We start from the raw sequence: 107,045 nt of genomic DNA, 5'->3' as shown, positions 1-107,045 counted from the left end.
CATGTAAATCATATAACACATGAAGAATTATATTAGACAGATCAAACCCCAAAACATACTCGTATATACTACGTATATGTTGTGTCTAGATCTATTTCTTCATAAACAACTTAAATAATATAAAATCATATTAAGAAGACAATATAAACACTTCAAAAATACATTGAACAACTTTAAAACATAACGGCAAATGTCTTTATTTTATCTAAAAGTTTTTTTCCTTATTAATAAGGAATTTTTAAATTGCTACCAGAGTGACATCTTATGAAATGGGACGACTATTTAAGTTACAACCATCAATGAAATTGCATGTATTTAATAATTATTATTATTTTTTTGACATGAGCATGAAGTTGAATTTACCCGGCGTATACAATATTGAGTGTAATAAGTTAATATTTATTATAACACCCACTTTTTCTGAGAAAAATTGTAAAATAAAAAGAATTGAAAGTAGATTGGAATAATTACAACACCTCTTATCTCATAATTCTATCGCCAATTGTTTCGGTACGGTATGGGTTATGCAACTGGTGTTTAGAACTGGTAAATGCATCTGATCGATCTGGTTGGTGCAATCAACGTCAATACGATAATATGGTCGATCTTAATCATAGTTTGGGTTAGACTAAGTCCTAATTACAAAGTCAATAAAATATTATCTTTATTTAGAATATGATCATATAACAATAGGATCTGCATGTTGATTGTTGGGTTTGCATTATAGGCAATGTGTGGCATGCAAGAGGTGGTGGGTTTATAGGAAAAAAGGGGTTGAACAGCTTCTTATGAGAGGAAGCATCCTTTAATAAAATTACTCAGCCGAAAAAAGAAAAAGAAAAAGGATGCCCTACATAGTGTGAGCTTCTTTTATCTTTTTTAAGGGAGGAATATTGAATTATCAGTAAATCAAGATGAGTATTGTCCGGACAGTTGGAGACACAGGGTCTTGTCGTTTTCTAATACTCACTGCACCAATAATATAATTATATAAATAACACTATAGTCAAATTGTGCTGCTTGTAATTTGGTAACAAATCGTCATTTTTCTCACATTTGTCTCTCCTTAATTCCAACTCTACAAGACTACACTTCTTTGGAGATAATAGTGTTATGTTATTATATATAATTTCAATGGGTTTTGTAATGCAGCAACAAAAGGAATATATTGTTCTTTTTAACTCAATCATTTTCATAAATGAGATTATATATTTATAGATATGATTAATATTACAAGTTTTAAAGTCAAATAAACCAGGAGTGTTTACCTAACAACAACTAGCAATCATGTATATTTCTGTCAAATAATAAACTTGTATATGTATAAAAGATTCTACAATCATATATCGATAATAAAAGGATCAGATTGAGTTTTATGAGAGAAAAAATGTCAATCAAAAAACATGTAATTGATTAATTAATAATATTCATGTATATTTTGATAATAGTATGTCCTTTACATCGAGAAGTGTTGGTAGATGATTGCACACATACAGCGAGAAAGAGAAGAACCAAGACTTGATGAAATAAATCATGACTATACTATGATATGCATGGTAAATGAGATTAAACATGCATTGCCATTAACTCGAGTTGAAGTACTCTAAACATATTTAAGTTACATCTATAGTCACTATTGATCCTCAATTGAAATAAATTCATATATTCCTAGAGTACATCAAGTATTAATTTCTACTTGCATTGTACTACCATTGAGGTTGTTTCCCACTAAAATGACAGCCAAAAGTAATTTTTTAAAAAAAAAGAAAAAAGAAATCAAAGATCCCTTTGAGATCTGCTTCTTTTATCCCACCCTTTTTTTGACAACATAACCCTTCTCTTCTTTTTTCATTCATTGCTTCTTTTGAGCTATTTTTGTTGATGATCACCAACTATATTTGGTACAATCCTTTAGCTTCCTTTTAGCCTTTTAATTCCGTGTCTTCTCTTTCTACAATCTAGGACCACCTGTAAAAAATAATTCATATTATCAGTAAATTTATTCATAATCAACAAATTAAAATACTAGCACTTTTTGAGTATAGTGTTTGATTTTTTTTACTAATTACTCTGTATTTTATACGAAGTAGGTTGTAAATATAGTAACTTAATTTTTTAATTATTTTATATTATTTGACCATTTAATCAACAATTAATACTTCATAGGTACAATATGAAGTAATTGTTTAACAAAAATTACAATTATAATATGGTGTGTAATAATTAATAATTTAGACTCGTATCATTTTAGTAAATCAAAATAACTATTTTGAAACATAGTAAATAATTTTTTACGGTTAATTTGTGTATTTAATACTCTGTAATGGAGAGTAGTAATCAGTCTAATTAGCAAGGAATTCCTTCAATAAATTTTTTTTAAAAAATGCGTACAGGATTCATGTAAGAAAGTGTATGGAGACTTAACTGGTTATGTTGAAATTGGTTTGTTGAGAAAGGGGGCTGAATAAAACCATAGTGTTCCTGGAAATTAGTAGATCTCTCCTGTAAAAAGAAATCGAAAATGCTAATTAATATTAATGATCGTATTAAAATAAACTAAATAATGTTGATAAAAAAATATAAAATCAAATAAAAATACCTGATGAAAATGAGTAGCAGAAAAACCTTGTGAAGAGTAGTCTACCATCCTTTTTAATGATGTACCCTTATCTTCCCTACCATTATTATTTTTCTGCAAAATAATAAACTAGTATAAAGATCACATTTCCAAGCACAATGCAATATAATGTCGGTCCATGATATAGGCAGAATATCCTCATTTAGAAATAATGTGACAACTAAATCTGTACAGAACCGAAGAGGTAATGAGATATTACCTTGGAGGTGAAAAGAGGGGAGCTAGCGGTATCATCAAGGCCAAAATCTTGAGCCTTAAAATATTGTTGTTGTTGTTGATGTAGAGTTGATAATTTGACACTTTGTTTTTTTCTGTTACTATAACAAAAAACCTCATCTTCATCATCTTCATGATCAAAATGTGGAGGACCAGAAGATGCATCAGAAACCATCGATAAATCTTCATCTTCATCATCATCATAAAAAAGACTAGCACTTTTTTTACCTTGATGAAAAGTAGGTGCCACTTTTTGGTGTTTATTATTATTACAATGTAGACGATCATTATATTTACTACCAGTAGAAAAGCTACCGCTAGAATGTTCCAAATATAGAGTCCAACCAGACTCACACCCACTACTACACTCTGATGAAGAGGCCGCTGTTAAAACTACATTATTCATCATTTTACTACTACTACTCGTTCGTTATCGAGTACGAGTATATATTTTTACTGTTTGGTTTGGTTTGGGATATGTCACGACTTTGTAATAATAAAGTATGATAAGAAGGGGGAGATTTATAGAAGAAATGAAATGGAGAAGAATGAAGTGCCAGTTGGGAATGAAGGGAGGATAATACAAGGGAAGATTTAAAAACAAAAAAAAAAGAGAAGAGAGAGAAAGAGAAGGAAGGGTGCGTGCACATGGTAGACAGCTCGGCAGAGTGTACGCTCATAAGAAAAACGGGGTACACGTCCATCTTTTCTATCTCCGTATTTGGACACCTATGTTATCATACTCTAACCCCGTGACCAGTAGTAGTATACTAGCCAACTTTTTTCTTCTTTTTTTTTAAAAAAATAAAAATAAAAAAATTATTTGTAGCAATTTTTATGAAAAATAAGAAAAAAAGAAAAAGACAATTTGCCCATCATCTTGTGTCATTGTTGTGGGTGTACGTGGTCGCTTTTAAGGGGGCTAGCTTATTTATGTTCCGTACGATCAATTTTTTTCACTAATTGTGGGATTTAGGATGGTGTAATTGGTTACCAAACCAACTAATTAGGTTTATTTTAGATATATGATATCATATTCTTGTAGAGATGGCAAAATCAATGAGATGTCGTTTGATCTCCAACTCTCTAATTGACTCGTGTTAAGGTAGGAAAAAAAAATAATGTTGGGATATGCTAATGAGGCTACGACATGTATATATGTACTATGTATATATATATATATATATATATATATATATTATAATAATGTGTAAATTTGATTTTGAATTAGTTCAAAGTCGGCTTAGACCATGTTAAACAAAGAATTACGACCACAAGATGGTTGGCATAGCTTGCATGGATGATTGATATTGAAAAGTCTACACTTAATTTTCATATTCAAAGCATTAGACACGTATAGCTAGCATATAGAAGGATCATCATCGATCATTGTCCTCATCTTCCTTGATTCCTTAGCTTGTATCTGTGATGCCCCACTTGATCTCAATCTTGTCTCAAAACATACTACATACATATTAATGCATTGTATACACCCCGCGCGCCGGATGCGTGTGTGTGTGTGTTAAGACTCGATTCATTTTTTGTAGGTTAAAATTCATCTTGCTACCCTAAAATACTGATTATTAAGTTCTGGCTTATGTTGAACTTCAATTCATTGTGTTGTGCCATGCTTATGAGCTGTCTTGCATTTGTTGAATAAGAAAGAGCTAGCTGAGTTAGAGCTAGAATTGAAAACAACCACCTTATATTATTAGTTTAATATCTACGGATCGAAGTTGCTCATCTCACTGTCCATTAATACTTAGCTGAAATCTTACTACCTTCTAAATGGTCCAAACTCTTCTCCTTATATCTATGAATAAGCTTATAGGATAGACTCGATCGATATTCATATTCATATAATGTTATATGTCCCCATTGCATGAAAACGGGTTTTTGAGCTCTTTTGTGGTCCATGCATAACTTGCATGTTTGCAATGCAATCCGAAATCTCAAGGGTTGGCATCACACGGTTACATAATTTCATTTGTATGCATTATATTTTATTTTACAACTATCCTTATATTTATGCTTATAGCAAATTAAAATATAAGTTGGAAATCCTACCAGCTCAGCTAGCTAGGCCACCTATTCATCACTTCATCATTATTAATTACTCGTATAATCGTATATAAGAAGATTAATACTAGATGTTACTAAAGAAATGTTATTTGCAATTGTTAAAGATATGAGATAATCAATATTATTGGGAAATATATATTCTATCATCTCTTTCACCCAAATTTGTTAGCAATTCATAAAATACTACTATATAAGTGCAAATATTCAGTATTAATAGAACCACCGTTTGATATGATGCATTATTTTATTGTGAATTCCAAACTAATATGTATGATGAATTACTATATATATATATATATATATATAATCACTATATATATGGGTAATTTTTTTTAACTGTTAAGAAATAATTGACGCGTGATGATGGGTGGAATGCTTCCAAGGTAACTACTAGTTGAGCATTAATGTGGATATATACATATACATGCATGCATGGAAGGGATCAAGTAGTGATAAGGGTCCGATCTATCAATCTAGCTAGGTTGTTGCACAGTTGCACTGATGTGTAAGTTTCAATGATACAATCAGTTTATTACGTACAGCGGTACAGCTATATTAGTACTCATGCCTTGAAAGATCCAAATTTCAAACCATGCAACATTTTCTCGAAAGATCAAGGTCACCCATAAAAACTAGCATGTAGTATATCTGTACTTCATAATATACGTGGTCCAATCCATCATCCATACATGTATTAGTAAACTTATACTTGTATTATCAAAAGATACAATATCAATAATAATAATGCATTGGAAAGATAGCTCCAAACTTATAGTATACTTATAAACGAGGTGGTCCAAAACCTACGTATTGGTGAATTATATACTTACTCCGTTATTTTCAACATATTCTGACTTTTGGCATTGTTTACATACACTACTTTTGCCATATCTTTCATGTATGCTTAACATATACATATAAAATGTATGGTTCATTGTGTAAGATACATTGTTTTGATTCTTTTTTCAAAAATAGCTAACTTTTTTTTTTTTACTGATTATTAGAAATATTAACAATTGAAAATTAGCAATGACCAACGTGATGAAAATGTGTCATCTAGACAACTGTAAAAGAATAAATAAAGCATATGAAAACTTTATAATATATGCTCCAATATATAAGGGGGTTATATTTCGTATGCTAGATCGATTCACATGCATGGTGAAGTAATGGTTTAATTTGCAAGTGACGAACCAATTCTACCTCTACAAATTTCACTCACAAGTTTAAACACGCACTCACACACACATGTGGGCACGTGTGCATATGCTGTTGCATGGGGGATTTCACCACAGTAACACATGTTTGCACGTGCGCGCGGAATTCGACCTAAAATGCTCTTCCCATGTTCATTAGTAGTCAGATTACTGTTACTGTATGTCTAGTTAAAGCGTCCGTGTTTATATGTACTTCCATTTTGTTGGTTTCTTCGTCATTTCTCTTTGTTATACTTGGATTAATCAACCAATCCAACAAAGTACGAAGTAATTCTGTAATACTAGTCTTCTACGAGTACGTAGCATTTTTATTGATTGGTTTTGCTACATAACCTTAAAATATTTACACTACACAAGTCTATAAGCATTAAATACATATAACTCGCAAATAATTTTGCTTTTTTAATTAGTTCTACTTTGTTGTTCTGATCTTACAATAAGAGTGATTGACTTTTATTTTTTGTCTCATAAAATGATTCCAAATAAGAATAACAAAAAGAAATGAGATAGTATGGTACTCCGTATTAGATTTATCATTAATGACCAAATTATTAGGTATCTACTAACATTATTAATGCTTATTATTACGGAGTAATTGTAGCTAGGTATTTCTAATTTTAGTTTTCATACATAGCACTTAAAATTATATTCCTTCATTATTACACATATACAATAGAGTATGTATATATAATTATACATTTATACTAATAGTACGTATTTGATTAATTAATACAAGTAGTTTAATTTGATGACCTTCTCGTGGCATCTGACATACCGGTTGAGATTTGGTGGTCAAAGTTTATAACTCCCTCAGTCATCACATTATTGGGACATAATCCACATGATTTGCATCTTTTCACGGCCACACTTTTTAGATGAAAGGCATGTCTTTTCTGACATTAAAATGTAGGAATTTGTAAGATTAATTAATTAATTTAATACAAGATTCCAATTCTTAATTAGAAATGTATGTAATACCAACTAATACTTTAATATCACTAATTAATAGGCTTAGCCTTCCACTTAAAGTAGGATATCAGGTTATTATTGTATCAATTATACTTCGATCACATTATTATGCAACTATATATAGGTATATTCAATAGCAAAAGTACAATAATGTTTACTTTTAATTGATTTTTATGCTCCTAATTAGTCATATGTATAAGCTCATTATCCTCAAATTGTATCCAGTTCTGTCTACTTTAATTTGAAAGCGTCATTAATTAAATTCAACCCTGCTTCATAAACAATCATATTAATTAGGATCTTTCTAATATATGAAGTATTTGTAATTTTACTACACTTTTAATAATAATAAAATCCATCAAATTATAATTTTATAATATGTTTTGTGAGTAAGTTGACAATACTATATTTTATATCATGAATCTGGTCGACCGACCTAGGCATTAACGAACCGTTGGGTCCTGAACTAGCTAGAGTTGGTGCCCACTTGTTCCCTTATTATTTGGTCGTTTTGCATTAACATTTTTATTGTCAAAATATTGGATCCTTAACTTAACACCTCACCATATTATTTGTAGTGTTCAAACTTATACATATAGTCAATTACATCTTCATGTGAACTTCCCTTGGATCACTCATTTTCAAGCATGTTAGACCTAGCTAAGATAATTATCAAAGCTCTTCTTATATATCTTAAGCTAAACGTTCTTGTTTTTTTTGCCCTTGCTCCATTTTACATTATCCTAACAATAATATCATACCATAATCCTTTTCTTCATGTTTTCTTGGATTTACTTTCACTGTTTTATTTATTTATTTAATTTGTTTACAACATTTATGTTTTTCACATTTGTCAATACATTACTTTAACTATTAATATCTTATTCATTTATAAAAAAAAAAAAATTACACATTCAAGCTAAGATCTTGGCCCTATGACTATATTTTTCTATAAATATAATTACAATGTAATTGAAATGGAGTATGTGAATAGTATACACAGTAAATATGTTGCAAGTAAAAAAAAAAAAAAAAAAAAGAGGAAGTATTATTTATATTTATCTGACATTTTATTGATTGACCTGTTTGTTTGACATAAAAAAACATGGGAAGTGAAACTTTCTAGGAATTGCAAGTTTTGTGTTGTTTGGTTGACAAAAATTTGGTGAAATGGGGGAAGTGGAACTTCCTAGGAATTTTAAGTCCTCACAAAATGTAGGAACTTACTTTCCTAACCCCCCTAGGTAAGTAGAAATTCCCATGCATGGGAAGTTACTTCCCTCATTGTTAACCAAACAATTTAAGAAAATTCCCATGAATTTGATAATAGGAATTTAATTTTCATAAATTTGCAATTCATGGGAAGTTCTAATTCCCATATGAACCAAACGACACCTAAGAATGAATAGGTAGTATTATTAACTTGAAATCAAAACCGTCAATTTAGGACTCAATCTGTGTCACGCACTGTAGATTTCAGTTTTTTGGTTTTTGTTTTTAAAAGTAATATAATATATGTCATACAAAGTGTTTCGGGGGTTTTTGATGTGTCTTGTGGGAGAGTTACAATTCCCAGTATGTGCCAACGACGCCTGTACCTGCAAAACCACGAAGACTCCGGTTGGTGAGAGCTCCGCCTCCGACGATCAAGTCAGTAACATACAGGAGGTAAAAATGCGGAAATAGTAATTACTCCTCGCTAATACAGGAGGATTCTGCAATTAATATTGCTCGGGATTGGTGTTTGTATTTATGGTTGTTTCTGAATGCCCAATAAATGAGGTCTGACCCACTATTTATAGTGGGGAGACCAGTACCCCATCTAGGGTTCAAAGGACACGTGTCAACAGGGGATTGGCGCCCTGTTGACCTATGGCTGGTTGCCACGTGTCGCAAGGCCATTGGTCCACATGTCTAGGGTAATTTTTACCCTAAACATCTGCCCCTCTCAGGTGCTGACGTGGCGGTGCCACATGGCGCCTAAGACGGTTTTTTTTTTTTTAATTTGAATTCGAATTTTGGAAGTACAAAGGGCAGAAGGTGAAAAGGCGCGAGGGTTCACCTTCTGAGGATTGCCTATAAATAGCAAAACCCCTCTCTCATGTTCACATTTACAGAACAATTTTCAAAGATTTTGAGAGCAGCCGACATTGAGAATAAATTTCTCCTGAATTCTCCCGAGTGCACATCCGGTTTTTCCGCCTCTTTCAAAGAATTTTCTGTTGTCTGTGTGTGTTGTGAACAACATCGCTAATTTGCAGCTGCTACTCAGAGAACACATCCGGCTACGAGGATGCCTGAGTCGTTGCAAGCCATTTGAAGTTTTTCCGGCTTGGTCAAGCGGTTTTCTCCTCTTCCCAATTAACTTAGGTACCGCCTCTGTTCTCTCTAGCTCTTCCATGTATTTACGTTTGTGCTTCTTTCTTGCTTTTTTCTTTATTAGTTCCATAAGTAGATGGACCCTCTATACCCACACCCGGAACATAGCTTTGAGACCAATCGGTCCCTCAGTACGGCTGAGTCTAGGACGGGGGATGGCGCCTCTGGGCGTTGGAATATTTCTTGTTCATCTCTCAATCCGACCGTCTCCGTGTTTGTGCAGGACACAATGGCCAGAACCAGGAAGACGCCTATGGATCCCAATTATAGAGGCGGAGGCTCAGAAGAGTTGCCGCCTGAGGAGAGGATCCCGGATGAGATGGCAAGGGGATCTCCTAGAGGCACCCCAAGTACCCCTAGCGATGGAATTCTAGGGTTTTACAACGGAGGCGGTGAGGAAGCCGCCTCTACTTCTGGTGTAATACCCCGTATTTTTTAAAGGTATTTTAGTCTCGTATTTTGACGTATTTTTCTAAATTAATTATTTTCTAAAGAGTATTTTAGTTTTGGAGCCAAAATGATATTTAAATTTTGGCGCCTAAATCATTATTTTACAAAACTAATTAAATTGGATAATCCAATAAATGAAACTATTTTATACTTATGTTATAAATAGTATTTTTGATTTCTCAAAATTTAAATAGCTAAACCGAAATTATATTAATTCGGTAGATTAATTAAAATGTATTTTCGGTTTTCATAGAATAAAAATCTAAATTGTTTTAATATTTTTCTAAATTAATTATTTTCATGAAATATATTAATTTTCGGATTTTATACAATAAAAATATGATTTAATTAATTATTATATGTCAATATTTTCGGCCACCCTAATTATTTAATAAAAATCTGATTTTTATTCTTCAATTATTAATTTTCACAAATAAATTTTATGGGATTATTAATTTTAGGTAAATAAATTATTTTACAAAATCCTTAAATTAACATAGAAGGACCGAAAATATTGAGCAATATTAAGCTCAATATTTTCGGCCACTCATGAGTTTTCTAAATGGTTTTAATTTATTTTATTAAAAATAAAAATCCTTTAAAATTCCTTATTTCTATTCTTAAATCTAAAATCTCTTGATATTATTCTATACTTGCACTCCAAGCTCAAAACCTACTAAATAATATTTCATGACCAAATAAAATCTAATATCCTTCCATACATTTAAAACCGTACCCTAATTTCTATTCTTTAAAATTTCCATAAATTATACAACCCTAAATTTCTATAAACTCATCACCTAAACACTTATAAATACCCCCTCATAACTCTCATATTCTTCACACCAAAAACTCAATTCCTTCTTTTCTTTTACTCTTCTTTTCCCTCAAACTTTTCCTATTTTTCTTTTCCTCTTTTCTAAAAGAAAATCTGCCCATATATTTTTGGAGCCAATTTTCTAGAACTTCTGGTCAGTTTTTGGATTTTTATATTTCACAGAAAATTATTCCTCCCAAAATATCCTTGAGGTTAGGCTCAAGAATCACCCAATTTGGAGTTACATCAAAGGAGTTATGACCTCTGCAAGTTCTGCCTATCCTTTCCAACGCAGATTCAATTTCCTTTAATCCTATTCCTTTATTTTCTTCATGGTTAGTTTTCTAAAATATAATTACCTATTTCACAGTTATAATTTTATATTAAAGTATTATTTTTAAAAGAGTTTTATAGTCCATGCACATTAGATTTGGGTTTATGTCTAAAGATGTTGTGATAACCGTATGGTTATGTTAATTGCAAGGTGTATTCGTGATTGAACTTTGAAAGTGCGAAGTGTTGATTGATATTCGAAATTAAGGTACGTTATGTGGTTTGATACCTTCGAAAGTTGACTATGAAATTATGTTTTAATATAGTTCTTATGAAATTATGTGCCGTATGAAATTATGTTTTACTATATGAAATTGTGTTTTATGATAGCTTGAAATTAATGATTTTGGTTAATCAAAGAGGCTTTGAATTGCGATTAAAATTATTAAAAGGATTGAATTAAAAATGATTTACAAGTTTATTGATGTCCAAGTATAACGTATTTTTTTTAAAGGTGCTTTTAAGCAATCAATCGATATGGTTATGAATCCCACTTAGGGAATGGATTAGAGAAGGCTATGGACTTTGCATGACCTAGTCTTTCCTCAAGATTGGCCTTTGTTCATAAAGTAAACCACTTGGGGGGTGTGCACACTTAGTGAGGAATTGGTTTTGGAATGTAATCGATTGAGTTTTTAAATTTGTCTTGAAAGAATTGAATTGGAAAAACTCTTACTTGAGTACGACATTGGAATTCTTATGAATATAAATGATTTAAATTATGTTTTACTTATCTTACACATAATCTACTTAGCATAATTTTCTAACACGTGTTTTTGTTTTGGCTTTGCCCTGTTTACCATTTATGGTAAGCAGGTGAATGTTTCAGGTGGAAGTTGATTGATGCATACGGGAGTCCACGGGAATTTCACCTAGCTTAGGAAAAGTTGGAGTCGTTTTTGTGTCACAAATTATGAACAAGTTTTATTTAAAGTTTTATTAATAAGAATAAAGAATTTCCGCTGCAAAGTATTTTAAAGTATAAGCCTTGCGTTATCACGCGGCGGTAATACGCCCCAGTCTATCTCTATGGTATTTATACGTATTTTCTACATATTTCGTAGAGGGAGATTTGGGGGTGTTACATCTGGAGCCGAGGATTAAGAAACCTCGGCAAAAAAACGAGAACCCCGCCTCCAGTTCCGGCTCTGAGTCTGGCTCTGATGGGGGCAAAAGCAGCAGCAACAACTATCTCACGACGTTTGTGGATAGCGAGGAGAATGAGAGGCCTACATGGAACAGCAAAGGCGACCCTCTCATGATCTCCGTCTCTGCAAAAGATAGGGCTATCATGTAGAGAAACTTAGCCGATTTCGTACTCAAGCGACCCTTAGGAGAGGGGTACAAATTAGTCGTCCCGCTTGAGATGGGGACCATTGCCTGGGAAGACAACCAGCGCAATGCAAACGACTTCTTTGGCTGCTATGAGGCGACTTTTTTAGCGGGGCTCCGCTTCCCCTTCATAACACAATAAAGGCCATACTCAGGGGTTATGGCCTAGGCGTCTGGCAACTTACCCCCAATTCTTGGGTAAATATTCTGGGGTATATTGCCGCCTGCAAAATGCAGAACCTGAACCTCGACTGGGAGGCTTTCGCCCATATGCACTATCTGAGCCGGAGTCCAGGCGGTTGGAGGGCCTGGTACACGTTAACAACATATCCCCAATACTTAATGACGCTTGACAAGCCGTCAAAGTGGTCAGATTGGAAAAACCGCTTCTACTTGGTCAAGGCTCCAACCAACGGAGAAAATCGGGAGCTCCGGAGGTACAACTGGAAGCCTGAGCTGCTTGGGCAAAAATGTAAAATGCCCCCGATACCGGATGGGGATTACGAAGCAATCATAGAGTTCGGATTCTTCGAGCTCACCACTGCCACCATCATAACCGGAGAAGTTATCAGTGTACCCAAGAATTGGGTACCTAAACATGAGTTCCTAAGGGACGAGGCGTTCTTGTCTGCCTGTGGGTTAAGCACCATGTTCCAAAATAAATGTAGGTTGAGAGCCTTAGCCGGCCAACTTGTGCCGATTGTATAATTTTGCTTTGCTTAGATGTGTTTTTGAACCTTTTCTAACCAGGCGTCTCTTGTTATTTTGGAGCTGAAGCCAAAGGTATGTTTCCAACATACAAGACGCCTGCCAAGAAGGCCTCGGATATCCGCAAGGAGAACGTCGAGAAGAAGGCTGCCCAGCGGCTAAAAAAGTAAGTCCGCCTGACCTTAATGCGTATTGCTTGCTTTCTCTTCTATTCCCAATTGTTTCAGATCTATCCGTCTGACCTCTTTTTTCCTATTTTAGGATGGGAGCAAGGTTCCTCGCTCTCTTTCCAAACAACATCGGCCAAAGCCGGTTGGGGAGGAGCCTACCCCTGAGGTCCAGAAGACCTCTCACGCCGACCGGCTGACTGTCGGCAGCAAATATGTGAAGAACACCGGGATAGGGTTCGACCTTTCCCATGGAAGGACGGATGTCTCTCCTTCCCTGCATACTACAGGCGGTACATCCGCCGGAAAAGGCCCACGCGGCACCCAGGAGACCCAAGGTACGGATGACCCCTTCAATCTCACTCTACTTAGCCTGCCCATGCGGGTCAAGTCTTACTCCCAACTCCAGCTAGAGGACTCATCATCCAGCCGGCATTCTATTGGAGGGGCGTTTGCTCCTTTCTCATCGTCTGTTTTCTGGTGCAGATAAATCTCCTCGCTGGCCGGACGTGACACAACACGCCCGGGCCATGCTGAAAGCCGTCCCTAAGGACGAGAAGGAAGTGATCCCTGGGATCAACACCTTCAATGCTGACCGTGTGATGGTCAGTCTGGCTGAGGTATTCTTATACATCCATCTCTTCTTTACACTAATCTCATACTCATCCGGTATTTTTTAAACCAACTGTGTCTTTGTAGTCATTATTGCGCGTAGAGGGGCTAAAGAGAGCCTATGCACGCAAGCAAGAGGAGGTAAGAAGAGCCATATGGGACGCCAATGACGCCCATAATGTAGCTCAGTATTCAATGATTATGCATGACTTAGAAACTAAATCTATAATCATGTAGTAGGCGGACTAGATTAAGACCCTTCAAAAGGCCCTCAACGAGTCGAAGCTCAAAGCTGACAACCTTCAGGTGGCGCTGGACAATGCTGAGACAGAGCTGAAGAGCCACGAGGATTCTCTCGAGACCTTGAAGAAGGCAAAGATGGAGAAATCCTCCCTGAAGAAGGAGAATGATCGCCTGAAGAAGGAGGCTGCCACTTCTCAAAAAAACTTCGAGGCAACCCTTCAGGCGGAACAGAGTCAGCTCATTGAGGAGAATGAGCAAGACTGCGAGAACAACATGAAGATGGCGTTCTCCCTTATACATCCAGATGCAGACTACACTGCCTAGGAGCTCGCCTATAAATACACAGATCTTGCCATTCTGGCGCAAAAGGAGGGTCAGCCGGGACCTGAGCCCTATGAGGAGATCGAGAGAATGCGGCCTGAGGCGGCCGAGGAAAATGATGATGTTCCTATCTCCGTGGCCACTGCCACCCAGACCCAGCCGGAGTAAACTCAGACGCTTGCTACCCAAACTCCGGCTGACCGCGTTACAGTTCAGATAGAGTAGTAATTACCTCCCGGTCTGCGTGCCGTGTATTACTTTGTATTTTCACCGGATGGGGATCCGGTTAACAATATAACAATTTTAATTTTTGAGTATTAGTATTATATTTCGCCGACTGTGTCGGCTTTGCCTTGATATGATTCTCAGCATTTCGCAAGTTTTTCTATTTTTTCGCAAATGTTTGCAAGTATAATGACGCCTGACTTTCCATATATACTGGGTGGGGTTACTGAGTTTTCCCCTGGATGGCTGGCTGTTAACTTCGAAAGGTTAACAGGCAGACGTCCATACGCGCACCCGGTTTAGACAGACAAGCGAAGCTTAATTGTTTGACGGGAACTAATCGCATTACTAACCGACTGGGGTGTGCTCGTAAAGCACCCCATTTTGCCATGTTTGTATGGAGCCGGTTATTTGGCCGGCTGTAGGTCAGTCATTTGTTAAATGCCAAGGTTTGGACCTTGCTAGGTTCAGTGGCATAACCGTTTGAGGTGCCTTTGTATAAAAGCTAGTTATGGCATGACCAAGATTTCGCATGCCGTCTGTACTGTTTGGTAGTAAGTGCGGCTATATTTTCCTACTAGGGTACCGGCTATATTACTTTGAAGTAAAGCCCGGGGGTACCACTTTGCGGAAATGACCGGTTGTACTATTTGCAGTGAAGACCGGTCGTATCTTGGTTACAAAGGATCATTCAAACAGCCGGTTTGAGCCATTTGATTTATGATCACTAGAACAATGTACCACCCGGAAGGGAGATGTTCTCTTCGACGAATTCACCTCAAATGGGCGTCTCCGGGTGTCTGCTCTTTTGGAACATACGGTTTTTAATTTTTAGCTGGCCGGTTGGCCTTTAATTTTATTTCTGTCGCCTGCGTATTGCACAGGACATGGCGAATTTATGCAAAAAAGGAAAATTTGGAAATAAAGCATTCTCATTAATACACTCTATTTACAAAAGTTTACAATCTCTCAGAAGTAGTACTTTTTCAAGTTGTCCACATTCCAAGTTCTGGCTAGCTGCCTACCGTTTGGGATCTCTAGGCGGTAAGTGCCGCCTCTGACTTCTTCAAAAATCCAGTAGTGGCCCTCCCAATTAGGAGTTAGCTTCCCTTGCTCATTCGCCCTACCGGTTGCCTCCATTTTCCGTAGCACAAAGTCCCCCACTTTGAGGGGGCGTATGTGTACTCTTTTGTTGTAGGCCCTCGTCATTCTCAGACGGTATATCTTATGGCGGAAGGTGGCGTTGCCCCTGCGCTTCGGGAGTGAATCCAATGCTAGACGCATGGCCTCCCAATTAGCCTCCCCATCATAAAGCATGACTCGGAGTGTTGGCTCATAAAGTTCAATGGGAAGGACGACTTCAGTGTCGTATGTCATGAGAAACGGGGTTTCACCGGTTGCCCCCTTTTCAGTTGTTCTGATGGCCCAAAGGACATGAGGTAACTCATCCGCCCAAAGACCGCCAGCTCTCTCAACTTTCTTTTTTATGCCATCTGAGATGAGTTTGTTGAAGGCTTCAACTTGACCGTTTGCCTGGGGCCGGCCAAAGGATGCAAAATAATGTGAGATCCCTTGATCTCCCAACCAACTCTTGAGGACAGGCGTTTCAAATTGAGGGCCATTGTCAAAGACGATGGACATGGGAACCCCAAACCGGGTGACTACATTTCTCCAGATGAAAGAAATCACATCTTTAGTCTTTATGCCTTTGACCGCCTCTGCTTCAACCCATTTGGTGAAGTAATCCACGGCAACCAGGATGTAACGACGACAGCCTGAAGCAGGCGTGTATGGTCCCAGAATGTCCATGCCCTACTTTGCAAAGGGAACTGGACTGTGAATGGATGTTAGGTCTGTGGCCGGTCGGTGTATCAGCTGGCCAAACCGTTGACATTTGTCACATCTCTTAACCAGATTCATGGCATCTGCCTCAAGAGTGGGCCAAAAGTAGCCCTGCCTCCTGACTCTCTTAGCCAGGGATTTGCCGCCTATATGTGATGCACAAAAACCCGCATGCATATCCTCTAGGACTTCTCTACCCTTCTCTGGGGTAACACATTTCAAAAACGGTTGCAGGTACCCCTTTTGGAGGAGTTCCTCGTTTTTTAAGGGCAGCTGCTTCTGAAGGGACATCCGGCAGAGTGCCCTCTGTCAGATAAGCTCGGATGGAGTCCATCCAGGTAGAGCTTCGGTCAAGAACTCCAATGGGATCATGTTCAATACTTCTTTTTTCCATGACCTCCCAAAAGACTGACCTAGGCGCTTCACAGGAGGCGGATGATGCCAACTTAGAGAGTGCATCCGCCTGATTGTTCTCGGATCGTGGCACTTGACGTAGATTGAATTCGTCAAGTGTCCCAGCCTCCTCTCTAACCGCCTGCAGATATTTGATCATAGCCAGATGGGTGGCTTCATAGTCCCCATGAAATTGGCTAACGATCAATTGAGAATCAGAGCAAGCATCAACTTTTCTGGCCCCTGCCGCCTTGCACATGCATATACCAGCGAGCAGAGCCTCGTAATCTGCCTCATTGTTTGAGGCTTGGAACTTAAACCGTAGTGCATATTCATATTTATCCCCTTCTGGAGAATGACAGATTACACCTGTATCACAACCGTTCATAGTGGAACTTCCGTCTAAAAATAACTTCCAAACCTGATCCGAATTTTCCGGCTGTACTGGCCTAGTCATTTCGACAATGAGGCAAACGCCTGACCTTTCACTGCTCGCCTGGGTTCAAAAGTTATTTCCAGGCTTTGTATTTCAACAGCCCATTTGATCATTCTTCCGGATGACTCTATAGTAGTAATTAGCCGCTTGAGTGGCTGATCAGTATACATAATCACCGGATATGCCAAAAAAATGGCTTCAACCGCTTGACTGCTTTGTAGAGGACCAACCCAAAATTTTCAATCATTGGGTACCGGAGTTCAGCATTTTTAAGAACATGGCTGATGAAATACATCGGGAGCTGATTGCCGTCTCTCTCAGTAAGGAGAACATCACTAAGGGAGTGATCTGAGACGGCTAGGTACATGTAGATAACATCCTGGGGCAGGGGGCTCACTAGCCTTGGCAAAGAGTGCAGATGTTGTTTCAGCCTCTGGAATGCCGCCTCAGCCTATTCACCCCACTCGAATCTTGACCTCTTCCTGATTGCTTGGAATAAGTAGAAGCATTTGTCGCCTGACCGGCTGAGGAACCTCCCCAATGTCGCCAGGCAACCGATAAGTTTCTGGACTTCTCTGACAGTGCGGGGTGACTGCATGTCAATAACCGCCCGTACTTTTTTCGGATTAGCCTCTATGCCTCTTTGATCAATCAGGAATCCGAGAAACTTCCCAGACTCAACACCAAAGACACACTTCTTGGGGTTAAGCATGACCTTGTGCCGCCTGAGGGTGGTGAAGGTTTCTCGGAGGTCAGCCAGATGATCCGTCTGTAGCTTGGATTTGACTATCATGTCATCAATATACGCCTCTACATTCCTTCCGATTTGATTGATGAAAACTGTGTTTATCATTCGTTGGAAAGTAGCAGGTGCATTCTTCAACCCAAACGGCATCACCATGTAACAATATAACCCTTGATTAGTGACGAATGACGTCTTCTCTTGATATTTTTTCCACAGGGTATTTGATGGAAACCTGAGAAGGCATCCATGAAACTCATCAGAGCATGTCCGGTTGTAGAGTCGACTAGGCTGTTAATCTTTGGAAGTGGATAGCTATCCTTCGGACATGCCCTGTTCAGATCTGTGTAGTCTACACACATCCGCCAGGTGTCATTCGGCTTTTTGACAAGGACAACGTTTGCTACCCAATCCGGGTAGTAGCATTTCCGGATGAACCCAGCATCTAGCAATTTTTTTGACCTCGGCGGCTGTCGCTTGAGATCTTTCCTCTCCGTGATTCCTCTTCTTTTGCCTTACCGACTTCTTTTTGGGATCAACGGCGAGTTTGTGGACAGCAAGATCTGGGCTGACGCCTAGCATTTCTTCCACTTTAAAGGCAAAAATGTCTTTGAACTCTCTCAGCAGTTGGAGCAAGTCTGCCCCCAATTTCTCAAAAGCAACCGTCCCAACCTTCACGGTTCTGTCGGGCCGGCTGCGCTGTCGTCTACGACGACATCAATGCTCTCACCAGCCAGCTGGGGTCGGAGATCATCCGATCGTTTGCCGGTCAGTGATTGCTATTGTTTTTCTTTTTTGACGGGTGCTAGTTGGTCCGCCTTTCTCCTTTTACCGGCTGCCCTTGGAGCCGGCACTGCATGATTGCAGTTATCCAGTTCTATGGGTTCTTCGCCATGACCATTGAAGCCATAGTTGGTTTGACGTCTGAGAGATAACACTCTCTAGCCGTCTTTTGGTCCCCATTCAGGGCACCAACTGCCCCATCATCCTTCTGAAATTTGATCAGCATGAGAGACGGGATGATGACAGCCTTTGACTCGTTGAGGGTGGGGCGACCAAAAATCATATTATAGGCGATCAACTCCTCAACAACAAGGAACTTGACGACCATGTGTCGCCCTTGCCCCTTCTCACCCAGCCGGATGGGTAAGTCAATCCTTCCCACCGGATGCACTACTCTTCTACCAAAATCGACTAAGGGGTGAGGAGCCTCCTGCATGTTGTTGGGCTTGTACTTGAGCTTTGTTAAGCACTGGTATCTTATCAGGTCAGACGAGCTCCCGGTATCAATTAAGATCCGGCCAACTCATTGGTTGGCAACCTTGCATTCGATGACGATGGTGTCATCGTGAGGCCGTTTGATCTGGCCTTAGTCCTTTTTAGAAATAAGGACCTCAGGAAAGGTGTCTTTCGACACCTGACCCTCATCTACTGAGTTGACCAGCTTCCTGATATTGTCCTTGGTACCCCGGATGGTAGGGCCTCCACCCGCAAATCCGCCTGCTATGGTGAAGACTGTTTCTTCGTCTATTTCAGAGTTAGCAGCCGTTGAATTGGATGGGTGTCCTTTGTTTGTCTTGGGGGCACCCATGGACTTGGGTAAGTAGGACTTCAGAGCCCCCTCCTCAGCCAGATGGTCCAACAGCCGCCGGAGGCTATAGCAACCGTTGGTGTCATGGCCAACATCCTCATGGAATTGGCAGTATTTGCTCTTGTCCCGGCTGCTGACGGGGCTTTTCATTGCAGCCGGCTTTTCAAGAGATAACAGGTCTTTAATCTTCATGAAGATGGAGGAGCAGTCCTTGGTGAACTCGTACTTTGGAACGTATGGTTCTGATTTTCTTCTACTCTTCTGGGCCAGCTGACTAGATCGGTCTGCCGCCCAGACTTCTTTTCTTTTCTTTTCTTCTTTTTTTGGCGGGTGCCTCACGACACAAAGCTCTGTCGCCTGTATATAGGCTTCAGCTTCCATTAATGCCTCTTGGAGGGTGGCAACCCTATTTCTGACCAGGTCGAACTTGAAGGTCGACCCGTCTTTCAGACCCTTGAAGGTCTATGTAGGCAACGTCGTCAGACAGCCCTTGAATCTGAATTCTCATCAGATTGAACCGCCTGACGTAGGACCTAAGCCCTTCTTTCTCTCCCTGCTGTATCGAGGCTTGTTTTCTTGGCAGGGATGTTCATTGAGAAGTTTGATGTAAACAAGTACGCCAAGGTTCGGAAGTTGTTGACGCATCCGGCTGGTAGGTTGCCAAACCATCGTTGGGTTGTGCCCTTCAACGTAGCCGGGAAGCATCGACACCAGGAGGCATCATCCAACCCCTGTAAGTACATGAGGTTGGTATAAGACATTAGGTGATCCTCTGGGTTGGCGGTACCGTCATAGGCACCGACCAACACGTTTTTCACCTTAGCCGGCTGTGCTACTTTGGTGATTTCCCTGGAGAATGTCGTTGGTTGTTCCCCAAGGTTAAGCAGTCGGAGCTGCCAGTCCATAGGCTGGACCGGCTGTGCCGCCTGACCCCCAAAGAGGGTCGGCTGCATGTATGGAGATCCATATGGTATGTACGGTGACCCGTACTGTACCGGTTGGATAATTTTAGGACCAGAGCGTGTGGACAGACCGCACGACTGACTCCCTTTGTCTGATTCCGAATACTTTATGGAAGCATTTCGGAAGCTGTCTGGGTAGGTCGACGTTGAAGCCGACGCGGACAACTGCAGACTTCTCTTTTTCCTGGATGAGCATCCGGGCATCAGAGTAAGTTTTCTTGGATCCATCCGGCTGTACTTTCCGGATGGGCTTCCGTTTCCCTGTCTCAGGGAAACGAAGCTTTGAGACGTCGATCATGGACCCATCCGCCACCTTTGGTTTCGGGTGAGGGGTAGGCACACGATCTTTGAGTTGCTTCTTCCTGGAGGAAGGCTTCTGACCCTTGTGAGGGCCGTTGGACTTGTTTAGAAGGATCTTGATCTCGCCCTTGAAACTGGTTATGAATTTCATGAGTTCGTCTCTTGTGACGGGAGCTGCACCTTCTGCCGCCTGGGTTGTCCCAGTCGTTCTGTCGTTTGGGCTGCCTGGAGCAGCCTGACTTTCACCCCGCTCCTTCATTTCTATGGAGCGGATGTGTTTTGTTCTAAAGGACCCGTCTGGGACCACATAGGTGTCGATTTCGTAATCGACACCACTTTCTTGGTCCGTATGGACCTCAGGCTCGACCGTAGGCCGTATGCCTTCATTCGTTGGTACAGTTTTGGAAGCCATCTAGGAAGTACTCTCCTCACAGACGGCGCCAAATGTTTTGGGGGTTTTTGATGTGTCCTGCGGGAGAGTTACAATTCCCAGTATGTGCCAACGACGCCTGTACTTGCAAAACCACGAAGACTCCGGTTGGTGGGAGCTCCGCCTTCAACGATCAAGTCAGTAACGTACATGAGGTAAAAATGCAAAAATAGTAATTACTCCTCGCTAATACAGGAGGATTCTGCAATTAATATTGCTCGGAATTGGTGTTTGTATTTATGGCTGTTTCTGAATGCCCAATAAATGAGGTCTGACCCACTATTTATAGTGGGGAGACCAGTACCCCATCTAGGGTTCAAAGGACACGTGTCAACAGGGGATTGGCACCCTGTTGATCTATGGCTGGCTGCCACCTGTCGCAAGGCCATTGGGCCACGTGTCTAGGGTAATTTTTACCCTAAACACAAAGAATAAATAAAATTAGTCTAAATTACTAAAATCATAACTATTAAGAAAACTGACAACTTAAAAATTTAGAACTACTTTTTCTAGTTTCATCTTTCAATTTTTTTTTTTTTTAGGGGAAGCAACGCATTAATCATTCATAGAAAGGGTGTCCATAAGTACATACGGAGCAATTTCAGAGGGAAAACAACTATCCCAAATTTACTCAAAATCATACGGAAGAAGCTTAGATAAAAAATGCGCCACTACATTGCCTTCTCTTTTGACATGCTTCCAATGTAGACTAGTGAAAGAGCTTCCCAAGAAAATAACATCACACAAGATGGAGTCAAGTTCTGTAAGATGCGTAGCACCCTTCTGCAACCTGCAAACCGCAACTTGACAGTCGGTTTCAACAATTATATGCTCTAGACCAAACTTCTTTCCCAGCCTCAAAGTCAACTCAATAGCTTTTGCTTCAGCCACTTCAATCTTCCACCAAGCTTTCATTCTTCTGCTTGCTACAAAAAGAACATCACCATTATAGTCATGAGCCACTACACCCAATCCCACCCACCCTTCACTGGTTACAGATGCATCAGTGTTGAGTTTGATAACTCCTTCAGGTGGTGGGCGCCACACCTTCGAGCTGGACTGCTGGACATTTAAAGATGAGGAGTAGATGGCCTTAGCATATTTATCATACTTGTCCACCCACTTGAAGACACAATCTAAAAGAACGTAAGCTGGAGTTAATTTTTGATTGAAAACTTTTTGTTTCTATCAAACCACAAGCTCCACATCAAATACAGACCACACATCTTGATTTCATCCTTTACGTCTTTCCAGCATTTAATTAGATCACAAGGCAAGTCATCAAACCCCTGCTTCAACATCTTACTGCAGCCAACATCATGCCACAAACCTCTCACTTTCTCACACTCAAAAAAAGCATGAGCCCAGGTTTCATCATCCTTCTCACACCAAGGGAAAATTGCAGAATTAATTAGGTGGCATCTTTTAAGGAGAGATCGAACAGGGAGTGTCTCGGTGTAGAACCTCCAGAGAAAATTACGGGCTTTTGGGCAAACCTTCGCCTTCCAAATTTCAACCCAAGCACAATGGAACATATCAAGATCGATCACATCCTTTTCCAAGCATATAAGCTAATTTAACAGTATAATCTCCATCCTTCGAAAAAGCCCAGCCTAAAACATTATTCGGCCTTCTTCTACTTAAAGGGATTGAGAGGATGCAGAGCTTATCCTTGTCATTGAAAAATCTCTCAAGCAATTGCTCATCCCACTTCAGAGTATCACAATTTATTAAGTCACTAACCTGTGATATTTCTGAAGTAGGGGTGCTGGTGGCAAACCGAGTGTGGTCATCAGCTAGCCAAGGATCGCTCCGAATTTTGATTGTTCCACCATCTCCAACCTTCCGAAGCATGCCTTCTTTAATCAACGCCTTCGAACCCCAAATACTCCGCCATGAATAGCTCCCACCTTGGCCCAAAAATCACTACTATAAATAGGCCGATTTCCGACGGACTGTTTTTGACGGACACATAATTCCGTCGAAAACGTCAGAAGTTCCGACGGATTTTTTTTTTCGTTAGAAATTTCCGACGGAATTAAAATCCGTCGGAAGTTTTCGACGGAATATTCCGTCGGAAATAAGTAATATAAAAAGACAAACCCTAAGCTCTCATTTCTGTTTCTCTCTCCTTCTCATTTCTGTTTCTCGCTTCCCTTCTCTTTGTCTCTCCCCTCCTCTCCTCTTTCCTCTTTTCCTCTTCCTTCTGTGTGCCTCTCCTTTCCCTCATTTCTCTTTCTCCTCTTCTGTGCGCCTCTCCTTCACCTCTTCTTTCCTCATTTCTCCTCTCCTCTCTCCTCTTCTCTTTTTCTCTCTTCTCTTTCCTCTTTTCTTTCTCTGTGTTCAACCAACAACAACAACGACTTAAACCAACAACAACAACCGTCTAAGACAACCACCGTCAACCAACATCAACAACAACAACGGCGTAACGACAACCACCGTCAACAACAACGGCGTAACACTGTCAAGGTTTTTTTTTTTTTTTTAGATCTAGTTTTAATTTATGTTAGATTTAGATCTACTTAATTTTTTATGTATTTGTAATGTTAATTGTATTTCCTTTAATTATTAATGTATAATTATCGTTTTATTTTTTATTTTTTTATGAAATACTAATTAAATTTCGATTTGATTGATTTTTTTATGGTTTTGATTGGTTTGTATTGTATTTTTCGATTTTTTTTGTTTAATTTTTGTATTTTATTTTTCGATTTTTTTGGTTTAATTTTTGTATTGTATTTATCAATTTTTGGTTTAATTTTTGTTCGATTTTTTTTACCGTTTTTGTGGTTTTTTTTTTCGATTTTTTTTGGGGTGGCCGGTTGTCGTGGTGGGGCTGGCGAGGAGTGGTGGGCCGGCGGGGAGTGGGGAGATTAGGTGGTGGGGTGGTGACGGTGTGGAGTGGTGGGGGAAATTGGGGAGGTGGTGTTCGGGGAAGGGAGAGGGGCTGGTGGTGAGTGGTGGTGGTGGTTAAGGGGGCTTTTTTTAAAAAAAAATTCTAGGTGGGGAAGTGGTGGCTGGATAGGGCGGGGTAGGGTGGTTGGGGTGGTGGTGGTTTTTTTTTTTTTTAATTTTTTTTATTGCTCTTTTCGACGGACTTTCCGGTGGTCGGAACTCCTCTTCCGACGAGAAAATTCCGTCGGAAAACAGTGTTCCGATGGAAAAGGTCGTTTTTCCTACAACTATGTTTACGACAACCAGTTCTGACGGAAATTCCGTCGGAAATGGGTTTTTCGACGGAATTTTTCCGCTGGAAATGGCCTGTTTTCCAGTAGTGAAAGACTCCAAAAAACCACATCGGGGGTAGTATTTTGCTTTCATAACCCGACTAAGAAGCAAATTTGGCTTCGTTGCTAGTCTCAATGCTTGTCTACTTAGAAGAGTTTCACTAAAGACTGCTAGATCTCGAAACCCCATCCCACCGAGACATTTTAAAGTGCATAAATAATCCCAGGTCTTCCAATGTATTCGCTTCTTATGTTCACTTTGAACCCACCAAAAACGAGCCATTAAGGAGTGAATTTTTTGTATGACTTCCACTGGGAATTCGAAGACACCCATCAAGTAAGTGGGAATGGCTTGTGTGACGGATTTCAAGAGAATTTCTTTCCCGGACTGAGAGAGAATGAAGCTTTTCCTTCCATCCTGGAAGTTCCTTCCACACCCTATCTATCAATGCATCAAAAACAACTCTCTTTGATCGACCCAAAATACTCGGAATCCCAAGGTATTTCTCATGGCGCTCCACTTGTCTCATTTTAAGGATCCCAATAATCTCTTCTCGTTGCTCCACCCTCACACCTTTACTAAAGGACACTTCCGATTTATCATAATTAATTTTTTGCCCGGATGCTGCTTCATACTGGTTGAGAATATCAACAATAATTGAGCATTCTCGTCGGTTGGCCCTAGTAAAAAGTAGGTTGTCATCTGCAAAAAGAAGGTGAGAAATCGCTGAACCATTCCTGCTTGCTTTCGCACCATGAATGTCTCCCAAAGTCACTCTTCCCTGAATCATCTGAAAAAATGCATCAGCAACAATTATAAACAGATAAGGAGAGAATGGGTCACCCTGTCTTAACCCTCTAGACGAGGTCATCGAGCCGTAAACACCTCCATTAATGACAATGGAATATTTCACTGTTGAAACAATAGTCATTATGAGGTTCACCCATCGGCCATCAAAGCCCATTTTTAACAGAAGTTGCCTAAGGAAGCCCCATTCAACTCTATCGTAGGCCTTGCTCATGTCTAATTTCATCGCTATATGACCCTTCTTCCCTTTGCTCCGATTCTTCATCATGTGAAATAACTCCATGGCCACTGGCGCATTATCTGTGATCAATCTCCCTGGAACAAATGCACTCTGATTTTCGGTAATAACATCACCCAAAATACCCTTCAGACGGAGCACAATACACTTAGACACAAGCATGTAGATGAAATTGCATAAACTAATAGGACGATAATCCGAAGCATTTTTTGGTTCTTTTATTTTCGGGATCATAACAATATTTGTTTTATTGACATTTTCAGGAAAAAGATTACCGTTCAAAATTCTCATTACAAACTTTGCCACGTCATCTCCCATAATATGCCAAAATCGCTGATAAAATACGGCATGCATTCCATCCGGACCGGGTGCCTTACTCGGGTGCATGTGTTTCAAAGCACTATGAACTTCCTCCTTTGTGTATGGCCTATTTAATTCTGCATTCATTTCAGCCGAGATTTTTCTTTGCACATAATTCAGAGCCACATTGTAATCATGAGCTATAGGATTTCGAGAAGTAAAGATTGCATCAAAATAATTGCAAATGATCCCCTCAATCTCTTCTTCTCCTTCCTGCCATGTGCCATCCGTACCCTATAAGCCTACAATCGTATTTTATCGCTGACGTTGGGAAGCTTTGTGATGAAAATATCTCGTATTTTTGTCGCCGTCACGAACTTCAGTAATCCTTGCTCTTAAGTGCCAATATGCCTCACACTTCTCATTGAGATCATCAAGGAGTTGTTCTAATTTCACGCATTCTTTACAGCTTGCAAGATTAGTGGGTTTTGCTTGCGCTTCCTTCAGAGCTAACTCAACCGCATTAATTTGCTTCTCGAGCTGATTAAATTTTTCCTCACTCTAAAAAACCAGCTTCCTGCTAACACCTGCCACCTTTTTAAGAACTCCCCTCCCCATCGAATCCTCCTAGGGATCCCTAACAACATCTTCACATGTCTCATCTAATAGCCAACAAGTTTCGAATTTAAACTCTCTTTTTTTCTTTCTTTTTTGCTGCACATGAGAGAAGTAGAGGGGTATGGTCACTTTTACACCTGACAAGGTGCTCAACTGAGGCATGAGGAAACCAAGCACATCACCCTTCCGAACCCAAAAATCTGTCCAGCTGTTCCCTTACTCGAGTTGATGGGTTACGGCCACGCTCCCAAGTGTACCATGAACCCACAAAACCCAAATCACGAAGCCCAATCTCTTCAATTGTCTTTCTGAAATTTCCCATCTCCCTTCTTATAGCTCCAGCACCCCTTCCCTTTCCTCATAAGAAAGGATTTCATTAAAATCTCCCCCTATAAGAATTGGAACATCCTCTTCACAAAGGTGTTTTAAGAGCTTCCAAGTATTGCCTTTTTCTTCGGTTTTTGCCCATCCATAGATACCCACGAATCTCCAATGCCCTCCATCGACACCCCAAATATCTCCACAAATATGATGTTGGGAGAAAGAGAGTATTCTAAAGTCAACATCTTCCTTCCAATACAAGCAAAGACCTCTAGCTTTACCACGGCTCGAAACACCAAATGCATTATGGAAACCAAGAGTTCCCTTGAGATCTTCCACTATCTTCATATTCACCATCGTCTCAGCTAAAAAGAACAAACTTGGGCAATGATTTCGAACCCATTTTCGGAGATTACAACTGATCGGAGGTTGCACATCCCCCGACAGTTCCAAGCTAGCACATTCATTGGGTTTAGCGGGGTTGGCTATTCCCAACCTCCGCCAATGGTCCCACACCATTCAAAAAAGAAGTATAAATGATTTTCTTTGAAATATGTTGGTCATGATCCACTTCAACTTCACCCTCCTCCCTTCCATACTTCCCTTTTTCTAAACTCTCTGACTTTTGACCTCCTGCCTTCCCCTCGGTTCTAATCATTCTCTTCCACTGCCTTAAGCCCCCCTTTGCACCTACATCATCAGGTATACACTTCAGGTTTGCTTCGTGCACACCTTCCCCACACACCATCTCCCTCACCCCTTGTTGAAAACCCCCTGCTGCTTTAATCATACTAAAATCTTCCCTCACTTCCTCACCCCCAAGTTCTACCCTTTCTTCCTCTAGTCCCCTATCCTTCTCATCTACCTCCACCACTTCTGTACTACTCTCCTTCAGTATGTCAGAAATTAGCATCCCCTCCTTTTTATTCCTGCCCTCCTCATTTTTTTCTTTCTCCTCCTCCTTCTCAATATGAAGCTGCTTTTTTGTAATGAAGAGGCGTTTGACAGCATTAGTAAGACTAGAGGCATCATTAGGAACTTCATTTTTGGTCGCTTTCCATGGGGTCGAAACCCTTAATTTTTCATTAAATTTTCGAGGCACAATATTCTCATCACAATCTTTCTCACCATGACCCAACATTCCACAAATGTAACAAAACACACAATTTTTCATACTTAATTGGTACTTCGATCATACCCCTCCTTTTCATAACCTCCACCGATCTCCGTAAGGGTTATTCACATCAACAAGAACCCTTATTCGTAGAGATTTATTAATGCCAATTATGTCAGATTTGTCCATTTCAAGAAACAATCCAATCTTGTCTCTAATTCGTTTTGCATTGGTTTCATTATTACGCCCTTTAAAAGGCAAATCATAGACTCTAATCCAAAAGGGAAGTTTATGCAAAGGGATTTCAGAAGGCTTCGAATTACCTCGAATGTCGTCTAAAATCAAGATATGATGATCAAAATGCCATGGCTAAGAGCTCATCACCGATTGCTTATCCTTCCAATGGTGAAACTGGAAGAAAAAGGTTTTGTCTCCAATGTTGTTCGCCTCGCATCCGTGTTTAGGGTTCCAAATCTTCATGGTTGCAATAAGAGCATTGGAATTGATATTACGAGAAGTATGAATCCTACCAACAACATAAACTTCGATCTAGTCACTCTCCTCCCCCTACTTCTTCCTCCCATTCAATCTCCTAGTCTTTTTATTCATGTCTATAAGGGCACGTCTCTCCAGATCGTCATGTGAGGAATCAGCAGCTATCGAAAGAAACGAAGAAAGAATCAAGAATCAAGAAACAAAACTTCGAAGCGAAGCGAAAACTAGCACTCGCTAGATGAAATTCTCCCAAGAGCGAACCCTAGAGGGAAATTTTTTTCTCTCGAAAAGATAAATTCTTAGTATTTTTACTAAGGTTCTTTTCTATTTAACAAACGTGCCCTTAATTTATTGATTGACAAAATTATAATAACATAGTATTTTTTTAAAAAAAATAAAGTATGAAACATGACAATTGCAAGCAGATATATAAATTGTGAATAGTAACTCATTGTCGTTCGATCGTTTGAACTTGATCAAAACCCTAAATTTTTTACATTATTTTGGATGTGGTTCAAATGAAGGTCCATTTTCTCTTAAATCATTTTTCTTTCTCATCTTGAAGTATGCATTTGGCTCTCCATTTATTTGTAATTTCGTTTGACTATATATAAGCTAAGATAATTTTGTATACTCTTACTTAGTTACTTACCTGCATGTAATATTAAAATCTAGAAAAAATGAGAAAGTGCTCGAGATATTTCAAAGAACTAAATCCTACAAATAGTACAATTGAGTCATTCAAACCATTGCACATTACTCAAATGGCAATAGTACCATAAAACATTTATTCTTATTATAACTGTTTCGGTTAGAAAACAATAGACCTTCAGTAGGTCCTTCGGATGAGTGGAGACGAAGCCCAATTCGAGTGATGACCGAGTTGAGGATTTCCTGCACAGCTGAACAAACGTAAACTGGCCTCGGGGGTTGTGCCGAGGAAGGCCCCTCCGATGCCGAAGTCAGTACGAGTGTAAAATGGTGAGAGAATTGCTATGCAAGAGAGTTTGTTGCTTGAGGCTATAATTGTGAATGAATGTAATGAATGAGATAATTGAGCTTTTATACCTTTGTCCAAATGAATGGAGTGGACTTGAGGAGTCAAAATGGGCTGACCATTTGACCGGGCTTCATTGACTGACCTGGCGCATGGGCCGGAGGGTTGAACCTTGCCATTTGGGCTTTGCTTATTTTCATTTATGGACCGGGCCCAATATAAGTTATTTGGACCCCAAACAATAACTATTAGCAGCTCATTAGTCTTATGGTTTGAACTAGAAAAAAGAATCTTTTCATAGACTACAAAAATATTTCCTATTATAAACCACTTGATCGAATTATATATATTCCCACCAAATCATTATATCTAATAAATATAAGCATGCAACTTGATTAAAATTTTATTTCAATCAAACCATTAAGCATCTTTCGATTAATTCAAATTAGACCTCTTCCTATTATAAACACACTTGATTAATTATGCATCACTACCAATAAATCACTTGAGTAATCTCTATCAAGTATCAACTATCAAGAAAAAGATGGCTGGAGCCACTCAAGAATATTTCCATGAAGCTTCCATTTTAAGCCCAGATGGTTCAATAAAATTCCTTAGGGTGCCTGTGGTCCAAGAACTCGTACGACATGGAGTCCAACACGTACCAAAAATGTTCCTTAGGCCGCCATTAGACACCCTAAACACTGCGATCACTTGTTTGCCTGAGAATTTTCCATCCGTTAGTGTGGCCACATTACGCGGTAAGGATGTGGAGGAGAGAAATAATGAGCTACAAAAGTTGGCTGCCGGTCTTGAAGAATTCGGCATGGTATTGGTTAGTGACCATGGCATACCATTGTCGTTGTTGTCTGGTGTTAAGGAAGTTATAAAGGGGTTTTTTAAGTTGTCCTTTGAAGAAAAAAAGAAAAATGTTGGGACGTATGCTAGTTTGGATAATATGGGTTATGGTAGAAATTTTGTTACTAAGACTGATGATAAGCCTCTTGATTGGATTGATCGTTTGACTATGAAGGTATCTCCAAAAGAGTCATCTCATGGGCTCAATGTTTGGCCTCGAAAGCCTGCTGAATTCAAGTACGTATCCTCCCTTATAATTTTAATTTTTGATTTATTTATATATGGTCTATTAACGATTATCATCATTTTTATTTAATTGAGGGTAACTTTCAAATTGTAAACAAGGTAACTTGTAATTTTTACATGATTTTGTTAGAGGTTTTGTGTACACTTGTCATGTGACTTCATATTATATAATACAAGTAATTGTGTTACTATCAAACTACAACGGAGTATGTACATACTGTTCTTTTATTTGCGGTTTCATATGTGCACATTGGTGTACCTCTATACTTGTGAAAAGACGTGTTTTATGTAATATACCAGGGAAGTTATTGAAAAGTATGCAGAGGAGGCTAAAAAAGTGAGTGATGATTTACTCCAAGCACTAGCTGAAGCATTATCTCAAGAGAAAAATGCCTTTGTCAAATATTTTGACCCAAAAACAAGAGAAATCAATGTAAGAATAAACTATTATCCACCATGTCCAAAGCCCAAATCAACAATGGGCTTAAGCCCACATTCGGATAGTTCTACCCTTACTCTTCTCATGCAATTTGATACCTCTGGTGGTCTACAAGTTATGCACAAAGACAAGAAAATTTGGCTAAGTGTTCCATGGCCAAGTGATGCATTGCTAGTAAGTGCTGGAGATGTTCTAGAGATAATGACTAATGGAAAGGTTAAAAGTTCTTGGCATAGGGCGGTTACGCAAGCTGGTTTAGAGAGGTACTCTTTGGCTTTATTCTTTAATCCGCCATTGTCGATGGAAATCGAGCCTATTAAGAGGGATGGTTTGAGTGATTACGAGTATAAGAAGGTGGTTGTGGGTGATTATTTACAACATTATTATACGGTAAGTCAAACATCACCGAAAGTGGCTATGAAATTTGCAATGGTCTAATAGGATCAGAGCATCAATCGATTGATGTACTAATAAGGTTGCAATACAAAAAGTGATCAACATCCAATTTCCTTTCTTTTCCTAGCTAATCCTATTCAAGTTTTTGTACCTCCCTTCAAATTTTTTTTTTTTGAACTCTGGCTTTCGCCTTATGAGGGTTTTTGAACCCTTGAGGTATAAATGAATGAACTCTTTTGTTAAAGTTGGTTGTTACTAGTGATATAACTGATGTTACATCTACCATTATTGATATTGGTTGTTTATAGTAAAACATAGGAAGTACTCCGTATGTGACATGGCCAAGGAACGTATTCAAAATGGGGTTTTGTGGAACCTTGTGATCAACAAACAAAAAGCTACAAATAGATCAGGGCTCTTAATAATTGACGTGCACGATCGAAGAACAATTCAAACTGAACCAATCCCGCATTGAACACAACATAGCCTTGTAAACCCAAATAAATATGATACGAGTATGATCCAACCTATTTAAAAATGACCCGAATCCAACCTTCACGCATGATTTGATAGATCTATTTACAAATGAAATTGAGTCGAAGCGATGTACATCACGGGATCACGGGTTATACAAACCATTCACAATAAGATAGTGCTTGGCCACATATATCAAGTAGTCCATTATTGTTTTGGTCATCAACATTTTAAACAACAGAAATAAGAATCTTTTTATACCCCACTAAATCTTTCCTACAATAACAACTTGATTTGTTATCCCGATTAAACCACTAAGATCTTGTTCTGTTTATTTTATTAATAAGTTTAATAAGCTTGATTACCTAAGTTCAATTTAAGCCTAAAATAAGTTCTAGTGAGATTGGATAAATTTAGATAATTTCAAATACGTTTAGATAAATTTATATAGGATAAGATAATTCAGAAAAGTAAGAGTTAGATGATTAGAACACATCATAACTTAAACTATTATGGATATTAGATATTAAGAGATACTCCCCTTTTTTTAAGTACCCATTTTGACCTCTCATAGCTCTATAACAATCATTTTGTTATTTCAAGTTTTAATCTCTTGCAAACTTTGAGAATTATGGACACCCAAGATTCTTTCCATGAAACTTCCATTGTTAGTCAAGATGGCTCCCTAAGAGTCCTTAAGGTGCCCGTGGTACAAGAACTTGCACGTCATGGTGTCCAAGATGTACCAAAAATGTTCCTTAGGCCACCCTCGGACACTCTAAGCACCGCGATCTCTTGTTTGCCGGAGAATTTTCCATCCATAAGTATGGCTAGATTACGCGCTAGTGAGGTGGAGGAGAGAAAATATGAGCTACAAAAGTTGGCCGACGGACTTAGAGAATATGGCATGGTCTTGGTTAGGGACCATGGTATACCATTTTCTTTGTTGTCTGCTGCTAAGGAAGTAATAAAGGGGTTTTTTAAGCTTTCCTTTGAGGAAAAGAAAAGGTCCGTTGGAACATATGCTTCAGTAGATAATATGGGTTATGGTAGAAATTTTGTTAAGTCTGATGATAAACCTCTTGATTGGATTGATCGTTTGACAATGAAGGTATCTTCTAAAGATCAACTCATGGGCATGTTTGGCCTCAAAAACCTGCTAATTTCAGGTACATATCCTTAAAATCGCGTGTAATTGACATTCAACTTATTGTTAGAGGTCGTGTTCCCTTCACTTGAAGTAATCTTGTTAACCGTAAAGCTATTATAAGATGAGTGTAGCTAGCTTTTTTTTTTTTAACTGAGGAATGGGTTGACAGTACACAATTTTACTGTACACATATCTTATACTCGTCCTGAAATTTGTGTTTATCTTAACTTATCGGAACTTTTATAAACTAACTGAATTCATTTGATCAGAGTTGGGTTAACCCAAGATTTGTTGTAATCAGGGAAGTTATTGAAAGCTATACAGAGGAGGCAAGAAAACTGAGTGATGACATACTCCAAGCACTAGCTGAAGCATTATCTCTTGAGAAAAATGCTTTTGTTAAATTTTTTGACCCAAAAACTAGAGAGATTAATGTAAGAATCAACTATTACCCACCTTGTCCAAAGCCCAAATCAACAATGGGCTTAAGCCCACATACAGATGGTACTGTTCTTACTCTTCTGATGCAATTTGATACTTCAGGTGGTCTCCAAGTTATGCACAAAGATAAGAAAATTTGGTTAAGTGTTCCATGGCCTACTGATGCATTACTTGTCAATGCTGGAGATTTTCCTGAGATAATGAGCAATGCAAAAGTTCAAAGTTCTTGGCATAGGGCTGTCACACAAGCTGATTCAGAACAATACTCTTTGGCGTTGTTCTGTAATCCACCACTGTCGAAGGAAATCAAGCGTGTTGAGAGTGATGATTCGAGTGATTACGAGTATACGAAGGTGGTTGTGAGTGATTATTTACAGCATTTTTATAAGGTAAGTCCAACATTGTCTAAAGTAGCTATCCAATATGCAATGGTCTAATGTGATCCATGTATGTAAGCCCATTGAAAGTGATGAGCAGATGATGTAAGATTTACTGGTTAACTTAAACAAGTGATGTACATCTCAGTAATGTTTGTATTACTCTCTTTGGTAATTAGCAGATATATACCCTTGGAATTTACTCTGACCTATTTACTAATCAATATATACCATGTTTATTGCAGAAATTCAGTCTATAAACCGTGATGATTTTGTCGCTACAAAATTTCTCACTTTAAGTACCTGTAACTTTCCAATCATTATATTAAAATTGGTATATAGCTATAACTTACATTCAAGCTATCAAAATCCTAGGCTAAGATAAGCTTCAAATTTGCATAGATCAGGGATCAGCTGGAAACATGAACGTTAACCTGTAGTATAAATTAGCCAATTATGTCAGTAATTAGACTTCCTCAAAACAATGTATCTTCTCATATGTCGCCTTCATGTATAGTTGCATCTTCATTCAGTATCAATTTTTTTACAGATATACTTCACAGTATCATCATGTAGAACACAAAATGAAACATAGATCCAAGCCATAATCTCCTCAGTTTGCTTATTTTGTATTTAATAGTCATCAGTCTGATTACACAGATGGAAAGTATTTGTTGAGGCCCCAAGGAAGAGAATAGAATTCTTCACTCCTAGTGTCTGACTCATAGGATCTGAACTTTTTCCACCAATGCCTACCACTGTCTTTCCGTGTATCAGCATGGCTACGGTGGAGAGTTATGTCCAAGAGCAATGCCAGGATGCCTCCAATTGTTGCAGGAGACGTGAAAATCACTTGCACTATGCTGTTGAACTGTTACCAATGACGTAATAGATCATTATTACATCTTAAATAGGCGATTATGACACTAAAATAGGATGAATGTGATTTCAGTAAGATAATGATGTAAACTTACTGCCATAGATTTCGTGTTGACAGGAGTGTGACCAGAAACCAAGAGAACCTCATTGAAGTACTGTGGCACTGAAAGGCCCATGAAAAGCGAGAATCCTAGTATGAACTTTGTTCTGAAGCTGTTCAGGTTGCAGAACTGCAAAAATCCTAGCCCTGCTGAGACTGCATAGGAATTTTAATTTTCAGAAAAGTAACTAACTAGAAGAAGATGAAATTCAATATATGAAATTAGAGCATATAGCAAGTTGAACATCAGACCAAGTTTCAATCATACTTAAACTACTATTTTTTGTGTTGAAGATACTTACCAACATAAGCAAAAAGAATGCAGTACAGAGCTGCAAATATTGGTAGAGGTATTGAAGCTAGGAGTGCCCCAAATTTTCCTATTTGCAGGAAAGATATCATGACATAACCAGAAAACAAAGGAAAATTGAGCATTCATTTATTTAAGCTGAGTTAAGATAGCAATGATGATTTGAACCCACCTAAAATTGAAAAGAGAAGCATGAAAAAAGCTGCTATTTGAGCAACTCTGCGACTTCCAATCTGGTTGAGTCCCAGAAGTCCTGCATTCGCGCTGAAAACCAAAGGAGCAGAAAATTTTATAAAGTTTAGGTGGTTTAGCTCTAATAAATTCTTTGGAAGAAGCTCTAAGAGTCCCTCTGAAATATGTGGTTCATCATATGGTATTTGAAATTTCTGAATGAAATTTAGAGAAACTATATATTACACTGAGGCAGTTGGGCCACAAATTGCTCCAAACATGCCATTCAAAAAGTGTCCTGCACCCTGTTGCCAATATCAAATTGAAGCTTATTAGACTGATGATAAGAAATTAAGATTTTATGGGAATATAAGAGTGATACAATGAGATTAAAGCCTACCAGCCAGGCAATTCCACGGCTAACAATTGAAGGCGGCATTGGAGTGGCACTGCCATATCTTGCTACTGCAATAAATGTGCCTGTAGACTACAGGCATACACCAAGGTAGTGACAATCAGCGTTGATACTGAAGTATAATAGTACTTGAATTGTAAAGAGAGGGTAGTACGCAGTGGAATATAATACGAAGTTTAAAAAAAAAAAAAAAAAAAAAAGCAAACCTCAACCATAGATACAAAAGCAGCAGCCATTACAGCAAAACCATTTGCAACATTCAAAGTTGGACGTCCCCATTGGAATGGATAAGGGACACGTATCCTACACCAAATTATCACAAACATAATTATGAAATGGAACGAATCTTAGTGTGTTTTTACCTTGAGAAAATTACACTATTTTGTATTGACTAAACAACTAACATAAGTAAATAAAGCATAATTTCTAGGATTACAAATGAAGGTTGAAATATTTTTGAGTTGAAGAAAGTTTACTCACCAAGAAGCAGCACTGATAAGACCAGAACGATCAGTGCGACAGTAAAACTGAGTGTTAGGGGAGTTGCGGTTGAAAGCACCAGCTGCAGTCAGGATTGCAGCAAAAGCCCAGATAAGGGCAATTGTTGCTATTACAGCATATCGACGACATAAGGCTTGTAATGGTTTCAGCAAGCTAGCCATATACTGCAATAAAGTTGATGTCACATCTTAGAGAAAAAGGCAATAAATTCTCTGTATATGTACAACAACCTATAATTCAGGATGCCCCAAATCTTCTACAAGTATACCTGTTTTTTCATGTGTTTTCTGCTGGGAAAAACTTTAGATAGGCAAGATTAATGTAATCCACTGGACCGACCTCAAATATAAACTATGTAGTACCATGAATACGAGGATTGTCATGGGAGGACATGATGCTACTCACCTGGGAGATAAAAATCATGACAATGAGAGCTGGAAGTCCGACTCCAATGCATTTAGCCAGCTAGCATTACACATCAATACCAAAACATGTCAGCTTTGTTTATAATGAACTGAAGCAGGACAAAGCAATATAGGATTAATGATCAATCAACATGCTAAATAATCCGAGAATCCAACTTGACAAAGCAAAAACAATGACATATAGTACCATTTTAGATTTGAGTTTGAAAATACCTGAGGGAAACCAAACTGGAATAAACCGAGTCCAGTTAGAGTAACAAGAGGAATAGCAGCAAGCGGACTTAAGATCCTACAACAGCAGACTTCTATGAGAAAGAGAGAGAGAGCAGGAATGACTATTGTAACAAGCTATCAGCTAATACATAATGCAAAATTATCAACTTCTTACCTTATAACAATCCTCCAGAATCCCAAAACACCAATTACCACAGGAAATATTGATGCAAACATTAATGCCCCTTGGAGTGCTCTCATTGATTGCACGAACCTCTACATGTACATTGGCGATACCTAGTAAGGACAATAAATGCTAACAAAATTTGTTATAAGAGAACTGAAATGAAAAGGTTGATAGGATGCAAACCTCATGAGGATCAATGATCCTGCCAAAACGGTCAGAAAAGATTATGAAGATAGCAGGAATTACATATACATATGAACCTCCTATGACTACTGCTGTCCTACAACCAACTAAAGTCTGCAAAAGGGTATTCAGTCCCGATACAAGGAGCAAAGTCTGTATCACACGAGCCTTCTCTACCTGTCAAATTTTGAGTGAAACTTTCTAAGGAAGGATATTGATTACATATAACACAATATAATTCAGATAATTACAAAAGATATATACCGGTCCACCTCCCATTTGAGGAACAAGTATGGTTGCTATCATAATTGTAGTCCCAAGCATTACTAAAAAATGCTGAAACCCAAGAATGACGGCTTCATCTGCATTTTCACAAAAGCCAAATTAGATTTATGAAGCCTTACAGAAAAATAAAAGGGTGGGGGGGGGGGGGGGGGGGTGTAACGTGTAAGCTCTGGTACATTACGTATGCCTTGAACTCGAATGAGGAGAAACATGGAAAATAAATGGCTATATGAGCTATATAACAGCACAGAGAAATCTGTTTATAAAAACAATAGACAATTTCTAAAAGATCAAACGAATTTTTCTTGAATCAAATGTATCTGAATGAATCAAATGTATCTGAATGTTTTCAAAGAACCAAAGTGAGCTTTGTTAAGTGTTTTTTGCTAGGTAGGTGAAATAAAATCACAAGAAACTTAATTAAAAAGTTACCTTGTTAATGTAAATGCTTAGAACTCTTTCTACCCCATATAATAATTTTCAGGCTATTTTCTTAATTTTTTTTTCTTAAAAATGACAAAAAACTGGATGGTAGAAAATATTATTATCATGTTTCCTAATTGTCTCAGTTTTTCATTTTTTTTACATAATAAAATCAAGGAGCATTCAACATATTACCAAAATATCATTTTTTCTTTCTTAAAAAAAATGAAATCAAATAACATCACAAACAAGTAAGTGAGCACATATGAGTAACAAAACTACAGTATAACTTCACTCATTCATTCTAAAAAAAATTAACCAATAAGCAATAGTAATTACTCAACAAAAATAATTAAACATGATAAAAGAAAAAAGCGCGGGAGAAATGAAGAAAGAGAACTGACGCCAAGGAGGATTGCTAGTGAGGCAAAAATCAACTGAGGAAAGTTGCTCCTTCACCGGAAACGGCCCGAGATTCTCTGCTTTAGGTGCAGCCATTCTTTCTTGTTAATCTTCTTAGCTTGGCATATGCTTATTATAGCTTAATATACAAAGAAAAAGCAGAGTATAAAACAGGGGAGGTTGATAAGAAAATGCACATTAAGACCAAAAATACACAACTCTTAAGTTCAATTCAAAAAAAGGGTCTTTTTCGTGAGGAATCATCATTGTTTTATTTAGCTAATTGTATATTAATAGAATTAGTAGGATAATTGTAGCTACTATAACTAACACATTTTATAATGTAAGTGTATATTGTATGATTGTAATGTTAATAAGAAAAAGACATAAAGCAAAGTAAAGAAGTTAGAAGCGGAAGGTAGGACTATATATCAGCTCCTTGACTGATTAAAACCTTGAGTGTGACATAAGGAGTTTATTTTAGTTGGGAATTAGCTCGCCTTCTTCTCAACAAATATTTATTACTAGAAAAGAAGCCATCAAAAGTTTAGAAGAATTTGGGAAGGGTGGTTGGTACAATTTAATCCTATACCCGAGGGTAAGGTAATTTTACGCCCTTTCACATTATTGCTTGTATGTTTATGTGTATAAGAAATATGATGAGGAAAATGTATAAGAAGGTACATAAATAGCAATAACTTGAACTCGTATTAAACATAAGCCATATCCTAAAGAGAGGCAAAACAATACAAGTATTATGTTCAATTTATATTGACGTGACGGTGCATGATAATTTCTTACATGGAACTTGGTGATTTAAGACTTGATGTGTCTACAAAGTAGCGATCAACTAAGCTACTTCCAAAGTATTGTATATATTCTGAATTCGTGTTTTTTTCAACTTTTTTTTTTTTAATTTTTTATTTATTTGAACTTATTTTAATTTTATCTAAACTTTTTTTTAACCTATCGTGTGGATTCAACACTATTTAGTATTTCATATTTAAGTAATAAGTTCATTAAATAAACGAGTAATATAACAAAGTCAACATAATGTCAGGCCAATATATCCTTTTGGGCAAAAATTAAAATAAAAGTTTAAATCCCAACTGCATAAAGGTAAAAACATTTGACCTAAGCTTTTATTTTACTTTTAGTAGTTCTACCATATTGAATATATACACTTACTCATAAATAATTTACTTCTTTCTTTAATTCCAGTACTAATCATGCATTCTAACGTATATAATTTTTAAGTCAATAACAAACCTATACATTTTAAACTATATAAATCTATACAACCAAACATCTTTTATTGGTTCAATAACAATGGTGATAAAATGATAATGTCTCCATTACACAAATAGACAAACTACAACACCACAGAGAAACCTACTACGAATTATATTTAAATATCACTAGCTCACTGAAATATCACTAGCGCATCACATGATCCACATACTAGTTAGCCTTTGATGCAAAGATCCCCAAATTTATTATACTTCAATGGTAAATTTGAGCATGGCTCAGATAGTATCTCTAATGTAATACATTAAAATAAAAATAAAAAAAGGAAAATAAAAAAAAAAAAAAAATAAAAGACAAAAAAAAACAAAAAAAAAAACAGGGGAAATCCCCCTCTTTTTATCCCTATAATGCATATCCGATCATCAATTAGAGAAGCACGTGTGAAGAAGAGAGGATTGATGAGGAGAGTAAGGAGGGAGTACAACTGAGGACATTGATATGAAGTATGTTGAGGACTTGGGCTAAGTGAAATTGATAAGAAGCCATTTGTTAAGAATAATAGTGTTCATGTTAAAGTTGACTTGCTTTGGACCTTCTTGTATACACAATAATTTCATGTTGAGTGTTGAACTGGTTTGCTTTGATCATCCTGTAAACCAAAAATATAAACAAACTCACTTTAAGTACTCCATTATTTTTAAATCGTTGTAAAACAAGCAAAATTCTTTAAAAACATAATGCAATAAACTAAGTACTCCTTATCACATACGGAGTCGGAGTGCTATCAATAGTGTATCAATCATTTTAAATATTTAAGTAAAACAATACATTATGTGGTCAAAGACAGGAAACAGGACAATGGTGCTGAGCAAAAATAAGCTGTGTTCAAGCTGACATGACTACATCTAGCTCCTATTCTTGTCCTTAAATGTAAAAAATATATCAGCAAAAATAGAAATTTTGCAAACTATTAGAGTTGAAGTGAAATCAAGTATGTGTAGGATGACGCGAGGAGGAAGCCTATAAATGATCATTACTACAACATAAAGTCAATTGAAAACAAAGAGAATATTGAACAACTGATGTACTGACCCTGTCTGAATCGCTGACCATCAAGGAATGAAGCTATCTATCCTTTCTCTGAATTCCTGACTTACAGATTCAAACGCTTGAACAATGCTCTTCGCTGGAGTCGATAATTCTGCACGTGAACCAGTTGTTTAATTTTAGATGCAATGAGGATATGCTGAAGCACAAACAATAGATTATATTTCTCGACAAAGGAACCAAAGGGTACTCACACTAAAAGATGAAAATTTGGGGGACGTGGAATCTTGAGCTAGTCTTCTGAACAGGCTCTTGGCATCTTTTTCAGGCCTTGGCAATTTCTTATGTCAAGGATGACAAGGTTGTGCAATGCTCCAGGCAACGATGCTAATTGGTTACATCCATCTATAGAAAGTGATTGAAGAGAAGTTATCCGTTGAACTCCCTTAGGTAGACTCAGTAGCTTTGGAAGATTTTTCAATCCCAAGTAACGAAGATTGGTGAGTGATCTCCAAGGCATATGATCATCCAGTTCTTCCAATTCATCAAGGTCCTGTAGGTAGAGCTCCTGCAAGGTGATGAGATGCTCCAAACCTCCTCCACACAAGCTCTTCAGTTTACTCCATCCCTGAATTTCCAAGCTACAAAGAGTGGGAAATAGGCAGTTATGAAACACCTCTCTTACAATAAACAAACTTGTCAGACTCTCATTTTTGCCAAATCCAATGGTCAGCTGTTGTGAAATCCCTGTCCCATAGGACAAAAATGAATTTGATTCATCTGAACTAGAGCACAGAATCAACTTTTCCAAACTTGTACTTAAAGGAATGGAAGTTAGGTTTGGGCAGTGTTTGATGTCCAAAAGAGAGAGACGAGGGAATTGATATGGTACTGGGCGTAAGAAAAATGGTTGGTTTTGTTCATCATAGCTCAATTGCAAATCCATGTCTCCTGAAGAACATCGCTGCCATCCTTTTAACTCTGGAAAATGTATCAAATAAAGTGATTCAAGGGATGGAAAGAATGACATTGACTGATCATCTGCCCAAGTGGTGCTCGGTCCAGATGATGCAGAAAAAGCTCCACCATCACCATCACCACTATTATCTTCGATGTACTCCAAATTATCTAAGCTGTTAAGTTCAAGGATTGTCAGATGACGCAATCGACATAACAATGGGATATGCTGCAACCTTTCACAAGAAAAAAGGGTTAGCTTAACCCTGCTGTGAAGGGATTTCTTTCAAGTCCGTTGGAATACCCAAAAGATCACGAAGGACAGGAAGAGAAGTCCTCAAGTCCTCTGATGACTCCCATTTTGGAAATGTCGTCCCCTCGTACTGTTTCAATGTTAAACATCTAACATTAGGATGGGGCTGAAGTCCTTCTAACAGTGCTGCAGATCCACCATTAACCTTTATACTCTTCAGACATTCCAATCCTCTGATGACATACTTGGCTTGGGTAAGCTTCGCATCATCATGAGTTTGATCAGTAGATATCACCACGATTTGAAGATTGCCTCTGAGGTTTGCAAGAATCTCCAAGTCTTCCAGCTTACCTCGACAAGCAGGTGCAGTAGTATCAAAACACACAACAAACCTTGATAGACTTTGAAGGCAAATTAAGTTGCTCATTCCTGGTGGCATATGACTCAAATTGAAGCAATCATTAAGATCTAAGTGCCTTAGATTCACTAGTTTTCTCAAGTTCTTCGGCAACTCCTCTAAGCTCCAACACTTCTTTAATTTTAATGTCTGCAAGTTAATTAGTTCACAAATTGTTGCAGGAAGAAACTGCAGCTCATAATTATACGACAGGTCAAGGTATCTCAAATGAATAAGTTTATCTATTGTGTTGGGCAATGATTTAATGCTCTTGTGACATAAGCGCAAGACACGCAAGCATTTCTCCTTTGAAAAGAGTTCTCTCGTGTCACTGTCAACAACTTCAAGAGAGCCTTTTATATGCCCCAAAAGAAATAGTGTACGTAGCCGTTTCAAATCACCCACAGATCTCAGAATGCTTCCCACGTCGAGATGTCCTAGAGATAAATGCCGATAATTATTCTTCAATTGGCCTGCAACACAATATATAACGTCTGTTTCTGCTACTTCTTGAGCCACTTCATGCATAAGATCATGGACTTTGCATGATACAATCTCACCAACGTCATCTCTTTCAACATCTTGAAAGAAGCACCTTTGTAACAGGGTCATAAAATGTTCCTCTCCAGCTTCTTCAACACTTTGCCCATCTAAGGGTACAATGAAATGGTTTGCTATCCACAAGCCAATCAAAATATCCTTCTCTATCCTATATTCCTTGGGGAACAAGACACAATAACTAAAGCAGCTCTTCAATGACAATGCAAGATGATGGTAGCTCAGCTTCAGTATAGGCATTATATCATTGTTATCCTCTTGCTTTATTTTTCTTAAGTCTAAGTCTTTAAATAACAGCCATGTGGGTTTGCCCTGACCATAAAGAAGACTTCCAACAACTCTTATGGCAAGGGGAACATTGCAGCACTTTTTAAGAATAGATTTCCCTATCTCAACAAGGCCCATATCCATCTGGTCAACCTCTTTTTCAAACGCCATTTTCTCAAATAAATGCCACGAGTCTTCCTCGGAGAAACCCTTCAGATCATATGTAGAACTGTCCCCTAGGATTCTAGCCACCATGTTAGAACGTGTAGTAACCACAATTCTACTTCCCCTTTGCCCTTTAATCAATAAGTTCCTCAACTCAAGCCACTTATGACGATTCTCATTCCATACATCATCTAAAACAAGGAAATACTTACTTTTACTCATGATTTCTTGAACTAAACACCATAATTGGTCCATCTCAAGGTGGTCATACTTGTCATTTGTTGTTGAGCTTAAAATTTTATGAAGAATTACTTTGATATCAAATACAACGGACACACAAACCCACAATCTTAATGGAAACTCACTCTTAATCCTCTCGTCATTATAGACGAGTTGAGCAAGAGTGGTCTTCCCTAAACCCCCAACCCCAACTATGGTGACAATAAAAAGATTATCATGTAAACTAGAATCCATTAACATATCTAAGATTGCCTTATATTCCTCATCTCTCCCTATAACATCCTCATTTACAAATGAGTGAATGTCTTCCCTTCTTTTAACCATCATTCTCCCCATCGGGGAAGTAACTAGTGATAAGGAAGAAGAACCAAAGTCATGATGATCTTTGGCAATTTCATCCAACCTCTCCCTTATCTTCTTCACCTTGCGAGATGTTTTGTAACCAAAAGCTAAATGGTTGGAATGAGAAAAGAAAAGGCTTAGCTCTTTGGCAAGTTGATTGCCTGAGATAAGTTCTTTGCGTCGAGCTAAAGCGGCAACCTCGTCAAACAGGTCATCTGCTTCGTAAACAGCATCCCTAAGTTTCTCCAGCCAATCATGTTCCACATTGCTTCTTCTTTGAAACTGCTGTCTCTCTCGCTCTTCTGCATCAAGGAGAATAGCAGTTATGGCAGTCATAGTGTCCTTCATCTTTGCAAGCTGGGATTTGAAACTCCAAGCAGATGCAATTTTGTTTGCAAATGAAGAATCTAAAAGTTGGAGTAAAGCTTGCACTAGTGTCAAAAGTGATGCGACATCCATAATGTCTGATCTCTCCTTAGACTCCTTCTGTTCTAACTTTCTTATTCGAGGAAAATATAATGTTGTATTATATACTGCATATGTTTAGCTGTTTTAAAGTAGTAAAGAGTAATTATAAAGCTTACAACATGTATATATTAAGGTTCTTTACATACATAATGTGGTCTATGTGGATAATCTACTCTGTAAAAAGAAATTAATTAAACCCTGGGCGGCTGTGAGACAAATCTATCAAACAATGTTGACTGCAGAATTGAATATGAGGATGAATTAGGTGAGCATGATTTAAAAATTTATTAGCAGCACATCATCATCATCAATTAAAGAATTATGTAGGAATTAGCAGTTGAAGGAGGCAGTTGAAGGATTCAACCATTCAGGTTATAGCTGGTAAGTGGTAAATAATTTTTATATCATTATTACTTTGAAACTAATACGAGTATCATTTTCAAGAGGCATCTTACAGACTGTTACTCAAAACTTATCTATTTGATTTAAGACTTTCATTATATATGACTAATATGAGTATAGCTGATAGGCATATTCCTCACAATGATTTATATGTATGTTGAGTAAGACCTTAGCTTCAGAAACAAGATATAGAAAATATATATATTGATACTAATTAGGAGGACAAAATTGTAGTGGAAGAGTATAACCGCGTAACATAGATAATAAAGTCAAGGTTTGGTTAGGTGATTGGGTCATCAAACTAATTAACAATAAAATATCCGCGATCCCTCCTCCCCTTCTTTAGTTTGACAATTTTGTATTTCAGTTCGTGCATTTGTCCCAATCCCAGAAGAAGGAAAAATGAGTTATTATCCTCCTCCACAAGGTTATACCTAGCTCTTTCTTTTATGTGAATTACGCACTTTATCTCATTTGATCATCCATCATCATCATCATAATATTGTAGTTGACATGTTGTAATTTGAACATCTATGCAACAATTACATTTAAACAGAGGCCATGGTTTGTTTTGGTAATCTTGGTATTTACTGTGTTGAATTTGGTTGCTTCCTTAGGAGACAAGGGAGGATACCAACAACAAGGGTATCCAGGTCAAGGATATGGAGGATACCCACCACCACCACAAGGGTACCCTCCACCACAGTATCCTCAACCTCAGTATGTTCAGCCTCCTCCTCAGCAGCAGAGTCAGAGTGGTGGTGGTGGTGGTTTCATGAAAGGATGGTATAGTACTCCTCTCTCTATCCCTCTATCTTAATATTCTGCATATGAAAAAAAAAAAAAAAGTAGTTCTCCTTTCTTTATTTCTATTATACTCCAAACTCCATTTATAAATAGAATAACTCTCTACTTGCATAAGTAAATTGTAATTACATTACTTCATTAATACATCCCAAAAATATTTACGGTTTACTTTCATAGATGCATATTATATGTTTACTTCATTAACTTTACTTGTTTGATCACCTGGTTACATATTGGTGGTGTATAATCTCATATTGGCTAATTTGTTGATATAATATAAAGATAATTAAAATAATAATTTAGCTTATACAAAAATAAAAAGTAAATAGCCAAAAAAGTATAAGTTGTTTGTATCAAAAATTTCATTTGGTCTTAAAATTGGCTTCATAGCCAATGGGAAACGGTCATCTACTTATCAAAAAAGTAAATAAATATAGCCAATTGAAAAGTAAGGTCACAAATTTAAATTTTTATGGCCAAATTATAGAGTTAGATAAAAATAAAAAAAAAATAAAAATATTAGCTCAAAAGCATTTTCCAAATAAATCCCAAAGTCTACCAACAATAACCAAATTCAATTTAAAGTTTATTAACAAAAATGTAAATTAAGTGGTAAATTTGTAAATAATTCAACAAAAATACGTAATAAATTAACAACTCGAGACCACATTTAATGAAAAGTTATTGATTAATTTACAAAAAAAAAGTCACTTGATTTACAAATTTTGTTAATATACTAGATGAAATTTACAAACCCATTTGCATTATTTTTTAATTGCATAATCTTTCACCTTGATCCTCATCATGTGAATTTCCTTATACTAAGTGCATACCCTACTATTGCAATTAATCATAAACAAAGATAGTATAACATGTGATCATCTTCATAACATATTATATTTTTAAAATATGGACTTTTTATAATCAAAGTAATATGGAATTCAAGTTATGGAGTATTTAAAAATGCAAGGGGATAGAAGAAACAAAAGAAAATAAAAAAGGGAATAGCAACAATTTACCTTATGGACCATGGGCTCATGGCTCTGGTGGATAGAGTTTTGGGGCAATTTGAGCGGATTGGGGACATATATCAGCTGTTTGACCATGGTTTGGCCGGTCAAAACCGCTAAAAAACCTGTACAGCAGAATCAAAAAGCGTTTAGCCCAGCGGAACAAAACTTATAGATAGAAAAATTTGAAATTTTTGTTTAAACAGAAAAAATAAATAAAAAAAAAATCAAGCATTTAAGCCCCCAAGAATTGGGAAGATATACCCATTTCGTTAAACCCTAAAAATTAAATAATTAGAAAATGAAATTCCTGAACTCCATACCTAACAAATTAGTTTGCATGTGAATTTGGAGGAAGAAATTAAAATTAAAAAAAGGTATAATTGTTTAGGAAAGAGTGGATTACAGACTTACAGAAGGAAGATGATGATGGAGAAAAATGTCGTCAAGAATGTTTAGGAATTACGAGATTATTGAAAAAAAAAAAAAAAAAAAAAAAAACTGGTTTGAAATGACGAGGGAAGAAACATCCTAGTGTGTTGTCTATTGTAGAACAAATGCACAATCCCATTCTAAATTTGTGATTTTCCCATCTTAAAAAAAAAGTTTTAGGTACGAGTAATTCTTATGAATTGTAATGGATAATTATACTCTCTAAAATGTGTTTATTTACTTTTTTTTACCTTTATTAATATTAATTGTCGGTCAAAGTGTAATATTTAAAAAAACACGAAAGAAGTATTTATATTTTTTTTTTATAAATGAGCAATTATAGATTTAATATTTATCACTAACTCTAATTTGTTTTCTTTATTTGTAGTTTGGCTGTTCTTTGTTGTTGCTGCCTTATGGATGCGTGCTTTTAATACCAAACTTGATGACTTTGATTGACTCAATATCGTTGTGATTCTACAATTGGGGATATATTTACGAGCTTGCGAATTATATACTTATGCACACTTTATATATTACGTATAGTTATATAGACTTAACAACTGCCCCAAATCAATGTAATATCCTACTAGTATTTATATCTTGTGTATATTGGATTTTTGAATTGAAAATTTCTACTCTCATTTACTCTTTTTTTTTTTTTTTTTTTGAATAGTACTCTCATTTACTTGCGACATTGTGTAATCAATTAATTTGTCAATTTGCTTGTTTTCTTACCCTTTTTTTCCCCTATTCGCGGATGTCATCTTTCATGAGCAATTGACAAATCATACAAGTATTACATTTAACCAAACGAAACAAAACTGTTTAAAGGACATTTAGGCCAATATGTTTTTCCCTATTCTTATTTATCATTGTGTTTTGCATAAAGTTAAGCTATGAATTATATAATCTTACCTATCAAGCGCAACATAAGCTACAATATACATGTGAATTACATTGATTAAGCTAATTAAAGAAAAAGAAAGATTGGAGTTCGTGAATGAGAGAAGGCAGAGAACCAATAAAACTCCATCCTAATATACCTTAACTTGTACTCAAAAAGGGAAGACCATATCATTCATAATTAGAAAAGGTTGTAATTAGAAATAACATAAATCCGAAGCCCTAATTACATTATAGAATTAATTAAAACTTATCCCTTGGTCAGAATGGTGACTCCCTTATTATAATTGGTTTCAATAACAATTAAGAGGGAAAATACTAGTTGATGAGAGTATGTAATATTGTGATGCAAAATTAAGTACAAGGGTACAAGCAAGCGTGTTTGACCGTATGTCGTTCAATTCTAACAAAGATATAGTCAAGGTTTGGGTCGTTAATTAATTTAATTAACAAATAATGAAAACCCCTCTCCCTACTTAATTAATTTAATCAGATGAACCACTTAAATTAATTATCTTCGATCTTCTTAATTTCTCTCCAACAAGAAAGGGAAATAATAAAGAAGCAGAGTAAAAATGAGTTTTCATCATGAACACCCTCCTCCTGAAGAAGGTATGTAGGTCAACCCTCCTCTTTTTTCTTGTGAATTTACTACTCACGTACCTTTTTTTTTAATCTCATGCATGCATATTTTGTTGTTTTTGCATTATTGATCACTTTCTAAAGCCTTTTTTTCTCTTTAAGTTCATTAATTTAAGTTCTTTTAACTTTATTTATGTTTAATTTGATGTTGTTTACTTGGCAGAAAGCACAGTATATCCGCCACAAGGCGGATATCCTACCATACAAGGATACGGAGGTTACACACCGCACCAAGGGTATCCGGGGCAAGTATACCCACCAGGGCCACTACAACAAGGGTATTCGGGGCTAGGACACGTAGGATACCCACCGCAACAAGGGTATCCAGGGCTAGGATATGGAGTATACCCACCGGGTTATGTGTATCCGACTCCACCGTATACCCCTCAACTTACGTATGTGCAACCACCTCCTCCTCAGCAGCTGATCATGAATAATCAGATTAGTAGTCGTGGATTTATGAAAAGATGGCGGTACTGTTGGTCGTGGTGCTACAGTTGTACAAGAAGCTGTTAATACTCCATATAATAATGATCGTCAGGTACTTTATTCGATCATCATTTTTGAACTGCAAAAAATCTAAATCTAAGCTAATTAACTACTTAATTATAAGCATTTAATTTTAAAATATAAATGATGAATTCGGCATTTCAGCTAGTATGTTGTATATATTCAACTGAATACATGTGACTATCGTATGTTTCACAAAGTATAATATACTAATAATATTGGATATATTTACTGAACAATATTAATTAATTACATGTGATGCAGTACAACAAAAATGGTTGGATGGATGTATATATCATGTATATGCATCACAAATAGTAACCGTTTGGATGCACTGATGCATGACTACGATGTTAATATTTGTATGCGTGTGTGAATAATGATACATGACATACATCTTACCGGCTTACCCTAGATAGGTGCTCAACATGTAATTATATAATTATATACATATATAGACATAAAGTTATATTGCAAGTTAATCACATAAGTATTTCCTTTGAAATGCTATTAAAAATAAAGATGTTTTTGTTATATACTTGCAATATACATACTTCGTATAACATATGCCAATTGCACACTCTCTTGCTTGCTTGCTTGACATGTAGTTTAATAAAACAAAAAAAAAAAATTAGGAATTTGAACGGACAAAAACTTAAAATTACTTTATTAGTATTAGTTTACTACCAATATGGTAAATAAATGGATTGGACAAGGTCATGATAGTTTTAATTATACTCCAATTATCTAAGTTATAAAATTACTTTGTTCGTTGACCTATTATAATAATCACTTTATCATTGTATGGTATGTGTGTTGCAAATATTAATTATCGAGTACCATGTATCAACTATATTATTTGGTGAAGGTTATCTTGGTCAAGAATTTGTATTAAAAATTTCTGATGCAGGTTCTTGTATATCATCCTCTTCCTTACATACTTAAATTTGCAATTACAACTAATAAAATCCCGGCCCAATGCATGTTGATGTAGTCATTCATTGAGTATAATTGAGGACTTCATAATGGATTACATCATGATATGATAATATCAATATTGACATTGGCATTTATTTTACAATTAAGTTTTGAATTATTCTTCGCAATTACAATATATAAATCCCTATCCATCGTAAGTTGTTTATCAGTTTTATCTTATTGTATCAACTTATTAAATACTCCATACAATCTCTAAACCTAAAAAATATAAGAAATATCGGAGTAATAGTTTGTTTTTGTTAAACCAGCAGGCTTATAAGTACCATGATAATATACATACACATGACCCATTATAAGTTGTATGTTTAACTTTGAAAAAAGGAGGTAGAGGAGTAAAATTCGTTGTCACTGACTTGAATGTTTTCATTTGCAGCTTGCATTGGCCGGTGTTTGTTAGTTCACTTCGTTGTTGATGTACGTCTTCTAGATGAATGCATGGTTCGATAGTTATCAGCTAGCAATCTAGCATACTGATGACTTTGAATGGGTTAACATTATAATAATAATGTTGCCATAGATACAAGCATGTGTGAACCGTTCCGTAGGATTTATATATTATATTGGAGATGATATCATGTGCTTGGTATCATCTTCCTCCATATCAACCAGTGCTGATATTAAGCTACAGCATATCATATCTCCAATAGTGTGTACTCTAAAATGTACGTGTACATTATTCAAAGTCAAATCTCGTTTACCATCAATATATATATGTATGCAACCAACCTATTCAATTGGAATAAATCTATGAAATTACATTCAGGGGTGTCAACCCCAGGATAGGCCACCAGAAATCTATATCATTTTTATCATCCATTTGTAATACTGTAACAATTTACGATAAATATATTGTTAATATAAGATTAATGGCCAATATAATGCATTGACAAATGAAAAGCCAAAACAAAGGTCAACGCCTAATTGTCGGACACAAATATACGTAGTATAAAATACTCAGTACAAATTAATATTATTGTACATACACCAAACCTTTGTTTTTTTTACTCCGTAAAAAGTACATATATACATGCATATATATACATATAAAGTACGGAGTATGTATACAGACTATTCCTTATCACTTTTTTTTTTTTTTTTTATCTCGACGCTTTAATTTGAACTTTTTTTCTCTTAGAAAAGAATCAAAATGTAAAATTAAAAAGTGGTGGATAGATTTTGGTAAATGATGAGCCTTTTAATAATTAAGTTATATTAGGAGGCGATGAAAAGCATGATATGCATGTGTAGCATTTGTTGGATTACTTTGATGAATTCAATCACGGAGTGGCGGGGAGGGAGCGCCCACATGCAATGCCATAAAATATGCATTATATATACTACTATGATACAGAAGGACATAATTTGATCTGATACTTTGTATCTGCTAAACATATTTAGAGGTATCTTGGTTAGCTATTAGCTAGTGTGTGAACATCTTTGACCATTATTTTTTATAATTGTTAATGAGTATGTCTTGATATCTTCTGTCATAATTGTTAATGGGTATGTTTTTATATCTCTATTGATATTATAATCGTTAATGGGTATGTTTTTATATCTCTATTGATATCTTCTGTTATAACCGTTAATGGGTATGTCTTGATATCTCTATTGATATATTCTGTTATAATCATTAATGGTATGTCTTTATATCACTATTGATGTGTTGAAATTATGAAGACCATTATAAATTGTAGGTAGTGAATTTATATAAATCAACTTTTAAAAACATAAAATACACAGCACAATAAAAAGTAAAAAACACTAAAAAAGCAAGAGATAGAATTAAGTCCATTATCTAAGGCGTATGGTATCCGTGTAGATACCGTGGTCATAATTCGTTAAATACAACACCATTATCTTTGCGCATGCCTTCCATTTTTTGACAGAGAAGAAAACAAAGACTAATTAAATGAGTAGCTATCCTCCTCCTCAAGGTAAACCATTTTTAAAAAAAATAAAATTGAAATCTATCATTTTTTAATTAAATTTATTTTTTTGACATGCACTTAAACAGTATTAATTTTATTGTGTGATAAACGTATAGGTGTTAATATTGATGATTTTGTGTTTTTCTTGGATGTTTAGGCTACCCACCTCCAGATCAAGGTTTTTCTTGGATCTTTCATTTGCAATTGTTTAGTTGGTTTAGTCTAGCTTATTGCTTTGCGTTTGTTCAATCTTATTTGTAACACTTTAATTGGGTACCAAACTATTAATATCAAATTAAAAGAGCTAGCTAGCTAGCTATATGTTTTTCGGCTTTTGTTGATTATTGTGTGTTTTGCTATTCAACAACCTATTCAATCGAATAATATAGATTTACTTAGCTTCTTAATGAATTCACTAATATTTTCGATCTTGCTTTAGAATCTAAGTTAATTTAATTAAGACTAACCATACGGGTTGAAGAGGACACTACACAAGCAGTAAAAGGAGGCAACTGCAAACAAAAAGTAGAAGAGGACACTACGAAGTTTAAAATTAAAAGTAATAATAAGACAAACAACTTTTCTATTGTCTCTATACATCGTATATGCGTTTATATGAATGAAAGGCTAAATAATATTATGTGTGAATTTGTACCTATTGATAACTTATTATCCATGACTGTACTTATTATTAGTTGGACTAATTCAACATAATCCAGTTAGTTGTTGCATTGAATTAAATAAAAAGATGACAATCACATATTTGTACTGTGTTGAGATTTGGTAATTGGTAGGGTGGGTTAGTTCAACTCATTTGATCCCAAAATCTAAGCTTCCTTATCCTCTGAGTATCATAAGCTAGGGAATGGCATAATTACACATTTTTAGGTTGACTACAAAGAAGGACAACAATATAAAATGGAGAGATCACTTTACTACTACGGAGTATCTACAGCCAATATCTATTACTACGTATTTTTTATAACATTGATAATAAGGTTATTAAAAAACGTTTATATCTATATATTTTCGGTAACATTGTAGGGGATTTAAGAAGCTCCCCGAGACATGACCATGTTATGCTTGATTTTTGAGTAGTGTTATTTTTCGGAAGTCAATTTTTAATTTGTAAACTTGATTGATTCTTTCCATTAAGAATGTAATTTGCATTATTAACTTGTATAGTACATAAATTACACATATATGTATATAATCAAAGGATCAAGGATTAAATGATGGGGGGGGAAAATGTAGGAATATAAGTTGACTATTTTTTCTTTGCATCTTTGTAATTAACTACACTTTGATGTACATTAACACAACTTATATTAGACCATTAGCAGTTTTTGTTACTTGTTATTTGTTATGCTATCTTAAATGTATTAACAATATAACATTGATTTTCATATAAACATGCATGGTAAATACTTAAAGAGGCTCGCCCAGTTATTCTTCTTGATGGACAAACTTTGTATCTTTGTCACTACATCAGCAGGTTGAGTGACTGGAAGATGATTCAGCAGAAGGAAGGTACACGGAGGAAAGCTTTATGTTAACGCCGGTAGTTTACTTCTGTTAGGTCCATTAGTTAGTGGGTGAGTTAGTGAGTTACTTGAGGGTGAAGGTGGACATTAATGACTGCTTTTATTGTTGGTAGTTGGTAGTTAGAGACCAGTCAAATTTAGGTGTTTGAATGTTATTTCTTCCCTTCCAAGATTCATACTGTAGCAAATTTGTAGAAAAATTTCTTGTGGCAGAAGAATGACTGAGGAAACAGTTGAGTGATCGTTCCAGAGAGATGTTGATTTTGGATCATTTCAAGTGGTGGTAACAAATGGCTAAAATCATCAAAATCTTGAAAATGTTTGGAAGGTTAGTCTTGATCTTTAAAATTTTCTTTACGAAAATGTTTGTAAATCTTTGTTTAGTACTATGACTTAAAAATCTAAAACAAAATTTGAATTCGTTAAATTTTTAATTTCTGGTGAAATCTTTAATGTGTGAAATATTGTGTTAGTAGTTTGATGTTGTAATATGGTAGAAGCTAAAAGTAGAAATTTGATGGTATTTGGAACTAATTTATGGGTATTGTGTGATCAAATATTATTAAAAAAAGTTGTGTTTTTGTTGGAGCAAAGAATTTATAATAGCATAGTGTAGCCAGCATGTGTTGTTTATCTAAAAGTACTTTAAAAGTAAGAAGGTAATGTATGTTGGTGCACTTGGTTGTGATTTGGAGTGACTAGGGATTTGGAGTGACTAGGGCTCAAGGTGTGTATTCAAAAGGTGAGGGTAGAGACCGTATTGCAACAACATGGAGGTGTGAATGCTGGGGTAGACCAGACATGAGAGCGATGAGGGAAGCAAAGAAGAGGGCAAAGGCAATGGATGTATCTGGGGAGGAGTTGTTGGGGGTGTCGTGTGTGTGGATGAGCTAAACCAATGTAAGCGAAAGTCAAAAAAAAGTGAGTGTCTAGCAAAGGTATATGCTAGTATTAACCATGGTGGGGAGTGGGAGATAAAGAGAGTGAAGTTGGAACATACGCACAATCCTACCCCACGTAAGGCAGTGAAAGTGTATAGAATGAGGGGCTTAACATCGAGAGCTAGGAAGAAGTTGCTGGACTATTTTGAAGAAGGTGTGCCTGTTTCACAAATTCATGGGTGCTTTTGCGACTGAAGTAGATGGGCTCGATAACCTTTGATTTACCGTGAAAAACCTGCAGCATGAGGTATACAAGGCAAGGAGGTTGAAAATGATTGAGGGTGATTCAAGAACAATGATGACTTATTTTAAGAAAATGCAAGGCAACAAGAATTTCTTTCATTCTGCACGCTTAGACCCTGATGGTAGGTTAAAAAATGTAATCTGGGTTGATGGGCGAAGTCGGGCAGCATATGAAGAATTTGGTGATGTTGTATGTTTTGATGCCACTTATCTAACAAATGAGTATGAATTACCATTTGTTAATTTTGTGGGTGTAAACCATCATGGTCAAACCATACAGTTGGGATGTGCATTGGTTTCCCACGAGGACAGTGATACTTTTAGATGGATTTTTCAAGAGTGGTTGTCATGTATGAATAACAAAGCCCCAAGAGCAATTCTTACTGACAAGGCAGCGGCCATGAGGAAGCCCTTAGAGGAGGTGATGCCATCGTCGCGATATCAATGGTGCATTTGGCACATTATGAGGAAAATTCCTAAAAAATTGGGGAAATGCAATGAGTTAGTATTACAAATTTATTATTCTATAGATTGTGATAATACCTTTATTACGAATATTAAAACTAAAACCCTAATCTGTAACGAATTGTAGGTACAAAGATTTCAAACCAGTTTTGAAGGCTATAGTGTATGAAAGTTTGACTGTTCAAGAGTTCGAGAAAGATTGGGCAGAGCTAATAAATGAATATAATTTAGAGAGCAATGATTGGTTGTCAAACCTTTATACTGAGCGGCATATGTGGGTTCCCGCGTATATGAGAGACTATTTTTGGGCTGGAATGAAGATAACTCAACGGGTGGAAAGTATAAATAGTTTCTTTGATGGTTTTGTGATTCGTAACACCAAGCTATTTGAATTTCCAATTAAATATGCGAAGGCCATGGAGAAGCATGTGCGTGACGAGACAGCTGCTGATGCAAATTGTGCTAAGTATGTACGGAGGCTAGTGACTGGTTTTAAGGTTGAGAAATATTTTCAGAGTTTGTACACAGACACCAAGTTTCAGGAGGTGCAGAATGAATGTACTCAAATGATGTATTGTTATTATAAGGAAAGTAAAATGTTAGACGAAAATACAATTGAGTATGATGTAGACGACCGTGTGTGGATTGTACCAGAAGGTAAGAGTGAAGAAGTCATAACCAATTGTAGAAGGTATTTTACAGCCACATTCAACAAGGAGACAATGGAGGTTGAATGTCAATGTCGCAAATTCGTCACACATGGTATAATGTGCAAACATATGATGCAAATACTTGATAAGCATCATGTGGTTGAAATTCCTGAAAAATATGTTCTAAGGCGATGGCGCAAGGATATTCTTAGTAAGCACACCCGGGTTGCGGTTTCCTACCACGACCCAAATAAATATGCGGCTGTGAAAAGGTATAATAAGTTGATGGCTGAGTTTGAAGAGTTATGTGACACAGCTGCTATGGTGAATGATGATGCAGTTACCATGGTAAGCAAGTCATTAATGCATATTAGGAATGAAGTTCAAGAATGCAGGCTTAGGAAGGCAGCAGAGAGTATACCTATATCATTTCCTGATGAGGCAACTGATTTCGAATTGGTAGAAAATGCCAGCGGGAATACCGTGTCAACTGTTAATGAGCCTCATCATCGCGAGGACAATACAAGTGATTCACAAATGGAATGCCCAGAATATTTCCCACCTACTTGTAATATTTCAGCGAAAGATCCTATGTAATGAACTCGCACACACAAAAACAAATATAGTAGGACATTAACACACTATACATACCCCTAGTTTTCCATAGTCACCGGAATCAGTTCGGTCATGCTTGCCTGCATACCTAATTCTTTGCAAGCTCCATGCCTTTACTCGAGGATATGTATCCCACGCATTAGGATCCAAGTTCAGTCGGTCAAGATAGAAAATCTGCAAGGAGGTCCATTATCTTTCGTAATCATTTTTAAACTTTAGTAAAAAGAACATTAGCATCTTGAACACCATAAGAGCAAAAAGCATATTTGATTTACTCACTACTGCAAATATAGAACAACCACCGCTTCCACCTGCAAATCCATTTAATTTGCATAAAACCATCTCGCAAAATTAGAGACACTATCTAAGAATTTTGATAAAACCAATTCACACCAATCATAGTTTTTGCTATCCATACAACAACTCAATGCCGGCAACAAATCAGATGACAGTCTAGGTGACTGTGTTGGACACAATATCATTGTAGAGAAATGATGAGGAATAAGGTTTTGAATTCTTCTTCCTCATCCGGCTCAAAATGTCCCTCCAATCTATCCATCATCATTCCAGTAACAGGAATGCCAACTGAAGTAAAGTATATGTCCTGGAACAATGTTTATTAGCTTTCGTCTCCCATGCCCTCCCGTATTTTAGTAATATTTTTTGCACTTTCTTCCGATCGACCCCAGACACATCCTTGGATGTAGGGACTGCTTTCTCCCCATTAGGAATTCCTAAGATCCAATGCACTTGGTTCTTCGAAAAGTAAACTGAACGACCATTTGTGCCAATTAACCACCTATTAATTGGATCAATAGGTGTCATAATCCGGTATGCTAATAATTGTCGGGGTAAGTGCATATGGGAAGCAAAATGTAGTAGTCCCCCAAATCCCATCTCACATACCCATCTTTTCCTCCTTTCATCAAATTTCTGGCATATTCTACCAAAGGACTCAACCCGACAAGTCATATTTGGGGTCTGCCATTCATGTTTGACACAACAAAATGTATACGTTAGCCTACATTAACCTTTAATAAACCAATATCATCATCTTTAATTTATATAAACAGTTTAAGCATGGAACTCACTCTACACATTGCAGCAAAATATTGATTAATCACTTGCCCTTTTGCTTTCACATAACCACCCAAACTTAGCGTGTCATCCTACAATCCATCAACTACGTAAGCTTATTGGTATTAAAATGGAACAATAGTTACTGGGTAATTCAATTGTTTTGGTACAAAAACATTAGTCATTACCGTAAATAGTCCAGGATGTAATTCAATTGTTTTGTGAACAATTCCATTACCAATTGCCCGTTGCTGAATTTACAAATCAAAACTATAGTTTATACCCATTTTCAGACATTTACGAGCTACAATAGATAATCCCAACTGAAATATAATAGAGTTACCAATCAACAATTAAAACTTTTTTCAAAACTCTCACGAGCTACAATTGAAAAATTGAACTGGAAATATAATTGAATTCTACCCATTTTTGTGAACAATTCAAGTATATGTCCTGGAACAATTCTACAATTATACCCATTTTTCTACACTTAACAATTCTAGTCAACTAAAGTCAAAATTTAGCAACCAAAATTATGATTAGCGACTTACAGACTTGTCTTTCTCCTCGTATGCTTCACCACCACTATTGTCATTCATCGGATGCCTCCTTTTTCCCACAACGAGTTGTCCCATACGACCAACCTGTATCATTCAAACAAGTCATTCATAATTTAAGTACAATTTGCAACAAAATAGTCACATTTGGTTAAATCTTACCAAATTGAAGGCCTCCTTTTGTTCTGGTTTGTTCAGCGGCAGTCGTCGAAGGTGAGAGACAGTGAAAATTGGTGCTGATTTGTTTGAAAACCCTAAACATAGTTAAACTCACGACTAATGAGTTAGGCAACGTTTAAACGGCGAAGAATGACATGGCAGGTGTTGCAGCGTAGACGTGTGTGTTTGTACATGTCAGCGATATGAATTTACAAATGCGTCCTTACTAAGACAGGTGAAAATATCAAAAATGGGCCTAGTTTAACGTTGTTTGTCAATCAAGAATGGATTTTCCGATACTTAAAATACAAATTGTAGCAATTTAATGTGAATCGAGTCCCCTTTCTTATAACTATTTTTTATTGTTTTATTTAGCTACTCTCATGATTTTACCTTACTCTTAAAGTAGGGGTTTTACAAGTGAGTTTTTAATAATGTTTTAATTATTTTCTTAATAGTAGTTATGGGGCCTTGGGCTTCCAAAGTTGTGTTAATTAATTAGTAGGCTCTCTAAATTCATTAATTAATTATTAGGGCTTTTTATTTAGTTTGCTTGCAGAGTAAGTAGGATAGATTTATTTTTCCTATATATACTAGTTGTATGTCAATTATTTTAGGAGGACGTTTATGAAATAAAAATCAGATTGTTGAGTTTTAACTCGAAGAGAACTTTGTTAAGGTTCGAACTAGTTGTTAACTAGGGTTTTAGGATCGTTGCTCCTAAAATCAAACTTAGAAGTCGTTGCCTTCTAAGACTATCCTTCAAATTTCCACCATTAAAATCACTCAAATCCTTTCACTAAATATAAACTGTCAAAAATACGCATCACAATTTTAAGATACGGAGTGTGCAAGACTAGCATTGTTAGTTTACTAGAGAAAAAGAAAGTTAAGGACAACTTAAAACAATTAATAAAAATAGGATTGAATATACTCCGTACAAGTACAACAGCATGTCGTTTGTCGAAAGAGTCCAAATCATAGGAAGACATAAAAACGTTTCCTCAAATACTGTTAAAAAAATGACATAGGAAAACGTGGTAGTACGTACCTCGTATTGTCATTAAATACAACGACTTTGTTGGCTATCTTAACAGTTAGTACAATCACAAGAAGAAGAAGAAAAAAAAAAAAAAAAAAAAAAAAAAAAAAAAAAAAAAAAAAAAAAAAAAAAAAAAAAAAAAAAAAAAAAAAAAAAAAAAAAAAAGAAGAAGAAGAAGAAGAAGAAGAAGAAGAAGAAGAAGAAGAAGAAGAAGAAGAAGAAGAAGAAGAAGAAGAAGAAGAAGAAGAAGAAGAAGAAGAAGAAGAAGAAGAAAGAAGAAGAAGAAGAAAGAAGAAGAAGAAGAAGAAGAAGAAGAAGAAGAAAGAAGAAGAAGAAGAAGAAGAAGAAGAAGAAGAAGAAGAAGAAGAAGAAGAAGAAGAAGAAGAAGAAGAAGAAGAAGAAGAAAGAAGAAGAAGAAGAAGAAGAAGAAGAAGAAGAAGAAGAAGAAGAAGAAGAAGAAAGAAGAAGAAGAAGAAGAAGAAGAAGAAGAAGAAGAAGAAGAAGAAGAAGAAGAAGAAGAAAGAAGAAGAAGAAGAAGAAGAAGAAGAAGAAGAAGAAGAAGAAGAAGAAGAAGAAGAAGAAGAAGAAGAAGAAGAAGAAGAAGAAGAAGAAGAAGAAGAAGAAAGAAGAAGAAGAAGAAGAAGAAGAAGAAGAAGAAGAAGAAGAAGAAGAAGAAAGAAGAAGAAGAAAGAAGAAGAAGAAGAAGAAGAAGAAGAAGAAGAAGAAGAAGAAGAAGAAGAAGAAGAAGAAGAAGAAGAAGAAGAAGAGGGGCATAGTGAGGCAGAAACACAAATAAAATGAGTTATCCTCCTCCTCAAGGTTACTTATCTTATTTTGTCTCTTCATCATCTTTCTTTCATTCATTCATCATCCACGAATAATCGAGCACTACTTGCGACGAAGTATTAACACAATTTAAATTCTTGATTATATATTAATTTTGACACTTTTTAATTATTTATTGGCCTGGGTTGATTAAGGTTACCCTCCTCCAGATCAAGGTTACCCGCCACCACCAATGGGCGGTTACCCTCCACCGCAATATGCCCCTCAGTATGCTGCCCCACCACCACCTCCTCCACAAGAGCAGAAGAAGCAAGTTGGTTGCTTGGAAGGATGGTACGTAACCAACTGTACTCCCCTCTTCCTCTCACTTGTACTTCGTATTAGATTATATTCTAATATGTTTCAATTTCTTATGTGTATCGTTTACATATTAATTCTTTTCTCATACATAAATAATAGAATATGCTCTCTGCTTCTGTTGCATTTTGGATGCCTGCTTCGATTGTTTTTAACAAGCATACTGGATTATTTATATTGCTTTTGAATCCCATAACAAAAAGAGAGAAGATCTAGTTTATTTTGTAGTAAATTCTTTAGATCTTTCACTTGGAAGTTATTTACTCTATTTGATTTTGTTGTGTTGTCAATTTTTTTCCTATGTAAGCGTGATTACTGATTTTGACCTATTTATCCTGATCTATTATCGATTATACATGTTGATGCAACAAGAGTATGAGTATCAATTTTTGCAATTAATAACTTTAGTAGAGTGTAAACCCTTAATAGATACTAAAATATACTAGATCCTAGCTATATTTCAAGGTATCCTACAACAAAAGAAGTTTACTTACAAGCAATATACCTAGCACTTGTATATAACAAAGATGCAGAATAAACTTTCATCAGGAAACAAAGCACAATTTCTCACTTGAACCAGATCAATATAATAAAGATTATCGCGTTCCTGAACCTTATAAATCCTACAATTTACTCCTAAGGCAACTTAGAAAACACCATTGAACCAATTTGTACCTCTACAAACCGGAATATACTTCGAGGGATCAAAAAGGTGCTAATGTGCTATATGCCTATATATATATACTGATCTAACTCATCTAAGCAACATTTGAGCAAACAAAAATTTTGAGTTAGTCAGCAACTCCATGGCCAAAGACTAACAGAAGCAGCCAGTTTATTACACGTACGATTAACAAGTTCTAAAATATTTGCAAACAAGTTTTATGCATAATTCAACTCTGTTTAGATGGGAAAAGTTCTTGTTACAAAGTGATACTTCGTAATTTTATTTTTATTTTTGGATGCAAATGAGGGACGAACCCAACAGAGACACTAAAAATAATTAACAAATTGTGGCAAGGCCACCCCAACTACATCTTCCTAGAGAAGGTTCTTTATTTCGATCGGAGTACCGAAATAAAGCGCCCGGTCTTCAAGGATTACTCCTAAATTAGCTAACTTATCAGCTACCCTTTTACCCTCCCAATAACAAAAAACACTACGAAAATTACAACCAAAGGAACTAATCAAATGACGACAAGAATTTAAAATATGAACGCACTCCCCTCCATGGAGATCTGCATTCTGAATAGCTTCCTTATTTTCCATTTGACCATCAGCATTGTAATTCCCAAGTCAGCAGCCATTCTGAGTCCCAATTCCAGAGCTAGGAACTCAGCTCTGTTAGCATTGCACACACCAAAGTTTGCTGCAAAACTTCTGATGAATTGCTCTGAACTGTCACGAAGGATACCTCCCCCCCCCCCCCCCTCCCCTGCTGGACAGGGAGCTCCTCTTGCTTCCCATCAGTATTAAGAGTCATCCATTCAGTAGGAGGGGCTTGCCACTTAACATAAATTCTGAGATCACCAGGTCCCATCCCTATTCTGCCAGAGGACACCTCAGAGAAGGCATTCCAATTTTCTTCAGCACGTGCTCTCAGTGATACTTCGTAAATAAGTATATGTAATTGAAATCTCTGGAACGAGAGCACACAGTGCCGAGTGATTCAATATTGTCCAGTTTTCTGTCCCCCAAAGCTTCAAGAGTTCGAAACAGTAGGCAGCCACTATGACACCAATGGAATTCAACCTCAAACGAAGCTGGATCTGTCGCTCCCACGTACATAATATCTCGAGTTGAAATAACCTAACTACCTAAGTCCCAGCTAGCATGATGGAACAGAAATTATAGGATAAAGGAATAGTTCAATCATTTCCTTGAGCAACTCTTAATGTATCAAAAAGCCCTCCAAATTGAGATGCCTGATAGCTATGACCAGAAAAAACAAAAGCTTTTGTTCTGGAGTTCTGTCATCATCCATCCGCATACCAATATCTTTGGCCAAATAACCAACTCACCACACCTAACAGGGCTAACACCACCCAATTCAACCCATCCAAACCTTTTACCCCCTTGGCTGAAGAGCCCTCTGAGACAGTATGGACTTCAGCAATCTGCAATCTACAAATTCATCCAATATGCTTTCATAATTTAAAGTGCCGAGGAAGGGATCCAAGTTTACTCTGCAATTGCAGAATCTCTCTAGCAAAAGCTTGGTTTCCTGTCACCAAAAGCCCATTCAGAACACGATTGTAGATAAACTTTGTAGGAAGAAACCCTCTTTCCACCATCTCAATCAACAGCCTACCTGCAACAACCAAATCCTCTGATTTCTTCCTCACAAAAGTGGAACCTATCAAGATATTGTAAGTATCTTTATTTGGCAAGCACCTCCAAGAACCCATCAAATAAAAAACATCCAAACCTTGCTCAATATCCCCAGCATCACAATAGTACCTAATCAACAAATTACAAGTCTGAACATTTGGATGACATCCATCATTCTTCATCAACTCAACGAACTCCATCGCCTTATCCATCTCCCCCGTGTGACACAACCCTCTAATCAACAAATTATAAGTCACTGAATTAGCTACATACCCCTTCCTCCCCATCTCCTCAAACAAAACAATCGCATTCTCAACGCTATCCTTCTTACACAATACTTGGATCATAGCATTATAAGTGGCAACATTCGGAAGAACCCCTTCTCCCACCATCTCATCAAACAACCTCCTAGCTTTGGAAACCTCCCCTAAAACCCCAAACCCATGAATCAAAGTAGTGTAAGTTACCACATCAATCTCACAATTCCTCTTCTTCATCTCCTTGAAAAACTCCCACGCCTCTTTCGTTTGTCCGGTCCGAAAATACCCTTTCAAGATTATGTTATAGGTAGTCAATGTAGGGTTCAAACCCCTCTCCACCATCTCCTTCAACACCTCCAAAGCTCTAGGAGTCCTTTTAATCAAACACCACCCATTTGCAATTATGTTATAACTAACAACATCAACCCCAAATCTACCCTTAAAAAGCTTAAACAAATTATGCGCCTTTTCAACCCTTTTCGATTTACACAGTATATCCAACAAAGTATTAAACGAATTCAAATCTTGTGAACAGCCATGCTTATGCATAGACAAGAAAATATCAATAGCTTTATCAGGTTTCCCAGAGAGAACATACCTTTCGATAATAATAGCGAATGTTAATGGTGTGGGACCCAATCGGCGAGAGCGAAGGCGGGAGACGAGAGTCCAGAGAGTTGTGATGTCGCGTAAACGAGCAGAAATGTCAATGGCGTGGTGGAAGGAGGAGAGAGAGTGGGCGTAATCGAGGTGATTGTCGAGAATGGTGAAGAATTGGAGGGCTTTGGGGCCATGATTCCAGAGGAGTTTGAGGGTTTTATTGACAAGGTGTTCGGAGAAGGTGAAATCTGGGGATGATAAGAGGGTTTTTGAGAGGATTTTGGGGTCTTCTGTGGTGAGGACGAGGTTGGCTATGGCGGTTGCGGCGGAGGAGAGAGAATTTGACGGTGGAGTTACAGCGGAGTTGGTGGTGGTGGAAAAGGATCTGAGGAGTGGGAGTTTATGGACTTGCATTGGTTTTGTTTGCAGTTGAGCCGATATCATGTTTGTGTGAGTTGGTGGTAACTTGGGTTGAGACGAAACGGGTCGGTCATGTCATTTTCGACTTTTCAAGTAGGTGAGTCCGGATTGGAAAAATAACTAGGGTTAGGCGTGTCCATTCGGTTTTTAGTTTGAATTTAGGCCAAATCCAATTTAATGCGAAATATAATTCGGTTTTTAATTTTTCGATTCGACCCGATCACGAGCTGAGGGATGCTCGATTCGACTCGAAAACTTTTTACTTGTACTCAACTCGTGCTCACTAAAGTTTCGATTCAATAAAACCTGCTCGACTCATGCTCATTAAAGTTTTGAGTCGAGTAGCTCACGATCTTCTTGTTAAGGTTTTTTTTTATTATTTCTTTTAACGAATGCTCGTTAAGGTTTTGATCCTTCTAAAGTTATTCCTTTATTTTTTTTCCACTTTATATAGGTTTTTTTTTTGTTTATTATTAAAGATTTACCATTTTTTTTATATACTTCGTAATATAAATTAACTCTTATTAAGTGTCAAATATATTTTATACATGGTAACTTTGTTTGTAAATTATATATTAATAAAATTTATTATCGAGTTGCTCAAGAGCTTATTGAGTCGAGTTAGAGCTTGTTCAATTCGTGCTCGTTAACATGTCCAGTTGAGCCATATCGAATCAAGTTCGACTTGCTCGCGAGTTGCTTAACTCAGATTAGCACCCTTAGGTATATGTTTGAATTAAGATCCATTTAAATTTGGAGGAAAGAGTCCAAACAAACTCGTTCTGAATCATTATGTTTTCACTTCTAACGTCACTAACTCACACAAGTGACAAGTATAAAGTAAAGAAAACACGACTTGATAAAAAATATAGTGTCGTCAATCGAGTTATAAATGATAGATAAAAATAATTGACAAATCTTAATTGTTAAGCATATTGAAATATTTATTAACAATAAAGAAAGCAAAAACTAAATTAGGCAAAATAATTAGCAAATATAATCCAACCAATTAGTATGAATTTTACCGGTACCAAATTAGCACTTAAGAAAAGGCCTGGAAAGGAATATGCAAGTAGGATAGGAAAACCCATCGTAGAAGGTATAGAAGCAAAGTATAGAAGGTATAAGCGCGTTGTCAACGTAGGCTGCTATACCCAACAACACAATGAGTCAATGAGTGTAAGTGGATGTCATGTGAGACTCGTTAAGTAATTGTATTTTTTTTTTTTGGAAGGATGAGCCAATTGTATTTTTATTTTTTTTGAAGGATGACCCAATTGTATTTAACATAACATAATACTTTCTCTCTCCTCATTATATAAATAAACCTCCCTCTTTCTTCTTCCTCTCTTTAAGAACCCCTTTTCACAATTTCTATATAATCAATCAAATCTCTCACACATTCATACACACAAACACTCCTCCATGAGTTACTACAATCAACAACAACCCCCCGTCGGCGTTCCTCCTCCTCAAGGTCTGTCTAATTGTGTTTTTCTCTCCGATTTGATTTTATTAAAATTATAATTGAGATTGATCTTGAGTTTTCTGGAAAATCGAAACAGGTTACCCACCATACCCAAAAGACGCGTACCCACCACCAGGATACCCTGCGCAAGGGTACCCACAACAAGGGTACCCTCCACCAGGAGGATACCCACAACAAGGGTACCCTCCCCAACAATACGCCCCTCAGTACGCGCAGCCTCCTCCTCAGCAACAACAACAGAGTGTTGGTTTCATGGAAGGATGGTAATTTCCTTTCTTACCCCCATTAGATCTGCATCCACTCGATCTGTTTTTTTTTTTTTTATGGAGAGCGGTTCAACTCGGATGGATGAGTTGGACTGGACTTGGAGGTTTGCAAGCCTCCGTTGATTTTGGTTGGTTTGTTGAGTTTTTTTTTTTTAATTATATTATTGAATGACGTTATTACCCTTTTTTTTGCTGTAATTGGATATAACGTGAGGGTATTTTCGGGCGTTTATTGGATTAATTGTCTAATTTGTTGAAATAAATATTCAGATATTTTGACGTCCAAGATACTCCTAGTATTATAATGCCAGAACTGTCAGCTTTCTTGGATACACATATTTTTGGACCACCTTCACTTATCCTTATTATCTCAACTATGAAATTTAGGCTTTGAAATTGTGAATCTACATATCAATGTCAATTTTCTGAATTTGTTTTTTTAACCATAAGTTTTGCTGCAAATTGAATTGGCCACTGCTCCCGTGGAATGATAATGATAGCATTTATAGACTGATTCAACAGACTCAATATCGTGTCACGGATGATGAAATTTGTTATTTGTATGTAATGCATTCTTATGTAATGGACTTACTGGTACCATGTCATATAAGATATAACTACTTTTGAGATCCCTGTTTCATGTAAATGTTTTCATGTTTTGGCGGTTTTGTATTATGATTATGTTATACTTCACAAATTTCCCGGAATCAGGATTTAGTCGTTGTGTTGCATAAGTTAGACGGATCCAGTGCTTATTTAGACTTTAACATGTGGATTTAGTGCTTATTTAGGCTTTTAAAAATGCTGTCTTTTTATGTGTCATGTGGAAACCCTGCCTTCTCATAATTGTGCTCAAAAGTTTAACATGAGTAATCATTAAGTGTTGCAAAGGTTTATTCCTTTGCTGTTTAGCTTTGGTAGAAGTCTGTTTTGATTAGCTGGAGTTAAAGTGGGTTTTTGCTAATTATTGGTATCTGTTGGTTGTAATTCTTGTTATTAAGCAAAAATGGGAATTTGGCCTAATATACATTGTTGTTCTGATGCATTTCCAGCAACAGATGTTGAGATTTCTCTGCTGTTATGGTTAGCTGGAAATAGAAAGGAATTAGTTAATTATTGGTGTATAGCTGTTTTAATTAAGCATTTGGGCTAATATATGTTTCTTCATGTCCTAATGCTTTTCCAGCAAACGGTCTTAATAATGTCTTCTGTATCTTAACGTATTCTTATTGTGTTGTGGTTGGATAACAGTCTTTAATCCCTTTTTATTCCCCTTATTCAAATTAATGGATGATTGATATCAGTGTTTTTTGAAGTTATTTCATTACGCTTTTGGTGACTATCAGTATTTTCTTTGTACTCTGTATGTGAAATAAAGTATGTGCTTTTAGATATAGAAGGCCCAAAGAAGAGGGAGTATATTGTGATGAACAGTTGTTTATGTGAACAAAATTAAGTCCTTGAGTATCTGATTTTATTATTAGTGGGAATCCTTCAATATTGACAGCTTAAATATGGTTGTAGGTGGAATGAAGTTTTGTTTCAGTGTCTCTTGTCTCTGAATTTCAACTTAATTATTATTCATCCGACTAGGTTCAAAGTTTAAAGTCTTGTGTCTTGGAATTTATTTGGGCAGTGTTCATCTGGAGCAATGTCTGCTTCTTCCAAATTGCTTCTGTTAGTAATTACCACGCAATCTCTTCATGTACCCCCACACTTACACTTGCCAGCTGTCATTTCAATGTTTTAAAACTCCTCGTTTAGTCTAGTCTTTAGGGTGTTTGTCACCGAGTTTAGGATCAACCAATTAATTAATAAGATTAACTATGTACGGATCAGTTTAATTTTCGACAGTCGTTCTGTAGTTTAATAATGTTATCCACAAATTTGATCTTAATCATCATTTTTTTAATAAAATGGTTTGACCTCGTCGCTCCTCTTTGGGTCTGGTGGTGGACTGGTCAATCTTATTCATATGTTGTACCATGTGATAATTTAGGTGGATGCTTTGATTGCTTTAGCATTTCGAGAAGATGTGAGTATTATTCTTATCCTAGGAGTCAAGTTGTCTAGCCAAGATATTGTATTTATCTGATCAATTATTTCTTTTGCAGCACTTGCAATTTTGCTTTGTAGGATTATGTCATCTTTCATGCATCACTGATGAAAGACCGTTGATTGTGTATAATATAAGTTCAATAATCCCTCTCTTTTATGGCTGTGGAGATATGCAAGCAATGAAAAAGACATTTTGCAAGTTGCCTTGCCTTTTGACTGTCTGAATTATATGTACATGTTCTTACTCTTAATCCTTGTTTGCTTGCAGTTTGGCTGCTCTGTGCTGTTGCTGCTTGTTGGACGCCTGCTTTTGATTGATTGATACATCATACCCCAGAGATTCAATTCGGATGGCCTGAGGATTATCGTGATTATTTGATACGCAATCATGTGGAATTGGAAAAACAAAAAAAAAAAAAAAAAAAATGTTTGTTTCGTATCATATGTAGCTAATCGACTCAAACCCCCACCCCCCAGATCTTAAATTGTTTTTTTCGTAAATAATTTGAATATTTGAATTGGAGAAAGCTTGCTCTCTCTGTTGTTTGTCTTGCTGAGATTTAGCTTTTGAAACTATAGAGCAGAGTTCATTTGTTTGCCGTGCATCCAATCTTGTGATTTTCCTATATGACTTTGGTGATGGTATTTTGTGGTACAGACTACAGAGGTGATATAAATGTCTCTGTCTTTCTGAAACCTCACAGTAGCCTATGGCACGCGTTGCAATACCATTTACTCTGTATGTACTTCGCATCACACTAGAGTAGAGTTGGGTGAGGAATCAATGGACCATGTTCTGGCTTTGTAAAGTACATGTTATGGCAGTTACCTGCTCTTGAAATCTAGAAGAGCTTCTCTTATCCCGATTGGTACAGGTTTAGAGTCTTGGAGCTAAATGTCAACGAACACTAGCAGGATATGGTTCATACAGCTTATTCTTAACGTCTTCACCCTGTGTTTGGATGGTCACACTGTCTAATCATAGTATATCCAGGCATACAGCAACATCATCAACTACAAATCCAGTGTTTGGATGAACATAGTCTACTAAGAAATACTGGTATATAGACTATATACCAATATCAAACGGTTAATTAAACTTAAGCAATGAAAGATATTGGCAAGCCGTCAATTTGAACTTTGAAAGTGTTTCGGGTGAAAACAATGGGACCTTGCCGAAGGTCCGCTGAAACGGAGAAGGCTGGATTCGGTCCAAGTTATGTTGGGCCGAAGGTTTCCTGCACAGTAAACACACGTAAACTAGCCTCGGGGGTGTTGCCGAGGAAGGCCCCTCCGATGCTAAAGTCAGTACAATGTGTAGGAAGAGGACACTATGCAAGAGAGTTTGTTGCTTGAGGCTTTGATGGAATATATGAGAATATATGAATGAACATAATAAATGTATCAATATTGATGGCTTTTATACCTCTTCATACATGGAGAGGTTGGGCCTTAGCCCAATTGGCTTGCTTTGTGGGCTGACCTTTGACTTTAGCACAATTGGAGAGTTGAACCTTGACCTTGGGCTTTTAATTGGATCATTTAATGCCTAGGCCCAATTGGACTAAATTGGACCCAAACAACTTGCCCCCCAGACCCGATTTGGAAGGATGACGAGTCGGGTTTGATTTAATTCAGAAAAGGAGGGAAGTAAATGATTTAATTAATCCAAAAATTTGAATTTGAACCGTAATTAATGAGATAACAACGGTTAAGGCGGATGATTGTGGAAGTTGGACGGATAATGGGCAGTTTAATCACAAGATCATGTGTTTAACGGTTACTTAGTGGAGTATTTAAGAGAAATTGAAACGCAGACTCCTCGTATCCCATTCCTGGAGATATAAACAGAGGCGCGTCATCTCTCCTCACTTATTCACCAACACAAACCCAGAACTCTCGAGAGAGAAACCAAGAACCCGCATCAAAACTTCGCAAATTCCCCGAGCATTAAGCTTAGAAACTGAGACTTGCCACTACGAACTCGTAAATCGGCAACTTTCGCTTCAGATTAAGGTAAATTCCTTTGATTTCAGTTTATTTTTCTTCAAATTCGAACTCCTTCCCTTTTTCTTTCGACTTTTTTCTTCGAAATAATCAATGGCAAGAGGAGTTAGAGGTAGAGCCCGTGCTCCAAGAAGAGCAAGGCCGATTCCCGATCCTAGGAACAGGATTGGGACCTGGAATGGACAAAGGCCAGAGTCTGACCCTGCTGAAGGGATTAGGGCGACTCCCCTTTCCTCGGCTCCTCCTCAGAGAACGGAGGGGCCGAGCGCTTCTGGACGGGATGATGAAGTTCCCGCTGTCCTTTGGGATATCCTCCCCGGGTTTTCAGAATGGGAGAATGCCGAAGTTGCTTCGGCCATGATAAAGAACCGCCTCTACTCTTGGTGGGTGGAGAATGCCGATCAATATCGATTTGCCGAGCAAATTGAGTTGCATTACGGCATTTTTGAAGCTGATGGGTATTGGTGCCGAATGCCCTCGGCATCCGATAGAATCCATCGTCCACCCCCGGGGTATGTGGGGGTGTACACAAGACAGCTTCAGTACGGGCTGAGGTTCCCTTTGGACGTATTCGTCCGAGACTTGCTGATCCATTACAACATCTCTCTATGTCAGTTAACTCCCACCAGCATCCGAAGGGTGATGACATACTTATGGGTCTGCAAGTTCTTCAAGTATGTGCCGAACCTGCACTGCTTCAAAAAGCTCCATCGCCTAGTGCCAAATATTCAAAGTGGGCACGGAAGCCATGGTTCTGGGTGGTACCGGATTGAGTCCCGGCCCTAATACCTAACCATGTGGCCAAATGACTCTTCAGACAAGGACTGGAGAGGTCAATGGATTTGGGTTAGGGCACCCACAGATCCGGGCCACCCTTGCGTCTTCAGCGCTCCCCGGTACCTCGCTGAACCTGATCCCGAAATGGGAAGTCTAGGTCCCCCCGCAGATAACGGGGCGGATCCGAACCTTGATCAGCAACATATCTTCGGCAAGCTGCCGAACCGGGGGGGCAGTGGCCGAATGCAGCATATCCCGGAGACTTGGCTCCCCGATACGCATTACGTTTTCCAAGAGAACATGCTAGCAGCTGTTGGCCTCAGCCGAAAGTTTAAGGATGGTAAGCTTCTTCTGCTGGGGCCGAGGCTTTTTAATTATCTCTTTTTCTTCTCTCGCTTCGCTTTTTTATGTTGTGCCAACCTATCTGAACTGACCTTTCCCCTTTTCTTTTTCAGAGCGGGACGAGACCAACGTTGGCATTAACTACGCTCGTCTTGGTGTCAACCGAGAACGAGTTGTAACTGAACGGGCCCCGTCTATCACTGAGCCGAGGCATAGGGAAGTTCATCTAGACTCTTCCCACTTCCAAATTGAGGCTGTTGCTCTGTATCAGAGGCAGAAGCCTTGGTGGAAGAAGAGAGACCCCTGGTTTCAGCTGCTGGACGAAGAAGCTGAAGCTGCCCGTACAGCCGAAGAGGTTGCACGGGTTCTCGAAGCTTGCGAAGGAGGAGAAGGGTCCTCCAGAGCTGCTGAAGCTGAAGCTGCAGCTAGGGCAGCAGAAGAAGACGAGGCTTTGCTGAAGACCTCGGTGAGCTTTCAGACTTAACTTTGTCTTTTTTTTTTTTTTTTTACTCACATTCTTCCTCCCCCCTGTCTGTTACAGTCTGAAGAGAGTAACAGACATAGAGAAGGGAAGGCTCCTGTTCGTCCCGAAGACCAAATACAAGGAGAGTCTTCAGACTCGGATATGGACGAGCAGCCCCTTCAGAAAAGGCGCCGAAGGATGGCCATCATCGGCCCTCATGACTTTCAGCGGAGGCCGATGACCATCGGCGTTGCAATAAGGGAACCCGAGGAAGGCAATGGATCGCCGAGGGTTCCCCGGCCACCACCCCAATCACCTCAAAAGACCCCTCCGCCACCTCCTGAGATGGAGGTGGATCAGAGAACTCCCGAATCTAAGGGAGGGGTCCAAGAAGAAATTAAGGAGAGTGCTGCTGAGCACAAAAACAAGGATGCCGTGATGCCCAGTGCTGAGGGCTTCACGGCAGACATCGCAAGAGAGTTTGAGGCTTTCGTCCTCACCCCTGAAGAAGAGGAGGTCATAGTAATTGACTCCTCTGAGAAGGATGATGCTGAGCCATCCAAAGCTAATCAAGCTCCATCGTCCTCCTTCCCTTCCTTCCAGACTCTGCAATCTGGAGAAATGGGTTTCTCGGCCCCCTGAATTCCAATCCCAGACCACATCTGGGACCTCATATGGGGTCAGAACCGAGAAGGAGCTGCAGCCTACTTCGGCGATTTTGCTGGCATGTCCGAAGTAGATAGGGCAAGGATCTGGTCGCTGAAGGCCACTGCTGGGATGGGCGAATCCAGCAGATCAGTTCCTGACCCAGCCAGGTCTAACCAACTGCTGATGATGCAGGTAATTTTCCTTGTCTTCATTTCCTCTGAAATTCAGCTCTATTTTTATTATTATATATTTATTTTTATTTATTTTTTTTGTCTTCCTGTTTTCAGTTCGTGCACAATCAGACTCTCACTGTAGAGCTGATAGATACCCTACAAGATAGGGTAGACGCTGCTGTGCACGACAAGAAGGTAGCTGAAGAGGAATTAAAGCTTGCTAAGCTGAAGCAAGCAGCAGTTGAAGAGAAGCAGCAGAAGGGTGAGGAATACGAGAAAAGAGCTGCTGAAGCCCTCAAAACCTTCTGCGACGCTATGGAGAAGGAAGTTTTTCCCCCACTGATGGAAGGGGAAAAATTCCTCCAGGAGCATATGGGAGTGGACGTCTCCAAATTCAAGGCTGCTGTTGAGAGCCGTATTCAGGAAGGAGCTGCTGCACAAGATGAAGTGCAGCAACGACTAGAAGCTCTTGAAGCCAGCCGAATGGCTGCTGAAGAGCTGCTCCAGGCCAGAGATGTCCAACTCTCAGAGGCTGCTGCTGCTGCCAAAGCTCAGAGAGCTAAACTCCATGAGGCTGAGGATCAACTGATGACCAAAAAAGTTGAAGTGGCCCAGGCTCAGACAAAGGCTTCCCAAGTTCAGCAGGAGCTGAATGAGCTGAAAGGTTCCTCCTCCAAGCTCGCTGATGAGCTGAAGAAATCCAAGGAAGACTTGGAGGAGACCCAGAAGAAGCTGGCTGATGCTGAGGCTCTACTCAAAGTCCGTGTCTATACCCAAGAGGAATATGAGATGGGTTTCAGAAACGGGTTCAGAGTATGCCGAAAAGTCTGCCTTCATGCTGAGCCGAAGCTGGACTGGTCCAAATGTGCTGAATGGGTCCAGAATCCCGAAGACCCTCATATGAAGTATGCAACTCCAGTCGAAGCTGAAATTCTTAAGGCTGAGGAAGCCGAAGAGGAAGCTGAGAGAATGGAGTTGGAAGCTGAACAGAGGGAAAGGGAGGCTCGGCAGAGTGCAAAGCCTTCTTCTTCTGCTGCTGGGGCTGAGGCCACCATGGGGCTCAACGCTGATCAGTCTGATCCTCAGGCTGAAGCATAGGAACTCGGGCAGTCGTCTTCAGAATCTTGCGGTTCATCATGCGCTTAACTTTAGACTTGCCGCTTTCTGAATTTTTTGCCTTGTTTTTTGCTTCAGCTTGCCTTGTCGTACAACAATTTATTTTTTTGCTTATGTACGTATTTCGGCAGCTGTTATTTTCCGCTTGTGGGCGGCTGCCGATACAGTTTAATTGAACTTGTAGCTCAATTTCTGAGCATGAATTATTAATCTGATGCTCTTTTCTTCAGTTGCTTTGTTTTTGAATGCTTTACTGTTTCTGTTTCTTCAATTCTGCCGAACATACTTGCACTGATAGTGCTTCTTGCCCCCCCAGAAATTGAAGTATGACTTCAGCTGAATAAGCAATTTCTTCACTTCTTCAAAATGGGTATCCGAAACACAGGGCCAACTGAAGGCAATGCTTCTGGGATACAAGTCTTAATGTAGATTGACTTCATCTGAAAGTTGGATATCCGAAACACAGGGCCAACTGAAGGCAATGCTTCGGATATTAGCTTTCTGGGATACAAGGCTCAGTTAAGGCAATATCCCAGAATTGTCCATGGACTCATGTCTTTGGAGAACAAGTCTTACTGAAGTTTGACTTCAACTGAAAGACCAGTGTTCTTTAAAAAGACGAGTTTTGTCAGCAATCTGAAACCCAGTTACCCGAAGGCGAAGGTTTCAGACGAGGCTGATTTAAAAATTTTCAACCGTTGCTGTTATCCTTGATTTTCTGTCTATCTTTGAAAAATGGATACCCGAATCACAAGGCTCAGTTAAGGCAATATCCCAGAATTGTCCATGGACTCATGTCTTTGGAGAATGTCTTACTGAAGTTTGACTTCAACTGAAAGACCAGTGTTCTTTAAAAAGACGGATTTTGTCAGCAATCTGAAACCCAGTTACCCGAAGGCGAAGGTTTCAGACGAGGCTGAATAAAAAACCCTTAAAGAGTAGATAGAACAAAGAAAATTTTGAAAGGATAAAAAGTTGTAAACATTTATATAAATGGCGGCTCCAAGGCCTTTCATTAATTCAAAATGTACTTACAAAGATTGTTCTGCCCCGAAGGGTTTACACATGGTATTTTTTCAGTACATCAGCGTTCCAGTGATTTTTCAACTCAGTTCCATCCAACTGCCGAAGTCGGTATGTCCCTGGCTGAAGCTCATCATAGATTTCATAAGGTCCTTCCCATGCAGCTGAGAGTTTCCTATGGATTCGGCCTTTCTGAACTGCAGCAGCATTCCGAAGGACAAGGTCTCCAATTTTGAGAGGCCTTGCATGGACCCTTCGGTTATAAAATTTGCTGACTCTCTGCTTATAGGCGGCCATTCTGTCTCGGGCTGAGTCTCTTACTTCGTCGAGGAAATCGAGAGATTCCCTCATCAGTCGCTCATTCTCAGCCGAGAAGTGGTGCACTCGAAGGCTCTCAGAGCCAATTTCCACTGGAAGGACGGCTTCGGCACCATACACCAGCTCAAAAGGTGAGTGGCCCGTTGCCTCTTTTTCAGTTGTCCGAAGGGACCAAAGGGTTCCAGGGAGCTCCTCCAGCCACTTGGACTATTGATCTTCCACCCTCTTCTTGAGGGCATTTAGGATCTGTTTATTCGCAGCTTCGGCTTGTCCGTTACTTTGCGGGTGGCATACCGCTGAATATGCCAGTTTGATACCGAACTGATCTGTATACCGCTTCAGCGGCAAGTTATCGAATTGCCTCCCATGATCGAAGACAAATACTCTCGGGATGCCAAATCGAGTGATGATATTCTGCCAGATAAATTTTCTGACAGTTTGCTCTGTAATGTTCGAGGCTGCTTCGGCCTCGATCCATTTACTGAAGTAGTCGACACCAACTATCAACCATTTTTTCTGGTACACAGCCTCTGGAAATGGTCCCAGTATATCCAGACCCCATTGGGCAAACGGGAGTGGATTAAGGATCGGCTGAAGATCCCTTGCTGGCTGATGGATAACTGGAGCGTATTTTTGACAATTTTCGCATTTCCGAACCAGCTCCTTAGCATCTGCGATCATGGTGGGCCAGTAATATCCAGCCCTCAATGCCTTGTGGGCTAAGGTTCTTCCCCCAATGTGGTTCCCACAGATGCCAAGGTGAATCTCCCGTAGGATATAATCTGCATCTGTTGGTCCCACGCATTTCAGCAATGGGGCTGAGAAGGACTTTTTCAGAAGTTCCCCCCTGAAGACAATGAACCTAGAGCTGGTTCTCTTCATCTTGGAGGCCAAAGCTTTATCTTCCGGAGTTTCTCCCCGAAGCTTGAAAGCTAGGATGGGGTCCATCCAACTAGGCTCTGGGTCAGCGTAGCACACTTCAGGTGCTTCGTCGACACTTCTCTCTCGACGCACTTCTACATATACAGATCTGTTCAGCTCGGTAAGAGATGAACTAGCAAGTTTGGAGAGTGCATCGGCTTGAGTATTCTGACCCCTTGGGATCAGCTGAACCTCAAAAGTTTTCAGCTCTGCAATGACTGATTTGATCTTGGCAAGATAAGCTATCATGGAGGGCTCTTTGGCCTCGTAGCTGCCACTGATCTGATATGCAACTAGCTGAGAGTCTGTTTTTAAGCAGACATGATCGGCTTCCAGGGAGATGCACAATTCTAGGCCGGCGATTGCTGCCTCATACTCGGCTTCATTGTTCGAGGCCTTAAAAGAAAACTTTAGTGCATACTCAAAGGATTTGCCTTCGGGAGAAGTTATCACTACTCCTGCCCCTGAACCGTTTTCGGTGGAAGATCCATCCGTAAACACGGTCCAAACTTTCTTTTCACTGTTTAGCGCTTCTTGGTATGAGCATTCGGCTAGGAAATCCGCTAGAGCTTGAGCCTTAATGGCAGCCCTTGGACGGTAGCTGATGCTGAATTCGGTGAGCTCAAAAGCCCACTTGGCTAGCCTACCAGATTTTTCAACCTTGCCGAGAACTTTTTCCAACGGCTGATCAGTTAAGACCACTATCTGATGGCAATAAAAATAGGGCCTCAGCTTCCGAGCAGCTACTACTACCGCGAAAGCAACTTTCTCGAGTAGAGGATAGCGAGTCTCGGCATCCGTCAGTGTATGACTGACGAAGTAGATCGGTTGCTGACTTTTACTCTCTTCCTTCAGCAATACTGCACTGATGGTGGCAGGGCTAACGGCCACATATAGGTACAAAGTTTCTCCTTCAGCTGGGCTAGCCAGCGTTGGGAGTTCAGCCAGATGTTCCCGAAGCTGTTTAAAGGCGTCTTTTTGCTCTTCCTCCCAAACGAGCTCTTTTGTTTTCGGGAGTTTCAGGGCTTTGAAGAAAGGTAACCCCTTATCCGAAGCTCTGGAAATGAACCTCAAGAGGGCTGCCATTCTTCCGGTGAGCCGCTGAACATCCCGCTTCGTTTTCGGCTCAGGAAGGTCGAGTGCCGCTTTGACTTTAGAGGGATTGGCATCAATCCCCCTTTTGCTGACCATGAACCCAAGGAATTTCCCTGACTTCACGCCGAAGACACACTTCTTCGGATTCAGCTTCATTTGATGCTTTCTCAAGGTGGCGAAAGTTTCAGCCAGGTCCTTTACATGGTCCTCTAGTTTTTTGCTTTTGACGATCGAATCGTCAACATAGACTTCCATGTTTCGGCCCTTTTGATCGGCGAAAACTTGATCCACCAGCCTTTGATAGGTTGCCCCCGCATTTTTCAATCCGAAGGGCATCATTTTGTAATTGTACACCCCAGCGTTCGTGACGAATGCTGTCTTTGCTCGATCGTCGGGGTGCATAAAGATCTGATGATACCCCGAGAATGCGTCCATGAAATTAAGCAAAGGCATGGCCACTTGTCGAATCGACTAGCTGATCGATCCTCGGCAAGGGATAGAAATCCTTTGGACAAGCCTTATTTAGGTCCGTGAAGTCAACGCACATCCTCCAGGTACCATTGGGCTTCTGAACCATCACCACATTTGCCAGCCATTCTGGATATTGGCAAGGTTCGATGAATCCTGCCTCCAATAATTTTTTGACCTCGGCTGCGATGTCTCGGTTCTTATTGGCGGAGTAATTCCGCTTCTTTTGCTTAACTGGTCGACACGTCGGGTCAACATTAAGCTTATGGGAGATGAGGTCTGAACTTATCCCGGGCATATCAGTTGCCGAGAAAGCAAACACATCTTTGTTGTCCCGAAGGAGCTGAATAAGTTCACAACGGGTGTTCGGATCAAGGTCCATCCCGATTGTTACACATTTCTCAACGTCTCCTTCGGCCAACTCAACTGTTTCAGTCTGTTGGTTGTCCATGTCCATTGCTGAGGGACTGGACTCTTCATAATCTGGCCTGCTGCCAATGTCAGCAGGTGTCCCAGTCTTTTTGTTCTTCGGCTGGCTCTCTGAGTCTTGCGGCTCAGCTGAAGAGCTAGCCTTTTCCCTTTCGGGCCCTTTTTCTCTGGGCACAGATCCTTGGGCCGAAGCACTTAGGCCTTTTGGCTTTTTTGTGCTTGGCTCTCTTTCTTTTTCTTTCTCCTCCTCATCCTTGTCGTCATCTGGGCGACTACTGGATGGCTTGAGGTAGTTGCACCTTCGAGCGTCCTTTTGGTTGCCCTGTATCCTTTCGGGGAAGCCGGTGTCTGAGACGTAAATCATCAGCTGATGATAAGTTGAGACGACCCCTTGGATCTCGTGAATTATGGGTCTCCCCAAAATCACGTTGTACACTGAAGGAGCGTCGATGACCAAAAATTCAATCATGACGTTCCTGGCTGCCTCATCGCAACCGATGGTGACAGGAAGTGTCACCTTCCCATCTGGATAAGTTGAAGCCCCATTGAACCCGGATACCGGGTAGGGTACCGGCGTAAGGTGCTTGGGCTTCAGCTTAATTTGATTGTAGGCCTTTCGGAACAGAATGTTTGCTCCACTGCCACCGTCAACAAGGACCTTACTGACGTCGTGGTTGGCCACCGTGGCGATGATCACCAACGGATCCTCGTGAGGGAACGTAATCCCCCGGCAGTCGGCGGCTGTGAACGTCATGTTCGGCACCGGCGACTGGGGAGATTGAATGTCAGCGTTGTTCACCTGGTGAGTCAAAGCTCTAAGGTGTCGCTTGTGCTCCCTCCGAGAGTATATTCCTCCCGAGATAACATTGATCGGAGGGAATTTCCCCTCCGGCTTTTTACTATTTTTCCGGGGGAAGTCGAGGTCTTGCCGAGGGTCCTTTGCTGACCTCTCGGATTCTTTTTTCTCGCGGTGATCCGCGATGTATTTTTTCAAGTATCCCTTCCGGACCATGTCCTCTATCTGGTCCTTCAGTTGGATACACTCCTCAGTGTTGTGTCCCGAAGACTCGTGGAACTCGCACCACTGATTTTTATTTTTTCGCTGATACCACTCTGGGAGTGGTCTCGGCTTTCGGTAACTCTGCTCCTCCTTCGTCACGCTGTAAATTTTGGCGCGTGGAAGAGAGAGCGGAGTGTAGGACTCGTATCTGCCTGTGTATGAGGCAGATCTTTCCTTCTTTGGGTCGCTGGCCAAAGATTGCTCCGGGGCCTTTGATTTTCCCTTTGCCTTATGGCCTTGGCCTTCAGACAAGGATATTTGTCTTTGTTTCCCTCCCCCGAATTGAGGTTGGGTTTTCGCTTTGTTCCATTCTTCGGCTCGGATGAACTTATCCGAAGCATTAAGAGCTTCCTCCAAGGTCTGCGGGGTATGCATGACCATGAAGTCTAGGAACTTTCCGGGCTGAAGGCCATTCTGTATTGCGAAAACGGCTAGCCCCTGGTCCAGCTGGGAGACGCTTGATGACTCGTTACTGAAACGGGTCAGGTAGTCTCGGAGGCTTTCGGTTTCCCCCTGTTGTAGACTCATGAGCTCTGCAGTAGTCTTCTCTCGGCGGTTTGCCGTGGAAAACTTGCTCCTGAACTTGGAGGACAGATCATCCCACCCTGTTATGGAGCCTTGCCTTACTCCCTTGGAGATCCATGCTTGCGCGACCCCCTTGAGAGTGGTTGGGAAGTATTTGCACCAAGTCGCCTCGGATCTGGGGCAAAGATGCATATGAGTCTCATACGAGGCCACGTGATCCTTCGGATCCGTGGTCCCGTCATATGTGATGTGCGACGGTATTTTAACCGTGGGTACGCGCTCTTCCAGTATCCATTGCTCGAATGGTGAACTGGCGGGTAGCATAACGGCCTTGCCCTTGTTCCTGGCCGAAGGGACCGCGCTCCGCCCTCTTAGAGAGGTAGGAGTGGTTTTCGTCCCTGGCTGGGAAGTCTGGGCCTCGGCTGCAGGGAACGAGAGGCGACTGCGCACGCTCGGTTCCTTGCCGCCGAGTCGGTCAAGGATGCTTCTGCGAACAGTCTCAGGTTCTCGGTGAGTAGATTCTGGCCGAGAAGCTGAGCTGCTGCTCTTATGCGCTTCTGGTCTTGAGGATGAGGATCCTTTTAAAAATTGAGGGTTCTTTTTCCTCTGTTTTTCATTTTTCCAGGAATCCTCTTCCCACTCTTCCAGTTCCCGGAAGGAAGGAAGCTTCCCACCATCATGGTCTAACTTCCTCCGCTGATGCCGGGTATGCGGAGGAGTTCGATCACGAGGTGGTGGCATATTTTGTGCCCTCATCGCCTCCATGAGTACTGCCAGCGCTCTTGCCACCTCTTCCGAGCTGGGCCCCGTCAAAGGGGTCCTCGGCCGAGTGTGGGAATGAGGGCGCGCAGCCGATGGTTGGCTTTGGGGCACTGAATGTGTCCTATGATCGGACTCACCCCTGCTAGACCGAGAGTAACTCAGCCTATAATGAGAGTCATGAATTACGGGAGAAAGGGAATCCTCCTTGTATGATCCTCCCCCCGAGCCGGCACCCTTGGGAGAGTTCTGGTCCGGCGAGGGTGATGGTGTAGGGGTTTTAGGCTTTTCGCCCGCTCCTTGACGGAGGCTTTTGCTCTTGCGGTTCTTAGCCATTACTGCTAAGATAATTGCAAGATGATCTTGGTTAGAAATTTGGCTAAAGATTTTTGAAAGTCTTCCCCACAGACGGCGCCAAATTGTTTCGGGTGAAAACAATGGGACCTTGCCAAAGGTCCGCTGAAACGGAGAAGGCTGGATTCGGTCCAAGTTATGTTGGGCCGAAGGTTTCCTGCACAGTAAACACACGTAAACTAGCCTCGGGGGTGTTGCCGAGGAAGGCCCCTCCGATGCTAAAGTCAGTACAATGTGTAGGAAGAGGACACTATGCAAGAGAGTTTGTTGCTTGAGGCTTTGATGGAATATATGAGAATATATGAATGAACATAATAAATGTATCAATATTGATGGCTTTTATAGCTCTTCATACATGGAGAGGTTGGGCCTTAGCCCAATTGGCTTGCTTTGTGGGCTGACCTTTGACTTTAGCACAATTGGAGAGTTGAACCTTGACCTTGGGCTTTTAATTGGATCATTTAATGCCTAGGCCCAATTGGACTAAATTGGACCCAAACAGAAAGTATTTTTGGAGAATCCATTGAAATATCTCATTATTGTGGTCGAAGGATGTGTTATTCAATTATTGTCATTCAATTACAATTCTAATTTGTCTGGGATTGTCAAATTCCTACTCACTTCAGTTAAAAAAGTCAAATAATTGTCACATTGTAACAACATTTTGGTAATGGTGACTTGTTTTGTTTTCCTTAAAAGTTGATTATTCTGCTAACTAAGAAGTCATTTATCAAACTTTTTTAGCGGCATTTGATCAGGTTTAAAATTTTAAGCCAATAAAAATTAAAATTCAGCAAAAGCTATTAACAAAACACTCCTTTGTATATTACTCCCTAAGTCCTTTTTTATTTGCTCCATGGCCCACTTGTTTGTGAGAGTTTTATGAGTCTTGTGAGGCAAAAATTAAAGGACAGAGGGAGTACTTCATTTAGGTCATGATTTGATTGTTTGAGAGATTACTAGTGGATCCTACAACCTTGTCAACCTACCAACCTAATTTGCATAATTATCAGAGCAATATTTGCTCCACAGGTTACGATCGAGATAATGCCGATTTATCAATTTGTAACTTATTGACTGAAATTCAATTAAAAAATAATTAGATAATATGAATTTAGGATGGAATATACTAAGAGTATATTCTTTATAAACACACTACCATTCAAATGCCAAAACTACAAAATTTTAACAAAAATGAATTGACACCTTAATACCAATGTGGCATTTAGAATCTGAACTTTAACATTAATAACCTGAAACAATTAATAACAACAGAGAACCCTAACACAATATAAATTTCTTGTAAATAAAACCCCTGAAATTATCTTCCAAAATTGAAGGCAAAGGTTAAAGATAGGTCCCACAATGAGGTAAAGGAACCATCCTAGAAGCATCAAAGAAATTGCAAACTTCTGTCCTTAATAATCTCTCTCCTCAAAACGACAAACTTTGGCTCATTTGCATTTGCATATATTGGGTGTTGCATAATCTTTAATTTAGCCTATGTTTTTTTTTTCTATTTCCAACACTTAGCTTCCTACATGATATGCATGATTCAGAAGTTGTAGAAGTGCAGAATAATATGTATAGGGTGATAGATGGGGTGTATGAATTAGTTACGACACTTTGGAGGCTCCAAGAAATGAGGTTTTCTATAATGGTTCAGCAAACTACTTCCTTTGCTATTCATCTCATTTTTTCTGCTACTTGTTGTGTAATGCTTCTTAGGAGACGAATGAGATGATTATATTTTTATTTTTTTTGTATATGTATTATTGTTTTTATTTATCATGCAACAACACTTAGCTTCCTACTAAATTCATGTTGTGTTCTTGTGGTTTTGTATATTCATGTCCAATTCAAATGTAGCTTAGGGTATAAACCAAGCTAATAACTCTAATTGCAATTTGGGCCTACAACTCATCAATAGGCAATGGGCTTATCATTTTATTTGGATTAATAGTTGTGAATTTAAAAGAAAAGGTTGAAAGAGGTTGCTTTAAATTGTGTAGGTACATAATTGAGAAATTTGATTCACACATGTGAGAGCAGGAGGAGGAAGTCAGGTGATGACTTAATAGTTAAGATCCTTATTTCGTGCTACTCCTCATTTTCTTGCAAAGCCGAAAGTTTATATTTTTGTCTTCTAAGTTTTTTGAAGAGTGTTATAAACTCCATTTCATGGTGCGTCTACCACACTATAATTTTTCTCACAATATACTTCTTATTTGTTTTAATACTTTTAGGATATTTTGTAGATTAAGAATTTTGAATGTTCAATCGGCATATCGATGTAAAGTAAAATATCATTGCATATACAATGATCATTTTGTAAACAATGGAATGCTGAGATTACGAGAAATCAAACATTTTCCTTACAAATTACAAATTGTATCATGATTCATCCCCAAAGAAAATCAAGACACATTTAGATAATCATCTAGTTATTACCAATAAAATCCTCTGTATTGTTTCAACCTTTATACGGAGTACTTAGTTAGTTTATTAATTGTATATAATAGAGATTTGAATATATATTGCTATCTCAATTTAATATGGAGTACTATATAAAAATAGCAAAAGGTTTCCATAAATTTGTAATTTATAGAATTCATTTTCAAGTATAAACCCGATAAAAAGACAAAGGAAAAAGATTGTAAGTCTAAATTTATCAAGATTATGTATTGCAAAAGCATTTAAACCGCGCATAAATATGTGTACACTATACACACAGGCATGCGGTTTTGCACAAACGACGTACAAGTACGTGAACACTAACACATCATTTGATCATTCTAAGATCTCCAACATTCACACCCAAAATTAAGGTAAATAAGGTAACACAAATTAGTTACTATCACTTTGCTTCACATTATCCTAACATTTTCATACAACCTTTGACCAAGTCTTTATAACATTGTGAGCTATTTTTTTATTTTTAAGTAAAGAGTAGTAATAGTAACTAGCAGTAAGTAGAATGATGATGAGGAAATGTGAACACCAAATGAGATTGTTGATTTATCCATGAATAGCAACAAACAAGATAAAGATATGACAACAACAATTAGCTAAAAAAAAGTCAAGAATCAAAAGAATAAAGATGATATAAAGAACAAGAAGAAAACAATCACTTCATATTTGATTAATTTCACACCACCTTCATAAAATCCAACCCAGAAAAAAAAAAAGGGAAAACAATAATAAAAAAAAAAGCAGACAACAGTGAGTCACCTATGCACAAAACCCAAGAGAAAAGAATAAGAAAGAATCCAGAAAAAGTAAAAATTCAAACAAGTGGGTCTGTCTTTTTCTTTTTATCACTCCACTGTCACACTACCGGAAAAACCCCATTTTCTAGAGAGAGAAAACTCAAGTTGGTTAGAGGAGAGAGAAAATCCACCACCACTCTAATATGACGTCGACGACCATCGCCGGCAACCGGCGGCGAGAACAACCGTCGTCTCACCAGTACTACTACTCCAATACGCCGTCGTATTTCTCACCTTCATCATCGTCATCACCTTCACTGATCAAAGGTTGCTGTTGTTGTCTCTTTCTACTTTTCTCTCTCCTCGCACTCATCACACTCGCCGTAATCCTCGTCATTGTACTCGCCGTTAAACCGAAAAAGCCTCAGTACGACCTCCAGCAAGTCGCCGTACAATATGTCGGAATCTCGCCGACATCCGGCACGGCTCCCGGCGGCGTGTCGCTGTCATTGTCGGTGAGATTCATATTTACGGCGGTTAATCCGAACAAAGTAGGGATAAAGTACGGTGAATCGAGGTTTAATGTGATGTATAGGGGGATTCCGTTGGGGAGAGGGACGGTGCCGGGGTTTTATCAGCCGGCGCATAGTGTGAGAACAGTGGAGACAATCGTGTCCGTTGATCGGGTGAATTTGATGCAAGCTGATGCGTCGGATTTGGTGAAGGATGCGTCGATGTATGATAAGGTTGAACTTAGGGTTTTGGGAGATGTTAGCGCCAAAATAAGGATAATTAGCTTTGATTCTCCTGGTGTTCAGGTTTCTGTTGACTGTGAGATTGTTATTAGTCCTAAAAAACAGTCTTTGACTTATAAACAATGTGGATTTGATGGATTGCGTGTTTGATTTTCGATTTCGATTCGATTTCTGAGGATGACGATGATGATGATGATGGAGGAAGAGGATGAAGGTCTGATAAATGACTCTTTTTTTTTTTTTTTTTTTAATTTTTGGGATTAAATAATTGAGTATCTACGATTTATTATATAGTTTATTTAATTTGTTTTTATGAGGGTAGTAAGTAAGTAGTTGTAGTTATTATAAATACTTGCTATATATGTGGAGAAAAGTAGTGGTGAATGGTGATGTCAATCTGCAAATTTTGCTGACTTTTTTTAGTTGTTAGTTGCTAAATTGTAAATGGGTTACCCTTAATTTGGGTTACCCTTGAGTTCTCATGATCAACTGTAAGATGATTACGGAAGAAAACAAGAATTTTCAGCTTAATTGGGCGTTTGTTGCAAATTCAATGATTATTTTCAGTATAGTTTTAGCATTCTAATTTCTATTTTCTACATTTACGGTATCGTGTTCTACGAGTTTGTGTCAAGGCTTGTTGGAGCCTTGGGGGGTTATGAAACATTATATGGATATGATATCTTCATATCTAGGTTCGAATTTGCATGTTTCTGTTGTTGAATGTGGCATTTAAGCATCATGCCATTGTTCAGTCATCTGATATCTGGCATAAGCAGGAAAAGTGTGTGTAATACTGGCTAGAGGAGATTTCTATTTCTAGATTTATATCTAGCTTGTCCTGCTATTGATTGTATTAGTTAATTCATGACAATGTAGACATTTTGATAGATGTATACTAATAATTGTTGGGGTGATCAATCAAGCTTGTCATTTTCCTTTCATGGAGAGTGGTTGCAGAAGTATATGGCAGCAATTTTATAGGCATATATTGTAGAGGTTGAGAAGGAAAAGGCCGTTTTATCATGCAAATATAAGGGCTCAGCAAATGTGGAGAATAGGAAAGGACTATTAGCGAATAATCAGATTGGATTTTGGAAGTGGTGCTAATTTGCGGGGGCAGAAGCAGATTTCTCTATACCTGACCATGCTAGAGCAGCTAGACATAATGGAGCTATTGTTTCTATTGTTCAGTTTTCTGTGATTCTCATGGAGTCTTTCATAACAAATGCCGCATTCAATCTGGGTTTAGAAAAATAAAAAAGTTCTTTCATGGAGTTATATGTGATCCTAATTCGATTTTGTTCCACATTGGGCTTGGAAGAGAAAAACACGGGCAATATTTAGTAGCTGCGCAAAAATTTTCTACTTGTGAGGAAGATAGCCAGCATTTGATATTTTCAAATATGGTAAGTTAAAGTGTAAAAGCATTTATATATATATTGTTTCTATTTGCAGTACTAGTCATATAACTGTATTTCAAAATAACATGGCTTGTGGTTTTCTGTCAAATTAATCAATTGATATACTGAACACAGAGTTAAAATTCTAATCCTTAAATGCCTATATGTTTATGTATAACCTTGAACTTCTAGGATATTAAGAATTTAGTCCATTATTCTCTTGAATTGTTTTGTCTTGAAGGATTTGGTTATCAGCAATTCTCTTTGATTATTTTTCCAGGATATCTGAAAATACATCAGAAAGGAATGGCAGAGCTGCATTTCCAGCTTATTTTTTCATCTCTTTTTCATGTAAGTTCCTACTTGTCCCTCTTTATTTTATTTGCGGATTTTTTAATTTGTTGTTTGCACAACTCAATGGTTTAAATCTACTATAAATATTGATTTCACCCTGACCTCTTGTGTGTGGGGTTGTTGGACATTTATAAATGTATAACACTATGCAATTGATCTCCTGTTTAAGCCAAGACGTGCATGCTTTCTTGACAAAGAAAACTTGAACAGCAAATTTAGGAAATATGTTACTGTGATCAGCATATCGCCATCTCTACATTTAATAGACATTCTCTTGGGTCTGAAATGTTAAGTTGCATGGACTATTGCTTGTATAGTTTGGAGTTAATATTTTTGAAAATAAATCCTGAAGCTTCTTGTTAATCATGATTATATACCCATTAAGATTATTCTACATGAAGGGCTAATATTACCTAAAAAAGAATTTCAAAAAAAGGGAAGGACTAACATACTAGATAAATTGAGCTTCTGTTGATTAGGTTTCTTAGTTAATTTGACGAGAGAGATGATCCTGCTTTTTAACTCTTGCTGGCCTTTAGAAAATTGCCATCTTTCATCTGTCAGGTCCAAAATGTTGTGTCAAATCATGCTTTTTTACTCTTATTGGCTTTTGGAAGTGCTTAAACTGTTTGTCATCTCCGTTAGAAATCTAGAATATGTAATTTTTTCCCTGAAAATGTGTTTGATAATCCATGATCATGCGGCTGTAAGACAGACAATGCATCCATCATCATGCTGCTGTGAGACATTGCGTAAACATGTATGTTATGTGGGAAAGCAATAAATTAGGATTCTTTTAAGATAATCCATATTATCTAGTTACTGAACTTAAGACGCTATAGGTTTTGTGCAGTTTGTTGATTTGTTGTTTAATTACTCAACACAGACATATTACTAGAATGGTGTATATCGAAAAAATACCTGTGTTCTAATTGCTAAATGTATCTTAGCATGAAGTTTTTTCCTTTATGGTAAGTTAGTTAATCTATCTGATTAATCATCATTACTTTCTACACCCCTAATATTATATACTTCGTAGCTAATAAAGTGGGCTTTATTTTTTGTCATTAGTGGTAAAAGTATTATTGTTGAGCTATTCCTTTTTTCTAACTTCTGTAGTTGTGTTATTTCTCTCTATAGTGGTAAAAGTTAGAATTTTCGCTAGTCTAGAAAATTTGAAACTTATGCTTCTTAGTTCTTGCTTGCTTGTTTGGCAGGATAAACAAAATCCTGGGACAGAGAATAGATTTCTGCTGAATTCGCATCTGTGCTGAATATTGTTCCCCTTTCACATGCTTAAGGTGGCATCCCAAGCTTCCTCTCTAGTGACCTATTTGAAAAGTTTATTGATCTCTTGTCTCCTCTATTTCTAGACTTTCATTAGTGCTCTGATAGCATCTGCTGGATGACATTTGGGCAGTGATAGACCACTACCAGGTATGGACTCATTGGGTCCATACCCGGGGCAAATATGTAATTTTGCGCAATATTTTCATGGTAACTCATTAGATTTTACTATGCTGTAAAAAAATATTCTCTCTCTTATAATTCTACAATAACAGTATTCAACTCTATGATAACAGTATAAAAATCAACCATAACAGTACACAAATCAATAACAACAGTATACAAGTCAATGATAGCTGAGCACCGACAAAGACTTTAAATTCACCACAAATAATTTATTGGATAATAGTATGCAATGTACTAATAACAGTATACAAATAAAGAATAACAATATACAAGTTAATAATAATTGAGCACTGTCATACAATTAACGTTGTCAATTTCAACCCCCTCATATCCAAAATCTTTTAAACTCTAAAAATTCCCAGCTTAGAACTCACCGTTTTTCATGGCTAAAGTCGCAAGTCTGCACTCCGGCAAAGAACTCGTCTATGTTGGAAGACCTTGAACATCCTTTGCCGTCCTTCGACTACCATATTTCATCAATCATACTTCGAATTACTTCTTTAATTTGAATTAGCCACAAAATTCGCACCTCCGGTAGATCGAGCACCTTGATGATGAAGAGTACTGCAACTCTAATGGGGTTTTTGTGGGATTGATTTTCCGACCATCGAAGCTTTTTTTCGTGAATGGGTAGTGTTTTTAGTTCGTTGTTCTTGTGTATTTTTAACCCTTGTATGTTAATCCTTTTTCCTTTTCCATTTTGTTTTAGCTTTTAAAATTTTACAATTTTTTTTATTATTTTTTTATTTTTTATTGTGGTATGGACTCCAACTATCCATACCTGGTAGTGGGCTATACTTACTCATGACATTTTGATTTAAGGGGTTGTTAAACGTCGCCCCCATTTTACTAGGCATCACTCGCATTTTCTATATGAACTTTCGTATTTACCCCTCGTAAATAAATACTCACGACACTCACAACACTCATTTCTGAAATCACAACTCACTTCACTCTCATTTCATCTCTCTAAAAAAACAAAAAATCAAATTATGTAAAATCTGGAGAGAAAAAAAAAAAAAAAATAAAAAAAAAAAATAAAAAATAAAGTGGAGTTCCGCCTGAAAATTCTGGAAATACCAAGGAGGATCCAAAATTTCAGGCGGATCTACCCATCCGCCTTAAATTTCCCGATGTTCAATGGAGGATCCAAAATTTTCAGGCGGAACTCCACTTTTTTCTTTTCTTTTCAGATTTTACTATAACTTATTTTTTTTTAGAGAGATTAAATGAGCAAATAATATCAACAAATAATAACAACATAAGCAAATAATTACAACATTGATCACAACAACAATAATAATACTAATACTAATTACTCAATTTATCACAAAATTAATAATAATCACAATAAAAATTATAGTAATAATACAAAAATTACATTAATAAATTTGATTAATTAATCAATTCGAAAAAAAAAAACGATCCGCCCAGAATTTCCGGATCCACCTTGGTGGATCCGCTTAAAATTTCTGGATCCACCTAGGAAGATCCGGAAATTCTGGGCGGATGTGGAGATCCGCCTTAAATTTCCTGATCTACCTTGGTGGATCCGGAAATTTTAAGCGGATCCACCAAGGTGGATCCTAATATTTTAGGCGGATGTTTTTATTTCAAAAAAAAAAAAAAGTACGAGGGCTTATAGAATACTCCGACGATGCCTCTGGTGTACGATCGTTGTCATCGTCCATCGTCCTAAACCCATCGCTAAAGCTTAATAAATTTTTTTTTTCAAAAAATACGGATTTTTGGTGTTGGATCGAATGTGGTGGGGTCGGGAATTTTTTTTATCACGTGGTAGTAAGTGGAGGGGTCGGGAATGATATTATACCATTATATACTACAACTAACACAAAGGGCAATATCGTCCTTCCATGTCAAAAAGGGAGCGATGTCCTGTAAAATAAGAGCGTTGTTTAGCAGTTCACTTGATTTATCATCGGCCGAACTGGTGTTTTTTTTTTTTTTTTTTTTTTTTTTTTGTTTCTTCATTTTTAATTGTACTCTGTACAAAAGTTTTCCAAGAGGAAAACTGTTTTATTTATTTTTTATGTATAGACCACAAAGAGCAATTAATGTAAATGGAATTTAATCGGCTTCAAATGAGTGGAAAGTTGTGGCATATATGAATGGCATGTTAATTATGAGTTGAATTGGTTCCATCTTATGCCTGAGGTGCAAGTTGAATCAGATATACAGGTTTCTGAATTCAAGTATAATGGCCAAAATTTTAAGAAAGTGTTGCATTCTCTGTTTAAGGTTTCAGTTTATAATTTTATTTCTTCTGATCCTAATAGAGGTCAATTTTCCATGATAGAGCTTTGGACCTTTTGCACCATTGCTTCAAATTTTTCACTCCTAAAATCTCCTAAACATTGTGTAAAACAAAGACGCAAATAGTATGAACATTTTTTATCTTTAGTGACCTTTTAAAGTAATGGCTTTTTTTTTTTTCCTGAGAATTTAGGATAATCATTGGACATAATTTGATTGCACAAGGGCCAATGTCTTGTTGATATCTGAAACGACAACAGGTTTCAATTGGTTAGTATAGCTCTGTGAAGAATCTAAACCATGCTGCGGCTGCCTCAGTCAGAGCTACAAAATGGTTAAGGAAAGAATAGTACAAATAAATGTAATGTAGCGGGCCTAAGAATGAATGACTGGAATAATACAGAATAGTGAGGGAGAGCAAATTTCAAATTAGAAAGCAGAAATAGGAATGGTGCAGATGTAATGTTATTAGAATCAAACTCAATATTTTACTAAGCATATGTACTCAAAAACAACAAAACTGAGCCTCACCTGGTAAATTAACAAGATCTGCATCATCAAAGTAATTTGGAATAGATACAGTACTTCATCAAACATTAAGTTGTAGGACATTCTTTCTTTCTTTTTATGTTCTCTTCCCGGTTAATGCTTGAAAATTTACATCAGACACATACTTGAAGAGGATCCGCTGAGAAGGAAATACTATATACTACTCATACTCAAATTACACTCATAATCTACCGGATAAATTTACACAAAAAAAACCTACTATTTCACAAAATGGACAAAATTTGCTACTAAAAATTGATCAACAGCATCAGCATAAAAATTGATTACTTGAATTTGTCTGAGTTCTTGGATATGATGCCTTTTTTTTTTTTTTTTTTTTTTTTTTTTTTATTTATTGCAATTTGTGCTCCCTTCTGACCTTTTTCTCCCTCTTTTTCATCATCTGAGCTGCTAAAATAAGAAGCTCTACCATTTCAATGCCTGCTGCAGAAACTGAATCCATTTTCTCAGTGTTGGGGTTGCCATAATTTGAATCCTCATCGACATTCATATCACTAGATGATGCTACATCTCCCTCCCCAGACCAGCTAAGAGGCAAGGCAGCGCTAAGCGCAAGCTTTACCATTTCAGCTTCCCTAATGATTTCATCCAAGATTTCTGTTGTGCTAGAAGCAGCACTTTTAGATGAACGTGCATGTTTGGCCTAGAAATACAATTGAAAAAAATATAAGAACCAAGTTTTTATCACTTTGTAAATAATGAGTTGATAAGTGAATTGATACTTGTACGCACTACAAGAAGCATGGTTGCATAAATAATATAACTAGAGAAAATAAAAATCTGTTGAAAGAATCACCTGTATGAGAGAGACTCGAAGTTTACGAATGTCGAATGTCAATCGCTCCAAGTTTTGCATGCTTTCCTTAAGGGTTGCAATCTCGATCCGCAGCCTGCATGCTAAATTAACAGATCCGACTAAATAACTAGAGCATCTAGCATCAAATGAATTCAATCGAAACCATAATTCTGCTAACACAAACTTTGTAAAAATTGTAAGTCATAGACCTTGCATCATTCATGTTGTGATAAGAGCCTCTGTTTAAAGATGCTTCAGGTTCCAAGTTAGGGTGAGTCACAACAGGAGGATTTTCTTCTGTACCAAGCCAGCGTTTCAAAGAAGTTCTCTTGAATAAATTTTTAAGTCTCCCATCTCTTCCGTGAGCAATTATTTTTCCATCACCAGGTCTAGTAAGAAGGTTTCCTTCTTCAGTGGTTTTCCTGCAAAAGTCCAATCATAGACACTTAACAAGACGCTAGGTTTTTGGTCTGCATTATAAAATCCGAGAGGAAAGAAACATAGGAGTGCAGAGAAGAGTGGAAGATGTAGCATTTGAGGAAGAAGGTACATTCCATAAAAGGCATCAAGTTTCTAGCTACTAAAATTAGTCTTTAACCACCCCCCCCCCCAAAAAAAAAAAAACAGATAACAGCCTTAGGCATGAAATGTATATGAGGTCAGAATATGAGAATATAAATTCTCCCATAAAAGGCAGAATGTACAACTACTGTATCATGGTTACACTCATCAAACAAAACCTATATCAAGCATTCTTCTTTGCCAAAATGATGTTCCCAACCTCATTTTCTTCTTCCTCTTTTTTGGGGGGAGTGTTGCAACAGGTAAGAAAACCTATTCAGAGTTAGCTATTTAGATCGAGCAATAAAGAAAGCAAATTAATAAGGTATTTATTTGGGGACGTGGGATTTGGATTTGGGAGTGTAGTAGCAGATCTGAGGAACACATACTCTAGTAACAGTTGATATTCCTTTTTCACCTCTGCCAGTTCCAAGAGGGCTCTCACCTTCTCTTGAGTAGCCTGAAAACATGATATTAGCAAAGAAAGCACCAAATATCAACCAGTAGGAAAATTTAGCTCAATAAGAGATGCTTAACTTTGAGTAACTATAGTGTGTGACATGTAAACAGAATGATTATCCCAATATATAGTATAAATTGATACTTGTATTTATCAGCTTTCCGGTAAATATAACCTCCATATTCCAAACTGTCACAAACTGGAAGTCTTGTAGTTGATGAGAAGAGTTCCACTGCGACTCTCTCTCTCTCTATCTCTAAAATATCCCATATCTTAGATCCTACAGGATCTCCTTTCTTTATTAGCTTCTTTTCACACGCCCTCTTGTTTGCTAAACCAAATTTAGTCACAATTACTTTTGGGAGGGTCATTTTGTAGTATATATACCTCAAACATGTACATTACAAGTACCATTTATTTTTTTAAAAAAAGGGAAATCGAGTGTTAGATCTAATTTACTTCCTTACATCTGATTATAGACTAGAGTTTTCCCTTTCCTCATTCAACATGTTTTGCCTTTCATACTCTACAGTCAATAGATTTCAAGGAGGGGAAGAGTAATTACTAGTTGTAGAGTCCTTTGAAGCTCATCCATAGTTTCTTGCAGTGCACCTTGGACATTTTTCTCAAAAAGATGTCTTTCTTCTTGCTGTGATAAAAGTAATAAAGTTGAAACCTGAAAATAAAGACCATGTCAATTAGCATGCCATCATGGACAAAAAAAAAAAGGACAAGTGACAAGCATATAATCAGTACTTTTTCTTGCAACGCCTGTGACAGAGCTTCTGAAGAATCGACCATCCGAGAAACATTCAGTGTGGAAAAATCAGTTACCTACAGAGCAATGCCCCACAAAAAATCACACAGGCTTTTATTTCTATTCAAACTACAAATATCAGTTCATATATAAGCGCATTAGCTACTTTTATTGCAACTAGTCACTGTCCAACACATTTCCTGTCAGTATAGTGACTATAGTCAGCTAGTCACTAGGGAGAGCAGAGTTATAAAACAACACAAACCATTTCCTGAGAAAAATTTATGCACAAAGATGAGCCAACAGACCTCAGCAGAATGCGTGTGTTTAGGAAACTCCTCAATCTTTTCCTGAATGCTGCTGACAACTGATTTTATATAAGATTTTTCATCATCAAGCAGTTTCATGATGTAGGTCTTTTGTTGAGAATTATATTCACGAATTGATGATATTCCTTCAACAATAAGTCTGTCTGACAGAATCTGGTTTGAGAACATATTTACCTTATAAATAATGCAACAATTAGAGAGTTGATATTCAAACTTTGAAGATGGAAAAAGAACCTTACCCTTTTATGCTCCAATTCAGTAATCTTACTCTTCAAGTGCTTTTCAATTTCCCACCCCTGCAAGCCATACCATGAAGTGAGGTATAAAATCATAGAAGGAAGGTAAAGACAGGAGATGTCCACAGAGTTCATCCATAGAAGAAAAATAGAATAAAATTGGAGAACTCTACATTTACTTTTGGAAGTTCCATGACTTATTTTACACACAGGTAGTAATTTAATCCAATAGTGGTACAAATGTTATTTTCAATTTAAACAAGAGTTACTGAAACAAAAAGACTAGGAAACCATCCCCCTAGACAATAATTGAACTAATGAGGTTCAAACTTGAAAAAGAATTTCTATCTCACCATTTGCATTTTGTTTTGAAGATCACTTCTTAAGGTCTCCACCTCTTCCTGCAAAGCAGCCTGTCTGAGGAAGAACTAATAAATATGGGCATGTAATGTAAATAGAAATGCACACAAAAGCCCAGAAATTCATTTGAATTAAATTACAATCCAGAAAACATTGAATTCGATACTCAATGTACCTAAGTAGAGATCAAGGTTATTATTTAAATGAAACAACAAATTGGATTCAGTGACTTTTCGCACACAGTTAAGATAATATGCTTCCTAGCCAAATATGCCCTCTCCACACTACCTTAAAAGGAAATAAGTTTTTTTTTTTTTTTTTTTTCCAAAAGTCAACAATGTGTCTATTCTTCCAAATTCAAAGAAAACAGATTACGGTACATTTTACTACTGTAGCCCTAAAGATACCTTGCCAAGACTTTTTTCGTAACTAGTGTACCAACTGAGATAGTTAGATTACTACTAATAACAGGTTGATTCAATAATGATATATCCAAACTTCAACTTGATTGAAAATGTGTCATCAATACAAATCCCTTTTCAGCACTTAAGAGTTTTCATTCCTTTAAAATAGACAGCTTGAGGATGTGGTCCTGCAGAGAACTTCTGCAAAAGTAAGATCTTTAGGATATATTTCTTTTGTAAAACTGTGGAACAAACAAATTTTCCCTGCTATCAAGTGAGGCCTTTCCCACGATTATCTCAAGTGATGTACAATGTAATCTCTTACAGTCTCACTATAGGTGCTTACTCCTGCAGCTTTGTCATTATCCTCATTTCAATAAGATTTTTTATTTATCAGAGAAGAAACAAGAACAAGGAAAATGCAAGAAATGGGCCAAGGCCTCCAATCGTGGCTACTTACTCAAGACGCAAGAAGCAAGCCTGATGGAGGAATAAGAAGAAATGCTGAGCTGTCACATTCACTGCATTTTATTTAATTGCTTCTAGATTCTGTTTTCAATTCTGTTATTTTGTTGAGGGCTTTGTTAGTCTTTTTGTCATAAGAATAAAATTCTGTTATTGGGGGGGGGGGGGGGGGATGAATGTGAGCTAGAACTCTGTAGAAGGAATGGCAGTATAAATAGGAGTGCATGAATACAACAAGGGTGTCCAGAATATTATGCAGAAAGCTTAGGCTTGGGGAGAGAACCTTCCTCTCAAAAGAAGGCTGGCTATCTGTATTTATCAATACAATCAAACACTCCATTTCTCTCTCTTTCTCTGTTTCTGCATTTTCAGCTTACTAGCCTCACCACACACAGCTTGTAGTTCCATTCCCATAGACTGATTTCTAGCAGAAAAGTAATCTCTCACTAAAGATGCTTACTCCAACAGCTTTAGCACCTCTCCAATCCTCTCAAGCCTAATACCAGAACTACTCTAATCCAAAAGTTTCCGCCATTACAACTATTGCATGAGTCATAAATCTCATAATCATAGAAATCATGGTACACTCTTTCTTCTCTTCCTTACTTCCAGGGGTAAAATATAAACAATCATCTCATAGGACCATGGGTTTACAAAAATGCTCAGCAGTCAAATGTAGAAAAAATGGGCTTTTTTCACTTATTCTGAAGCTTTGAATTCATAGAATCAATTCAAGATCAGCAACTCACAACATAGGCATATCAGATAAAGTTAAATTTCAGAAGACTTCAGGTTCAGGAAATGGATATGCCATAAATCAATATAGTATCCTACTCCTACAAAAAGCCTGATCTTTATTTTACACCAGAGCATTGCTCCCAAAGCCTTCTATAGAGCTACAATCCCTCTGTTTAAGCTTATAAGGATACACATGTTGTGCCATCTAAAGGGCCATCTCATGTACCCCATTTGCACAGAAAGAAAAATATTTCATTTAATCTCCTCTTTCCTATGGAATAAAAAGGACACATATTGCCACATTCACACAAAATTGAGCTACATGCTTCCATTCAATAGAGCCCTCGCAGAGTTAATTATAAAACAAATAGAACAATGTAAAAGAAAAACAAGAACTCACCACATAGTTAGCAACGGAAGCTTCCTTATAAATATTGAAGCTCCATGATTCTGAGGAATCGTTATATAAGCATGCGCACTTGTCATCCCAACAAACATCATCACATTGATCATCACACCCATTATCATCATCCCCGTTACCTCTACAAGCTTGCTGCCTGATCTTGTAGAACTTATTAATGATCTGCAAGAAAAGGCATTGCAAATGTTAAATAGAACCAGAACTGGATAAACCCAAATTAAACCATGATTTGGATAACTGGATCAGGCTCATCATCAAAGGACAGAGTAAATGCCTCTCTAAAAATTTCCATCTCCTGATCTTGTTTTGCAACCTTCCTCTTCATACTCGATAGTTGCTCTTGTGTATCAGCAAATTTTACAGTTACTTCTTGTAACCTGCTTCAACGATTTATTAAAACGTACATCAACTAATAGCGCATCATAAATCAAATCATAATCAACTGCCTATCACTTGCTTCAAAGCAACCAAAAAGCGATTTCAAATACCACCAACAAACTCCAATAAAACATTACCAGAATAAGAAATATTCTACTTCACTGATTTTTATTATATGAGACAATCTTGTTCTGCAATTGTCAATGCATATCTTCAAATGTTAGAATCTTTCATTATAAATAATAAATGGATATTAAAAAAAAAATAAAAAATACTCAAGACAAAATTAACAAGATCCCACATGACTATGATTTTCCTTGTGAAAAAAAGACGCCCAAAATATCGATTATACAGAGTGTGAATGGTGTAAATTTAGAAGTGTTTCATCTACATAAAAATGATGTGTATGCTTACACGACAACCGCAGAGTTGTGGTTTATAAACCACATATCCAACCAGTTAACTGTGTTTATATAGTTATATAGAGTTAACTGGTTGAATATGTGGTTTATGAAACATACATCACAATGCTTTTATCGAGTCAAGGCATTAAAGTGCAAGCCAGATCTTATACTGTACTAATATTAGACACCCCCCCCCCCCTTCTTTTACGTGGGTAATATAAACTTACATTTTAAGGACATCGAGGGGTTGTTAGCCAATTAAAGAGGTCTTAAGGCACATGGTCACCAACGGAAGGGGTCAGTATGGTGTTATTAGACAAGGAGTCAGAGGGGTTCCCTCCACAGGCAACTTGCAAGTAAATTACAAATACAAATGCACATATACCAAACTTGAAACACTAATGAATCACAAGGGGAAACATTATGAACTGAAATGCACCTTTTCTCGGCATCATTCATTTTCTGAGACATCATATCTTCATTTTCTTTAGCCTTCTCAGCCTGCAAACAGCGAGCCAACATTAATACAAATACAGCTAAACATAATTATAGCAAAGCAGCCAAACAAGAAAGAGATAAATAATGACCTCCAGTATTGCATGATCACGATCAGTGAAGGCATTAGTAAGCATTCCACGCATGTATTCAAGCTGCTTAGCTAATTCCGAGTTCTGCAAATTGGTGAAAGCAGAAAAAAGGAATCAAATGTTGCCACTAATGTCAAATTTCACATTAAAAAATAAATACACATTCCTTTCTTCATTCAGACTAAAGCATCAAATAAACAAATGAAGTAATAATCTTCAGTTTCCACCAATCTCCATATTGACTGTCTTCCCATACATATATTAAATACTTAGTACAAGAAATTAAAAACAAGAGAAATATGCTAGTTTTGCCTTCAAAACCACTTGCATGGTCTATGCATTGTCTAGCAGTAGCCAATTTGGTAATTTAAGTGCAAAACAATGATTTTGAGTCCAATAAACAAAATAACACTCCTACTCTTTGCCCCTTTGTTCAGTAAAATAAGTCGGTTTTTATTGGCAAGTTTCCATAACAAGAAAAACACAGCTGCTGCAACAGAAAACAAGATGCAACACAATCTTTTAACAAATGAATCAAGGGAAGAGCATATAACACAAGTCTCTAACAGAAGCAGAAACTTCAGTTCATCGATGCATGTAGGCGTGTCTAAGTTCATAGTTCACCTAGCATAGTAGTGAGCTAGTAACTAAGCCTAATAAGTCTTACACACCAATGTACAGGATAGAGAAAGAAACTGACCTTTGCAACCTCCGATTTGTGGAGTTGATCTATATATGTCTAGAACAAGAGAAGAGAACCCATCAGACATAGATAACATTAATATTTGACTGTAAATATAGTAAAACTAACTTTTATTCTCTGAGCCTCAGAAAGCTCTTCCTTGATATTTGAATTCTCTTTGATACTATTAGTCAGCTTCTTCTTTAAATTCTCAACTTCCTGTTCCAAGCCAGCAGTCCTAATAGACCAATAAATGTGCAATGTTGTAATATTTCTCAAATTAAACCTCACATTCCAGCATACAACACATTATTGAGGTTAAAAATAATAAAATCACCCAGTAGCTTCATTAATTCATATGTGATGTTCACCTTCGACAATACATCTGAGTGGCAAAAGTAATATAACTGGGACCCGCTTGTTGCATGCACAATTGCTCAATGTCTTTCTGCAGCTCATCTTTCTCTACCAATAAAAATAAACAAGTGTCATGACACTCACTTCTCAGGGATATCCATACAATGACATTATATGAGCATTATACAAGCAAAAAAAAAGAAGGGGGGGGGGGGCGGGGCGGCGGGCGTCAACCCTTAAGCAAAACGCAGGTGCAAGCAACTGGCTCCTAAATAGTTCATACATGAACACTCCCAAGTCCACCTCTCCCCTCCCGGCCTCCCCAACCCCTAAAATAATAACCCCAAGGTCCCACACAAAACCATAGTCCATTCAGCTTTGTCAATAACAAAATGAAAAGAAATTCCATCCCAACTCATCCACCGTCTTGGTATTTGTTGTACATCACCCTTCTTAGCCTCAATATGGAAGGAGGAAAGTAAAACGTAGCTAACATGAACGGTTCTGTTACCATCACCTATAGTGTTTGACAGCCTTCCAAACAGAAGAAAACTTGTAAAAGTGAAACTAGCTACAAAATCATCTTACAGGAACAGGGTTTATAATGATGGGAGAGATCCGTGCTTTTGGAAATGAATAGGAAGCCTACTACAAGGAACACAGCAAGTTTCAGTGAACTCTGGCAACGATACCACTGAGAAAATGGCCAGGTATAAAAGCTACATGAGACCAAGGTTGGCAAGGTCAACACTAAAGATCTAGACAATAGTATGATCATGGAACTAACAGAATGGAAACTAGGAAACAATAGTTTGAAAATTCAAATATCGAGATTAATACATATTGAAAGTCCATTTAGGTGCTTAGTCAGTTAGTGCCACTTTAGAGAAAGGAGAAACAGTAACTTCTTACAAGCTTAGGTAGGTGATCTTCTTCCCATTCCCATGATTTTGATATGGATTTTCACTAGGGCTTTGTGAGTAATCTGACTCTTCTACTCCATGGACAGGCTAGGACAGCTAGGTATAGTTTGAAATCCAACAGGGTACCAAAGGCAGGTTTGCTTATCTTAGATTCTGAGCCTCTAATGATGGAGCAGATGAGACCCTTCACAATGTAAGGAGGGGAACTGAGACCCCATAATTATCCACTAAATTGAGTCGCCCCAAATAGGAAAAAACAAGAGAAATCAATCAGCTTATGAGCCTATTTAATTACTCCTCCCACTATGACTTAGCTTCAAAATGGAACTTAACCTAGACTTTTAAGATGTTTCCCGTCCTCATCCTTCACAGGCGCAATATATGCTAATTTTCAAATGCTGAAATTAGACAAAACGAGCATACTTAAGCCTTCCAACTACAGTTATAGAATGAAACCTTCAAACAAGTTTCACATGAGGAAATTTATTTCATTAGTTCCACTTCAATCTCACACTTCCAAACAAACAAACAAAAAAAAATCAAGCAAGCGAAGTAGCACGGAGTTTTCAGATATCATATTTATCAGAAATCTATTATATCTAATATGTATATCTTCTAGCATATTATGAGAAACATACCATGTTCCAGCTGCTGAATTCGAGCATTTAACGACTCCTTGTCACCCAAATTTTCATCCATATCTGAAATTACACATATTGAACTTTTACCAGGACATAATTGGCAATCTATTACATTGCATAATTTATATTACAACAAGAAAATTATACAGAAATGTCATACCTAAAATCAATGTAACTTCCATGCTCATAACATCAAAAAAAAAAAATAAAAAAAAATTCAAATGCGAATATCATCATCAATAATTAATTAAAACAGCACGTAGTATAAAATTAATAATAAAAAAAAACTTCTCATTTTTTTTTTTTTTTTAATTTGAAGGGATTCAGGTGATCAGCAATCATCACATATCAAGAAAAAAAAAACAGAAATTGGGTAAAGGAAACCAACCTGAAAACGACGAAAAAAAACCCTAGGTAGCAGAAATCGGTGAGGAACAACGCGTAATTGGCAATTAGAAGTGGGCAGTTTGCTTAAACCAATCAAATTCTTTCTGTGTAGATAAATCCAGTAGTTGTTGTTGGAAGGAAGACGACGAAGATGATGATAGTTTGTCGAAGAGAGGAAAAAAATGAAAAATGAAAAATGAAAAATGAAAAGTGAAATTGAAAAGAGATTTTGTGGAAGAGGGATTGACTGGGTTCGACTTCTGCACGATTTAACGTGCAGCTTCCATTGTTTGGAGAAGGGAAGAAGTTGTCAAGCCTGTAAAGTTTACAATTTTGTCCGGTTCTTCGTGCTTGCTTCTTTCACTTGTATTCTCAATATTCACAAACTACGGCTACAATACTTATTATTTCCTCCATTCCTTCTTAGTTGACGCATTTACGTTTGTCAATACACAACTTCAAGCATTCATATATTTAATTACTGATAAGCAAAATTATAGAAAATTGATATTTTAAAAATATATATAGTGAGGAATCTAACAAGATACCACATGACTATATTTTTCATTACGTATAAAACACAAAACACGGTAAAGGAGAGTATGTGAATAGTACTAAAGTCAAAACGTGTTAACTAAAAAAAAACGGAGGTTTATTTAGAAGCAAATTATACAAATTATTATGTTAGCCACCAAGACCAACCTAACTCGTCGTGTCATGTCATGTCATTATCTTTATGTCTGATTATGTTACCTATAAATATTAACACATTTGATTGAAATTTGGGTAGAGAGACGACAGACGAGTAACACATATTAATATTCGATTAGCTTTGTATATGTTCTACTCACTTGATGTACCACCAATTATATGGATGAAGAGAGTTGAAGAACCACTCATGCTCTACTCACTTGATGTACCATCAAATGAGAAAGACTTATTTATATTAGTTGATGCAAATAATAGTAAGAATAAGATTATTTTTGTGTGAATGCGTTTGCCTGCTAAAAAGAGAAAGACATAAAAACAATAGTAATTATACTACTTACGATTTATTAGGGCTAAAGTCCAAACTTTGTAGTTTATAGGTGTACAAAAAGATAAAAATTCATAATTTCTAATAGTACATTAAATTATTATTTGTAAAAGAAACTTAAGCAATAATTTTATTGATGATCTACATACTCTTAGAAAGAATCTGGGGCAATTATCTTAAAAGTCTGACTTGATGAGTGAGGATCCACTTTAAAGTTTTGAGAAATTAATGGAGAAGATTGTTCATCCAATGTGTGTAGTTGTCCTAAGAGCTTAACTTGATAATCACCATGTAAGAGTGAAGCGTTGAAGAAGCCATCGGCATCTGTGGTTGCAACGACGGCTTTGTCGCGGTAGCCCCATTCTTTCAAGACCTTGTCTACAACATCCCCTGCTGGTAAGTTAGTGAAGTTGGGGTCTACCAAACACAAATTGTAACATTGTTGGCCTTGGGGTGACCATGGTCCCCAAATCACAATGCCTTGTACTCCTCTATGGGAATGCACTTCCCTTAGTACTTGTTCAAAGTCTGATACCTACACATACAAATCAAAACACGATAAAATAAAGCCTTATAAGTTTTCGGTTATTTACTTGGCTTGTTTGATCGGTTGGTTATTTTAGTATAAGGTGGCAATAGTTGTAATTTAAATTACCTGGTTAGGTCCCTTTTGAACATCAAGCTCAGTGATCCAAATAGGGAAGTTAGAAGCAGCAAGAGTGTCAAGAGCCGATCTCACATAAGGAAGATTTGGGACACCGAAATGACCCTCAAGGCCAATTGCAAGGTTAGCCTTACCCCCAAGGAAGTTAGCTATTTCCCCAATCTTCTGGAGATACTTCGATGGGGAAGAGGCTGCGTCGCCCTGATCCTCTATCGTGTTATAGTCATTCATAAACAATGTTGCGTGTCCATCTAGTTGACGCGTTTTCTGGAAGAATATATCAGTAATATTTGCCCCAAGCTTGTTCTCGAAAAAGTTAAAATGTAAGTTTTCATTGTTAACATCCCATGCTATCACCTTCCCAGCATACCTGCCAGTAAACAATAATATTAACTACAACATTAGAAAGCTCAATTAAGAATATTCGAAAATTGTTGCCCTATTGGAATGTTCAATCTTAAAAAATTATTAGATTAAAGATGTACCTCGAAACTATTGAGTTGAGTCTCTTATCGGTGGCTGCTAGGAGGTCACTAGGGGAGAGGTTTTTTTCCCATTCCATTTGATACTTGGGATCATCCCAGAAGATGTTGTGGCCACGAATAGGTATGCCGTGCTGGCTAATGAAGGCAAGCATGGAATCGGCTTGAGAGTAGTCTTCCTTGCCTTGAGTGTTTTCTGTGGAATACCACTTCATCTCGTTCTCAAATGTGGTGACTGTGAACCTAGAGGTGAACCACTTTTGGTAGGCTGTGTTATCGACAATGTTGTGGTTGATAGAAGCTCCGAAAGGAAAGCTTGCTTTGTTTTGGTTGATTGAGATGTTTGCATAGGGTACCGGCTTTCCTTTGGAGTTTACAACTTGGAGTCTCACTTTGGCCTTTCGAACCTTGGAAACAATCATTCAAATTTGCATTCATTCATCAATATTATGCATGAGATTTATATACGGAGGACTAGTTCTGTTGAGGAATTTTCTTGTTTAAGGTTATTTAGTAATACCTTCTCAATGCTTTGATCTTGATGAGATCTCCATTCCTCCTTGGTGAAAGGTTGTAGTGAAATGCTATCAACCCAGATATCAACCGATGTATCATTGCTCTAACATGAGAAATAAAAAGTTTTATCGTTGATTAAGTTTAAATATGGCATGCCGCCAATGAAGTAACTTCATAAATTTGAACATCGCGATAAAGATAGGATAAAAATAACATTATGGAAGGATATTTTTGTGAGCTAACGGTGAATCTTTATTATCAACGTGACAATTTTTCCTACCAAATACAGTAATCATATAGAAAAAGGATGTTACCTGGAAATAAAATTCAGCTGGGCCTGAACACTCAACTGTGATGCCACCCTTAAGCATGGACCAACATCCTACTTGAGCAATGACTGAACCAGCTGGCTTGAACCCTTCATTAGTCTTAAAAATTACAATAACTGGTGTATTTCTCCCCCCATTTACTTGTATCCAAACTTTATGGAAAAAGAAATAACAATAGGAAACATATCAGACAAACAATAAAATAAATATATATATATATATATATATATATATATATATATATATATATATATATATATATTGATATTAAATTCGACATTAATTTATTTTGTATCTAAGTGACAGATTTATATACTTAACTAATAGAGAATAAAAATATTCCAAGCTAAAGTAATTAACATTCACGTGTATGATAGATTTGTGGATAGAATTTGACAAGAGACAAACCGGAAAATGTGTAAAGTTTCTCTTTGTCTAAGAAGACTTTCTGGGATACACTGCCATAGCGGTGTCTTCTACTATGAGCCACAATGAAGTTGTTTCCTTGTACTGACACTTTAGGCTCAATTTTCACCCCTCCATGAGTTCTCCAACCATTTAAGCCATCGTTTATTTCTGGGTTCACAACTATTCCCCCATTATATTGAGGTTTAAGAGGCTCTGCCAAGCACTAAAAAAATCAAACAAAATCTATTACTACGTAGATTGATCGATTAAAATTGTATACGGACATATAATTCTAATTGTTCATTAGTTATGTTTAAATAAATTCATTGCACCCAAAAAAATTAATAAGATTTGATTTTTAAAAATGTTAAGATACACGGATCTAAAAGTCCTCCTATCTTAAAGAGACATGATCCAATCCATTATTTCATGTACTTCAATTCATAGTACATATTATATCACAAAGCACTAATAATCTTCTAGCATGCAATTATAAAGAGAACGAACGTTCAACTTTATAACTACATCCTAGGTTGCTTGTGATTGAAGAAAGGACATAAAAGATAGGAAGTACAAAAGTGCTTACATCAGTGATTGCAGTGTGATCGTATGACACTGCATCTACCAAAATTCCTGCAAATGTATGAGAGCTTATTGTCAAATTTTCATTTCATTTCATATATAGTTTAGCAAAATTTTATGGTAGTAGTCTATGTAACTATGTAAGATCGAAACGGGATTTGTGAATGTATACTTTTTTTTTTAGTTTCTTCTTAAATAACTTATTTCACTAGCACACTTATCGATGCATTGCTTAAACAATTAATTTCATTATCAATAAGTAAAATTCATAGAATTAATATTTTAAAATTATACACTCATGAGTCATGACCATGTTTTCCTTAAGAATAAATCAACTAGATTATGTATGCATGGTGTAAAATGTCAAACAAATCATCTAAAATAGAGCAAAAATAGTATATGCATGAAAGAAAATGACGAAATACCAATCCGCAAGTAGGTATAATGTCCTTAATTTAATCCTCTAAACCTATGTTTAATTTAAAGATTTGGGTTACCAGCTTAATTACCTCACAGTTGATATTACATATACTTCGTACATTAGTAACATTATTAATAAGAGTATGTACTACAAAATTCCGGTTTCTGCAGTGTGTTTAAGATGTGGTCCGACTGGTTAACTGTCATAATCATAATAGAGCTATAGAGGTGTTTTAAGCCTAAGAATTTAAGCATATATATAGATGCTACTAATTAACCTACATTTAGATTACTTAGGTGCTACCTAATCCCCATCTACATGCCCAATATTACAACTTCATTTATTTATTTTTTGCTTAAATTTTGGGGAGTAATATAGTGTATGTATACTTAATACTTGTATGTTTTAAGGGTAAACGTTGCCCATTAATATATTTTTATATCATTTTATTTTACCATTGTTTGAACTTTTTTTTTTTTTTGAAAAAACCAGCAGGGATATTATTAGATAAGGTCAAGCTCTGCCAAAGCGACTATACTTTGAGGGAACGGATTTTTTTTACCATTCTTTGAACTTATATTAATCTAAATTGTAAAATTATGATTTTTATTTTTTTATTTTTTATTTAAGGTGAAGAATAAGGAGCATAAAATAAAAGACCAGTGTCACGAAAAAAAAAAACCTTTAGTTATTACGAACATTATTCATTCTCCACTTAGGGAGTTAGGGGTACTTATAGGACATAATCATATGTACTACGTCAAATACTCATTTAACTCTAGACCCTTCTTTTTATTAGTCGTCATAACATACAAACAAAACATCCAACACAAATTATTATACATTGACAATAAAAGGAAATAATTATTCACCTAGATAGATTTTTTTTTTAATACATAATATAAGTCCGCTTGTGGAATCATGGATACGGTGATGAGGCTAAGATTTAACCTTTTTTTAGCATAAATACCTACACGTATTACTAAATTTTTTTTGTGAAAATTTTTGAATACACGGTGCACCCTAGTGGAAAACCTAATGCTTGGACATTGAAATCGAGAGAACGTACCTCCAATTATAAACAAAGATGCTAGAAACAATACCATGTTGCTTCCTCGTTCAACCTTCATTTTAGGTAACTGCAAATAAACCTGCACAATTTTGAGACAATATTCATAAATAAAAAACAAGAAGTTGACGAAGAGAATGTAAAAACTCGGGAGATATACTTGTACATGATGACTTTACCAAATAATATGAATAATAACAAAATAACCAATTTAATATTGATAAGAGTATATGAATAATTTGGAGTTATACACTAATTAGTATTAGACAGAAAATGGATCTCCCATTAAAAGTATATGAAGAAGCACCGACTAAAAGGAAAAAAAGCTTTGATACTGTATTATTTGGAGGGTAAACAAAAGATATGGTTGATTTAACAATAATTCCAATGTTTAAATGGAATGAATTGATATTGGACAAGTCTCCAATTAGAGGAAATAAATCAGCAATACAGACCATAATTAGCTAGATATCATACAGAGGTGATTACATTCTATTTTTGGTTCACTGCCTTTGTGTGTGTCTCTTGAGCTAATGTTTGCAAGTGATTTTCACAATAATTTATCAATTATTATAGTCCTTATATTTTTGTCCAAACCATGCATCTTCAAATATCTTGTGTGTAAATGTTTGATTTTGTGTTTGATATTCTAGTCTTGTTCATGGACCATGGTCGTTTTGCTTTCCATATTGTATATTTTGTCATATCCTCTTCTTGTTTCTCCAATAAAAATTATGGTCGTGTCTCGTGTTCCTTTTATTCTAAATTTATTTGTTTTATAGAGCTTATATTTGGTAAACTTAACTTATGTTTTTGCTGAACCTAAGTTATTAACTTATAAATAGATTTTTACTTAGCTAATAAAGTGAGATTATGTAAAACCACACCCTCTCATCTACAATATTCACATAATTAGAGCCCATTCTCTTGACTCGTTATTTATTGTACTTTAATTGTTTTTGCTAAACTAAATTTATTTCTCATTGTTTTTTTTAAAACTTTGTTTACATAAATAAATTATTTTAATAATTAAAACTTATTTAACTAGGGCTTGTCAGGCATCGTTATTTATTTTGAGTTTTCTGTTTTTTTGAAAACAAAAAACCAAAAATTGGAAACAAGAAAAAGATATTTCCACTTTTCTGTTGTCAGTTTTCAAAATTATCATGAAATTAATAAGTTTGACTATTTTTTAATTCATTACATAACATGTATCATATGATTTTGAAAAACAAAAAAATAAAAAAAGAAAACCACAACGATGTAAAACGCACCCTAATTAAAATTTATGCTG

General features: G+C 37.5%; 13 protein-coding genes and 1 pseudogene across 15 annotated transcripts; 7 read left to right on the top strand and 7 right to left on the bottom strand.

Moving 5' to 3' along the window:
- Window positions 1-1,426: 1,426 nt before the first annotated feature.
- On the bottom strand, window positions 1,427-3,653 carry LOC110739931. Its single transcript, XM_021920409.1, has 4 exons — window positions 2,838-3,653; window positions 2,600-2,692; window positions 2,426-2,502; window positions 1,427-1,968 (listed from the first exon to the last, which is right to left on the bottom strand). Exons 1-4 carry the CDS (start codon window positions 3,261-3,263, stop codon window positions 1,959-1,961), a joined length of 606 nt encoding a protein of 201 aa, XP_021776101.1. The 5' UTR covers window positions 3,264-3,653; the 3' UTR covers window positions 1,427-1,958.
- A 26,417-nt stretch (window positions 3,654-30,070) lies between these two features.
- LOC110739930 (1-aminocyclopropane-1-carboxylate oxidase-like) lies at window positions 30,071-31,827 on the top strand. The gene is made up of 2 exons (XM_021920408.1): window positions 30,071-30,621; window positions 30,931-31,827. The coding sequence occupies exons 1-2, from the start codon at window positions 30,071-30,073 to the stop codon at window positions 31,505-31,507; spliced, it is 1,128 nt and encodes a 375-aa protein (XP_021776100.1). The 3' UTR covers window positions 31,508-31,827.
- A 616-nt stretch (window positions 31,828-32,443) lies between these two features.
- LOC110739986 lies at window positions 32,444-34,152 on the top strand (annotated as a pseudogene).
- Window positions 34,153-34,322: 170 nt separating this feature from the next.
- On the bottom strand, window positions 34,323-38,783 carry LOC110739985 (nucleobase-ascorbate transporter 4-like). The gene is made up of 14 exons (XM_021920467.1): window positions 38,404-38,783; window positions 37,556-37,653; window positions 37,292-37,468; window positions 37,097-37,197; window positions 36,922-36,997; window positions 36,689-36,748; window positions 36,263-36,447; window positions 35,989-36,085; window positions 35,768-35,854; window positions 35,614-35,672; window positions 35,369-35,460; window positions 35,189-35,266; window positions 34,882-35,042; window positions 34,323-34,778 (listed from the first exon to the last, which is right to left on the bottom strand). Exons 1-14 carry the CDS (start codon window positions 38,495-38,497, stop codon window positions 34,560-34,562), a joined length of 1,584 nt encoding a protein of 527 aa, XP_021776159.1. The 5' UTR covers window positions 38,498-38,783; the 3' UTR covers window positions 34,323-34,559.
- Window positions 38,784-40,003: 1,220 nt separating this feature from the next.
- LOC110740129 (putative disease resistance protein RGA3) lies at window positions 40,004-44,334 on the bottom strand. Its single transcript, XM_021920626.1, has 4 exons — window positions 41,919-44,334; window positions 40,951-41,824; window positions 40,742-40,850; window positions 40,004-40,298 (listed from the first exon to the last, which is right to left on the bottom strand). Exons 1-2 carry the CDS (start codon window positions 44,332-44,334, stop codon window positions 40,989-40,991), a joined length of 3,252 nt encoding a protein of 1,083 aa, XP_021776318.1. The 3' UTR covers window positions 40,004-40,298; window positions 40,742-40,850; window positions 40,951-40,988.
- A 655-nt stretch (window positions 44,335-44,989) lies between these two features.
- LOC110739984 (cysteine-rich and transmembrane domain-containing protein WIH2-like) lies at window positions 44,990-47,638 on the top strand. The gene is made up of 3 exons (XM_021920466.1): window positions 44,990-45,172; window positions 45,363-45,531; window positions 47,383-47,638. The coding sequence occupies exons 1-3, from the start codon at window positions 45,148-45,150 to the stop codon at window positions 47,426-47,428; spliced, it is 240 nt and encodes a 79-aa protein (XP_021776158.1). The 5' UTR covers window positions 44,990-45,147; the 3' UTR covers window positions 47,429-47,638.
- A 768-nt stretch (window positions 47,639-48,406) lies between these two features.
- LOC110740127 (protein FAR1-RELATED SEQUENCE 6-like) lies at window positions 48,407-56,422 on the top strand. The gene is made up of 5 exons (XM_021920623.1): window positions 48,407-48,512; window positions 48,706-49,083; window positions 50,425-51,988; window positions 53,475-53,854; window positions 55,303-56,422. Exons 4-5 carry the CDS (start codon window positions 53,817-53,819, stop codon window positions 56,420-56,422), a joined length of 1,158 nt encoding a protein of 385 aa, XP_021776315.1. The 5' UTR covers window positions 48,407-48,512; window positions 48,706-49,083; window positions 50,425-51,988; window positions 53,475-53,816.
- Window positions 48,476-49,058, top strand: LOC110740128 (annexin A7-like). Its single transcript, XM_021920624.1, has 2 exons — window positions 48,476-48,512; window positions 48,706-49,058. Exons 1-2 carry the CDS (start codon window positions 48,476-48,478, stop codon window positions 49,056-49,058), a joined length of 390 nt encoding a protein of 129 aa, XP_021776316.1.
- LOC110739981 lies at window positions 56,366-63,689 on the bottom strand. 2 transcript variants are annotated; one of them, XM_021920463.1, is made up of 7 exons: window positions 63,608-63,689; window positions 58,237-58,328; window positions 58,069-58,161; window positions 57,706-57,768; window positions 57,532-57,609; window positions 56,720-57,421; window positions 56,366-56,614 (listed from the first exon to the last, which is right to left on the bottom strand). In XM_021920463.1, exons 3-6 carry the CDS (start codon window positions 58,150-58,152, stop codon window positions 57,002-57,004), a joined length of 645 nt encoding a protein of 214 aa, XP_021776155.1. In that variant the 5' UTR covers window positions 58,153-58,161; window positions 58,237-58,328; window positions 63,608-63,689; the 3' UTR covers window positions 56,366-56,614; window positions 56,720-57,001. The 2 variants fall into 2 exon arrangements, with proteins under 2 accessions (XP_021776155.1, XP_021776156.1); XM_021920464.1 differs by having other exon boundaries at window positions 58,069-58,126.
- LOC110739980 (pentatricopeptide repeat-containing protein At1g74900, mitochondrial-like) lies at window positions 61,848-64,485 on the bottom strand. The gene has a single exon (XM_021920462.1). The coding sequence runs from the start codon at window positions 64,051-64,053 to the stop codon at window positions 62,566-62,568; it is 1,488 nt and encodes a 495-aa protein (XP_021776154.1). The 5' UTR covers window positions 64,054-64,485; the 3' UTR covers window positions 61,848-62,565.
- Window positions 64,486-65,243: 758 nt separating this feature from the next.
- On the top strand, window positions 65,244-68,447 carry LOC110739983 (cysteine-rich and transmembrane domain-containing protein WIH2-like). The gene is made up of 3 exons (XM_021920465.1): window positions 65,244-65,506; window positions 65,595-65,781; window positions 68,111-68,447. The coding sequence occupies exons 1-3, from the start codon at window positions 65,455-65,457 to the stop codon at window positions 68,154-68,156; spliced, it is 285 nt and encodes a 94-aa protein (XP_021776157.1). The 5' UTR covers window positions 65,244-65,454; the 3' UTR covers window positions 68,157-68,447.
- A 15,041-nt stretch (window positions 68,448-83,488) lies between these two features.
- On the top strand, window positions 83,489-84,815 carry LOC110739979. Its single transcript, XM_021920461.1, has one exon. It carries the CDS (start codon window positions 83,733-83,735, stop codon window positions 84,432-84,434), a length of 702 nt encoding a protein of 233 aa, XP_021776153.1. The 5' UTR covers window positions 83,489-83,732; the 3' UTR covers window positions 84,435-84,815.
- A 5,523-nt stretch (window positions 84,816-90,338) lies between these two features.
- Window positions 90,339-100,645, bottom strand: LOC110739978 (myosin-9-like). Of its 2 annotated transcripts, none has more exons than XM_021920460.1 (18): window positions 100,246-100,641; window positions 99,855-99,917; window positions 98,308-98,401; window positions 98,066-98,174; window positions 97,955-97,993; window positions 97,255-97,338; window positions 97,107-97,168; window positions 96,160-96,262; window positions 95,865-96,047; window positions 93,851-93,910; window positions 93,501-93,557; window positions 93,241-93,414; window positions 92,932-93,009; window positions 92,741-92,851; window positions 92,105-92,175; window positions 91,364-91,576; window positions 91,155-91,248; window positions 90,339-91,001 (listed from the first exon to the last, which is right to left on the bottom strand). In XM_021920460.1, exons 2-18 carry the CDS (start codon window positions 99,913-99,915, stop codon window positions 90,690-90,692), a joined length of 1,905 nt encoding a protein of 634 aa, XP_021776152.1. In that variant the 5' UTR covers window positions 99,916-99,917; window positions 100,246-100,641; the 3' UTR covers window positions 90,339-90,689. The 2 variants fall into 2 exon arrangements, 1 of the variants encoding a protein (XP_021776152.1); XR_002514965.1 differs by having other exon boundaries at window positions 90,712-91,001; window positions 91,155-91,255; window positions 100,246-100,645.
- Window positions 100,646-101,431: 786 nt separating this feature from the next.
- Window positions 101,432-105,812, bottom strand: LOC110740126 (anti-sigma-I factor RsgI6-like). The gene is made up of 8 exons (XM_021920622.1): window positions 105,752-105,812; window positions 104,266-104,312; window positions 103,680-103,902; window positions 103,257-103,423; window positions 102,947-103,045; window positions 102,430-102,833; window positions 101,936-102,314; window positions 101,432-101,815 (listed from the first exon to the last, which is right to left on the bottom strand). Exons 1-8 carry the CDS (start codon window positions 105,810-105,812, stop codon window positions 101,432-101,434), a joined length of 1,764 nt encoding a protein of 587 aa, XP_021776314.1.
- Between the last annotated feature and the right edge of the window lie 1,233 nt (window positions 105,813-107,045).

The sequence above is a fragment of the Chenopodium quinoa genome, unplaced genomic scaffold (assembly GCF_001683475.1).
Source record: "Chenopodium quinoa cultivar QQ74 unplaced genomic scaffold, ASM168347v1, whole genome shotgun sequence".
Lineage (NCBI taxonomy): Eukaryota > Viridiplantae > Streptophyta > Magnoliopsida > Caryophyllales > Amaranthaceae > Chenopodium > Chenopodium quinoa.
Note: the sequence above shows the minus strand (reverse complement) of the source record. Positions and strands in the feature narration are given on the sequence as shown.

What these genes read in the sequence shown, in the direction of transcription:
- LOC110739985 (XM_021920467.1), bottom strand. Translation starts at nt 38,497, where the DNA reads ATGGCTGCACCTAAAGCAGAGAATCTCGGGCCGTTTCCGGTGAAGGAG. An exon ending in TTCTGGAGGATTGTTATAAG is followed by an intron (nt 36,998 to 37,096) that starts GTAAGAAGTTGA and finishes CTGCTGTTGTAG; the next exon opens with GATCTTAAGTCCGCTTGCTG. An exon ending in CTTTTGTATCTATGGTTGAG is followed by an intron (nt 35,855 to 35,988) that starts GTTTGCTTTTTT and finishes GTATGCCTGTAG; the next exon opens with TCTACAGGCACATTTATTGC.
- LOC110740127 (XM_021920623.1), top strand. Translation starts at nt 53,817, where the DNA reads ATGGCTAAAATCATCAAAATCTTGAAAATGTTTGGAAG. An exon ending in ATCTTGAAAATGTTTGGAAG is followed by an intron (nt 53,855 to 55,302) that starts GTTAGTCTTGAT and finishes AACGAATTGTAG; the next exon opens with GTACAAAGATTTCAAACCAG.
- LOC110740126 (XM_021920622.1), bottom strand. Translation starts at nt 105,812, where the DNA reads ATGAAGGTTGAACGAGGAAGCAACATGGTATTGTTTCTAGCATCTTTG. An exon ending in ATCTTTGTTTATAATTGGAG is followed by an intron (nt 104,313 to 105,751) that starts GTACGTTCTCTC and finishes ATACATTTGCAG; the next exon opens with GAATTTTGGTAGATGCAGTG. An exon ending in CTCAACTCAATAGTTTCGAG is followed by an intron (nt 102,315 to 102,429) that starts GTACATCTTTAA and finishes GTTTACTGGCAG; the next exon opens with GTATGCTGGGAAGGTGATAG.
- LOC110740129 (XM_021920626.1), bottom strand. Translation starts at nt 44,334, where the DNA reads ATGGATGTCGCATCACTTTTGACACTAGTGCAAGCTTTACTCCAACTT. An exon ending in AGAAATCCCTTCACAGCAGG is followed by an intron (nt 41,825 to 41,918) that starts GTTAAGCTAACC and finishes TTAACAGCTTAG; the next exon opens with ATAATTTGGAGTACATCGAA.
- LOC110739980 (XM_021920462.1), bottom strand. Translation starts at nt 64,053, where the DNA reads ATGATATCGGCTCAACTGCAAACAAAACCAATGCAAGTCCATAAACTC.
- LOC110739983 (XM_021920465.1), top strand. Translation starts at nt 65,455, where the DNA reads ATGAGTTACTACAATCAACAACAACCCCCCGTCGGCGTTCCTCCTCCT. An exon ending in CGGCGTTCCTCCTCCTCAAG is followed by an intron (nt 65,507 to 65,594) that starts GTCTGTCTAATT and finishes AAATCGAAACAG; the next exon opens with GTTACCCACCATACCCAAAA. An exon ending in GTTGGTTTCATGGAAGGATG is followed by an intron (nt 65,782 to 68,110) that starts GTAATTTCCTTT and finishes GTTTGCTTGCAG; the next exon opens with TTTGGCTGCTCTGTGCTGTT.
- LOC110739930 (XM_021920408.1), top strand. Translation starts at nt 30,071, where the DNA reads ATGGCTGGAGCCACTCAAGAATATTTCCATGAAGCTTCCATTTTAAGC. An exon ending in CGAAAGCCTGCTGAATTCAA is followed by an intron (nt 30,622 to 30,930) that starts GTACGTATCCTC and finishes GTAATATACCAG; the next exon opens with GGAAGTTATTGAAAAGTATG.
- LOC110739984 (XM_021920466.1), top strand. Translation starts at nt 45,148, where the DNA reads ATGAGTTATTATCCTCCTCCACAAG. An exon ending in TTATTATCCTCCTCCACAAG is followed by an intron (nt 45,173 to 45,362) that starts GTTATACCTAGC and finishes TTGCTTCCTTAG; the next exon opens with GAGACAAGGGAGGATACCAA. An exon ending in GGTGGTTTCATGAAAGGATG is followed by an intron (nt 45,532 to 47,382) that starts GTATAGTACTCC and finishes CTTTATTTGTAG; the next exon opens with TTTGGCTGTTCTTTGTTGTT.
- LOC110739979 (XM_021920461.1), top strand. Translation starts at nt 83,733, where the DNA reads ATGACGTCGACGACCATCGCCGGCAACCGGCGGCGAGAACAACCGTCG.
- LOC110740128 (XM_021920624.1), top strand. Translation starts at nt 48,476, where the DNA reads ATGAGTTTTCATCATGAACACCCTCCTCCTGAAGAAG. An exon ending in ACACCCTCCTCCTGAAGAAG is followed by an intron (nt 48,513 to 48,705) that starts GTATGTAGGTCA and finishes TTTACTTGGCAG; the next exon opens with AAAGCACAGTATATCCGCCA.
- LOC110739981 (XM_021920463.1), bottom strand. Translation starts at nt 58,152, where the DNA reads ATGGGACAACTCGTTGTGGGAAAAAGGAGGCATCCGATGAATGACAAT. An exon ending in TACATCCTGGACTATTTACG is followed by an intron (nt 57,610 to 57,705) that starts GTAATGACTAAT and finishes GATGGATTGTAG; the next exon opens with GATGACACGCTAAGTTTGGG. An exon ending in ATTTTGCTGCAATGTGTAGA is followed by an intron (nt 57,422 to 57,531) that starts GTGAGTTCCATG and finishes CATGAATGGCAG; the next exon opens with ACCCCAAATATGACTTGTCG.
- LOC110739931 (XM_021920409.1), bottom strand. Translation starts at nt 3,263, where the DNA reads ATGATGAATAATGTAGTTTTAACAGCGGCCTCTTCATCAGAGTGTAGT. An exon ending in CCCCTCTTTTCACCTCCAAG is followed by an intron (nt 2,693 to 2,837) that starts GTAATATCTCAT and finishes ATTATTTTGCAG; the next exon opens with AAAAATAATAATGGTAGGGA. An exon ending in CTGCTACTCATTTTCATCAG is followed by an intron (nt 2,503 to 2,599) that starts GTATTTTTATTT and finishes TTCTTTTTACAG; the next exon opens with GAGAGATCTACTAATTTCCA.
- LOC110739978 (XM_021920460.1), bottom strand. Translation starts at nt 99,915, where the DNA reads ATGGATGAAAATTTGGGTGACAAGGAGTCGTTAAATGCTCGAATTCAG. An exon ending in AATTCAGCAGCTGGAACATG is followed by an intron (nt 98,402 to 99,854) that starts GTATGTTTCTCA and finishes TTTTATTGGTAG; the next exon opens with AGAAAGATGAGCTGCAGAAA. An exon ending in ATGAATGATGCCGAGAAAAG is followed by an intron (nt 96,263 to 97,106) that starts GTGCATTTCAGT and finishes TCGTTGAAGCAG; the next exon opens with GTTACAAGAAGTAACTGTAA.